Raw genomic sequence first — 143810 nt, forward strand, 5'->3', positions numbered from 1 at the left:
GAAAATCCCCAAAGTGAAAGAAGTTTATGTGGTAACGTCGCGATATTAAACCTCGACGGGTTCAGTTTCCTTTACCCCCATACTTCCCTCTTTACCCACACCCTTAATATAATTGAGTACTTTGTTCACCCCTTGTGACTCCTCAGTACAACATTACGTAATTTTTATTTCAGTTGACATATTCGTTGTGTTTTTTTAAAGCTAACTTTTCAAACGAAGTTTGTGGAGTGGGGTCATCCTCCAGTTGGATGCTGCTCTCTAACTTTACCTCAATTATTGAGTTTGAAAATCACGAGTAATGCGATTTGTTTCAAAAGTAAACCAGCAACGATGATATTTTTGATGGCATCTTAACATGGTGGACGAGCTTACAGGAATGACTTACCATCCAGGTATACTTGCGATCAGATTTATGGGACGTGCCAATATTTATTGTACAAATAGGATACTGTGTCCCAATGATCCGTTTCTAACCGTTACGCAGCGTCAATATTAGCCCAAATGATCCGTTTGTAACCTTTACGCATCGGAATTTGCAGCGTTGTTGGGGTAAATCATTCGGAACTTGAGTTGAATAACAAAACATATTCGTTCATATAACCACGATTTTTAAATTTTTACTTTGGATGAAAAAATTGCGTTTTGAATCAAGGTCCAAAACATAGCAAAAACAATTTTGCTGGAAAATTTCGAACACTCGTTCTGTATTGTCGAATTCATTGAGACTTCAGTGTTTACTGCTCTCGTAACGGACTTCTTAGTCGCAATAACCTTATTTTCTTGCGCATTTGTTGAAAAATGATGCAGTTGTTTAAAAATAAGTGTCATTAATTAACATATTGTCACGTGACATCAAGTAGATGTTTGGGCAGGTTCTTTTGTACGCTTAACACTTTGGTGTAAATGGTTCTTATCAAACTGAATAAAGTACACAGAAAGAAAATACATCGAACATTTCATAAACAGGAATCAACTTAATGTTTCAACTATATTTTTGATATGCGTGTTGTAAAAAGTCATCACTGCTTGCGCGCATTCCTCCGAAAGCCATCATTGAGCAAGCAGATCGCATTCTTTATTATTCACATCGTGAAGTTTGTCCAGCTCAGCTGAGCGAAATCATTTCTTGGACAATGAGAGCGACTGCAATGGAGAGAAGCATTGTATGGTGAAATGAAACCAAGCAATAACTGTAAAGTCCAGATTTGTGCTACCTTTGTCGGCAAAGCAGCCATGTATTTCATTCTGTTGTTAATTTCTTTTTCAATGGTGTTCAATGGTTTTCAATGGAAAATATGTTCAAATGCATGAGTTATGGCCTTTTGATGAAACTATGGAACTATGATAAAATTCATTTTTAGGGGTGGAATCCCAATTTTTGTAAAAGTTCTTTTTGATAAGGAAGATGTCTTCAAATGCATGAATTGTAGTCTTTGAATGAAAACATGAAATTATGAAAATTTCATTTTTCGCAGGAGGGGTGGACTCGATTTTTATGTAAAAGTTCTTTTTGATGTGGAGAATGTGTTTAAATGCATGAATTTTAGTCTTTTGATGAAAATGTGAAAATATGATAAAATTCATTTTCGGGGGGGTGGACTCGATTTTTTTAAAAAATCTTTTTGATATGTAAAATGTGTTAAAATGCATGAATTATAGTCTTTTGATGAAAATATGAAACTATGGTAAAACTCATTTTCAGGGGGTGGTCTCCATTTTTTTGTAAAAGTTTTTTTGTTAAGGAAAATGTGTTCAAATGCATTAATTATAGTCTTTTGATGAAAATGTGAAAATATGAACAAATTCATTTTCAGGGGGGTGGACTCGATTTTTTTGTTAAAAATCTTTTTGATGTGGAAAATGTGTTAAAATGCACGAATAATAGTCTTTTGGCGAAAATATGAACATAAAATAAAATTCATTCTCACGGGGTGTGGCCTATATTTTTTTGTAACAGTTCTTTTGATGTGGAAAATGTGTTCAAATGCATGAGTTGTAGTCTTTTGATGAAAATATGAAAATATGAAAATTTCATATCCAGGTGGGGTGGACACGATTTTTTTTTAAAAGTTCGTTTTGATGTGGAAAATGTGTTAAAATGCATGAATAATAGTCTTTTGGTGAAAATATGAAAATATGATAAAATTCATTCTCAGGGGGTGGCCTATAATTTTTTGTAAAAATTCTTTTGATATGTAAAATGTGTTAAAATGCATGAATTATAGTCTTTTGATGAAAATATGAAACTATGGTATAACTCATTTTCAGGGGGTGGTCTCGATTTTTTTGTAAAAGTTCTTTTGTTAAGGAAAATGTGTTCAAATGCATGAATTATAGTCTTTTGATGAAAATGTGAAAATATGAAAAAATTCATTTTCAGTGGGTGAACTCGAATTTTTTGTTAAAAATCTTTTTGATGTGGAAAATGTGTGAAAATGCACGAATAATAGTCTTTTGGTGACAATATGAACATGTAATAAAATTCATTCTCACGGGGTGTGGCCTATATTTTTTTGAAACAGTTCTTTTTGATGTGGAAAATGTGTTCAAATAATCAATTATAGTCTTTTGATGAAAATATGAAACTATGATAAAACTCAATTTCAGGGGGTGGAATCGATTTTTTTGTAAAAAATCTTTTTAATATGTAAAATATGTTAAAATGCATGAATTATTGTCTGTTGGTGAAAATATGAAAATATAATAAAATTCGTAATCGGGGGGAGTGGCTTATTTATTTTTGTAAAAGTTCTTTTTGATAAGGAAAATATCTTCAAATATATGAATTGTAGTCTTTTGATGAAAATATGAAAGTACGAAAATTTCATTTCCAGGTTGTATGGACACGATTTTTTTATAAAGTTCTTTTTGATGTGGAAAATTTGTTCAAATGCATTAATTATAATCTTTTGATGATATTATGAAACTTTGATAAAATTCATTTTCATGAGGGGGTGGACTCGATTTTTCTGTAAAAGTTCTTTTTGATGTGGGAAATGTGTTCAAATGCATTAATTATAGTCTTTTGATTAAAATATGGAAATATGACAAAATTCATTTTCAGGGGGGTGGAATCCCTATTTTTGTAAAAGTTCTTCTTGATGTGGGAAATGTGTTCAAATGCATGAATTATAGTGTTTTGATGATAGTATGAAACTTTGACAAAATTCATTTTCATGAGGGGGTACACTCGATTTGTTTGTAAAAAATCTTTTTGATGTGGAAAATGTGTTAAAATGCATTAATTATAGTCTTTTGGTGAAAATATGATAATATGATAAAATTCATTCTCAGGGGGGGTGGCCTATAATTTTTTGCAAAAATTCTTTTTCATGTGTAAAATGTGTTCAAATGCACGAATTATAGTCTTTTGTTGATATTATGAAACTTTGATAAAATTTATTTTCATGATGGGTGACTCGATTTTTTTGTAAAAGTTCTTTTTGATGTGGAAAATGTGTTCAAATGCATAAATTATAGTCTTTTGATGAAAATACAAAAATATCGTGAAATTCATTATCAGGGGGGTGGACTCGATTTATTTGTAAATGCCCTTTTTGTTGTGGAAAATGTGGTCGAATGCATTAATCATAATAGTCTTTTGGTGAAGATATGAAAATATAATAAAATTCATATTCAGGGGGTGTGGCCTATATTTTTTTGTAAAAGTTCTTTTTGTTGTGGAAAATGTGTTCAAATACGTAAATTATAGTCTTTTGATGAAAATATGGAAATATGATAAAATTCACTTTCAGGGGGGTGTAATCCCTATTTTTGTAAAAGTACTTTTTGTTGTAGAAAATGTGTTAAAATGTATGTATTGAAATGACTATATACTTTTGTAATAGTAATGTTCAAATGTATGTGTTCAAATGTCGTGAACACAGTAATGTTCAAGTGGTATGTGTTCAAATGATTATAGTCTTTTGATGATGTTATGAAACTTTGAAAAAATTCATTTTCAGCGGGGGTGGACTCCTGTTTTTTGCAAAAGTTCTTTTCGATGTGCAAAGTGTAATCAAGTGCATGAATTACAGTCTTTTAATGAAAATATGGAAATATAATAAAACTCATTTTCAGGGGGGTGTGTTGGAGTCTCAAACTTCCTGAACTATCCATGTAAATACTAATATCAAACTTCCTGATCTCAAACTTCCTGAACTATCATGTAAATACTAATTAATTATTCCATGTGCTTCTCTTCTACCACTACTCTGTAACATGGCGTATATTAAACTGTTGTTATATTGAATCGCTTTTATTATCCTCCATCATGTCAAGAGACGCAACAGGGTGGAATCCCGATTTTTGTAAAATTTCATACATACATAGGCAAAACTGAACGAAACCTACACACAAGACTAACCCTACATGCCACTAATTACAATAATTCTAGTGCTATCTCACAACATTTACTCATTTGTCCAGACGCCAACTACATCTCACGCCTTTTTTCACTTCCTGACGTTGATTCCGACCCCGATATCACACGCGTGCCATTTAATCCTTGCAATTTGTTTCTAAGTAACACCAAAATCTTATATCGTAGTAAAAATAATAATCCTAATCAACTTCTCATCTTAGAAGCACTTTTGATAAAATGCAATATGCCACAACTTAATAGTGGTCTTAAAGCTTGTAAGAAACTATCTCTATTTTAATGTAAGTATATGGCCTCATTGTTTAGTCTTATAGCTCTCTAATTACATAACTGTCATTTCCACTTGTAAATATATATACGTTTCGCAGCCTGCATTGTAAACCATAAGTCTGAATAAAGACAAAATACTACACTATCGTTTGTTTCAAACTCTTGTAATATCTTGAATTTCAAGAAAACGAGATGTCCCTCTTCGGTATTTGTTTTATTTTGTATTATTTGAAATTGTCGGCTTGTTCTGGTTATTGGTCTAATCTCCGAAAAAAGTAAGAGTAGAATTCTCTTGGAAATTGCTTGGTTTAATAAATTTACAATAAAAAGGTTGAAAAAGTTTTAAAACTAGCATTTTATTATAAAACCTCTGTTGTTTTTAAAATAAATGATATTATTACAAAATAATCTAATAACCTTAAAATAATGATTTTTGAACAACTTTAACAAAATTGATTAACATTTTTTATTTAAATTTGGTTGCCTTAATAAATATGAAGACATAAACTTAAAAAATTGTGGCTTTTTTTAAAAAAAATTAGTGTCTTAAAAAATACCTATAAAAGTTCATAATATTCTAATAACAATAAAATCATGAAAAGTTAGTCTAAATTTTTTTATGTTTTGTCTTTTATATTTTATTAAGGCAATTAATTCTAAATAAAAAATATTAATCCAATTTCTTCGTTAAAGTTGTTAAAAGAATCATTATTTTAACGTTATTAGATTATTCTGCAATAGTATAACTTATCTTAAAAAGAACCGAGTTTTTATAATAAAATGCTACTTTTAAAAATTTTTCAACCTTTTTATTGAAATTTTATTAAAACTAAACAATTTCAAAGAAACGATTTCTAGTCTTACATTTTTCGTAAAATTGTGCACAATTAATGATTTTAATTTTATTAGAATATTATGAACTTTTATATGTATTTTTGAAGAAACTAAGTTTTTTTTTCATAAAAGCCGCAATTTTTTTATTTACTTTTCTAATTTTATTAAGGCGATTCACTCTAAATTAAAAAATGTTTATCCAATTTTTTTGTTAAATTTGTTCAAAAATCATTGTCTTAACGTTATTAAATTAGTTTGTAATAATATAGGTATTTTTAACAGAACAGACTTTTTATTATAAAATGCCAGTTTTTAAACTTTTTCATCCCTTTTATTGTAAATTTATTAAAACCGAGGAATTTCAAAAAAAGTTTTGTCTTACATTTTTCGTAAAATTGTGCACAATTCAGGATTTTAATGTTATTAGAATATTTTGAACTTTTTTAGGCATTTTTTAAGATAATATGTTTTGTAATAAAACCCCAAATTTTTTAAGTTTTTGTCTTCAATTTTATTAAGACAATTAATTCTAAATAAAAAATGTAATCCAATTTTTTTGTTAAAGTTGTTAAAAAATCATTATTTTAACGTTATTAGATTATTTTGTAATAATATCACTTATTTTAAAAACAATTAAATTTTTATAATAAAATGCTACTTTTTAAATTTTTTATCCTTTTTATTGTAAATTTATTAAAACCGAGCAATTTCAGAAAAGATTCTAGTCTTACATTTTTCGTAAAATTTTGCACAATTCATAATTTATTGTTATTAAAATATTTTGAAATTTTATAGATATTTTTTAAGACACATCAAAAGAACAATTACATAAATTATAATTCCCCCCCGCTGAAAATGAATTTTATCATATTTGAAAATTTTCATGAAAACAGTATAATTCATGCATTTTAACACATTTTCCACAAGAAAAAGAACTTTTACAAAAATGGGAATTCCACCCCCCCCCCTGAAAATAAAATGTATCATATTTCAAAATTCTCATAAAAAACCTATAATTTATGCATTTGAACACATTTTCCAAAGCAAAAAATACTTTTACAAAAATAGGAATTCCACCTCCCTGAAAACGAATTTCATCATATTTCAAAATTTTCATTCAAAGACAATAATTGATGCATTTGAACACATTTTCCAAGCCAAAAAGAATTTTTACAAAAATAGGAATTCCACCCCCCTGAAAATAAATTTTATCATGTTTCAAAATTTTCATGAAAACACTATAATTTATGCATTTAAACAGATTTTCCACAACAAAAAGAACTGTTACAAAATAAGAATTCCACCCCTGAAAAAGAATTTTATCATATTTTAAAATTTTCATCAAAAGACTATTATTGATGTATTTGAACTCATTTTCCACATCAAAAAGAACTTTTACATAAAAATCGAGTCCACCTCTCCTCCGAAAAATGAAATTTTCATAATTTCATATTTTCATTAAAAGACCATAATACATACATTTGAACAGATTTTCCACTACAGAAAAACTTTTACAAAAATACGAATTCCACCCCCCTTGAAAATGAAATTTATTGTATTTTATAATTTTTATCAAAAGACTACAATTCATGAATTTGAAGACATTTCCACATCAAAAAGCCCTTTTACAAGAATAGTAATTCCACCCACCTGAAAACGAATTTTTTAATATTTCAAAATTTTCATCAAAAGACTATAATTCATACATTTGAACAGATTTTCCACCAAAAAAAAACTTTTACGAAGATGGGAATTCCACCCCCCCTGATAATGAAATTTATCATATTTCAAAATTTTCATCAAAACACTATAATTTATGCATTTGAACAGATTTTCCAAACCAAAAACAACTTTGACGAAAATACCGAGCAATTTCAAAAAAAAATCCTAGTCTTACATTTTTCGTAAAATTGTGCACAATTCATGATTTATTGTTATTAAAACATTTTGAACTTTTATAGAATTTATTTTAAGACACATCAAAAATAACTATTACAAAATAAATATTACCACCTGAAATGAATTTTATCATATTTAAAATTTTCATCAAAACACTATAATTCATGCATTTGAACACATTTTCCAAACAAAATAAACTTTTACAAAATAGTAATTCCACCCCCCTTGAAAATGAAATTTATCGTATTTCAAAATTTTCATCAAAACACTATAATTTATGCATTTGAACACATTTTCCACATTTTTTTTATTTGATTTTTTAAAAGTTTGAAACTGTAAATGTTTTCATCATCTGAACAACAATAGAAATTTATTGCATTTTGAAAGGCCCCGTGTCCAGTTCCTCTCCCTCTAGTTGCTAAGCTCCGCCACCCTCTCTTCTTCTGCTTTCTAATAGTGCCCAATCTCTCTCCCTCGTAAAAATAGACAGACAAACCTGTCTAGAATCTAGTGAAAATCTTGCCAAACGTGAATTGAGTTCCTACTCGAAATGTTTGAAAGATAAAATTTCTGCGACAATTCCGCTTTCTTTTGCCATGTCGCAGTCGAGTTTCGTGCTTCATAGAATAACAGACATTGCCTGATCTAAAATAAATTCACCATAAGACAAATTGAAAATTTTTTAAAGCATCTCGGTTCTTTCATAAATAAATAATGTTTCACGAAACACTTTTTTTGAAGACGGGGGGTAGGGATAGGTAGTAAAGCATTTTGGGGAGCTTAGATAAAGCTATTCGTAGTTTTAATTACTTTCCAATCTCACAGTTAATTTTTAACACCTCAGACCATAACACATCCTCTAGGTTTAATGTTTATATAAAGTGATCAATAGGCGTGTTACAACTCAAATACATAACATGGCATAAATGAGGTAAAGTTAGAGAGCAACATCCAACTGGAGGATGATGCCACTCCAGAAACTTCGTTTGAAAAGTTGCCTTTAAAAAAACACGACGAATATGTCAACTGAAATAAAAATTACGTAATGTTGTACTGAGGAGTCACTAGAGGGTGAACAAAGTACTCAATTATATTAAGGGGTGTGGGTAAAGACGGAAATATGGGGGTAAAGGAAACTGAACCCGTCGAGGTTTAATATCGCCACGCTACCACATAAATTTTTTCACTTTGGGGATTTTCGTCTGAATGTATTATTGACGTGTTTATTGCATTCAATGGCGAAGTAAATTGACCAATCAAAAACGACTTAATAAATGTTTGACATATGATATTCAAGAAAGTTTGGCTATTTTTAAAATTATATCAATTCCTTTCTTTTTTCCACAAAACTCTCAAAAATGACTTAAATGTTAGTGACGTTTTGAGACAATCACTATTTTCCAAATTAAATATAACTCTGATATTAAACTGTTGAAAACACAGATGAAGTCAGACCAGCTAAAATGAGTAATTTTATAAACTCAATACAATTACCTTTTCTGAAGCAAAGACTATATCACACATTGCGAGAAGGGAAAGACCAAATCCAGCTGCTGGACCGTTTACCGCAGCGATCAAAGGTTTAGGACACGTGACAAGCAGTTGTAGGTCGTATTTATTGCAGGTCTACACCACAATCTGAATAATCTGCACCTGTATGCATTTAACGGCATAAATGTGCCATTCAATGAACAAACCTAAAATCAGTACCATCATTAAAAACAATTGATATTTTCACAAGAACAATAAACATAAAGCAAGAGGCATATCATCATTTATCACAAAACCTTTTCTATTGATGATGTCGGCTATAACCAAACTTTTTATATCTTCGTTTGTAGCTACTTCATTCCTTTATATACGCAACTTCAAGCAAAGGGAAAGGGACCACTTCAATACCCCAGTTATATCATCACATAAAGAATGTTTAGTGCAGAGTTGATCTTCTGGGAGTATCAGTTGACCACCTTCAGGTGGGCTCATATAATAATGGGGCCCATCATCATTATATGAACAAACAACTGACATGCACAAAGAAACCAAACTACAAATAAACATTCTTGGCTATGAATCACCATGACACACGAGCAAGGAAAAACTAGTAAGAGTAATTGAAGTGAATGAGAGAGGTGGTAAAGGGACTTTCACAACTCCATCCATGTGGGATCTGCAATATGACAAAATATGAAATAATGATATGCAAAGTAACAATGCATCAGCAAATTTAATTTATTATGAAATCTCATGCATCTCTTTCATATTATATTACATTGACTCCAAAAGACTACAGTTCCTGCACTTAACACCATAAGATTAGAGTTCATGAACATAACTCCTGACTGTTATAGTCTATGCCCCTAAATCACAAATATTATAATGAATCCACCTAAATCACTAACACTATAACTTCCTGCACCTAACTCATAAGCACTATAATTCACACAATTAGCTTGCAAACACTATATTTCATGCACCTCACACTCAAAAACTATAGTTTATGTCCCACTCAAAAACTATAGTACCAATAATTAAATACAATAGATTTTTATGAGATGACTTTTATCACAATATCTTTTTAGATGTGTTCCTGACGCTAGTAAACGTGAAAATCAAGTTGTTGGTGATTATATCTGCTAAATATGATTGAAGAAAAACATCGAGCCAAGAATCATCTAAAGATATAGAAACATAATATAAACTTACTACATCGCTTTCAATTTCATTGATAATGGCTTCTTCACCAAACTTCAACGAACGAATTTTGACATTGCCTAAATGTAAAAGGAGTAATGTTGCAAAGGAAGCAAAACGAGAAATGTCCTACGTCAATATATCTCACATTCCAAATTTACTTTACACGTTTTTCTGCCAAAGCTGCGAGTCGCTTTTTCTTGTCTTCATCTCATCAAGCAAACATTAATTATAATTTTGAAAACAGCAATTCTTGGTTTTCATGTGTGTCTTAGGGGAATAACAAACAAAGAAAGGGCATCCACCATGTTGCCTAATAGCAAAGGGAATCCAATGATATTATTTTGTAAGGAGTCCATCAGCATGACGTACATGAAAACCACCAATAGTTTCCATAAACTAACAAATTCACAGTTTGAAAACGGATCGCTTTCTTCTATACCAATTGCATGTTAAAAGTTCATTGCCAATGGCTGCTTCATCAAACTAATTATAAAAAGTGTTATGTTCAAAGCAAGCAAAATGAGACATGTGGGAAGTCATTATCTCACAGTCCAATTTACTTTAATTTACATAGATATGATGCGAACTGTAGAGACAACGACACTTATCACTTTATCATAAGACATGTGTCTAATATAGACAAAAGAATCAGCCACCATGGGGTTGCTGCAAAACTGCAACGTCAATTTAAGTTTATTGCAAAACCAATCAAATTCTTTCATACTCATTACACTAGTTTAAATTCATAAGAAAATTGAAAATTTTCGATCCGTGCCATGCCTTAACAGCTTTCTCTAATCTTCCAAGTTGACTTTTTATAAGGCATTGATATGTGGTTAATCTCTTTTACCTCGAATTTTGTTGTAGATGGACAACTTTTCGCATAAGACAGAATATTTCACAATAAAAAAACCGTCTGTGAAAAACTATACTTTTAAAATTGTAGTTGTTCATTCTTATTTATGCAAGAGAAACCGCAAGTTATTAGTAGCCTTACAGATCTTCTTTCTCAATCAGTAAACCATAAATTTTCTTTTACTGCTCAAAATTTTTTTAAAAAAAAGGTGTGCAAACAGCAAGCAGTTTTAGATTATGTTCGTAAGCCATGAAAACCGCATGAAATTTTTGTGACTATCTATAAACATCTTCACACGTTTCTCAAAATCACATTCAGTTTCAGTTCCAAAATTTATATTTTTCTCGTAATTATAAAGCATTTTGTAAGTTGCTCTATTCATAACAGCTTAGCTTTCCGCTAATAAATAAGTGATAATGAGCAAAGTACATACAACATGTGGCTTTCAGCTTCGTAAACCTTATTCTTCGTTTGTGGCGTTGACAAAACTACAACGAGAATTTCTTCTTTTAAAGTACATATTATTACTCCATAAATCTATTTATTGAGTCTTAAATAATCGCAATGATTGTTGTACCTTGAAGCAATTGAATGAAAAGAGAGAGACTTGCGGCTGCGAGATGCCCCCTTGCTGCAAGTATTTGTCCTTTGTTGCATATTTCAAATGGTTTTGAATAAACGGAACTTTTAATGTACTGAACCAGCAGCTGGTGGAAATGTCGAAGAAAATCTTCCACCAATAATTAAATACAATAGATTTTTCTGAGATGACTTTTACCACAATATCTTTTTGGACGTGTTCCTGACGCTAGCAAACGTGAAAATCAAGTTGTTGGTGATTATATCTGCTAAATATGATTGAAGAAAAACATCGAGCCAAGAATCATCTAAAGATATAGAAACATAATATAAACTTACTACATCGCTTTCAATTTCATTGATAATGGCTTCTTCACCAAACTTCAACGAACGAATTTTGACATTGCCTAAATGTAAAAGGAGTAATGTTGCAAAGGAAGCAAAACGAGAAATGTCTGACGTCAATATATCTCACATTCCAAATTTACTTTACACGTTTTTCTGCCAAAGCTGCGAGTCACTCTTTCTTGTCTTCATCTCATCAAGCAAACATTAATTATAATTTTGAAAACAGCAATTCTTGGTTTTCATGTGTGTCTTAAGGGAATAACAAACAAAGAAAGGGCATCCACCATGTCGCCTAATAGCAAAGGGATCCAATGATATTATTTTGTAAGGAGTCCATCAGCATGACGTACATGAAAACCACCAATAGTTTCCATAAACTAACAAATTCACAGTTTGAAAACGGATCGCTTTCTTCTATACCAATTGCATGTTAAAAGTTCATTGCCAATGGCTGCTTCATCAAACTAATTATAAAAAGTGTTATGTTCAAAGCAAGCAAAATGAGACATGTGGGAAGTCATTATCTCACAGTCCAAATTTACTTTAATTTACATAGATATGATGCGAACTGTAGAGACAACGACACTTATCACTTTATTATAAAACACGTGTAATATAGACAAAAGAATCAGCCACCATGGGGTTGCTGCAAAACTGCAACGTCAATTTAGATTTATTGCAAAACCAATCAAATTCATTCATACTCATTACACTAGTTTAAATTCATAAGAAAAATTTAAAATTTTCGGTCCGTGCCATGCCTTAACAGCTTTCTCTAATCTTCCAAGTTGACTTTTTATAAGGCATTGATATGTGGTTAATCTCTTTTACCTCGAATTTTGTTGTAAATGGACAACTTTTCGCATAAGACAGAATATTTCACAATAAAAAAACCGTCTGTGAAAAACTATACTTTTAAAATTGTAGTTGTTCATTCCTATTTATGCAAGAGAAACCGCAAGTTATTAGTAGCCTTACAGATCTTCTTTCTCAATCAGTAAACCATAAATTTTCTTTTACTGCTCAACATTCTTTTTAAAAAAAAGGTGTGCGAACGGCAAGCAGTTTTAGATTATGTTCGTAAGCCATGAAAACCGCATGAAATCTTTGTGACTATCTATAAACATCTTCACACCTTTCTCAAAATCGCATTCAGTTTCAGTTCCAAAATTTATATTTTTCTCGTTATTATAAAGCATCTTGTAAGTTGCGCTATTCATAACAGCTTAGCTTTCCGCTAATAAATAAGTGATAACGAGCAAAGTACATACAACATGTGGCTTTCAACTTCGTAAACATTATTCTTCGTTTGTGGCGTTCACAAAACTACAACGAGAATTTCTTCTTTTAAAATATATATTATAACTCCATAAACCTATGTATTGAGGCTTAAATAATCGCAATGATTGTACTACCTTGAAGCAATTGAATGAAAATTGATGAGAGACTTGCGGCTTCTTGCGAGATGCAGGCCACTTGCTGCAGAGTGTTTGTCCTTTGTTGCATATTTCAAATGGTTTTGAATAAACGGAACTTTTAATGAACTGAACCAGCAGCTGGTGGAAATGTCGAAGAAAATCTTGATAAACCATTGAATAAATGGCTGGTCACGGTTAGAAGAGGTAGTCTATTGAATGGGTATGACTGGCAATTGTTCGAGATAAACCATTGAATAAATGGCTGGTTATGGTTAGAAGAGGTGGTCTATTGTTGGAGCATGATTTTCTAGTAGTTAACAACAAACCTTTGGGGTCAAAGCATTGTATTTATCAGGCCTGTTCATTGTGATTGTCCTCAAACCGCCATCAGGAGAGACAAGAATATTTTCAAACTCATTTGATGTATTAATGTCTTTGTTGGGTTGGCTGTTAATCTTGGGTTCTTGTCCTGAAGTTACATTTAAGAAATATTGAATAAATTTGCAATAACTAATTTGCAATAACTGTTTTGGACTAAACAGCCCAAAAGTGTAAGAGATTGAGTTCAAAGATATTTCATCTCCTTAATGAATGACTAAGGTGTTTCACTTGCACGTCAAAACTTTTCAACATTATTAAATTTTAATAACTGTAGACATATAACAAACATACTCCTGTAATGTTAAAACATTGTTAGTCAAAAATCTGTTCTATAGTTCAATGTTGAGAAGGACATGTACACAACAGGGAAATGATGTTTATACAGAATATTTTGCAGAAAAGCTTTGTGTTTATAATACACAGCAAAGTTAAAATCACCTAGTAAAGTCTCCACAAGTGCTATATACTGTTTTTGTGCATCTACCTAAAAGAAATGTTCAATTTAAAAGTATTCATTACATGCAATAGAAGTTTTTTTCAAAAGGCCTTAGGTATTTGATAGAGAATCAATGGTAACATTTGCATTTTTTTCCTGCATCACCAATACTAAGAATGTTAAGTACAAAATTTTACTCACCTAAATGTTAAGGAATTCTTTGTAAATACAAATAGGGGATATAATTCAGATTGCATGCTTGGAGAGAAACTATGTATATTAAAACCATTGAAAAGCACAGATTTACATGCAGATATTTTAGCTGTATGCTCCGGTAGGTGTATATGTACTCATAAATTCCTGAAGACCCACACACTCAGTTCTTAATTAACGGTGTGCTGTCAACTTTGCATAAAACAACTTTTTTACTGTAAATAATTTGATGACGATAGATTTTAGTAAGACTTGTGAGAGTGTTCAATAAAATTGTTGAAAGATACAGTCCTTTGGTGATGTTTGAAACTAGATACATATTGAATGCTCATTATAAGATAAGTGCAGCCTTTCTTAAACTAAATATTCACCTGTGATAAATCACCCAAATCGTTCCATGCATTCCATTTTGCCTTTCCAACAAAGTCCAAAGTCCCAGGCTTTGGTGTATTACATTTGCCTAAAGAACCCTGGAAATGTATATTGTTAATTGGGTTCGTCTTATTTTTAACTTTGATTGTATTGTATGGTGGGACTGTGAACAGTTATAATTGAAAAAAAATTGATTGTGCCTTTGCAAAAATGTGATTCAACTGAGATGATTCCTATTGTGCATTAAAAATGTAAAGTCACCATTTAATTTAATTGAAGAGCTTGTAGGTAGGAGATACAACAACTAATGTTCAAGCTTTATGTAAAAACCGGATACAATATCTTTATGAATCGTAAAATACCTGCTTAAAAGGGCGTACATCTATGACTTCAATTCATTCCCTGGATCTTGAGTTAAAGATCCCACTTTGTCTTTGCTTCTTTAAACTGGTGAGAGGTTGCAGAGAACTTCGAACCATCTTCGTAAAATGTTCAGGTTTAAATAACGTCGAGATAGATAGTTCACTATTGTCGCAGAATTCACTGAGTTCGTCCAGAAAATTGATCTGCACTCTGATTCGGTTTGTTTTATGGAGTTTATTAGCAATGAACAATCTACACAATCTCTTCGACTATTACAAATTTGAGTCTATTTATATGTTTACATTTCGTGACTTACGTGCACTATTACAACATGAATTAATTAAGAGAAAATACTTAGGAAGTGTTAAGTATATACACCCTAATTTAATTATAATTTTGGCACACATAAAACTCTGCATGGGAACTTATAAAATCTGGCATGCAATAAAAATATAAATGAAATATCCTAAATTATACAACACTCTCCCCTTGACTCACTCAGGAGTCAAGCATCGCTAACCTTCCACCTGGCGTCCAAAGCCGCCTTTCTCTTAGTCTTCTCCTTACATCCGCTAACTATATCCTCCTTAACAACCCTTCAACCTTACTCTCGTCTTTAACCTCAACTGGATATAAATGCTGAATCGCTCTATTCAACACCTGGCGACGACCGTTTGTCATCACGCAAACCCTTGCACCACGAACGACCTTATCCTTGCCACAAATCAATTCCTGAATCACACCTGTCTTCCACTCCCCCCTTTTCTTACCCTGCTCAAACACAATGACCACATCCCTGGCTTAATTATCGCCGACTGTTTGTCTGCCATCCCAACCTTATGAAATTCCCGAAGATTCGTGAGATACTCCCGTTTCCACCTGCTCCAAAAATGCTCCAGTATGGTACTTAAATGTTTGAATCGTGTCCTAGTGTTTGTTCTAGTCGAATCTTGTCCTAAATCATTAATTTTTGAGTCCTTGCTATCGGGTAATGTCACGATGCGCCTACCATAGACTAAATGTGCAGGAGTAAGTACTTCACTATTCACTTCCTCGTACTCATACGTTAAGGGTCTAGAATTCAAATTAGCTTCAACTTCAGCTAGAACAGTTGTCAGTTCGTCGAAAGTAAGTTTTGCATTGCCCAAAACTTTCCTTAAACAGACTTTCACTAGCCCTATCATCCTTTCGAAAACCCTCCCACCATGGGGCCCTCTCTAGGTTAAATCGCCACTCAATGTTCTTAGCGCTAAGGCAATTATCTACTTCTTCGCATTGAAATAAGTCGCGCAACGTCTTTTTTGCGGCTTTAAATGTTTTGGCGTTGTCAGAAACAATAAGTTTCGGTGTTCCAAACCTTGCAAAAAATCTTCTTAAACAGCGCAGAAATGTCGCTGCACTCAAATCGTGCACTAACTCTAAGTGAACCGCGCGTGTCACACAGCAGGTGAACAGCGCAATGTACACCTTGCTCATACTTGCCTTTGTTTTACGTACAAAGGTCCTGCAAAATCTACGCCTGAATTTTCAAATGGTGCGGCTCTCCTAACCCTAAACTCTGGTAACGCTGCTTGCTTTATTTGTGTACACGGCTTACTGTTCCATCGTTTACAAGCTACACATCCACCGCTCACTCTCTTAACTTCCTGTCTGCCCTTGGGTACCCAATACTTCGACCTCAGTTGCGCCAACGTGCTCCGAACTCCCCCATGCATAACAGATTCATGACACTGCCTAATCACTAGCTCTGTGAAATACTGTCTCCTAGGCAAAACAATCGGCTCTCTAGCTTCTGCCTCCAAATCTGATTCACCCAATCTTCCCGTACAATGCAGTATCCCGTTCATTTCTATCAGTCCGTACTGTCTTTCTAACTGCTTAAACTCGGGTTGCTCTCGTAACTCTAGCTGGGCTGACTTTATCCACTCGCATTCTCCATCATTCATTTCGCTCGCTTTTATTGGTCCGGTAAAAATTTCTAATCCTAGTCTTTTTTGTTTCAAATTATAGACGAATCTCTTCACCCACGCAGTAACTCTTAACAGCCGTGTAAGTGTGCTGTATTTACTTATGCTAATGACATTGCCAATTCCAAACAATGACCTTGCACTTATGATTAGGTTAACAACAAATGACCTTTTCTCTTCAACCTTGCTGTCTACTGTGGGAACTATCTCCTTCACCATAGGATAATGCCTTGGACTACCCCGCAACCAAGACGGTCCTGACCACCAAACCTCCGCGTTCTTTAACTCAGTCATCAAGACCCCTCGCGACCCTAAATCTGCAGGGTTTTCCTTACCTGGACAATGACTCCACTCTGTTTTTGAACTAAGCCTTAATATTTCGTCAACTCTATGCTGAACAAATTGCTTCCAATTGCCTGAGTTGACTATCCAATACAAAACAGTCATACTATCAGTCCAATACTTAACGCCCTCAAAATTATACTCTGACTCTAACGCTTTCCTGACTGCAGACATTAAATGAGCCAATATTCTAGCTGCCATTAATTCTAACCGCGGAATACTAAGTTCTTTCATCGGGGCTACTCTTGTTTTGCTGGCAATCAACTTAACACGAACATCGTTACCGTTCAAAACTACTAGATACACAACCGCACAATAAGCTCGCTTTGACGCATCCCCAAATCCATGCAAAAAATATCTCTGCTTTGATTCTGAGCCAGATGTGTCAGTCACGCCGCTCGAGTACCTGCCTATTGAAACACTCTTTACCTCCTTTAGATCTCTCAACCACTTCTCCCACTTCTCTTTCACACTTTTAGGCAATGTATCGTCCCAATCCACGCCACTGTAACAAATATCTTGAAAGAGAATTTTAGCTTTAACAATCGTAGGACTCAAGAGCCCTAATGGATCGAAGATACAAGCTAACAGACTCAACACATTTCTCTTCGTCGGTTCCGTGTTTTCCGCTTTCGCACTCAAATTTTCGAAATCGAATATTATTACGTCCCCGACGCTATCCCATTCCAACCCTAATACTTTACCAAATTGACCCTGTACTTGAGCAAGCGTGGTTTTCGCATACGTTTGCTCATCAACGCAACTACTTTCCACGTCACGCACATCTTCTTCAATTTGCGATCTTAACGCACTATCATTAGTCCGCCATTTGCGTAACTTAAATCCGCCTTCATTCATGCGTTCGTTGGCCTTACGATATAGCTGATACGCTCGCTCTGTACTAGATTCACCGCTGGCAAGATCGTCCACGTAAAAGCTTTTAGCAGTTTTTCTGAAAATTCCCTATCGCACTGTAAATATTTGCTAATATGATGCCTTAACGTCGAATTAAGCAAAATGGTGACGAATTCACCCCAAATACGACTCTACAAAACGGTAAACTACAAGATTCAAATTGTTGCGCAGTACATCATCTACCCACAAAAACCTTAGGCTATCTCGATCCCTTTCGTGCACTTCAATGTTTAGGAAGGCCTTCTCTATGTCCGCTATTAGCGCTATTCTTTGCTCACGGAACCTAAGCAGAATATCAAACAAAAGTGGATTAAGTGAAGGTCCGATATGCAAACAATCATTCAAAGAGACACTTGACTTGAGTACTTTAGCGCTTGCGTCATAAACCACTCTAACCTTTGTCGTCTTGGCATCCTTTCGCACGACAGCTTGATGAGGCATGTAATGTATTTTGGCATGAGAATTAATCACACTATCTTTTCCTACCCTCTCTATGATGCCTAACTCTTCTTGGGCCTTAATGATAGTGTCATATTCCTTCAGTAATTCTGGGTTCTTACCTAGTCGTCTGATTTGTCCCTTCATTCTCTTAAGACTTAAGTCATAGTTAGTAGGTAAAGGATCGTGACCCTCCCTCCAGGGCAACCCCACTGAATAACGCGTACCGTCAAAACTAAGATCGTTTATGACCGATTCATGCACATCACTTACTTTGTCCTTAATTCCTAGGCTTTCTAAATCCCAAAAGTTTTCTACGTTGATACAAGTTTTATTAGCGGAGCAAAAATTTACCTGAGCAGTGGCGGGTTGATTCTTATCCGTGCTTCCAACCGGCCCTGAAACTACCCATCCAAGCACCGTCTCGATAGCCACAGGCTCCCCCTGCTTCCCTCGCATAATACGACCTTTCTGCAACGACCACAAGTAATCCGCACCCACGAGTACGTTTACCTCCAATTCCTCATTTACCTTACAAACATCAGACAACCACAACCCCTTCAAATGTTCAAAGTTATTTCGAACCACCTCCAAATGTTGATTACTAATTACTGATATTTCTGGTACAACATATGCCTCGATAGATACGACTTCACCACCCGACAACGAACTCAAATCCAATCGCACAACCCTTCTCAACTCGTTCTCTAAAGCCCTTTTCCCAAACGTTCCTATTCTCAGATTTTCTTCACGAACGACTTTACATCCCAACGCTTTAGCCGTCCTTTCAGTAACAAATGATCTCTGACTCCCAGAATCCAACAAAACCCTTACTCGTCCCGACTTACTACCAACCAGTTTTGCTTGTGCAGTTTGCAAAGCAACATTGCATCCTGCTTTTCACAACTATTCTTAGGACTTACAAATAGAGTATTACTACTATTGGCATCTACATTCCCAACCTCCCTTGTCCAACAGTTCCCTGGGGCTTACTTTCCTTTCCCGAATCACACAGAGCCTTGTGGTGATTCTTCTTACATATACTACATTTAATATTGTTGTCACAGTCACGAGCCTTGTGGCCCTTTTCCAAACAAATATAACAACGACCGTATTTCTTAATAATATTCTTACGTTCCTCAATTGACTTGATCTTCTCACATTCTTCATGCCGATGACATCCCAGGCAGAATGCGCAACGAACCGGTCCCGATTTTGTCAGGAGGGCGCTTGCTGTTTTCGTATCGTTCCGCCTGGCTCCATTTGACGACTTCTCAGGATCACCATGCCGTTCTCGTTGCTCTCTCTGAACTCGATGCTCTTCTCGCAGCTCAACTTCGCACTTTAACGCTCTTAACATATCGTCCATATCCCACTGATGGAAGTTTTCGCCTCTCGTGATCAACAATCGAATCGATTCCGGTATCAAGTTCAAAACGTAAGGTACCACGATTGATGAATACGTAGCGCTGTCCACTCCCAATGCATCCAAACCTCGATGATGTGCTTCGACACTATCACACAAGTGACGAAGAGACGTAATATCTCTCGGATCTTTCACTCTATCTAAGTTCAAAAGTTTTGCATGTGCGCTCGTTGGACCGATTCTGGCTTCCCATAGCGTTCCTTCAACGCGTCTATTGCAGCGTTGTAGTTCGCCGAAGTCAAAGAATATCCCGCGATACATGACTTCGCTGGTTCGCCTAAGAGTCCCCGAAGATAATTGAATTTGTCAACGTCGGACAAACTTCCATTTCCGTGAATGGCGCTTTCGAAGGAATCCCAAAACTCCTGCCATTCGCAAACATTTCCATTGAACCGCTTAACGTGCAGCTTTGGCAATTTTGCGCAAACTGTTCTATTGGTCACCGACGCTCCTCCGTCAGACCTTAACGAACTGTTCATTCTATTTTCCGAAGCGCAATTGCCGTCAATCTTTTGGCGAAGCTTCCTCGCCATCGACTTTGCTTCAGAACTTATTCTTCCAGCTTCCTCGACTTCGCTGACAATGTCAAGTTCTGACGCTTCTTCGTCCCCAGCAATCAAGTTAAGGATGTCTTCATCCAGTTTTTGGAGCATAGCGACTGTCTCCAAGATTTTGTCGCGTTGCTGTTCCGCGTCATTCTTTCTTCGTTCATCGAATGCGTCGACTAAGCCTGCTGCCGACGCCACAACTTTCGTCAGGTAACCGCGATGACCTGCTCGTACTCTTTTCTTTCTTGCTAACTCCTCCATACTATCCGGCTCGAAGGACCACTTGTCGCAGAATTCACTGAGTTCGTCCAGAAAATTGATCTGCACTCTGATTCGGTTTGTTTTATGGAGTTTATTAGCAATGAACAATCTACACAATCTCTTCGACTATTACAAATTTGAGTCTATTTATATGTTTACATTTCGTGACTTACGTGCACTATTACAACATGAATTAATTAAGAGAGAAAATACTTAGGAAGTGTTAAGTATATACACCCTAATTTAATTATAATTTTGGCATACATAAAACTCTGCATGCGAACTTATAAAATCTGGCATGCAATAAAAAATATAAATGAAATATCCTAAATTATACAACAACTATACCACGACGAAAAATTGCATGTGATTTACAAACTCTTGGCGTCACGTTCATTTGCTATAATAAAATTGACAATAAATATTTTTTCATTATTGATTGAACTTTCGACGAATAAGAAAATTGACATCTAGAAATGACATGAATGAAAGGCAAAAGTAAATCAAACATGTGACTATTTTTGACCAATGACATTAGGATGTTGATAGGGGTTACAATGGATGATAGTGGATAATTATGGACATGCTTTCAAAATGGCGTATGCTAAACAATTTTATTTTCAGTCAACTTGGAGCACACTTAATCATTTTATGGCAAGAATAGGTAAATGTTGGCTGAACTGTATAAAATAAGGCGTTCGGAAGCGTAGAAAAGGACTTGAGGCATATACAAGACAACTATCTTCACGTAGCAGACTGACATTTGTGGTGAATTCACTGAATTGTTCTGGAAGCTTAAAGTTATTGGTTGTTATTCTGGCTATGTGAATCCAATCTATCTGCATGAGTTCTATCATGATTTTAAACAGCAAATCGATGCGTTACGTATGAGTTGTATCGACCTGCTTACTACACAGTCAACACTTCACCAATTTGGAATTTGAAACATTTTGGTGATGAGAATTTTATACCGACGTAGAGGCGCGGATCCAGCTCCTTAGCTGACCGATGCATTGCGAGCGCCGAAGGCGCGAGCCACCGCTAGGGGGGTCTGGGGGCATGCTCCCCCAGAAAATTTTTGAATTTTCACTATCCGAGAAGCATTTTCCAGCGATTTGGGAAAGGTGACAGAAAAATCTTAAGCGTAAATTTTATCGAAAAAATAACATGAGCCGTCTTTTGTTAGATAACAGCATTGATAAAAGCAATGTTCAAAGGTGGTCTTCCAACGGTAAAAAAGATGAAAAGTTTAATGAAAGCAATGTTCAAAGATGGTCTTCTTCTAACGGCAGCAAAGATGACAACAATTATAAAAGCAATGTTGAAAGATCGTCTTCTTCCAACCACAGCAAAGATGAAATGTTTAAGAAAATCAATGTTTAAACGTGGTCTTCGTCCTCTCAATAACGGCTGAAAACAAGATAACTCTCAAAGAAAATGTAGGTTGTTTATCAGCATTAAGAATTTCTCATGGAGCTCATCGTCAAGCATCTGTTTCTTTATCCTCCAGGATATCAAGAAATTGCATCCTCGTTGGGTTTTGTCTAGCAAAGGTATTAATCACTTCTTCGACATCACACTTAATATCATCATTAATATGCATTTGGGCTAATCCATTTAACCTTTCGTTGATCATTGTGCTACGTAACCAAGTTTTCATTCGACGAAGGGCAGAAACGGATCTTTCACACTCACATTTTAATGTAATCCATACAATACATAAACTAAAATGCAACTAAAATCGCACCTAACCCTGCATATTACAGTTTGTATTATATTACATATGAATACAAGTATAAGTGCTGCATAAGTAATATGACATCGTGTATATTTTTTGATGATTGTTCGTCGTTATCTACACGACTACACTCTGAGTCTGAAATGAGTACACTATTTACATTTAAAACATGCAAGCATAAAGGTAAATTTACTTACTTTAAAGCTCTTAGTTCTCCACTTTGCCAATGAACTGTCAAGTGCTTAGGTATTAACATTTCACTTGACATATCTCTCCCATTTTACCCTTTGAAAGGGATTCCAAGGAGAGGATTTTGAAATAAAAGTAGCAGCTCTCGTTTCATAGGTTCGACGCACTCCATTAATATCAAATGACTTCTCTTCTCGAAGCAGAGTACACAGATCGTGTTTGATATTCTCGACAGCCATGACTTCGATCGATGATTGCGAGTTATATCAAGTGATCAAATAACAATGCATTCAACTTTGAAGTTCAAAGTTGAATGCATCGGTGCCATGTGCCCACAATCACAAAATTATGGAAAATGCATCGCTCAGCGGCAAAATCTACCGTGACGTGAGGCCCTAAAACAATGGTTTTGCTGATGTCACAGTAGATTTCACGCGGAAAAGGACTCGGGACCGATGCATCGCAAATCTACTGTGACGTGGCGATGCCTCTTCCATCTACCGTGACGTGCTGGCAGAATACTATTAAATTACTTACTAATTATGTATTCACGACAAAATTTCGCTAAATTTTATCGACTTTTCTTTCGCTATTTGTGTCATGGAATACGACAAAATTATCGGAGAACACAAATGTTATTTCTAGAACAAATTTTAGCTTAAAACTGCTAAATCTATAAGTTAACTAAACAATATATCACTGTCAAATGTGCGTTTTAAATAATTCGAAAATAATATTTGCTGTTTATTTCATTAAAATGCAAACTCGCAGATTTTAATATCTAAATATTTTGACCGATGCATTCGCATCGGTTGCATCGGTCTAGATCCGCCCCTGCGGCGACGTATCCCTGCGATAAAAAGACTCATAGAGTCCTTAAGCGGTGACATCACGTTTCCATGGTGCTAAAAATCTCAGTTCTAAACAATAGACCATTCGATTAAAAATGGAGACATTATCCATCGCTTCGCTTTTTTCTTTCTTCTCAGAAGAAAGAAAATCTATAAAAAAGGGGGAAAACCACTTTAAGTCAGATCACATTGAAGCATTTACTTACCAGAAGGGTGTTTTACGAGGAGAAGTACATGCAAGCATGAAAAAAAAGTCTTATAAAGTGACGGTGAGTTGTGTTTGCATCATCAATCTTTTACTAGTAGCATCTTGCCGGAAAAACCGTTTCTATTTGCCGAACTAAATGCCATTAATCTTGACATCTTGCAGATTTATTTGGATGAAGAACATGAAATCAAATCAACCGAGTGTGAATGTCCAATAGGCGTGTTTAAATGCAGTCACGCAGCAGCCCTCTTTATTCACGGTATTCACAATCTGAGCCGAACCGACGTCGAATGCCAGTGGCGGAAACGAAAGTGAAATACATCGCTTTCAACTCAAGCAGTCACAGAAATGTTCCCCCCGCCTAAAAGGTATTCTGCTCTGTCGAGAAAGCCTACACAAGCTGACCGTTGCGCGTTGTACGAAGACCTGAAGGAATATGGGCGGTTTATGGGGCTCTGCTGGCTAATCAGCCCTGAGCCACCTATTGCTAACCAGCTTCCTTTTCCAACCATAGAAGAAATTATTTTCTCTGACGAGTTTCTTCAAGCCACTGGGCGTCAGGAGCAGCTGGACTGTTTGGTTCGCCTTTCCAGATTACAAGAAACGGACATTTTAAGGGTTAGCGAATTAACTGCTGGCCAGCGAGACAACCCGGCCTGGTTTTTGGCGAGAAGGGGCCGCCTTACAGCCAGTAACTTCGGCTCTGTCCTAAAGACAAAGAGGATCACTCCTTCACTTATTAAACATCTTCTCGGAGAGTACGACCTATCAAGGGTAAAGGCAGTGCAATGGGGAGTAACTAATGAAGAGGAAGCCATCAAAGCATTCACCCTGAAAACAGGGTTGGCAGTGAAAGGAACTGGAATCTGGTTTCATTCATCTGGAATTCTTGGTGCATCTCCAGATGGTATCATTGATGAAGGAACTATTCTTGAGGTGAAGTGTCCGTACACAGAACGGAACCTAACAGTAGCAGAGGCAGTGGAGTCAGCAACATTTTGCCTTGAAAAATGTACAAGTGGACAGGGCTACGCCTTGAAAAAGGACCATGTTTATTGGCACCAGATCCAGGGAGAATTGTACTTCTCACGTAGGAGGTTTTGTTATTTTGTGGTATGGACCACAAAGGATATAGCTATTGTAAAAATAGAAAGAGATGAAGAATGGGTGGCAAACATTCCTGTCTTGACCCAATTCTATTTTGATAATATATTCCCTAGAATAGTGGAAGGAGAATTGTAATTTGCTAATTATGGATAAATATTGTAATCCCTAGGAGGTAAAATCATCCCTTTACTGTTATATTAGTATGACACCCCCCCCCAAACAGCTGTATTTTCTTCTAAGTAAGCCTCAGTCTACAAATTATTTTATTTCTGTTTGAACAACAATAATTATTAAAAAACTGTCCAATGTAGTCTTCAAGCATAAGACTACTCAAAAAACCATATTTTCACATCCCTCTTTGATGAGAGGAAATTGCAAATTTACAAGTGCTGCACATAACTGAAACAAAATGTCAGCATAGCAGCGCAAATATGTAGGATTGAAGCCTAAAATTTTGAATTCTTTCAGCCTAGCATTGGCTCTTTCCACATGAATCCGTGCTTTAGCTATGGCTTTTGTTTTCTTGACCTCACTCTCTGTGAAAGTTCCATTATTAAGAAAAGGTGGGATATTGACACAGACACCATGTGGTACAACATCCTGGATAAGGAAAACCTTGTCTGCCAGAATCATATCTCCAGCTGTCAAGTGATTAAGGAGTCCAGACTATTGCACAATGGCCTTGTCTGAAATAGAGCCTGGATACAGCCAACTGACATAAGTAATGACTCCATTGGGTGCAACACCAACTATTACCTTAAAGGAATTCATTCCTCTGTATGATGAATAGGTTGCATTTTGCTGACTCATCAATCCCGGTGCAGCAACCTCAATATCTGTGCAGTCTATAACAATCCGACAGGATTCAAATTGCCTGAAAGAGGAGGTGCAGAGATCTTGTTTTTCCGGGATGAAATCGACGTCATTAGGTCGTCAAACAAAATTTCATGCAAAACATGAGTGAATGTTATAACGATGTTAGAAATTGTGGCCACACTACAATGAAACAATTGGGCTAGGTGAAGCTGTGTGTAGTTCTGTCGAAGTTTCATTAAAGTGATGAAAATTTGATCCTCAAAATTGATAGATTCTACCTTCCATTCAGCAAAATAGTTCACGCTATCTTTAAATCTAAGAGCATGCTTTACAACAATATTAAAGACTTCTTTGGTTGGAAGACCTGTCTCCATTCGTATTACATCTTCCCCAAGCGCAGACACAGTGTACTTGTTCCTCTTATACTGGACAGTTTGGTTAAGTTCCTTTAGCTCCCTGTTGGCAAAGTCAAGCTCTGCTTCCAGGATAATCTCCTGTGTTGTTTGCAGGTTTTCTTCTGTGTCAGCTACTAATGGCTGTTCATTTTTTCGGGCAAATTCTATCATCTGTGAAACAGACTCTACCTTTGATTCAGCGTTCAAACACTTCAGGACCATTGGCTTTCTGGCCATTCCTAAAATGGCAGCTACATACTCTTGAGTACTTGCTGGGCTCTCGATCTTCTCTTCTGTTAATAAAAAAACAACCGATTTAGTGATTCTGTTGTCAACAACATAGCCGTTCCACAACCAACGAAGGCAAAATCGCGAAGCGACGCGAAACATTTCGTGAATCGATCAAGCACGTTACATAGCAGATCTACATTGGTTTTAAATGTATCTAAATTCCAAAAACACGATGAAGCACTCAGATTTAAAGTTTTGGCTACGGAAAATACAAAGCGACCGTTAAAAAGACAACTAGCTGAAGCTTCTATAATTCAGTACTCGATGATTCTCCTCATGTCCTGATGTCAACTCTTCACCTGAATAGAGTCCGTAAATCTCACTTAAAATCACGTAATTCATCAAATTCTTAGCGATTAAGGAATACTTTTTGAATATCAGTTCATACCTTATGAGTCGAATCCATCTCTTGTACTCTTCGTTCTGCTTTGTAGCGCTTGGAAAAGCGAAGAACTGGCAAGTGTTGCCCTCCGACGAATGGCGACCATTGAGCTCTATAAAACCTGGAGGGGCAAAGGGGCCTGGACCCCGTGGTCAAAAACATGGCGGTAATGGCGGATTTTGGTGGTCAAAACTTCCACTTTAAAAATTTTTTTCAATATTCACTCCCTCCTGATTTCTAATACTGTTTGTATGAACGAAAACAAGTGAGAAAAAAACAATTACGATACCGACAGCATATCATGTGAAAATAATGCTTCAGCATTGCGTGAAAAACACAGTACAGACACACATCAAAATAAAGAAGATCGACGGTAGAGAAACGCATATTTTGGATGTAACATTTAAGTTATTTTATGACATTTTAGCCTTTTAAAAGTGAAAATCAAACGGCATTCTTTACTAGACCTGTCAATCTCGTCAAACTTATACATTATTTCATGCTTTTGTGTGTTTGACTGTTTGTAAACAGTTTGGTGCACCTATTTTTCTTGCTTCAAATGGATAAATCTGTGTAAAATGCTCCTAAGGAAGCGAGAAAATGTTTGCTTCAGTCCTACGACATAAGTCAACTGAAAGTTTACCATGGATAAGTATCATAAGTGTATTGTCATTACCTGATAAATCTACTGAAAACTCATAAAGAAAGTATGTTGAACTAGAAGAGCTACAAAAAGAAAAAATTCAAAACACCATGACACTGTTGCTTGGTAATTTGTATTTTGTAAACAGCTTGGCAGAATCTTGGATCTATTACTGAACAGAACTACATTAATTTTCCATTGAAATTACAAACTTGGAAACTAAAGTGCATTGGTTTCTCTGACAAAAACACTGTCTATTGCTGCATGAAGGCAAAATAGTTATTTGACAGTGTAGGTGAAGAAATTTATCAAGTTCTATAGATATTATTGTGCATTACTTACAGTTTTTGAATTGTGTAATATATGTCATGAACAAGATATAATTTTTCAAAATGCTAACCCCTTCGAGCACTACTACTCTTCTGTTTTGCTTAAACAACTTACAGCTACCAATACTAATTATTTATATGTACAAACTAACATTTGGGAATTAAATGATAAACAACTTGTTAAATCTTTGTATTTTACATCAAGCCTTTGAATTAGTTCCTTTTATCTCTTGGTAAAAAAATATTAATGAAAGACTTACAAATCAAGTTTCTCGAAAATAGTATTTTGTACAAAGAAACTAAATAATTGGAAAGGTCACATGTTGAAGACAGACTTTGCTTCTTTGACTAGGTTGCTTGACCATGAGCAAATTTAAATTTGTTTACAATTTGTTTAAAGAATTCTTTTTATTGATTTCTACTAATTCTTCATAAGACACAAAGAATTTCTTTGCCATCTATTTTTGCTTCTTCTACATTCAACTTCATTGTAACCAATGCATCCGATGTGAATTTGTGGATCACCTGGAATCATACCAAGTATGGATTTGATGAGATGAGACAATAATATGTTTAATTTTTCATGCATATTAATGATATAATCATAAGCTACTGTTGAACAAAAATTTCAAGGTAGAAACAAATCTTAGCACATTGTTCAACACACTACTTTTATCTTGGTTTTGAAGTAGTAACCTGTTTACTATAACAATAAATACTTCATTTACAGAAACGCTAAGTAGTACTTTAAAATTGTTTGCATAAATCCAACTTTCCAATCCCATTATAATTGTCTACACTATACAGTCAGTCAAATTGAGCAGGCAAACAGTTTAATAGTTATTTTTATTATACAACATATACCATAGTTCTCATTAATTTTGCATGGCACTGCATTCAATTTCAACACAACTCTGTTGTAAACTTTCCCTTCATCTTTTCAAAAAACATGAACAAATTATGCCCCATTTTGGGAGGTAAACTCAATTCAAATCAGGAGAGTTTAGCTTGATGCCTTGATCATGATACAAGATGGATGCAAAACTCGATAAAAATTGACAGCTTCGCCACGTCTGGCGAGCGATTAAGTGAAGAACAAACAAGACTGGACCAAAATAACTTTAAATTAAAACTTAGTAGTAGAAACACTCTTCAAGTATCGTGTTAAAAACAAAATAGTAAAACTAATACTGTGCTACTTACCGGAGTCAAGAAATGTTCCCTTTCTGTCGCTATTTCAGCATCCGCAAACCAAAAGTTGGCAGTTTAATAAATAAAGTTTTAAAAAAGTGTTTATGTTAGGAAAATAAATAGTTTTGATATTTTCTATACTCGCTATCGTGGTGGTCAAATCAGGGTGGGCGACAAAAATTTTATTTCATGAGCCCGCGTCTCTCCGCTGACTTTGACCACCAAAATCCGCCATGTTTTTGACCACGCGGCCGCGCGCTAATAATTTATACTAATTTTGTTGACGTTTCCCCTCCAGTTATTATAGAACTCAATGATGGCGACATGTAGGAGCAAAACAGTAAATCATTTTGCCCGTTTGACCCGCGTCCTTTACACTTCTTAAACAAAAGTTGATCCCTTGGATGACCCTTTAACCATTCCTGTTTTTTTTATTGTCTTTTGTGGGATTACACTGGATAATTAAAGCTTTAGACATTCAAAACAAAAGAAGCGTGTCCAAAGCGCTCGCATAAGACATTTTGTTTAGAACTGCATTTTTTAGCTCCATGGTAACGTGACGTCACACTTAAGGACTCTATAAGAAAAACTGTTTTGTTCAGAGTAAGGTAAAAATATTTTACTCGCTGATTGCCTAAATATTCTTTGAGTATTTAAAACTGGCTCATGTAAGACCATACATGTATGTAGTTAATGGGATCTAAATTTTAGCTAGCTTCTGCAATATTATTATAAGTAAAACGATGCACGGTAGTGAGGTATAACTTAGTGATTAAATGTACTCGAAAGCCGAGGGAGATTTTGTAGTAGAAATCACAGGACTTGTAGCAACGAGGGACTTTAGCTAACCTGCCAGTGCTTTCAAGTGCATTCGATTGCCAAAATGTTTTAGTCAGTGCTTCACACACTGTTTATAAATTTGAATCTGCAGCTATTATTACCTAAGTGAAGATCTATTGATTGTCATGCTTTATTTTATCTTCATGTTTTTTTATATTTTCACCATCATAAGTTGAACATTTGAGTTACCTCGCATGAGAGTCGTTTTTACTTAAAATATGTTCTTTAACAATTTTGGTTCATCATTTTTATTGTTTTCTTGTTATTGATTTTATTTAGTATTTGTTAATATTGCAACTAAAATATTAACTCGTTTCAGTCTCCGCTTGCTGAAATCAAGATGGCTTCTAACCTTGAGCATTTCAAACATTACAACTCAATGGTTGAAACCAATGAACTATTTAATCAAGTTACATTTGTTTCATTGTGTGCAATTCCTCTTTATGGATATCAAAGGTATAGACAGTTATTCAAGAATGAAATAAAATATAGAATGTTTTCATTTGTTGATTTGACATATAGATTGGTTTGTTTACCTCCCAAAAAAGGGAGGCAATTTGTTTACAGCAAACATAAATGCAGTCTTTACAATGGTTTTTAGTTGTCTTGTCAGAAATATCGAAAATGTTTAATGATTGATAATATTTTTAATTGTTTAACTAAATGAGTTTGTTTTATACTTCATTAGAAACTGATGGAAGCTTTGAATAAGTTTGGTCGAAAACGGCAGATAAATCCTGGGGATGGGGGATGAAGCTTTCTATGTTTATAGATGTACACCATTGTGAATTTATAATTTCATTGCTATCACAATTTAGAGATTAATATAAAAATTTTTGATGCTATGAGACGGTCTCATCAATGTACAACAATGGAACTGGATTTCCAACTTCTTGAGAGATTCAACCTCACTTACGCTACGTAAGTTTTGCCAGTAAGCTTTTCGTTGAATAATCTCACTACAGCCTTGTTACTTAATTCATTTAACCAACAGTGACATGATTATTTGTTTCTATAGAAACCTATTGTTATATATTTATATGCTTATATATACTATATACTTATATACAGCCTGTAACATTGCTGAACACTGAAAGTCCCACCTGCATTCAAACTTGCCCGCAAACAAACCCACCCACATATAAGTATATAGTTACATTTAATACTGTAATGTTAACAGATAATTGCAATATAATAGTTAATAGTCCATGCATGTTTCCCTGTGCATCCCCCATGTAAATATCATTGATAATGGCTCACAAACATATGTAAGCCTGTGTATTATAGTCAGAAGATTACGGTACAGTTTAAGTTTCCATGAAATTGTAGATCTTTACAAATTGTAACAATTTAGTAATTTATCAATATTCTATTACTCTATTGACAGTGGTGAAGGAGATGAAAAATTACATCCTGTTATTTTTCATCGAGCTATTCTAGGTTCAGCTGAAAAATGATTGCTATTCTTACCGAAAGCTTTGGTGGAAAATGGTGAGTGTTTTCTTGGCTCATGCCAGAGCTTAAAGCAAATGAAATGTCCTTAAAATGTTAAATTAAAATGATACAAAGTTTCTTAATTGTTTGGAAATTTTTTATCATTTTTACTTTACTTTACTTTATTTCAAAATTTTGACGCACTGCATTTTCTGTTATTTTCTAGGATATTTTATCGCCTTCTCCCCGTCAAGTTATAGTAATTCCTGTCAGTAGTAAATATGATGATTATGCCGAACAGGTAAATTTAATTTAGTAAGCCTTAGATAGAACTTGCACAGGCTAATGCAAACTCAGCTGTGGACAAATTGTTGCTATTTTATGAATTGGAATTTTTTTGTCCTTTTTTTTTATTGACATTTTGGTCATGTTTACATTCAAAAAAAGCTCCATGCAGCTGGTTATCGTGTTGATACAGACTTGGATCACGGATCAACACTAAATAAGAAAGTTCGCAATGCACAACTTCCACAGTACAACCTCATTCTAGGTATGAATAAGTCTTTTTAAATTATTTTTTATTTACTGTACAAATAAATAGAAATTTAAAAGGTTTGGAACCACTGTTGGTGTTCAGAGTTTACTGACGTTTCCACAACATTAGTCAGGTTCGCCGTATTTGTTCTCTAGACGTCATGACAGAGAGGGAAATATGTGGATGTTTTAGTTTGTGTGGTATACTTATTAATTGTTCGCTTGTAAGCCGTTTATAAGGTGCTGATATTTGTATTCTGTTCAATGATTTTTGTTTTGAGTTTGTTACCCTACTTTCTAACGTAAGTCGTTGTCTATAGTCAGTGCTGTTTGTAATGTTGTGCATTGTGATGCTCACTTGTCAGTACTCGTTGTTCTTGGTAGTCAGTTGATGTGCGAGTTGTAAAATGTAAGGTATTATCGTTTGCTGTTGTTGGATTGTTTGTTGTTTGTGTTTTTGTTTGTTTGTTTTGTGTTCATTGTCTTTTTAAGTGTTGTCTATTTTAAAAAGCAAAATAGATGTTCATTTTATTACTAAATGCGATTGGTGAAAAAGAGACGGTCTCAGACACGGTCAACGTCAGAACACGTGACAACAAAGTACTCGGTGAAAAGTTGGTCATGGCCGTGATCGAACGCTTGCGAGATTTAGTCAGCTCACGAAGTCTGACAAGCGAAGATTTTTGAAGTAAATCAACATTTTTATGGTAAAGATAAAATGAAGTTACTCACAAAAATAAATTTGAATGTAAATCCCATGATGCGTCGCAATTATAGAAAATTAGGTACGCGTACATGCTACTGGTCACTGGCAGACTGGCGGCAGTGGTCACTGGTACTTTATCAGTGGTCCTAATATTGATTTTATCGTGGTGGTAAATTCTTCCATTGGTAATTTATGGCGATAACTATCAGCAACTTTTCAACTTTTTACCATTAAGTTTTCACTCAAACAAGATCGCTTCTCTTTCATATTTTGGCTTGTTTCTTGAGCTAGTAGGAGGCTGTGTGCGTTCATACAAATCTGTTGAAAATTGATGAATTATACAATGACCAATCATGTAACTACGCGAAGTTCTTAAATTCTTTATAATGAATATTTTTGAAGATTTGTTGAAAAAAGTTGAGTTGCCATATTGAATAATTCCGACGAGCTCACGATCGGAAATTATCGTCGTGACGTCCTAATTTCTCAAAAACGAGATAATTTTCCCGCGTCGTTCACGCCAGAATGGGAACTTCTTCACTATATCTCTGTAAAGAAACGACGATTTTAATGTTGAAATATGTGTAGTTTGTGTCTCATTTAGTTTTAAATACGGTTATCCTATCTACTACTTAACGTACCAAAATGTTTCTTTTTTTGTCGTTCCCTAAGAGCTAGCCGGAAAGCAGAATTCGGAAGCCGACAAAGATAGTTGTGCTCGACTTCGACAAAGATCGTGTCACCGCGTTTGACAAAGACGAAAGCAAGAGGTGAATAGTTGATTTTTCTTTACACTTATCAAAAATAAGTTTTAGCTTTACTATGTTTAAGGCTATTTTGTATTTCGAGAAACGACATTCTTGGGTTAAAATCAAAAGGGAATATTGTCTTGTCCAAGACAAGAACGTCACAAACTTATGACAGCAGCATTTGCATACTTTTCTAAGATTAACAATGAACTGCTTGCATGAACAATCCCTGTGCGCATATTAACAATCAAACATCACTTGTGCAAACAATAAAACTGTTTTGTTCATTAAAAAGAACAATTGTCAATTTAAGGCACACTTAGGCTGCGATTACACTATACCGGATTCGCTCAACACGACATCTTCATTTGCTTTCACAAGGGTTAACTGTTCGGAGTAAAAGCTTATTAAGCTGATAGATTTAGTCTATTTGATTGTGTTTCTGACGTTGAACAATTTCACTGCCTTTTAATACAAAGAATATTCAACCTGCTACGATAGCAATGCAATCCGGTATAGTGTAAACGGAGTCTCAATAATTTTATAGCAAGAATATGTAAATGTTGGCTGAAATGTTTAAAAAAAGGCGACTTCGGGCAACGATGTATTTGGGAAGCGATGTTAGCGATCAAAATGGACTGGAGGCATGAGTATATAAAGACAGCTATCTTCACGTAGTAGACTGACTTTTGTGGTGAATTATTCTGGAAATCAAAAAGCTATTGGTTTTCATTGTGAAAAGTTGAAAACTATCTTTAAATCTGCGTGAGTTCTATTAAGATTTTAAACAACAAATGGATGCTTTACGTATGATTTTTGTCGACGAAAGTCTAGATGCTGGATGCTATAGATCGCAAATATTTGGGAAAATCTTGATAGTGAGAATTTCATACCGACGTATGCACATGACAAAAAACTAATAACGAAAAACTTTGCTGTGAAGAGGAAGGTAAAGATATTTTACTCGCAGAATTACTATATATTCTTCAACAAAGTAGTTTATACTACAGCGATGAAAAATATAAAGCGTCGTATTTAACGCAAACCTTGGTTAAACCTGGGTTAGTTGACACGTGCACTTGTATAATATGTCCAAATGGACATGTTTTGTGGAATTCCCCTTCATTTGATAAAATATTATCGCAGTGGGCCAAGATCGTCCCTCGTTTCGACAGTCATTTGCTATTCGTACTGGAGCTCTAGAATTTTACTGTTTTTAGTCGTAAATGTGACCAATTCTTCATTCGTGTTCTTGTTATTGTATAATGCTTAACATAGCAAAACAAAGAGTAGCAATATAAATGTAATTTTCCTGCCACACTTACAAACATTTCATATGTCAGCTGCAAGACCCGTAACAGACTGTGACAAATTTTTTGTTTGGTGAAAAAATATTAACATAACTTGTCGAGTCTCCATTTGTGAATATCCATTTGAGAAATGCTTGCAAGAATATGGACTACAAGATTACAAGAATAAAATACGGATTGGAAACGAAAGATGAGAATGCACATTGAACTCCAAAAACGATAGGAACTAGGCTTTATAATTTGACTACAATTGACTACAGTTCATACATTGGTTCAATGGTTAGGGTGTGGATTAGGGTCAGGGTTAGATTATGGTTAGTGTAAGTGTTAAGGTTAGGGTAGAATTGTATAAAAGTTTCTTATAAACGTGGAATTAGTCAAACTCATCAACACTTTGTTATGCCCCTCGTAATATCCGTGACAATGTTAAAGATGTTTTTATTTCTCTTCATAACTTTGTGTCTGCATATTTTCTACATAAACAAACTGCTTTAATATTTATGACAGATATTATAATTCGTAGATCGAGGTACAAGAACTGCTTGAAAATGAAAATTCCAACATTGAAACAAAATCAAGCATGGCAGAAGAGAAACAACGACGCCAGGTTAAAGATAGCTTGATGAAATTCAACGTAGTTGAAGCACCTAGCATACGCTCGAGAGTTTTGGATGAGGACTCGTCGACCACTGAAAACACGAATGATTCCAAGCATGTTTACGACGATAAAGGCTCTTGCGAGGTAGGCTGTTGCGGCATATCGAAATATCGATAAATATCGGAGTTTTTTTTAAATATCGGTTTATCGATATTGGTTTTTTCGGTATATCCATATATCGATGTACCGAAAATATAGAAAAAATATGAAAATATTCGTAGTTACGATATATTTAGTTATTATACACAGTTTTAATTGTTTTAATTGGTTTTAATAGCTTTATAGCAGTTTTTAAATGGATCTGTATACAATGTATTAGACAGACAATCTTGACCCAATCACACGTGCGGGGTAATTGTCGGCTAATTTTTAATTTGGAAGTTAGGTGCATGAACTATAGTCTTTGGGAGCTCTTTCATTAAGTATGGTCCTTCGGAGTAAGGTGCATGAACTATACTCTTTGGTAATTAGACACATTAACTATTTTCTTTGAAGTTAGTTGCATGAGTTAAACTCTTTAGGAAATAGACGCATGATCTTATAGTCTTTGCGACTTACGTGCGTGAAATATAGTCTTTGGGAGTTAGGTTTATGAACTATAGTCGTTCCGAGTTTAGGTGCATGAAGAAGAATTTTTGGGAGTTTAGTCTTTGAAGTTGGGTGTGTGAAAGATATTCTTTGAAAGTTAAGTTTGTGAACTATAGTCTTTGGGAGTTAGGTGCACTATAGTCTTTGGTAATTAGATACATTAACTATTTTCTTTGGTGTTAGTTGCATGAACTAAACTCTTTGGGAAATAGACGCATGATCTTATAGTCTTTGCGAGTTACGTGCGTGAAATATAGTCTTTGGGAGTTAGGTGTATGAACTATAGTCGTTCCGAGTTTAGGTTCATGAAGAGTTTAGGCTCTTTGGGAGTTAGGTACATGAACTATATTGTTAAGATGCACGAACAATATACATATATATATATTTTATAGCCTTTAGGTGCATGAACTAAAGTCTTTGTGAAATAGACACATTAGCTATAGTCTTTGGGAGTTAGGTGCATGGAAAATTTAACTGTCTTTTCAGCATATGAAGTTACCCCCACGATGACACACACACACACTATGATCAAACGAAACATTTTTCTTGCGAGCGCTTTATTAGCGATTAGAACCGATGGGACTCAATTACCATTTCATTTATTTCAACGGTGTCATGAGATCGTTTAAGTCGCATGAACTATAGTATTATAGAAATAGACGCATGAACAGTCATTGCGAGTTAGCAAAATTACTTTGTGCTCAGCAGTTCGAAGTACGTGTCAAACTACTTTGAAACAACTTCAAAATTTGCTAAAATTCTAATTCAAATTAGAAAGCGGGGGGACAATCTAATTTTCAAAGAAAAAACCAATTGTAACTGAGCACGAATCTATTTAAACGACGACCTTTCCAATTATGAAAAGTAAATTTACATGCATAATATATAAAAACATATTTTGTACGAAGTGTGTAATATATCAGTGTATACTGATCATCTACAACCGCACAAATTAAAAACAAATACCTCAGTTTTGCTGCTCATCCACGCCACGAGGAACTGCCTTGTCGTCATCTGAAAGAGTAAAAAGAGTTTGTTTGGCAAATGGAGACATGATAGGGAAACGATACTTGTTCATCCAGACAACCACGATCATTGTCAGCCTCTTCTTCCTAAAAACTTAACAAAGTTAGTAGTAAGAAAGTAAAAATGGGAAAGGGAAGAAATACTTCACTTTTCTATTTTATACAGACCATAACCATTTTCTGTCGTATTCTTCACCAAACTGAAGCCATTATCAAACGTGATTTTGATAATGGCTTAAAATTGAAAGCCATTATGTTATGTTTCTTCACTAAACTTTCAATTTCATTGATAATGGCTTCTTCACCAGCTGAACCTAGAATAGCTCGATGAATAATAGCAATATGTAATTTTTCATTTCCTTCACCACTGTCAATAGAGTAATAGAATATTGATAAGTTACTAAATTGTTACAATTTGTAAAGATCTACAATCTTTCATGGAAACTTAAACTGTACCGTAATCCTCTGACTATAATACACAGGCTTACATATGTTTGTGAGCCATTATCAATGATATTTACATGGGGATGCACAGGGAAACATGCATGGAGTATTAACTATTATATTGCAATTATCTGTTAACATTACAGTATTAAATGTAACTATATACTTATATGCGGGTGGGCTTGTTTATGGAGTTTGAATGCAGGTGGGACTTTCAGTGTTCAGCAATGTAGCAGGCTGTATATAAGTATATAGTATATATAAGCATATAAATATATAACAATAGGTTTCTATAGAAACAAATAATCATGTCACTGTTGGTTGAATGAATTAAGTATCAAGACTGTAGTGAGGTTATTCAACGAAAAGCTTACTGGCAAAACTTACATAGCGTAAGTGAGGTTGAATCTCTCAAGAAGTTGGAAATCCAGTTCCATTGTTGTACATTGATGAGACCGTCTCATAGCATCAAAATTTTTATATTAATCTCTAAATTGTGATAGCAATGGAATTATAAATTCACAATGGTGTACATCTATAAACATAGAAAGCTTCATCCCCATCCCCAGGATTTATCTGCCGTTTTACCAAACTTATTCAAAGCTTCCATCAGTTTCTAATGAAGTATAAAACAAACTCATTTAGTTAAACAATTAAAAATATTATCAATCATTAAACATTTTCGATATTTATGACAAGACAACTAAAAACATTGTAAAGACTGCATTTATGTTTGCTGAACAAATTTCCTCCCTTTTTGGGAGGTAAACAAACCAATCTGTATGTCAAATCAACAAATGAAAACATTCTATATTTTATTTCATTCTTGAATAACTGTCTATATCTTTGATATCCATAAAGAGGAATTGCACACAATGAAACAAATGTAACTTGATTAAATAGTTCAATGGTTTCAACCATTGAGTTGTAATGTTTGAAATGCTCAAGGTTAGAAGCCATCTTGATTTCAGCAAGCGGAGACTGAAACGAGTTAATATTTTAGTTGCAATATTAACAAATACTAAATAAAATCAATAACAAGAAAACAATAAAAATGATGAACCAAAATTGTTAAAGAACATATTTTAAGTAAAAACGACTCATGCGAGGTAACTCAAATGTTCAACTTATGATGGTGAAAATATAAAAAAACATGAAGATAAAATAAAGCATGACAATTAATAGATCTTCACTTAGGTAATAATAGCTGCAGATTCAAATTTATAAACAGTGTGTGAAGCACTGACTAAAACATTTTGGCAATCAAATGCACTTGAAAGCACTGGCAGGTTAGCTAAAGTCCCTCGGTGCTACAAGTCTTGTGATTTCTACTACAAAATCTCCCTCGGCTTTCGAGTACATTTAATCACTAAGTTATACCTCACTACCGTGCATCGTTTTACTTATAATAATATTGCAGAAGCTAGCTAAAATTTAGATCCCATTAACTACATACATGTATGGTCTTACATGAGCCAGTTTTAAATACTCAAAGAATATTTAGGCAATCAGCGAGTAAAATATTTTTACCTTACTCTGAACAAAACAGTTTTTCTTATGAGTCTTTTTATCGCAGGGATACGTCGGTATAAAATTCTCATCACCAAAATGTTTCAAATTCCAAATTGGTGAAGTGTTGACTGTGTAGTAAGCAGGTCGATACAACTCATACGTAACGCATCGATTTGCTGTTTAAAATCATGATAGAACTCATGCAGATAGATTGGATTCACATAGCCAGAATAACAACCAATAACTTTAAGCTTCCAGAACAATTCAGTGAATTCACCACAAATGTCAGTCTGCTACGTGAAGATAGTTGTCTTGTATATGCCTCAAGTCCTTTTCTACGCTTCCGAACGCCTTATTTTATAGAGTTCAGCCAACATTTACCTATTCTTGCCATAAAATGATTAAGTGTGCTCCAAATTGACTGAAAATTAAATTGTTCAGCATACGCCATTTTGAAAGCATGTCCATAATTATCCACTATCATCCATTGTAACCACTATCAACATCCTAATGTCATTGGTCAAAAATAGTCACATGTTTGATTTACTTTTGCCTTTCATTCATGTCATTTCTAGATGTCAATTTTCTTATTCGTCGAAAGTTCAATCAATAATGAAAAAATATTTATTGTAAATTTTATTATAGCAAATGAACGTGACGCCAAGAGTTTGTAAATCACATGCAATTTTTCGTCGTGGTATAGTGAACTATCTATCTCGACGTTATTTAAACCTGAACATTTTTACGAAGATGGTTCGAAGTTCTCTGCAATCTCTCACCAGTTTAAAGAAGCAAAAGACAAAGTGGGATCTTTAACTCAAGATCCAGGGAATGAATTGAAGTCATAGATGTACGCCCTTTTTAAGCAGGTATTTTACGATTCATAAAGATATTGTATCCGGTTTTTACATAAAGCTTGAACATTAGTTGTTGTATCTCCTACCTACAAGCTCTTCAATTAAATTAAATGGTGACTTTACACTTTTAATGCACAATGGGCATCATCGCAGTTGAATCACATTTTTGCAAAGGCACAATCAATTTTTTTTCAATTATAACTGTTCACAGTTCCACCATACAATACAATCAAAGTTAAAAATAAGACGAACCCAAATAACAATATACATTTCCAGGGTTCTTTAGGCAAATGTAATACACCAAAGCCTGGGACTTTGGACTTTGTTGGAAAGGCAAAATGGAATGCATGGAACGATTTGGGTGATTTATCACAGGTGAATATTTAGTTTAAGAAAGGCTGCACTTATCTTATAATGAGCATTCAATATGTATCTAGTTTCAAACATCACCAAAGGACTGTATCTTTCAACAATTTTATTGAACACTCTCACAAGTCTTACTAAAATCTATCGTCATCAAATTATTTATAGTAAAAAAGTTATTTTATGCAAAGTTGACAGCACACCGTTAATTAAGAACTGAGTGTGTGGGTCTTCAGGAATTTATGAGTACATATACACCTACCGGAGCATACAGCTAAAATATCTGCATGTAAATCTGTGCTTTTCAATGGTTTTAATATACATAGTTTCTCTCCAAGCATGCAATCTGAATTATATCCCCTATTTGTATTTACAAAGAATTCCTTAACATTTAGGTGAGTAAAATCTTGTACTTAACATTCTTAGTATTGGTGATGCAGGAAAAAAATGCAAATGTTACCATTGATTCTCTATCAAATACCTAAGGCCTTTTGAAAAAAACTTCTATTGCATGTAATGAATACTTTTAAATTGAACTTTTCTTTTAGGTAGATGCACAAAAACAGTATATAGCACTTGTGGAGACTTTACTAGGTGATTTTTAACTTTGCTGTGTATTATAAACACAAAGCTTTTCTGCAAAATATTCTGTATAAACATCATTTCCCTGTTGTGTACATGTCCTTCTCAACATTGAACTATAGAACAGATTTTTGACTAACAATGTTTTAACATTACAGGAGTATGTTTGTTATATGTCTACAGTTATTAAAGTTAAATAATGTTGAAAAGTTTTGACGTGCAAGTGAAACACCTTAGTCATTCATTAAGGAGATGAAATATCTTTGAACTCAATCTCTTACACTTTTGGGCTGTTTAGTCCAAAACAGTTATTACAAATTAGTTATTGCAAATTTATTCAATATTTCTTAAATGTAACTTCAGGACAAGAACCCAAGATTAACAGCCAACCCAACAAAGACATTAATACATCAAATGAGTTTGAAAATATTCTTGTCTCTCCTGATGGCGGTTTGAGGACAATCACAATGAACAGGCCTGATAAATACAATGCTTTGACCCCAAAGGTTTGTTGTTAACTACTAGAAAATCATGCTCCAACAATAGACCACCTCTTCTAACCATAACCAGCCATTTATTCAATGGTTTATCTCGAACAATTGCCAGTCATACCCATTTAACAGACTACCTCTTCTAACCATGACCAGCCATTTATTCAATGGTTTATCAAGATTTTCTTCGACATTTCCACCAGCTGCTGGTTCAGTTCATTAAAAGTTCCGTTTATTCAAAACCATTTGAAATATGCAACAAAGGACAAATACTCTGCAGCAAGGGGCCCGCATCTCGCAAGAAGCCGCAAGTCTCTCATCAATTTTCATTCAATTGCTTCACGGTAGCACAATCATTTCGATTATTTAAGCCTCAATACATAGGTTTATGGAGTTATAATATGTATTTTAAAAGAAGAAATTCTCGTTGTAGTTTTGTCAACGCCACAAACGAAGAATAATGTTTACGAAGCTGAAAGCCACATGTTGTATGTACTTTGCTCATTGTCACTTATTTATTAGCGGAAAGCTAAGCTGTTATGAATAGCACAACTTACAAGATGCTTTATAATAACGAGAAAAATATAAATTTTGGAACTGAAACTGAATGTGATTTTGAGAAACGTGTGAAGATGTTTATAGATAGTCACAAAGATTTCATGCGGTTTTCATGGCTTACGAACATAATCTAAAACTGCTTGCTGTTCGCACACCTTTTTTTTAAAAAGAATGTTGAGCAGTAAAAGAAAATTTATGGTTTACTGATTGAGAAAGAAGATCTGTAAGGCTACTAATAACTTGCGGTTTATCTTGCATAAATAGGAATGAACAACTACAATTTCAAAAGTATAGTTTTTCACAGACGGTTTTTTTATTGTGAAATATTCTGTCTTATGCGAAAAGTTGTCCATCTACAACAAAATTCGCGGTAAAAGAGATTAACCACATATCAATGCTTTATAAAAAGTCAACTTGGAAGATTAGAGAAAGCTGTTAAGGCATGGCACGGATCGAAAATTTTAAATTTTTTTAATGAATTCAAACTAGTGTAATGAGTATGAATGAATTTGATTGGTTTTGCAATAAATTTAAATTGACGTTGCAGTTTTGCAGCAACCCCATGGTGGCTGATTCTTTTGTCTATATTACACGTGTTTTATAATAAAGTGATAAGTGTCGTTGTCTCTACAGTTCGCATCATATCTATGTAAATTAAAGTAAATTTGGACTGTGAGTTAATGACTTCCCACATGTCTCATTTTGCTTGCTTTGAACATAACACTTTTTATATTTAGTTTGATGAAGCAGCCATTGGCAATGAACTTTTAACATGCAATTGGCATAGAAGAAAGCGATCCGTTTTCAAACTGTGAATTTGTTAGTTTATGGAAAGTATTGGTGGTTTTCATATACGTCATGCTGATGGACTCCTTACAAAATAATATCATTGGATTCCCTTTGTTATTAGGCAACATGGTGGATGCTCTTTCTTTGTTTGTTATTCCCTTAAGACACACATGATTGCTGTTTTCAAAATTATAATTAATGTTTGCTTGATGAGATGAAGACATCAAGCAAACATTAATTATAATTTGAAAACAGATTTTCAAAACAGATTTTCGAAAACAGATGTTTGTGTTTTTGTTTGATGAGATGAAGACAAGAAAGAGCGACTCGCAGCTTTGGCAGAAAACGTGTAAAGTAAATTTGGAATGTGAGATATATTGACGTCAGACATTTCTCGTTTTGCTTCCTTTGCAACATTACTCCTTTTACATTTAGGCAATGTCAAAATTCGTTCGTTGAAGTTTGGTGAAGAAGCCATTATCAATGAAATTGAAAGCGATGTAGTAAGTTTATATTATGTTTCTATATCTTTAGATGATTCTTGGCTCGATGTTTTCTTCAATCATATTTAGCAGATATAATCACCAACAACTTGATTTTCACGTTTGCTAGCGTCAGGAACATGTCTAAAAAGATATTGTGATAAAAGTCATCTTAGAAAAATCTATTGTATTTAATTATTGGTGGAAGATTTTCTTCGACATTTCCACTAGCTGCTGGTTCAGTTCATTAAAAGTTCCGTTTATTCAAAACCATTTGAAATATGCAACAAAGGGCAAATACTCTGCAGCAAGGCCGCATCTCGCAAGAAGCTGCAAGTCTCTTTTAATGATCGTTCGGAATATATGCTCACAAATCTTTGAACGGAATAAAAAAGATGTCTTCGCCTTCGATATGTATATTTAACTGACGTATGATTGACATGTTTTTCTTTTCTATTGTGCACTTATAATTAGTAGTCTAATGTTTCTTACACTCCCCAGGGTTGACATAATAAAATGTTGTCAACAAACAAAACAAAAAAAACAAAACTATTTTTAGCTAAGAATGTACAGTTGTTTAGAGCTTGTTTGTATTCTGCAATCTTCGCAATTGTCCTGTTATTCCCGCGCTGCGTTGTGGTCGATCAGTTCGATGAAGCACTTGTTCTTCTTCGCCTTTCTTATCGTTCTCTACTCTTTCGTTACTGTCTTCTTCCTGATGAACCTCAATTGGAATAAGTTGCCTGATAGAACGCCGCAACAAGTGTGAATGACTAGAGTCTCCACGAAGGACTCTGACTTGTGCAGCTCGTGTAATTCCATCGCCACCTTGTAACAATTGTTCAACCTTCGCCACCTTCCAAAAGATACGTTTTGTTTGATCGTTGCGAATAATGACGATATCTCCAACTGCTATTTTGGGATTTTGATTACCTCTTGATTTTGAAGTGTATTGCTCTCGTAAGGCTAAAAGATACTCGTTTCTCCATTGAAGAGTAAAACGTTGCAGCAAATTTTTGTGATGTTTCGCCTTTCTCGTCAAAGATTGATAGGTGCTCTGAATTTCAAAGTGCTCACTGTTTGGCATGGTCGTTATTCGTCTTCCATACACCAAGTGCGACGGGCTTAGCGGAAGAGATACAGCTTCTTCATCGTCGTACACGTAGGTTAGGGGTCGTGCATTTATTACGCCCTCGATTTCAACCACAATAGTATGCAACTCGTCGTAGGTTAGATTGGTTCTACCAACTACCTTTCGCAACGGACGTTTCACGCTTCGAATCAAACGTTCCCAGAAGCCTCCCACCAAGGGGCCTTTTCGACGATAAATTGCCATGTAATCTGATGGTTTGCAAGATAGCGTAACACTTCCTCAGAACGACATAACTTGCGAATTTCTAAGCATGCAGCTCGGAAAGTCTTAGCATTATCGGATATAAGAAGAGCTGGCAGTGCTCGTCGACTAGCGTATCTTCGGAACGCGCGGAGAAAGGCTGGAACGCTTAAGGAAGGAGTGAGCTCCAGATGAATGGCTCTAGTAGACGCACACGTAAACAATAGAATATACACCTTTGTTGGATTATCCGACAAATTATTCCTTTCACAACTTTCTCGTACGAACAAAGGTCCGGCAAAGTCCAAACCTACGTTTGTGAAAGGGGGATCATCCGACACTCTGCTAACAGGAAGATCTGGAGGAGGCGTTCCCCCATAAGGAAGACCTTCGGCTTTACGACAAACGACACATTTCCTGACTATTTTCTTTACTGCTTCTCGACCACGGATTATCCAAAAATGCTCTCTAATGGTTGTTAGTGTATCACGAATCCCGCTGTGCTTCACATTGTGGTGAACCTCGCATATTAATAACTCCACAAATCTTGATTCCTTTGGAAGCAATACAGGATTTTTGCTCTCCAGATTCAGCGATGAATTCTTCAGTCTCCCACGGCACCGCAGCACGTGATCACCGTCGAGAAATAGCCCAAATTGCTTAACGTAAATGGGTATTGAAGAATTCACATTCTTTGACAGAAGGAATAGTATTTCCTTTTCAAAGGATAGTTGTTGAATAGACCTTATCCACAGCAGCTGCGCCTTCCTTATTTCGTCTGAGCTTAGTTCTTCTGAGGTTGTGAGTTTGTTTGTTGTTCGCTCGCACCGTGGCATCTTCTTTAACATGTTGATAAATCTCATTACATAAGCAGTTGTTCGAAGAAGTTTCTTCATGGAGCTATAACGAGTAATGTCGATTGCTTTGTTAAGATCTGGCATGGCTCGTTGTTCGATTTCATTCGAAACTAGTGATCTTACGACATTCGGATGCTCTTTCACAATTTCCCTCAGAACTTCGTCACTTTGTGAGAGGTTGCCAACTGGACGTTTTGGCCACTCTTCTTCGCCTCTTGCCAAGAATTTGGGTCCATTGAACCATGAGGAAGAATTCGAAAGTAGTTGCCCAGAAATACCTCGTGAGGGTAAATCTGCAGGATTAAGTGATCCAGGACAAAAGTTCCAAGATTCCGTCAACGAAATACTTCGAATCTTGTTCACTCGATGCTGCACGAATGGTTTCCATGCTCGATCGTTTCGTATCCAGTGAAGTGCTGTCATCGAGTCAACCCAATAAAAAACTTCCAGACTCCACTTTAGTGCCTTTAACAAAGACTCTACTAACTTCGCTAGTACAGTCGCTGCCACCAGCTCTAAACGGGGAATCGTTTGCTTTTTCACTGGTGCGACCTTTGTCTTTGAAGCGATTAATTTCACGTCGATGGTACCATTCTCATAGACTGTTCTTACATAGACAACAGCACCAATTGCACTTTCAGATGCATCACTGAATCCATGAACTTGTGTAGTAAAGTATTTCGGTTGGAGTAGATAATAGCACCTCGGTACACGAACATCATTTAGAAACTTTAACTCTGACAATAAAACGTTCCACTGTTCACGTAGATTGCCATGCAGTTCACAGTCCCATCCCAATCTATCCAAGCACATGATTTGAAACAGAATCTTGAGCCTTATCGTAAAGGAGACAAGAATCCAAGGGGATCGAAGATTTTAGATGACCATTTCAACAACGATCGCTTTGTGACAGGTAATGAATTGGCGTACTCGATTATTTCAGTCAAATTGAATAGAAATGTGTCCTCCACCGTATCCCACACCATTCCTAGTACTTTGACTTGAGTGGGTTCCGTGAGCAGGACTCTTTTGCAATTGTCGACTTTGTAAAGGACTGATCATCTTGAGTAACGCTTGACTTGTCACTAATCAAGCTCAAATTCTTGCTACCTTCTAACGCTTCGATAGACTTTACTACGTTACTGGAATTCGAGTTCCATTTTCGCAAGTTGAATCCACCCTTGGCCATCAACTGCTTTGTTCCCTTGTATATTTGCAAAGCGGTTTCATCGGTTTCAGCACCGGACACAAAATCATCGACATACAGAGAATTTTTCAAGTGTTCAACAGTTTCTGGCTCCTGCTTCTCGTGTGTCTTCAAATGATGGTTGATAGTAGCTCCTAGAATTGCTGGCGAAGGTCGTAGACCAAAAACCAATCGACAAAACCTTAGCTTTAATACTTCTGAATGAGGATCCCTAGCATCCCTTAGCCACAAAAAACGAAGCATGTCTCTATCTTCCTTGTCAATTCCAATCATTAAGAATGCTTTCTCAATGTCAGCAACTAGCCCAATCTTGTTTTGTCGAAATTTGACGAGCAAATCAAAGATTTGTGGAATGAGGTTCGGCCCGGTCAGTAAGCAATCGTTTAGTGAAAATTTACGCAAGTTCGTCGTAGCAGATCCATCATATACAACGCGTAGCTTCGTAGTAACCTTATCCTTTCGTATGACACAATGATGGGGAAGATAGTGAATTTTACCACAATCCTTATCAGATGCCGGAACCCTTTCGACTATTCCTGCTGCCAATTGTTCAGTAATACCATTATTGTATTCTTCAAGATTTTGTGGATCCTTTAGCAGTTTTGATGCAATGATCTCAATCTATTATGACAGAGTTCGTAATCGTCATCAATTTGCACATGATCATTTTTCCACGGCAGACCAACTTCGTAGCGTGTTCCAGTGAATTGAATATTTCGCACAAAATCTTGTTCCTCGTGAGTTCTCGAGTCAAAGGAGTCAATGCCAACGTTCTCAGTTTCCCAAAACGCTTCAATGATATTGTTAACTCATCCCTATCGGTTACGACAGTAGAATTATCAAGGCAGTCGGCTGCTAAAATGAGGCTGTTCAGAGTATGTTCGTCTGATTTTTGTGATGACCATCCAGACAAAAGCCATCCCAATTTGCTGCTCATCGCTGTTGGACCATTTCTCCTCGTACGACATCACCTGTGACTACGTCCCAATAATGATCAGCTCCTATCAAGATGTCGATTGAATCACAGCTACCATTGTTATCGGAAGAATCAAAGTCTGCAAGTTCTAAACCATGGAGATGTGGATATTCGTCTATATTTATCCTTGTAGGAAGTGGTGCACATATTGTTGGAAATGCGATTGCTTTAATCTCTACTGCCTCACCTCCACTCTTGCTTGCAATGCTCACCTTGAACACTTCGCAGCTTTCTCGTTTACTCTTGCTTTGGCCAAAGGAATTTAATTGAAGTGTCTCCTTACCAATTGAATTTAACCTTAACCGGCCTTGAAGTGACCTTCGAATGTAAGACCTTTGGCTTCCAGTGTCAAAGAGAATTCGTGCTGGAACCGATTTTGATCCGTTTGATACGAGAGCTCTGGCTGTCTGCAAAAGAACACTTCCCTTGACAGTTCGTGTGACAGCTGTTGTGGTTGGAGAGTTTACACCTTCTGATACTTTCTGTGGATTGGTGTTATCAATTGCTTTTTCATTTTGGACACCCTGACTGTTGGTAGCAGGATTGCTGCAAATAGATTGGTGATGCCTCCCGGAACAATGTCGACATTTTCTTGTGACTATACACTTGCTTGCTTGGTGTCCCTTTTTTAGACAAATAAAGCAACGGTTGGAGTCCCTTAGAATTTTAACTCGGGCTTCCCTTTCCTTTACCTCTTCACAAGATGCTGAATAATGTGATCCTTGACAGTATACGCATTTAACCTTGAAGCTACAGGCACCGTCTTTATCATTTTTCGTCACTACAAATGTTCCAGCTGTCGATGGCTTGTTGGGCTTATCTTTGTTCTGGGGTTTTTCAATCGAACGCGATGACTCGCTCATTTCACGTGCCTCAACTTCAAACTTTATGGTTTTGAGTAACTCTTCAATTTGCCAAACATCACCAGTAGCTTTTCGTGCTACCTGCAATCTTATTTCACTCGGTAGTTTGGACATAATAATTGGTATGAGCAGACTGCCGCACTGGTTTGCAGATACCCCAAGCGAATCAAGTCCTCGCACTTGAACACTTATTTGATCGAAAACATATCTCAATTGCCCAGTACGATTTTCAGAACATGCAGATATTTGTAGGATTTGATCCATATGTGCGGCAATGACCTGTTGGGTTCGACCAAATCTATCTTGCAGAATCGCAATTGCTGCGTCATAATTTGCGGATGTTAAGGTAAGTCCCTTTATCGAACGTGCTGCACTACCCTCAAGCAATGAGAATAGGTAATTGAATTTGTTTACCTTAGACATACTCTCGTTGCTGTGAATCGTAGCATTGTATAAGTCCCAAAAGGCGTTCCATTCTGTGATCTTTCCACTGAATTTCGGCAATTGAAGTTTGGGAAGCTTTGGCATCATTATCGCTGGTGTTGTTCTGACAGGGGCATTCAAAATCGTAGAATTCGTATTTATCACTTCATTCGTAATCGTATCAATAGCATTCGTGTTCGTATAGACCGTGTTCGTGTTCGTATAGACCGTATTCGTGTTCGTATTAACCGCATTCGTATTCGTGTTCAACGCATTCGTGTTCGTATTAATAGCATCCGTGTTCGTATTATTCTCATCGTTGCTTATCGTTGTGTTACTCGTGCTTGCTGTTGCTACCACTAAAGGAATCTGTTCGACTTGTGGTGTAGGACTTTGCCTTCTTTTTATAGTTTCTTGACAAATCTCCGGTTTTCTTGCTGCTTCGATTTTACGTCTAGTGCTTAGAATTCTATCCGAGACGGCGGCTGCTTCTTCAATTTCGTGTTCAATATCCGTTACATCGCATATCCCAATGATTTCGTCGTTTATTTCGTCTAAGATCTTCATCTTACTCTCGAGTTGTTCAGCGATGACATTACATCGTTCGATGTCTACTTCAGTGGCATCCAGAAGCTCGAGTGCTTCTTTTACAAGCCTTGTACACACGCCACGATAACCGCCTCGTTTGGCGCGAAGTCGTTCAATATTATCCTTCGACATTGCTTTGGTTTTCGAATGAAGCTGTTCTAGAATACCGTCGTATACTTACTTACCGGCCCCACGTTGGGCGCCATTTAATGATCGTTAGAATATATGCTCACAAATCTTTGAACGGAATAAAAAGATGTCTTCACCTTCGATATGTATATTTAACTGACGTATGATTGACATGTTTTTCTTTTCTATTGTGCATTTATAATTAGTAGTCTAATGTTTCTTACATCTCTCATCAATTTTCATTCAATTGCTTGAAGGTAGTACAATCATTGCGATTATTTAAGCCTCAATAAATAGATTTATGGAGTAATAATATGTACTTTAAAGAAGAAATTCTCGTTGTAGTTTTGTCAACGCCACAAACGAAGAATAAGGTTTACGAAGCTGAAAGCCACATGTTGTATGTACTTTGCTCATTATCACTTATTAGCGGAAAGCTAAGCTGTTATGAATAGTGCAACTTACAAGATGCTTTATAATAACGAGAAAAATATAAATTTTGGAACTGAAACTGAATGTGATTTTGAGAAACGTGTGAAGATGTTTATAGATAGTCACAAAGATTTCATGCGGTTTTCATGGCTTACGAACATAATCTAAAACTGCTTGCCGTTCGCACACCTTTTTTTTAAAAAGAATGTTGAGCAGTAAAAGAAAATTTATGGTTTACTGATTAAGAAAGAAGATCTGTAAGGCTACTAATAACTTGCGGTTTCTCTTGCATAAATAGGAATGAACAACTACAATTTTAAAAGTATAGTTTTTCACAGACGGTTTTTTTATTGTGAAATATTGTGTCTTACGCGAAAAGTTGTCCATCTACAACAAAATTCGAGGTAAAAGAGATTAACCACATATCAATGCTTTATAAAAAGTCAACTTGGAAGATTAGAGAAAGCTGTTAAGGCATGGCACGGATCGAAAATTTTCAATTTTCTTATGAATTTAAACTAGTGTAATGAGTATGAAAGAATTTGATTGGTTTTGCAATATATTTAAATTGACGTTGCAGTTTTGCAGCAACCCCATGGTGGCTGATTCTTTTGTCTATATTACATGTGTTTTATAATAAAGTGATAAGTGTCGTTGTCTCTACAGTTCGCATCATATCTATGTAAATTAAAGTAAATTTGGACTGTGAGATAATGACTTCCCACATGTCTCATTTTGCTTGCTTTGAACATAACACTTTTTATATTTAGTTTGATGAAGCAGCCATTGGCAATGAACTTTTAACATGCAATTGGCATAGAAGAAAGCGATCCGTTTTCAAACTGTGAATTTGCTAGTTTATGGAAAGTATTGGTGGTTTTCATATGCGTCATGCTGATGGACTCCTTACAAAATAATATCATTGGATTCCCTTTGCTATTAGGCGACATGGTGGATGCCCTTTCTTTGTTTGTTATTCCCTTAAGACACACATGAAAACCAAGAATTGCTGTTTTCAAAATTATAATTAATGTTTGCCTGATGAGATGAAGACAAGAAAGAGCGGCTCGCAGCTTTGGCAGAAAAACGTGTAAAGTAAATTTGGAATGTGAGATATATTGACGTCGGACATTTCTCGTTTTGCTTCCTTTGCAACATAATGCTATTTATATTTCGCCAAGGTCACAATTCGTTTGTTGAAGTTTGGTGAAGAAGCCATTTTCAATGAAGTTGAAAGCGATGTGGTAAGTTTATATTATTTTTCTATATCTTTAGATGATTCTTGGCTCGATGTTTTTCTTCAATCATATTTAGCAGATATAATCACCAACAACTTGATTTTCACGCTTGCTAGCGTCAGGAATACGTCTAAAAAGATATTGTGATAAAAATCATCTCATAAAAATCTATTGTATTTAATTATTGGTACTATAGTTTTTGAATGTGACATAAACTCTAGTTTTTGAGTGTGAGGTGCATGAAATATAGTGTTTGCAAGCTAATTGTGTGAATTATAGTGTTTATGAGTTAGGTGCAGGAAGTTATAGTGTTAGTGAGTTAGGTGGATTCATTATAATATTTGTGATTTAGGGGCATAGACTATAACAGTCAGGAGTTATGTTCATGAACTCTAATCTTATGGTGTTAAGTGCAGGAACTGTAGTCTTTTGGAGTCAATGTAATATAATATGAAAGAGATGCATGAGATTTCATGATAAATTAAATTTGCTGATGCATTGTTACTTTGCATATCATTATTTCATATTTTGTCATATTGCAGATCCCACATGGATGGAGTTATGAAAGTCCCTTTACCACCTCTCTCATTCACTTCAATTACTCTTACTAGTTTTTCCTTGCTCGTGTGTCATGGTGATTCATGGCCAAGAATGTTTATTTGTAGTTTGGTTTCTTTGTGCATGTCAGTTGTTTGCTCATATAATGATGATGGGCCCCATTATTATATGAGCCCACTTGAAGGTGGTCAACTGATACTCCCAGAAGATCAACTCTGCACTAAACATTCTTTATGTGATGATATAACTGGGGTATTGAAGTGGTCCCTTTCCCTTTGCTTGAAGTTGCGTATATAAAGGAATGAAGTAGCTACAAAAGAAGATATAAAAAGTTTGGTTATAGCCGACATCATCAATAGAAAAGGTTTTGTGATAAATAATGATATGCCTCTTGATTTATCTCTATTGTTCTTGTGAAAATATCAATTGTTTTTAATGATGGTACTGATTTTTGGTTTGTTCATTGAATGGCACATTTATGCCGTTAAATGCATACAGGTGCAGATTATTCAGATTGTGGTGTAGACCTGCAATAAATACGACCTACGACTTTTTGTCACGTGTCCTAAAACTTTGGTCGCTGCGGTAAACGGTCCAACAGCTGGATTTGGTCTTACCCTTCTCGCATTGTGTGATATAGTCTTTGCTTCAGGAAAGGTAATAGTATTGAGTTTATAAAATTACTCACCCTAACTAGTCTGACTTCATCTGTGTTTTAAACTGTTTCATATCAGAGTTATATATAATATGGAAATTAGTGATTGTCTCAAAAGAGTTTTTTTGCGCGTACCGTCACGTCACTAACACTTAAGTCATTTTTGAGATTTTTGTGGAAAAAAGAAAGGAATTGATATAATTTTTAAAACAGTCGAACTTTGTTGAATATCATATGTCAAACATTTATTGAGTCGTTTTTGATTGGTCAATTTACTTCGCCAATGAATGCAATAAACACGTCAATAATACATTCAGACGAAAATCCCCAAAGTGAAAAAATTTATTTGGCGATTTTAAACCTCGACGGGTTCAGTTTCCTTTACCCACACCCCTTAATGTGATAGAGTACTTTGTTCACCCCCTAGTGACTCCTCAGTACAACATTACGTAATTTTTATTTCAGTTGACATATTCGTCGTGTTTTTTTAAAGGCAACTTTTCAAACGAAGTTTGTGGAGTGGGGTCATCCTCCAGTTGGATGTTGCTCTCTAAATTTACCTCATTTATTTGGTCATTCACAGGTACACGTGACTTGTTTATATTAAACGGAGGCCAGAGCACTAGGTCATATTTTGCCATGTTATGTATTTGAGTTGTATCCTCGGCCTATTGATCACTTTATATAAACATTAAAATGTTTTCTTTTCTTGAACCTGATAGGATGTGTTATGTTCTGAGGTGTTAAAAATTAACTGTGAGGTTGAAAAGTAATTAAAACTACGAATAGCTTTATCTAAGTTCCCCAAAATTCTTTACTCCCTATCCCTACCCGCTCTCCCCTCCTAAAAATAGTGTATCGTGAAACATAATTGTTATTTTATAAAAGAACCGAGATGCTTTAATAAAATATTCATTTTGTCTAACGGTGAATTTCCTTTAAATCAGGCCTTGTCTGTTATTCTATGTAGCACGAAACTCGACTGCGACATGGCAAAGGAACGCGGAATTGTCGCAGAAATTTTATCATTCAAACATGTGTCAATTTTTTTGTCAATTTTTTACATCTGTAAAAACCATGCTTTCTCTAGTAATTATATGCTGGCTAGGGGCTTGTTGCATTGAAGGTTGCGATTCCGTTCCAGTAAAGTGTGTCGTGAAAAGCGACACGCGGCTTTGGCTGAAAAACGTGAAAAATATATTTGGAATGTGAGATATATTAACGTCGGACATTTCTCCTTTTGCTTCCTTTGCAACATTGCTCCTTTTGCATTTAGGCAAGGTCAAAATTCGTTCATTGAAATTTGGTGGAGAAGCCATTATCAATGAAATTGAAAGCGATGTGGTAAGTTTATGTTCTGTTTCTATATCTTTAGATGATTCTTGGCTCGATGTTTTTCTTCAATCATATTTAACAGATATAATCACCAACAACTTGATTTTCACGTTTGCTAGCGTCAGGAATACGTCTAAAAAGATATTGTGATAAAAGTCATCTCATAAAAACCTATTGTATTTAATTATTGGTACTTAGGTGTGTGAAATGTAATCTTTGGAGTTATGTGCATAAACTATAGTTTTTGAGTGTGAGGTGCATGAAATATAGTGTTTGCCAGCTAATTGTGTGAATTATAGTATTTATGAGTTAGATCAGATTGTGGTGTAGACCTGCAATAAATACGACCTATGACTTCTTTTCACGTGTCCTAAACCTTTGATCGCTGCGGTAAACGGTCCAATAGCTGGATTTGGTCTTTCCCTTCTCGCATTGTGTGATATAGTCTTTGCTTCAGAAAAGGTAATTGTATTGAGTTTATAAAATTACTCATTCTAGCTGGTCTGACTTCATCTGTGTTTTCAACAGTTTAATATCAGAGTTATGTTTAATGTGAAAAATAGTGATTGTCTCAAAAGAGTTTTTTGCGCATACCGTCACGTCACAAACATTTAAGTCATTTTTGAGAGTTTTGTGAAAAAAAGAAAGGAATTGATATAATTTTTAAAACAGCCGAACTTTCTTGAATATCATATGTCAAACATTTATTGAGTCGTTTTTGATTGGTCAATTTACTTCGCTAATGAATGCAATAAACACGTCAATAATATATTCATAAAATTCCCCAAAGTGAAAAAATTTATGTGGTAGCGTGGCGATATTAAACCTCGACGGGTTCTGTTTCCTTTACCCCCATACTTCCGTCTTTACCCGCACCCCTTAATATAATTGAGTACTTTGTTCACCCTCTAGTGACTCCTCAGTGCAACATTACGTAATTTTTATTTCAGTTGACATATTCGTCGTGTTTTTTTAAAGGCAACTTTTCAAACGAAGTTTCTGGAGTGGCATCATCCTCCAGTTGGATGTTGCTCTCTAACTTTACCTCATTTATGCCATGTTATGTATTTGAGTTGTAACACGCTTATTGATCACTTTATATAAACATTAAACCTAGAGGATGTGTTATGGTCTGAGGTGTTAAAAATTAACTGTGAGATTGGAAAGTAATTAAAACTACGAATAGCTTTATCTAAGTTCCCCAAAATGCTTTACTACCTATCCCCACCCCCCGTCTTCAAAAAAAGTGTTTCGTGAAACATTATTTTTTTATGAAAGAACCGAGATTCTTTAAAACATTTTCATTTTGTCTTATGGTGAATTTATTTTAAATCAGGCAATGTCTGTTATTCTATGCAGCACGAAACTCGACTGCGACATGGCAAAGGAAAGCGGAATTGTCGCAGAAATTTTATCTTTCAAACATTTCGGGTAGGAACTCGATTCACGTTTGGCAAGATTTTCACTAGTTTCTAGACAGGTTTGTCCGTCTATTTTTACGAGGGAGAGAGATTGAGCACTATTAGAAAGCAGAAGGAGAGAGGGTGGCAGAGCTTAGCAACTAGAGGGAGAGGAACTGGACACGGGACCTTTCAAAATGCAATAAATTTTTATTGTTATTCATGGACGTTCACGTCGCAGATGATGAAAACATTTACAGTTTCAAACTTCTAAAAAATCCATGTCAGCAAATAGTAAAGCAGCATATTTAATATTGTAGTGCCTGCGAAACACAAAGACGTTGATGGTCAGCGGTAATATACAAGGACTTGAGGATAAAAATCACGAGGAATGCGATTTGATTCAAAAGTACGTCAGCAATGATGATATTTTGGATGGCATCGTAAGAAGATGGTGGACGAGCTTACAGGAATGACTTACCATCGAGGTATACTTGCGATCAGACTTATCGCGCGAGCTAATATTTATTGTACAAATAGGATATTGTGTCCCAATGATCCGTTTGTAACCTTTACGCAACAGAATTTGTAGCGTTGTTGGTGTAAATCATTTGTAACTTGAGTTGAATAACAAAACATATTCGTTCATTTAACCACGATTTTTAAAATCTTTACTTTGGAGGAAAAAATTGCGTTTTTAATCAAGTTCCAAAACATAGCAAAAAAATTTTTGCTGGAAATTTTCGAACACTCGTTCTGTATCGTCCAAGTCATTGAGACTTCAGTGTTTACTGTTGGTGTAACGGACTTCTTAGTCGCAATAACCATATTTTCTTGCGCATTTGTTGAAAAATGATGCAGTTGTTTAAAAATAAGAGTCATTAATTAACAAATTGTCACGTGACATCAAGTAGATGTTTGTGCAGGTGCTTTTGTACGCTTAACACTTTGGTGTAAATGGTTTTTTATCAAAGTGAAAAGAATACACAGAAAGAAAATACATGGAATATTTCATAAACATGAATCAACTTAATGTTTCAACTATATTTTTGATTTGCATTGTAAAAATCATCACTATTTGCGCGCATACCTCCGAAAGCCATCTTTGAGCAAGGAGTTCGCATTTTTTATTATTCACATCGAGAAGTTTCTCCAGCTCAGCTGAGCGACATAATTTCTTGGACACAAATGTAGTGCAAGTACATATAGTTGGTCGTTATCATGACTATGGACAACTATTCTAGTGGACTGCGCATGCTCGAGCGCATGCACAGATGATTTCTCTTTTAAATTGTTACTAAGCATGCTATTTACTTCAAAATTGGTGCTAGTAGATGCAGGTTGTTGTTGCCATGACCATGAACTTGAGTAGCTTGTGAAGTTGACTGCGCATGCTCAGGCAGACTGCGCATGCGCAGATGATTTGTGTTAAAACTTGTGACTGAGCGAGCTAATTACTCCAAAGTCGGTACTAGTACATCCAGTTGGTCGTTACCATGAGCTTGGAGAGTTTGTCGTGTTGACAACACATGCTCAGATTCTCAATTAATTTGTGACAGAGCAAGCTCTAAAATTGGTGCTTGTAAATGCGCTGAGCAAGTTTTCAATCATATATTTTTGGAATGCTGTTTGTCTCCTTAAGCTAGTTTTGACAAATGCATATGAAACTCATCAACACTTTGTTACGGCACTCGTAATATCCGTGACAACGTAAAATGTTTTTATTTTCTCTATAACTTAATGCCTGTATATTGCATGTCATATTCAAGCTTTCCTTTGATTTGACGCGAAATGGTTTTTATTCACTCTTACACCTTTTGCCTTTATAATTATTCGATCTGTATTTCTAAAATAACATTTACAAATGCCCGAAGAGAATCTTTTTATTTTATTGGCTCTCTTCTACGAAAACAATACTATGTCCGACCATTTGTTTGCACGAATTTTGTAATTTGATCACATTTTTTTGACACGTGTGTTTACCATCGGAAAGATGGATTTCTTAAATGTACCTAGTTGCTTAGACTAATTGGATCCATTGTTATCCTGTAATGTATACCCCTGTGAAACACCAATGACCATACGTATTGTGTCTACTATAACCTCTATTCTTGTTCTCCACTTCATCATGTATCCATATTTGTTCTATTTTAGCTCTCAGCTCAACACAACCCTTGTTTGAAGTTCCTAAAACCTTGATCTACCCAAGAAAGATCTCTGGTGGTAACATGTTAGGTATGGCTAGTGGTTGGTCATCGTCATTTGAGCCTTGTGACACCAGTTCAGTTGACGTTAGTTGTCCTGAAGACGTTAAATGGGTTGCTAATAAATCGTCACCCAAATCAGAAGTTAGTTTTCATGGTATGATAACGGATTACGCGAACGTTGTTAGCAAGAAGTTCACATCAAATATTTATGGTCTCGTTCCATCGTCTTCTGAGAAGGTTTCATGTTCATCCTGTATCTTTCACCAATATTACAAATGCTTAGTTTTTTTTAGGTTTTTTGAAATTGTCGTTTTAATGACTATTATTTTAGAGCATAGACATTGAAAAATCTAGTGGTAGTACTGGTATTTTTAACATTATTTTTTGTTAAAAAACTCTCTAGTTTCAATTTTTCAAGATTTCTCATCTTAATTTTATCTTTAGTTTAGAATCCTTTCGATACGAGAAATGCTCGGGATTTGTGGTACTTTATACGATATGTTGAATTTAAGTTTTATAGTTTTAATAAATCTTATCTGTCCATCGTAACTTTGCTATAATTCTATGGATAAATTATGTTTTTATACTTAATAGATTATTGGTGATCCTACTTCACCTGAAGATGTTCAGCAAGAACGACGTATGAAGTTACTGTCGTTAATTAACAATATAGCCCGGGAAAAAGGGTTAGATGGGCAAAATTATAAATGTAATGGCTGTTCCAGACCAACTGGAATAGGTATGATCAATCAATTCTCGACTTTTTATTTCCATAATAACTCAAATATATTTATTTTCAAATATCTTAGCTTATTAAATCTTATCTTTGTAGAAACTATTATAACATAGCACATAATCCCTTTTTTCCATGAAGCCCATGGATGCTTTCGTTCATGATGAAAGAGTCATATTGTATAAGGAGGCTCGCGTTCATCACGAGAGAGTTATGAAAAAGTTACATTGTAAAAGGTAAAAAGTAAAAAAGGTATAAACATTCTTAGAGTTTGTTTAAATTATAATTCAAAAAGGCAGAAGTTGTTTGAACCTTTGAAGTATCCTTGGACGTTCTAGTTTCTTTTATGAGAAGAATTCTTGTAAAGAAAAAGACAAATTTTGAAAACAAAAAAATCCCGTTTTCGGTCCGTGCCTCCCGATACCCGTGGTAGTTGAGCACTAAAGCGTCGCATGTTAACTAAGGGAACCACATAATCCTTGTTTGTTTGCCATGAAGCATATGGATGGTTTGCTCGTGATGCATGAGAAACAGTAAATGGGAGAGTTAAATCAGAAAGATATAAAGCGATGGAAATGGTATAAAACATGTTTAAGGTTGTCTTTAATTATAAGTGTCAGATAAAGACAGGGTCATAAGAAGTTAATTGAAGCATTGCGTGGTTTTTTTTATGAGAGGAAAACAAAAAGACAAAATTCGAAAGCAAAAAAACCCCGTTTTCGGTCCATGCTTCCCGATACCTCCTTAAGCTCAAGGCACTAGAACGCCGCATGTTAACGTTTCGGTAGGAGATTTCGGCCCCTCCACGCTATCCTACTTGGGAGATGCCAATACCAAGCTTCCGCCCATCAGACCCTGAGATCACCTGTGATAGGCTTTGCTCAGGGTACGCAGGGAGAGTGCGGTCGCCACCGAAGTGTGGGCCCCTAAGCCACTGCATACTATATCGCACCCAGCTTCCACTGCTAGTTGACATCTACTATATGAAGTTTTAGCTTTATATATATATACCAAAATTTAAAGGCGTACAAAAGTTGTGGGATGATTGTTATCGTTACTGCGCATGCGCAGATGATTTCTTTGATAATTTGTGACTAAGTGAGTTAATTGACACAAATGTAGTGCAAATACGTATAGTTGATCATTGTCATGACTATGAATAAATACTCGAGTGGACTGCGCATACTGGAGCGTATGCGCAGATGATTTCTCTATTAAATTGTTACTAAGCATGCTATTTACTTCAAAATTGGTGCTAGTAGATGCAGGTTGTTGTTGCCATGACCATGGACTTGAGTAGCTTGTGAAGTTGACTGCGCATGCTCAAGCAGACTGCGTATGCGCAGATGATTTGTGTTAAAACTTGTGACTGAGCGAGCTAATTACTCCAAAGTCGGTACTAGTACATCCAGTTGGTCGTTACCATGAGCTTGAGAGTTTGTCGTGTTGACAACACATGCTCAGATTCTCAATTAATTTGTGACAGAGCGAGCTCTAAAATTGGTGCTTGTAAATGCGCTGAGCAAGTTTTCAATCATATATTTTTGGAATGCTGTTTGTCTTCTTAAGCTAGTTTTGACAAATGCATATGAAACTCATCAACACTTTGTTACGGCACTCGTAATAACCGTGACAACGTAAAAATGTTTTTTTATTTTTCTCTATAACTTAATGCCTGTATATTGCATGTCATATTCAAGCTTTCCTTTGATTTGACGCGAAATGGTTTTTATTCACTCTTACACCTTTTGCCTTTATAATTATTCGATCTGTATTTCTAAAATAATATTTACAAATGCCCGAAGAGAATCTTTTTATTTTATTGGCTCTCTTCTACGAAAACAATACTATGTCCGACCATTTGATTGCACGAATTTTGTAATTTGATCACGTTTTTTTGACACGTGTGTTTACCATCGGAAAGATGGATTGCTTAAATGTACCAAGTTGCTTAGACTAATTGGATCCATTGTTATCCTGTAATGTATAGCCCTGTGAAACACCAATGACCATACGTATTGTGTCTACTATAACCTCTATTCTTGTTCTCCACTTCATCATGTATCCATATTTGTTCTATTTTAGGTCTCAGCTCAACACAACCCTTGTTTGAAGTTCCTAAAACCTTGATCTACCCAAGAAAGTTGCATGTTAGGTATGGCTAGTGGTTGGTCATCGTCATTTGAGCCTTGTGACACCAGTTCAGTTGAAGTTGGTTATCCTGAAGACGTTGAGGAGGTTGCTAGTAAAGCGTCGCCCTAATCAGAAGTTAGTTTTTATGGTATGATAACGGATTACGCGAACGTTGTTAGCTAGAAGTTCACATCAAATATTTATGGTCTCGTTCCATCGTCTTCTGAGAAGGTTTCATGTTCATCCTGTATCTTTCACCAATGTTACAAATGTTTAGTTTTTTTATGTTTTTTGAAATTGTCGTTTTAATGACTATTATTTTAGAGCATAGACATTGAAGATTCTAGTGGTAGTATAGGTATTTTTAACATTTTTTTTGTTGAAAAACTGTCTAGTTTCAATTTTTCAAGATTTCTCATCTTAATTTTCATCTTTAGTTTAGAATCCTTTCGATACGAGAAATATTCGGGATTTGTGGTACTTTATACGATATATTGAATTTAAGTTTTATAGCTTTAATAACTCTTTTCTGTCCATCGTAACTTTGCTATAATTGTATGGATAAATTATGTTTTTATACTTAATAGATTATTGGTGATCCTATTTCACCTGAAGATGTTCAGCAAGAACGACGTATGAAGTTACTGTCGTTAATTAACAATATAGCCCGGGAAAAAGGGTTAGATGGCCAAAATTATAAATGTAATGGTTGTTCCAGACCAATTGGAATGGGTATGATCAATCAATTCTCGACTTGTTATTTCAATAATAACTCAAATATATTTATTTTCAAATATCTTAGCTTATTAAATCTTATCTTTGTAGAAACTATTATAACATAGCACATAATCCCTTTTTTCCATGAAGCCCATGGATGCTTTCGTTCATGATGAAAGGGTCATATTGTATAAGGAGGCTCGCGTTCATCACGAGAGAGTTATGAAAAGTTACATTGTAAAGGTAAAAAGTAAAAAGGTATAAACATTCTTAGAGTTTGTTTAAATTATAATTCAAAAAGGCAGAAGTTGTTTGAACCTTTGAAGTATCCTTGGACGTTCTAGTTTCTTTTATGAGAAGAATTCTTGTAAAGAAAAAGACAAATTTTGAAAACAAAAAAATCCCGTTTTTGGTCTGTGCCTCCCGATACCCGTGATAGTTGAGCACTAGAGCGTTGCATGTTAACTAAGGGAACCACATAATCCTTGTATGTTTGCCATGAAGCATATGGTTGGTTTGCTCGGGATGCATGAGAAACAGTAAATGGGAGAGTTAAATCAGAAAGATATAAAGCGATGGAAATGGTATAAAACATGTTTAAGGTTGTCTTTAATTATAAGTGTCAGATAAAGACAGGGTCATAAGAAGTTAATTGAAGCATTGCGTGGTTTTTTTTATGAGAGGAAAACAAAAAGACAAAATTCGAAAGCAAAAAAAACCCGTTTTCGTTCCATGCTTCCCGATACCTCCTTAAGCTCAAGGCACTAGAACGCCGCATGTTAACGTTTCGGTAGGAGATTTCGGCCCCTCCACGCTATCCTACTTGGGAGATGCCAATAGCAAGCTTCCGCCCATCAGACCCTGAGATCACCTGCGATAGGCTTTGCTCAGGGTACGCAGGGAGAGTGCGGTCGCCACCGAAGTGTGGGCCCCTAAGCCACTGCATACTATATCGCACCCAGCTTCCACTGCTAGTTGACATATACTATATGAAGTTTTAGCTTTATATATATATACCAAAATGTAAAGGCGTACGAAAGTTGTGGGATGATTGTTATCGTTACTGCGCATGCGCAGATGATTTCTTTGATAATTTGCGACTAAGTGAGTTAATTGACACAAATGTAGTGCAAATACGTATAGTTGGTCGTTTTCATGACTATGGACAACTACTCGAGTAGACTGCGCATGCTCGAGCGCATGTGCAGATGATTTCTCTATTAAATTGTTACTAAGCATGCTATTTACTTCAAAATTGGTGCTAGTAGATGCAGGTTGTTGTTGACATGACCATGGACTTGAGTAGCTTGTGAAGTTGACTGCGCATGCTCAAGCAGACTGCGCATGCGCAGATGATTTGTGTTAAAACTTATGACTGAGCGAACTAATTACTCCAAGGTCGGTACTAGTACATCCAGTTGGTCGTTACCATGAGCTTGGAGAGTATGTCGTGTTGACAACACATGCTCAGATTCTCAATTAATTTCTGACAGAGCGAGCTCTGAAATTGGTGCTTGTAAATGCGATGAGCAAGTTTTCAATCATATATTTTTGGAATGCTGTTTGTCTTCTTAAGCTAGTTTTGACAAATGCATATGAAACTCATCAACACTTTGTTACGGCACTCGTAATATCCGTGACAACGTAAAAATGTTTTTTTATTTTTCTCTATAACTTAATGCCTGTATATTGCATGTCATATTCAAGCTTTCCTTTGATTTGACGCGAAATGGTTTTTATTCACTCTTACACCTTTTGCCTTTATAATTATTCGATCTGTATTTCTAAAATAATATTTACAAATGCCCGAAGAGAATCTTTTTATTTTATTGGCTCTCTTCTACGAAAACAATACTATGTCCGACCATTTGATTGCACGAATTTTGTAATTTGATCACGTTTTTTTGACACGTGTGTTTACCATCGGAAAGATGGATTGCTTAAATGTACCTAGTTGCTTAGACTAATTGGATGCATTGTTATCCTGTAATGTATACCCCTGTGAAACACCAATGACCATACGTATTGTGTCTACTATAACCTCTATTCTTGTTCTCCACTTCATCATGTATCCATATTTGTTCTATTTTAGGTCTCAGCTCAACACAATCCTTGTTTGAAGTTCCTAAAACCTGGATCTACCCAAGAAAGATCTCTGGTGGTAAAATGTTAGATATGGCTAGTGGTTGGTCATCGTCATTTGAGCCTTGTGACACCAGTTCAGTTGACGTTAGTTGTCCTGAAGACGTTAAATGGGTTGCTAATAAATCGTCGCCCAAATCAGAAGTTAGTTTTCATGGTATTATAATGGATTACGCGAACGTTGTTAGCAAGAAGTTCACATCAAATATTTATGGTCTCGTTCCATCGCCTTCTGAGAAAGTTTCATGTTCATCCTGTATCTTTCAGCAATATTACAAATGCTTAGTTTTTTTATGTTTTTTGAAATTGTCGTTTTAATGACTATTATTTTAGAGCATAGACATTGAAGAATCTAGTGGTAGTACAGGTATTTTTAACATCTTATTTGTTGAAAAACTCTCTAGTTTCAATTTTTCAAGATTTCTCATCTTAATTTTATCTTTAGTTTAGAATCTTTTCGATACGAGAAATGCTCGGGATTTGTGGTACTTTATACGATATGTTGAATTTAAGTTTTATAGCTTTAATAACTCTTATCTGTCCATCGTAACTTTGCTATAATTCTATGGATGAATTATGTTTTTATACTTAATAGATTATTGGTGATCCTACTTCACCTGAAGATGTTCAGCAAGAACGACGTATGAAGTTACTGTCGTTAATTAACAATATAGCCCGGGAAAAAGGGTTAGATGGCCAAAATTATAAATGTAATGGTTGTTCCAGACCAATTGGAATGGGTATGATCAATCAATTCTCGACTTGTTATTTCCATAATAACTCAAATATATTTATTTTCAAATATCTTAGCTTATTAAATCTTATTTTTGTAGAAACTATTATAACATAGCACATAATCCCTTTTTTCCATAAAGCCCATGGATGCTTTCGTTCATGATGAAAGAGCCATATTGTACAAGGAGGCTCGCGTTCATTACGAGAGAGTTATGAAAAAGTTACATTGTAAAAGGTAAAAAGTAAAAAACGTATAAACATTCTTAGAGTTTGTTTAAATTATAATTCAAAAAGGCAGAATTTGTTTGAATCTTTGAAGTTTCCTTGGACGTTCTAGTTTCTTTTATGAGAAGAATTCTTGTAAAGAAAAAGACAAATTTTGAAAACAAAAAAATCCCGTTTTTGGTCTGTGCCTCCAGATACCTGTGATCGTTGAGCACTAGAGCGTCGCATGTTAACTAAGGGAACCACATAATCCTTGTTTGTTTGCCATGAAGCATATGGATGGTTTGCTCGTGATGCATGAGAAACAGTAAATGGGAGAGTTAAATCAGAAAGATATAAAGCGATGAAAATGGTATGAAACATGTTTAAGGTTGTTTTTAATTATAAGTGTCAGATAAAGACAGGGTCATAAGAAGTTAATTGAAACATTGCGTGGTTTTTTTTATGAGAGGAAAACAAAAAGACAAAATTCGAAAGCAAAAAAACCCCGTTTTCTCGGGCACTAGAACGCCATATCCAGAACTCATCACCCACCCACTGATAAGCTTTGCTCAGGGTACGCAGGTGCGGTCGCCACCCAGCCACTGCTAGTTGACATCTACTATATGAAGTTTTAGCTTTATATATATATATACCAAAATTTAAAGGCGTACGAAAGTTGTGGGATAATTGTTAACGTTACTGCGCATGCGCAGATGATTTCTTTGATAATTTGCGACTAAGTGAGTTAATTGACACAAATGTAGTGCAAATACGTATAGTTGGTCGTTGTCATGACTATGGACAACTACTGGAGTGGACTGCGCATGCTCGAGTGCATGCGCAGATGATTTCTCTATTAAATTATTACTTAGCATGCTATTTACTTCAAAATTGGTGCTAGTAGATGCAGGTTGTTGTTGCCATGACCATGAACTTGAGTAGCTTGTGAAGTTGACTGCGCATGCTCAAGTAGACTGCGCATGCGCAGATGATTTGTGTTAAAACTTGTGACTGAGCGAGCTAATTACTCCAAAATCGGTACTAGTGCATCCAGTTGGTCGTTACTATGAGCTTGGAGAGTTTGACGTGTTGACAACACATGCTCATATTCTCAATTAATTTGTGATAGAGCGAGCTCTGAAATTGGTGCTTGTAAATGCGCTGAGCAAGTTTTCAATCATATATTTTTGGAATGCTATTTGTCTTCTTAAGCTAGTTTTGACAAATGCATATGAAACTCATCAACACTTTGTTACGGCACTCGTAATATCCGTGACAACGTAAAAATGTTTTTTTTTTTTTATCTATAACTTAATGCCTGTATATTGCATGTCATATTCAAGCTGTCCTTTGATTTGACGCGAAATGGTTTTTATTCACTCTTACACCTTTGCCTTTATAATTATTCGATCTGTATTTCTAAAATAATATTTACAAATGCCCGAAGAGAATCTTTTATTTAATTGGCTCTCTACGAAAACAATACTATGTCCGACCATTTGATTGCACGAATTTTGTAATTTGATCACGTTTTTTTAAAAGGTGTTACCACCAGAGATCTTTCTTGGGTAGATCAAGGTTTAGGAACTTCAAACAAGGGTTGTGTTGAGCTGAGACCTAAAATAGAACAAATATGGATACATGATGAAGTGGAGAACAAGAATAGAGGTTATAGTAGACACAATACGTATGGTCATTGGTGTTTCACAGGATAATACATTACAGGATAACAATGCATCCAATTGGTCTAAGCAACTAGGTACATTTAATCAATCCATCTTTCCGATGAAAAACAGGAAAGATGGATTGATTTCGTCCCCTCCACGCTATCTCCCAAGTAGGATAGCGTGGAGGGGCCGAAATCTCCTACCGAAACGTTAACATGCGGCGTTCTAGTGCCTTGAGCTTAAGGAGGTATCGGGAAGCATGGACCGAAAACGGGGTTTTTTTGCTTTCGAATTTTGTCTTTTTGTTTTCCTCTCATAAAAAAAACCACGCAATGTTTCAATTAACTTCTTATGACCCTGTCTTTATCTGACACTTATAATTAAAGACAACCTTAAACATGTTTTATACCATTTTCATCGCTTTATATCTTTCTGATTTAACTCTCCCATTTACTGTTTCTCATGCATCACGAGCAAACCATCCATATGCTTCATGGCAAACAAACAAGGATTATGTGGTTCCCTTAGTTAACATGCGACGCTCTAGTGCTCAACGATCACAGGTATCTGGAGGCACAGACCAAAAACGGGATTTTTTTGTTTTCAAAATTTGTCTTTTTCTTTACAAGAATTCTTCTCATAAAAGAAACTAGAACGTCCAAGGATACTTCAAAGGTTCAAACAACTTCTGCCTTTTTGAATTATAATTTAAACAAACTCTAAGAATGTTTATACGTTTTTTACTTTTTACCTTTTACAATGTAACTTTTTCATAACTCTCTCGTGATGAACGCCAGCCTCCTTATACAATATGACTCTTTCATCATGAACGAAAGCATCCGTGGGCTTCATGGAAAAAAGGGATTATGTGCTATGTTATAATAGTTTCTACAAAGATAAGATTTAATAAGCTAAGATGTTTGAAAATAAATATATTTGAGTTATTATGGAAATAACAAGTCGAGAATTGATTGATCATACCCATTCCAATTGGTCTGGAACAACCATCACATTTATAATTTTAGCCATCTAACCCTTTTTCCCGGGCTATATTGTTAATTAACGACAGTAACTTCATACGTCGTTCTTGCTGAACATCTTCAGGTGAAGTAGGATCACCAATAATCTATTAAGTATAAAAACATAATTTATCCATAGAATTATAGCAAAGTTAAGATGGACAAATAAGAGTTATTAAAGCTATAAAACTTAAATTCAATATATCGTATAAAGTACCACAAATCCCGAGCATTTCTCGTATCGAAAGGATTCTAAACTAAAGATGAAAATTAAGATGAGAAATCTTGAAAAATTGAAACTAGAGAGTTTTTCAACAAAAAAAATGTTAAAAATACCTATACTACCACTAGAATCTTCAATGTCTATGCTCTAAAATAATAGTCATTAAAACGGCAATTTCAAAAAACATAAAAAAACTAAGCATTTGTAACATTGGTGAAAGATACAGGATGAACATGAAACCTTCTCAGAAGACGATGGAACAAGACCATAAATATTTGATGTGAACTTCTTGCTAACAACGTTCGCGTAATCCGTTATCATACCATGAAAACTAACTTCTGATTTGGGGACGCTTTGCTAGCAACCTCCTCAACGTCTTCAGGACAACTAACGTCAACTGAACTGGTGTCACAAGGCTCAAATGACGATGACCAACCACTAGCCATACCTAACTTGTTAACGTCATCTGAACTGGTGTCACAAGGCTCAAATGACGATGACCAACCACTAGCCATACCTAACATGTAACTTTCTTGGGTAGATCAAGGTTTTAGGAACTTCAAACAAGGGTTGTTTTGAGCTGAGACCTAAAATAGAACAAATATGGATACATGATGAAGTGGAGAACAAGAGTAGAGGTTATAGTAGACACAATACGTATGGTCATTGGTGTTTCACAGGGCTATACATTACAGGATAACAATGCATCCAATTAGTCTAAGCAACTAGGTTTATTTAAGCAATGCATCTTTCCGATGGTAAACACACGTGTCAAAAAAACGTGATCAAATTACATAATTCGTGCAATCAACTGGTCGGACATAGTATTGTTTTCGTAGAAGAGAGCCAATAAAATAAAAAGATTCTCTTCGGGCATTTGTAAATATTATTTTAGAAATACAGATCGAATAATTATAAAGGCAAAAGGTGTAAGAGTGAATAAAAACCATTTCGCGTCAAATCAAAGGAAAGCTTGAATATGACATTTAATATGTAGGCATTAAGTTATAGAGAATAATAAAAAAACATTTTTACGTTGTCACGGATATTAAGAGTGCCGTAACAAAGTGTTGATGAGTTTCATATGCATTTGTCAAAACTAGCTTAAGAAGACAAACAGCATTCCAAAAATATATGATTGAAAACTTGCTCAGCGCATTTACAAGCACCAATTTCAGAGCTCGCTCTTTCACAAATTAATTGAGAATCTGAGCATGTGTTGTCAACACGACAAACTCTCCAAACTCATGGTAACGACCAACTGGATGTACTAGTACCGACTTTGGAGTAATTAGCTCGCTCAGTCACAAGTTTTAACACAAATCATCTGCGCATGCGCAGTCTGCTTGAGCATGCGCAGTCAACTTCACAAGCTACTCAAGTTCATGGTCATGGCAACAACAACCTGCATCTACTAGCACCAATTTTGAAGTAAATAGCATGCTAAGTAATAATTTAATAGAGAAATCATCTGCGCATGCACTCGAGCATGCGCAGTCCACTCGAGTAGTTGTCCATAGTCATGAAAACGACCAACTATACGTATTTGCACTACATTTGTGTCAATTAACTCACTTAGTCGCAAATTATCAAAGAAATCATCTGCGCATGCGCAGTAACGATAACAATCATCCAACAACTTTCGCACACCTTTAAATTTTGGTATATATATATAAAGCTAAAACTTCATATAGTAGATGTCAACTAGCAGTGGAAGCTGGGTGCGATATAGTATGCAGTGGCTTAGGGGCCCACACTTCGGTGGCGACCGCACTCTCCCTGCGTACCCTGAGCAAAGCCTATCGCAGGTGATCTCAGGGTCTGATGGGCGGAAGCTTGCTATTGGCATCTCCCAAGTAGGATAGCGTGGAGGGGCCGAAATCTCCTACCGAAACATTAACATGCGGCGTTCTAGTGCCTTGAGCTTAAGGAGGTATCGGGAAGCATGGACCGAAAACGGGGTTTTTTTGCTTTCGAATTTTGTCTTTTTGTTTTCCTCTCATAAAAAAACCACGCAATGTTTCAATTACCTTCTTATGACCCTGTCTTTATCTGAAACTTATAATTAAAGACCACCTTAAAGTGGTTATATCAAGAATTATAGCCCCCCATTTTTTATTAGCTTAATTGAAAATTTGGATTATTTGAAGAACTATGAAATGTCGCTGGACTTAAACAGATAAATATAAGTTGCTTAATTTTGTCTCCAAAGTCGGGTACTATTTGCGAATTTTTTAAGACGCCATATTGATACTTGTGACGTAGATAGTTGAACACGTCTTTTTCCGTCAGTATAATATTGGGGACGGTGCGGGTGGCTGAATGGTTAAATGCGTGAACTGTAAGCCAGACGGCGCGGGTTCAATCCCGGCTCGTGGCACATCTGGCAATGTGTCTGTAAACCTAGCTCGGGTTGACCAAAGCCATGTGAGGGAAATTTGGTAGAGGAAACTATGTCCTCGGATGGACTGTATCTGCATCTGCAATGTTGCAGCCTTGTCACACTGTGTGTCACGTTGATATCAGGGTTGTAGTTGCTTGAAACGTACGAGTGATTGTAGTCTGGTCAGCTGCCTTCACTATAATTTAAGTAACCAGAATGTTCCACTTTGTGGAACCCTCATACGTCGAAATCGACGGAGTCCATTATTATTATTAATATAATATTATAGAAGGTGATTTTGTTGTCGTTTTTCTTGTCTTAAAAACAATTAATGACAGTAGCGTGAGCCTTGTTACACCAGTTCAGTTGACGTTAGTTGTCCTGAAGACGTTGAGGAGGTTGCTAGTAAAGCGTCGCCCAAATCAGAAGTTAGTTTTCATGGTATGATAACGGATTACGCGAACGTTGTTAGCAAGAAGTTCACATCAAATATTTATGGTCTCGTTCCATCGTCTTCTGAGAAGGTTTCATGTTCATCCTGTATCTTACATCTATGTTACAAATGCTTAGTTTTTTTATGTTTTTTGAAATTGTCGTTTTAATGACTATTATTTTAGAGCATAGACATTGAAGAATCTAGTGGTAGTACAGGTACTTTTAACATTTTTTTTGTTGAAAATCTCTCTAGTTTCAATTTTTCAAGATTTCTCATCTAAATTTTCATCTTTAGTTTAGAATCCTTTCGATAGGAGAAATGCTCGGGATTTGTGGTACTTTATACGATATATTGAATTTAAGTTTTATAGCTTTAATATCTCTTATCTGTCCATCGTAACTTTGCTATAATTGTATGGATAAATTATGTTCTTATACTTAATAGATTATTGGTGATCCAACTTCACCTGAAGATGTTCAGCAAGAACGATGTATGAAGTTACTGTCGTTAATTAACAATATAGCCCGGGAAAAAGGGTTAGATGGCCAAAATTATAAATGTAATGGTTGTTCCAGACCAATTGGAATGGGTATGATCAATCAATTCTCGACTTGTTATTTCCATAATAACTCAAATATATTTATTTTCAAATATCTTAGCTTATTAAATCTTATCTTTGTAGAAACTATTATAACATAGCACATAATCCCTTTTTTCCATGAAGCCCATGGATGCTTTCGTTCATGATGAAAGAGTCATATTGTATAAGGAGGCTCGCGTTCATCACGAGAGAGTTATGAAAAGTTACATTGTAAAGGTAAAAGTAAAAACGTATAAACATTTTAGAGTTTGTTTAAATTATAATTCAAAAGGCAGAAGTTGTTTGAACCTTTGAAGTATCCTTGGACGTTCTAGTTTCTTTTATGAGAAGAATTCTTGTAAAGAAAAAGACAAATTTTGAAAACAAAAATCCTGTTTTGGTCCATGCCTCCCGATACCCGTGATAGTTGAGCACTAGAGCGTCGCATGTTAACTAAGGGAACCACATAATCTTTGTTTGTTTGCCATGAAGCATATGGATGGTTTGCTCGTGATGCATGAGAAACAGTAAATGGGAGAGTTAAATCAGAAAGATATAAAGCGATGAAAATGGTATAAAACATGTTTAAGGTTGTCTTTAATTATAAGTGTCCGATAAAGACAGGGTCATAAGAAGTTAATTGAAACATTGCGTGGTTTTTTTTATGAGAGGAAAACAAAAAGACAAAATTCGAAAGCAAAAAAACCCCGTTTTCGGTCCATGCTTCCCGATACCTCCTTAAGCTCAAGGCACTAGAACGCCGCATGTTAACGTTTCGGTAGGAGATTTCGGCCCCTCCACGCTATCCTACTTGGGAAATGCCAATTGCAAGCTTCCGCCCATCAGACCCTGAGATCACCTGTGATAGGCTTTGCTCAGGGTACGCAGGGAGAGTGCGGTCGCCACCGAAGTGTGGGCCCCTAAGCCACTGCATACTATATCGCACCCAGCTTCCACTGCTAGTTGACATCTACTATATAAAGTTTTAGCTTTATATATATAAACCAAAATTTAAAGGCGTACGAAAGTTGTGGGATGATTGTTATCGTTACTGCGCATGCGCAGATGATTTCTTTGATAATTTGCGACTAAGTGAGTTAATTGACACAAATGTAGTGCAAATACGTATAGTTGGTCGTTGTCATGACTATGGACAACTACTCGAGAGGACTGCGCATGCTCGAGCGCAAGCGCAGATGATTTCTCTATTAAATTGTTACTAAGCATGCTATTTACTTCAAAATTGGTGCTAGTAGATGCAGGTTGTTGTTGCATTACCATGAACTTCAGTAGCTTGTGAAGTTGACTGCGCATGCTCAAGCAGACTGCGCATGCGCAGATGATTTGTGTTAAAACTTTTGACTGAGCGAACTAATTACTCCAAATTGGGTACTAGTACATCCAGTTGTTCGTTACCATGAGCTTGGAGAGTTTGTCGTGTTAACAACACATGCTCAGATTCTCAATTAATTTGTGACAGAGCGAGCTCTGAAATTGGTGCTTGTAAATGCGCTGAGCAAGTTTTCAATCATATATTTTTGGAATGCTGCTTGTCTTCTTAAGCTAGTTTTGACAAATGCATATGAAACTCATCAACACTTTGTTACGGCACTCGTAATAACCGTGACAACGTAAAAATGTTTTTTTAGTTTTCACTATAACTTAATGCCTGTATATTGCATGTCATATTCAAGCTTTCCTTTGATTTGACACGAAATGGTTTTTATTCACTCTTACACCTTTTGCCTTTATAATTATTCGATCTGTATTTCTAAAATAATATTTACAAATGCCCGAAGAGAATCTTTTTATTTTATTGGCTCTCTTCTACGAAAACAATACTATGTCCGACCATTTGATTGCACGAATTTTGTAATTTGATTACGTTTTTTTGCAGGCGCGGATCCAGCTCCTTAGCTGACCGATGCATTGCGAGCGCCGAAGGCGCGAGCCACCGCTAGGGGGGTCTGGGGGCATGCTCCCCCAGAAAATTTTTGAATTTTCACTATCCGAGAAACATTTTCCAGCGATTTGGGAAAGGTGATAGAAAAATCTTAAGCGTAAATTTTATCGAAAAAATAACATGAGCCGTCTTTTGTTAGATAACAGCATTGATAAAAGCAATGTTCAATAGTGGTCTTCCAACGGTAAAAAAGATGAAAAGTTTAATGAAAGCAATGTTCAAAGATGGTCTTCTTCTAACGGCAGCAAAGATGACAGCAATTATAAAAGCAATGTTGAAAGATCGTCTTCTTCCAACCACAGCAAAGATGAAATGTTTAAGAAAATCAATGTTTAAACGTGGTCTTCGTCCTCTCAATAACGGCTTAAAACAAGATAACTCTCAAAGAAAATGTAGGTTGTTTATCAGCATTAAGAATTTCTCATGGAGCTCATCGTCAAGCATCTGTTTCTTTATCCTCCAGGATATCAAGAAATTGCATCCTCGTTGGGTTTTGTCTAGCAAAGGTATTAATCACTTCTTCGACATCACACTTAATATCATCATTAATATGCATTTGGGCTAATCCATTTAACCTTTCGTTGATCATTGTGCTACGTAACCAAGTTTTCATTCGACGAAGGGCAGAAACGGATCTTTCACACTCACATTTTTAATGTAATCCATACAATACATAAACTAAAATGCAACTAAAATCGCACCTAACCCTGCATATTACAGTTTGTATTATATTACATATGAATACAAGTATAAGTGCTGCATAAGTAATATGACATCGTGTATATTTTTTGATGATTGTTCGTCGTTATCTACACGACTACACTCTGAGTCTGAAATGAGTACACTATTTACATTTAAAACATGCAAGCATAAAGGTAAATTTACTTACTTTAAAGCTCTTAGTTCTCCACTTTGCCAATGAACTGTCAAGTGCTTAGGTATTAACATTTCACTTGACATATCTCTCCCATTTTACCCTTTGAAAGGGATTCCAAGGAGAGGATTTTGAAATAAAAGTAGCAGCTCTCGTTTCATAGGTTCGACGCACTCCATTAATATCAAATGACTTCTCTTCTCGAAGCAGAGTACACAGATCGTGTTTGATATTCTCGACAGCCATGACTTCGATCGATGATTGCGAGTTATATCAAGTGATCAAATAACAATGCATTCAACTTTGAAGTTCAAAGTTGAATGCATCGGTGCCATGTGCCCACAATCACAAAATTATGGAAAATGCATCGCTCAGCGGCAAAATCTACCGTGACGTGAGGCCCTAAAACAATGGTTTTGCTGATGTCACAGTAGATTTCACGCGGAAAGGACTCGGGACCGATGCATCGACCGATGCATCGCAAATCTACTGTGACGTGGCGATGCCTCTTCCATCTACCGTGACGTGCTGGCAGAATACTATTAAATTACTTACTAATTATGTATTCACGACAAAATTTCGCTAAATTTTATCGACTTTTCTTTCGCTATTTGTGTCATGGAATACGACAAAATTATCGGAGAACACAAATGTTATTTCTAGAACAAATTTTAGCTTAAAACTGCTAAATCTATAAGTTAACTAAACAATATATCACTGTCAAATGTGCGTTTTAAATAATTCGAAAATAATATTTGCTGTTTATTTCATTAAAATGCAAACTCGCAGATTTTAATATCTAAATATTTTGACCGATGCATTCGCATCGGTTGCATCGGTCTAGATCCGCCCCTGTTTTTTTGACACGTGTGTTTACCATCGGAAAGATGGATTGCTTAAATGTACCTAGTTGCTTAGACTAATTGGATGCATTGTTATCCTGTAATGTATACCCCTGTGAAACACCAATGACCATACGTATTGTGTCTACTATAACCTCTATTCTTGTTCTCCACTTTATCATGTATCCATATTTGTTCTATTTTAGGTCTCAGCTCAGCACAACCCTTGTTTGAAGTTCCTAAAACCTTGATCTACCCAAGAAAGATCTCTGGTGGTAACATGTTAGGTATGGCTAGTGGTTGGTCATTGTCATTTGAGCCTTGTGACACCAGTTCAGTTGACGTTAGTTGTCCTGAAGACGTTGAGGAGGTTGCTAGTAAAGCGTCGCCCAAATCAGAAGTTAGTTTTCATGGTATGATAACGGATTACGCGAACGTTGTTAGCAAGAAGTTTCACATCAAATATTTATGGTCTCGTTCCATCGTCTTCTGAGAAGGTTTCATGTTCATCCTGTATCTTTCACCAATGTTACAAATGCTTAGTTTTTTTATGTTTTTTGAAATTGTCGTTTTAATGACTATTATTTTAGAGCATAGACATTGAAGATTCTAGTGTTAGTACAGGTATTTTTAACATTTTTTTTGTTGAGAAACTCTTTAGTTTCAATTTTTCAAGATTTCTCATCTTAATTTTCATCTTTAGTTTAGAATCCTTTCGATACGAGAAATGCTCGGGATTTGTGGTACTTTATACGATATATTGAATTTAAGTTTTATAGCTTTAATAACTCTTGTCTGTCCATCTTAACTTTGCTATAATTCTATGGATAAATTATGTTTTTATACTTAATAGATTATTGGTGATCCTACTTCACCTGAAGATGTTCAGCAAGAACGACGTATGAAGTTACTGTCGTTAATTAACAATATAGCCCGGGAAAAGGGTTAGATGGCCAAAATTATAAATGTAATGGTTGTTTCCATAATAACTCAAATATATTTATTTTCAAATATCTTAGCTTATTAAATCTTATCTTTGTAGAAACTATTATAACATAGCACATAATCCCTTTTTTCCATGAAGCCCATGGATGCTTTCGTTCATGATGAAAGAGTCATATTGTATAAGGAGGCTCGCGTTCATCACGAGAGAGTTATGAAAAAGTTACATTGTAAAAGGTAAAAGTAAAAAGTATAAACATTCTTAGAGTTTGTTTAAATTATAATTCAAAAGGCAGAAGTTGTTTGAACCTTTGAAGTATCCTTGGACGTTCTAGTTTCTTTTATGAGAAGAATTCTTGTAAAGAAAAGACAAATTTTGAAAACAAAAATCCGTTTTCGGTCCGTGCCTCCCGATACCCGTGATAGTTGAGCACTAGAGCGTCGCATGTTAACTAAGGGAACCACATAATCCTTGTTTGTTTGCCATGAAGCATATGGAGGTTTGCTCGTGATGCATGAGAAACAGTAAATGGGAGAGTTAAATCAGAAAGATATAAAGCGATGAAAATGGTAAAAAACATGTTCAAGGTTGTCTTTAATTATAAGTGTCAGATAAAGACAGGGTCATAAGAAGTTAATTGAAACATTGCGTGGTTTTTTTTATGAGAGGAAAACAAAAAGACAAAATTCGAAAGCAAAAAAACCCCGTTTTCGGTCCATGCTTCCCGATACCTCCTTAAGCTCAAGGCACTAGAACGCCGTATGTTAACGTTTCGGTAGGAGATTTCGGCCCCTCCACGCTATCCTACTTGGGAGATGCCAATAGCAAGCTTCCGCCCATCAGACCCTAAGATCACCTGCGATAGGCTTTGCTCAGGGTACGCAGGGAGAGTCGCCACCGAAGTGTGGGCCCCTAAGCCACTGCATACTATATCGCACCCAGCTTCCACTGCTAGTTGACATCTACTATATGAAGTTTTAGCTTTATATATATATACCAAAATTTAAAGGCGTACGAAAGTTGTGGGATGATTGTTATCGTTACTGCGCATGCGCAGATGATTTCTTTGATAATTTGCGACTAAGTGAGTTAATTGACACAAATGTAGTGCAAATACGTATAGTTGGTCGTTGTCATGACTATGGACAACTACTCGAGTGGACTGCGCATGCTCGAGCGCATGCGCAGATGATTTGTCAATTAAATTGTTACTAAGCATGCTATTTACTTCAAAATTGGTGCTAGTGGATGCAGGTTGTTGTTGCCATGACCATGGACTTGAGTAGCTTGTGAAGTTGACTGCGCATGCTCAAGCAGACTGCGTATGCGCAGATGATTTGTGTTAAAACTTGTGACTGAGCGAGCTAATTACTCCAAAGTCGGTACTAGTACATCCAGTTGGTCGTTACCATGAGCTTGGAGAGTTTGTCGTGTTGACAACACATGCTCAGATTCTCAATTAATTTGTGACAGAGCGAGCTCTGAAATTGGTGCTTGTAAATGCGCTGAGCAAGTTTTCAATCATATATTTTTGGAATGCTGTTTGTCTTCTTAAGCTAGTTTTGACAAATGCATATGAAACTCATCAACACTTTGTTACGGCACTCGTAATATCCGTGACAACGTAAAAATGTTTTTTTATTTTTCTCTATAACTTAATGCCTATATATCGCATGTCATATTCAAGCTTTCCTTTGATTTGACGCGAAATGGTTTTTATTCACTCTTACACCTTTTGCCTTTATAATTATTCGATTTGTATTTCTAAAATAATATTTACAAATGCCCGAAGAGAATCTTTTTATTTTATTGGCTCTCTTCTACGAAAACAATACTATGTCCGACCATTTGATTGCACGAATTTTTTAATTTGATCACGTTTTTTTGACACGTGTGTTTACCATCGGAAAGATGGATTGCTTAAATGTACCTAGTTGCTTAGACTAATTGGATGCATTGTTATCCTGTAATGCATACCCCTGTGAAACACTTGCGTCTAAAGCATGGAAACAACTTTAGTGTTTCAAGGAAAGAAACAACTTTAGTGTTTCAACGGTTTCAATGGCTAACGGCCATTGTCCCCTTGGGTAGTTTTCGTCAGCTACAAGTACTAGATCTCCTTTTTTAAGATTCCGTCTCGGTGTATACCATTTCTTTCTCTCCATTAATGTTGGTAAGTATTCTTTGAGCCATCTACGCCAAAAAACATTTGCTAAGTATTGAGCCTGTTTCCAATTCTTCTTACAGCACAAATCATTCTTGTCAAATTATCCCGGGGGTAAACTAGTACTTGCTCGTAAATGCAATAAGTGGTTTGGAGTTAGAGGATCGTCATCTTCAGGACTATCACTGTTGCGCGTGAGAGGTCTTGAATTCAGGATTAGAACCACCTCTGCAATTACGGTTTGCAGGACTTCGTCTGAAACTACTTGTTCCTTGAGAATTGCTTTGAGGATTTGTCTAACAGATTGTATCATTCTCTCCCATATGCCTCCCATATGGCTCGCTGAAGGCGGGTTAAAGTGCCACTTAATTCTTCTTTGCGTACAAAATTTGTCCACTTTACTTTGATCCCATTCTTCAATTCCTTTGTTCAATTCCTTGTTAGCACTAACAAAATTTGTTCCTCTATCACTCTTGATTTGCTCGGGATATCCTCGCATGCTAATAAACCTCCTGAGAGCGTTGATCATCGAGTCTGTATCCAAGGAATGAGCTATTTCTATATGGATTGCTCGGGTGGTGAAACATGTGAAAAGGCAACCATATCTTTTCACCAACGATCTACCTCTTTTCACCAACATGAGTCCAAATAATCGATTCCTACTATAGTAAAGGGAGGTTTTTGAGGTGTCACCCGGCTTTCTGGTAGATCTGACATTAGCTGCTCACCCAAACGAGCCTTTCTTCTTTGACAAGCTAGGCAACATCGTACTACGCGTCGAACTGCTGTTCTTCCTTTAATTATCCAGAATTCCTTTCTTAGTGATGATAAGACGGATTCTTGACCCATATGACCTACTTCAGCATTATGTTGACGAATTATCATATCTGTGACGGGATGCTTGAAGGGTAGAATAATAGGATGTTTTGATTTCCCATTGATTGGCGCATTGCCAAGCCTGCCTCCAACCTTTAGTAAGCTGTTCACCATCATTGGATTTAATTGTCGAATGGAGATTCCTGATTTTCTGAGTAGTGCCTTGTCAAACTCCTTACTATTTCCTGGAACTGCAAACAGTTTTAGTTCTTGAGAAAATGTGGTGTTCTGTACATGTGCGAAGATCTCCCTATCGGCGGCATCCAATTCTTCCATTGTTAGTCGTCCAACTTTAAATTCCGATTCCAAATGAGGACTAGAAACAACTTTCTTTTGCCTCGCCTTGCTAAGAAGATAATCCTTATAACGTAACAACCAAGCAACAGAACACCTCAACTTCCACCAAATGGAGTGGCGTGAAATCAACATATCCAACAAGTGAGGCTGTTCTGCAGTCACGTAGATTTGGGCTTCCTTCCTTACCTCTCCTTCATCCTTTAATTCAGGAATTGTTATTCCCTTCGGCTAATGGCTTTCATCCTCCCAAAGGAATGCAGGACCTTTTAACCATTGGCCTTTATTTCTCAACATGTCCAATCTAACGCCCTTGGAACCTTCATCGGCGGGATTGTCGTCTTGGTTCACGTAATTCCACTCGGATGGGTGCGATCCACTACGAATCACTGACATACGGTTGGACTCGAATGTGTGAAATCTTTTGCTTTCGTTGTTAATACATTTGAGGACTGACATTGAATCTGTCCAGTAACAAACTCTTTGCACTACCATATCCAATTCTTCTGGAATAATCTTCGAAAGTCTTACGGAAATGACGGCAGCTGTTAATTCCAGTCTTGGAATAGAAATCTCCCTTAATGGAGCGAGTCTAGCCTTCCCAATTACAAATGAGCAGTGTATTTCGTTGTTTCCATTCTTTAGACGCAAATATTTCCTTGAAACACTTGAAACACTAAAGTTGTTTCTTTCGTGTTTCAGACGTGAAACACTTGCTAAATCCTTTACCAAATATCAAGCAAAATAATCATACAATAATTTCAAATATAATAAGTTCTCTGTGGTACGCTTACCAATAATACATAAAGAATAAAACGACAACTGCTTTCCCAAGGAATCCATTGTTTTTTGAAGAGGAGTTTATGGCGGCTGAAACGTGAAGATAAATACTTTTTAGAGATGAAAATAAAGTCTAAAAAGACGTTCACAAAATTTACATTCAATATGAACGCTACAATGATAAACACTGAAAACATGACATGAAACAAAATTTGCGACAAGTGAATATACATAGAAAACTGGCATGTGAAAATTTTTTTATCTAAACAGATGTTGTGTTAAACGGGAAGAATCAGGTGAAACATGTCATGTAAAAATATTTCCATTAAAAACTTTCCGCGTATAGAATTAACATGTATACAGTGTATAAAATTTACAAATATAGCATGTGAATTGTGAACGTTACGTAAAGACATTTGTAGAGTAACTGATGACAATAAAGAAACCTCTTCAGCTTTCATGAGTTTGAAAACTTCACCAAACTGCGTGTGGTCGCCAGTTCCCGTTACTATCCCCTGAATTATAATTTTCAATTAATTTTCATTCGTAAACAAAAGCAAAGATAAAGTAACAACAAAAAAAAGAAACTGGAGCGAAACCTTCTAACGGTGGAGATATCAAAGAAATCATCTGGGCATGCGCAGTAACGATAACAATCATCTCACAACTTTCGTACGCCTTTAAATTTTGGTATATATATATAAAGCTAAAACTTCATAGAGTAGATATCAACTAGCAGTGGAAGCTGGGTGCTAAATAGTATGCAGTGGCTTAGGGGCCCACACTTCGGTGGCGACCGCACTCTCCCTGCGTACCCTGAGCAAAGCCTATCGCAGGTGATCTCAGGGTCTGATGGGCGGAAGCTGGTTATTGGCATCTCCCAAGTAGGATAGCGTGGAGGGGCCGAAATCTCCTACCGAAACGTTAACATGCGGCGTTCTAGTGCCTTGCGCTTAAGAAGGTATCGGGAAGCATTGACCGAAAACGGGGTTTTTTGCTTTCGAATTTTATCTTTTTGTTTTCTTCTCATAAAACAAACCAAGCAATGTTTCAATTAACTTCTTATGACCCTGTCTTCTTCTGACACTTATAAATAAAGACAACCTTAAACATGTTTTATACCAATTTTATCGGTTTATATCTTTCTGATTTAACTCTCCCATTTACTGTTTCTCATGTATTAGGAGCAAACCATACATATGTTTCATGGAAAACAAACAAGGATTATGTGGTTCCCTTAGTTAACATGCGACGCTCTAGTGCTCAACTATCTCGGGGGTATCGGGAGGCATGGACCGAAAACGGGATTCTTTGGTTTTCAAAATTTATCTTTTTCTTTACAAGAATTCTTCTCATAAAAAAAACTAGAACCTCCAACGATACTTCAAAGGTTCGAACAACTTCTGCCTTTTTGAACTATAACTTAAAAAAACTCTAAGCATGTTTATACGTTTTTTACTTATTACCTTTTACAACGTAACTTTTTCTTAACTCTCTCGTGATGAATGAGAGCCTCCTTATAAAATATGACTCTTTCATCATGAACGAACGCATCCATGGGCTTCACGGAAAAAAGGGATTATGTACTTTGTTATAATAGTTTCTACAAAGATAACATTTATTAAGCTAAGAAATTTGAAAATAAATATATTTGAGTTATTAGCAAATAACAAGTCGAGAATTTATTGATCATACTCATTCCAATTGGTCTGGAACAACCATGACATTTATAATTTTGACCATCCAACCCTTTATCAAGGGCTATAGTGTTAATTAATGACAGTAACTTCATACGTCGCTCTTGCTGAACACCTTCAGGTGAAGTAGGATCATCAATAATCTGTTATATATAAAAACATAATTTATCCATAGAATCATAGCAAAGTTACGATGGACAGATGAGAGTTATTAACGCTATAAAACTTAGAGAATTTTTCAACAAATAAATGTTGAAAATACCTGTACTACCACAAGATTCTTCAATATCTATGCTCTAAAATAATAGTCAGAAAAACGACAATTTCAAAAAACATAAAAAACTAAGTATTTGTAACATTGGTGAAAGATACAGGATGAACATGAAACCTTCTCAGAAGACGATGGAACGAGACCATAACCATTTCATGTGAACTTCTTTCTAACAACGTTTGCGTAATCCGTTAGCATACCATGAAAACTAACTTCTGGTTTAGGCGAAGCTTTACTAGCAATGTCCTCAACGTCTTCAGGACAATTAACGTATACTGAACTGGTGTCACAAGGCTCAATGACGATGACCAACCACTAGCTATACCTAACATGTTACCACCAGAGATCTTTATTGGGTAGATCAACGTTTTAGGAACTTCAGACAAGAGTTGTGTTGAGCTGAGAACTAAAAAAGAACAAATATGGATAGATTATGAAGTGGAGAACAAGAATAGAGGTTATAGAAGACACACTACTTTTGCTCATTGGTATTTCACAAGAGTATACATTACAGGATAACTATGGATCCAATTAGTCTAAACAACTAGGTACATTTAAGCAATCCATCATTCCCATGGTAAACACACGTGTCAAAAAAACGTGATCAAATTTTAAAATTCGTGCAATCAAATAGTCGGACATGTTATTGTATTTGTAGAAGAGAGCCAATAAAATAAAAAGATTCTCTTGGGGCATTTGTAATTATTAGTTTAGAAATACAGATCGACTAATTATAAAGGCAGAAGATGTAAGAGTGAATAAAAACCATTTCCCGTCAAATCAAAGGAAAGCTTGGATATGACATGCAATATGCAGGTATAAAGTTGTAGAGAAAAATAAAAAACATTTTTAACGTTGTCACGGATATTACGAGTGCCGTAACAAAGTGTTGACGAGTTTCACATGCATTTGTAAAAACAAGCTTAAGTAGTAGACAAAGAGCATGACAAAAATATATGATGGAAAACTTGCTCAGCGCATCTACAAGCACCAATTTCAGAGCTCGCTCTGTCACAAAATAATTGAGAATCTGAGCATGCGTTGTCAACTCCACAAACTCTCCAAGCTCATGGTAACGACCAACTGGATGTACTAGTACCGATTTTGGAGTAATTAGCTCGCTCAGTCACACGTTTTAACACAAATCATCTGCGCATGCGCAGTCTCATTAAGCATGCGCAGTCAACTTGACCAGCTACCCAAGTTCATGGTCATGGCAACGACCAACTGCATCTACTAGCACCAATTTTGAAGTAAATAGCATGCTTAGTAACAATTTAATAAAGAAATCGTCTCCGCATGCGCTCGAGCATGCGCAGTCCACTCGAGTAATTGTTCATAGTCATGACAACGACCAACTATACGTATTTACACTACATTTGTGTCATATAACTCACTTAGTCGCAAATTATCAAAGAATCATCTGGGCATGCGCAGTAACGATAACAATCATCCCACAACTTTCGTACGCCTTTAAATTTTGGTATATATATATAGAGCTAGAACTTCATATAGTAGATGTCAACTAGCAGTGGAAGCTGGGTGCGATATAGTATGCAGTGGCTTAGGAGCCCTCACTCTCCCTGCGTACCCTGAGCAAAGCCTATCGCAGGGTCTTATGGGCGGAAGCTTGCTATTGGCATATCCCAAGTAGGATAGCGTGGAGGGGCCGAAATCTCCTACCGAAACGTTAACATGCGGCGTTCTATTACCTTGCGCTTAAGAAGGTATCGGGAAGCATGGACCGAAAACGGGGTTTTTTGCTTTCGAATTTTATCTTTTTGTTTTCTTCTCATAAAAAAAACCAAGCAATGTTTCAAGTAACTTCTTATGACCCTGTCTTTTTCTGACACTTATAATTAAAGACAACCTTAAACATGTTTTATACCAATTTTATCGGTTTATATCTTTCTGATTTAATTCTCCCATTTACTGTTTCTCATGTATCACGAGCAAACCATCCATATGTTTCATGGAAAACAAACAAGGATTATGTGGTTCCCTTAGTTAACATGCGACGCTCTAGTGATCAACTATCTCGGGTATCGGTAGTCATGGACCGAAAACAGGATTCTTTGGTTTTCAAAATTTGTCTTTTCTTTACAAGAATTCTTCTCATAAAAGAAACTAGAACGTCCAAGAATACTTCAAAAGTTCAAACAACTTCTGCCTTTTTGAATTATAATTGATATAATGATACGTAGATGAACACTCGTATTTACTAATTAGCAGACCTGTATATATTATATATTACAGATAAACTTCAAAAATACTTATCTTCCATCTAGCAATCCAGTATCAGACTCTCTTAAATTATTTGGTAAGAAAGTTTTCTGTATTCCAAGAGTTGTTCCATCCATCACCACCTTCTGGGGAATTCTTCCACATAATTCACAAAAAACCCATTGTCAAAATCAATATCAAGCAACCTTAATAAGAGAAAATTCAATAACTTAATAAAACAAGCGATCACTATCTCAATGGAACATTCATATTTTGCAGCTGAAAATGAAATGATGCTTACCGTATCATGGCAATGATAGCGAGACGAAACTTATGTAAGTTATTTCCTTTGGGAAATTCAAATTACCCGAAGACACTTGCCTTTGTACATATCCAACATAATATTTGTACATAGGTAAACTGAACAAGAAAAAAAAGCCAAGCAATGTTTCAATTAACATTGACAAACCAAGCAATGTTTCAATTAACTTCTTCCGACACTTATAATTTAAGACAACCTTAAGCATGTTTTATACAATTTTTGTTGGTTTATATCTTTCTGATTTAACTCTCTCATTTACTGTTTCTCATATATCACGAGTAAACCATCCATGGGCTTCATGGCATACAAGAATTATCTGATTCCCTTAATTAACATGCGATGCTCTATTGCTCAACTATCTTGGGGTAACGCGAGGGAGGCATGGACCGAAAACGGGATGTTTTGTTTTCAAAATTTGTCTTTTCTCTTTACAAGTATTCTTCTCATAAAAGAAACTAGAACATCCAAGGATACTGTAAAGATTCAAACAACTTCTGCCTTTTTGATTTATAATTTGAAGCACTCTAAGCATGTTTATACGTTTTTTACTTGTTACCTTTTACAATGTAACTTTCTCATATTTCTCTTGTGATGAACGAGAGCCTGCTTATACAGTGACTGTCTCATTATAAACGAAAGCACCCGTGGGCTTCATGAAAAAGGGATTATCTACTTTTTATAATAGTTTCTACAAAGATAACATTTAATAAGACAAGCAGTTTGTATCGTCTAAATTGAAACTCGCTTTTAACCATTATGTTATAAAACATTGATTCATTTTGGATAGTAAATTTCGTTTTACCTTACAATATTTTCATGATTCAATCTAGAAAGTAACTTCTTCTCTCTCGAGTAATTTTGCGATTAAACAGCACAATTTCAGGATTCAAAGGATTTCTTTTATCACATAGAAACAGCCGTCCAATTTATTACGTACCTAAGCGTATATAAAGTATATCCAAATCACAAACGAAACTACCTTCACATGACCAAATTACTGTCCATATAAATGATGTATGTAATAAAAAGCTACCTTGAAAACTTAATCAAACCCTTCTTTTCGCAATCATCTGCAACACCTCAAACTCAATCGGAACTCTTGAATTTCTCGCAGCGTAGCGGAAAGGAATAGGCATGAAATCAGGATACTCATCTCCACCATCACAGCTATTTTGATTTCTTCCTTACAGAGAAAATAAAACAACTCTAACATTGTCACGGATATTACGAGTGGCGTAACAAAATGTTGAAGAGTTTGATAAGCATTTGTCAAAACAAACCAACACCAAAATTAATACCAAAATCAATACCAAAGTCAGCACCAACACCAAAATTAATACCAAAATAAACACTAAAACCAGCTCCAATACGAAAATCAATACCAAAATTAACACTAATACCAAAATCAATACCGAAATCAACACCAACACCAAAATCAATACCAAAGTCAACATCAAAGCCAACACTAATACCAAAATAAATACCAAAACCAACACCAACACCAACACCAAATCAATACCAAATTAGTGTTTGTCCAAAGAGTTTCTTAACATATTACACAATTCTAAAATATTACACATTAATGCACAATATTATTTATAAAACATGTTAAATATCTTTCTTGACACTACTATGTCAACAAATTTTGTTCTCATGCAGCATTAAACAAGCATGAAAAGAAGCCAATGTTCCATAATTTCAGTAATAATTTCAATAAAAAATATTGTCCACTTCAGCAGTTGGTTATGGATTGTTCTGAATAGTTTTCAATCCTGTTGAATTATCTTAGTTTAAATTATCTAAAAATTTCCAACCAACAATTTGGATAGCACATATCATAGCATTTTGAATTATGTTCTTTTTGTAGCACACCAAGATATCTCTATCTAATTCAAAATTACGAGTACATCATTCTGTTCTAAGACATCGGCCAACATCATGGCAAAGTTAACTACAAACTTTGTCAAGATGTATCTATCAGTTGACAGACATACCATAGGCGGCCCAATAAATCACTTAGCTGACTAAATTGTATAAACAAACGATAACTCACCCCATTTCATTGTAACAGACCGTGCGCTGCAAAACTTTGTATTAATTGATTATATATATATATATATACAAAGTGTATAACAATGTGCCCTCCCGGATATCATCATAGTAAAATGGTGACTCCTGCACTTGGGACACAGGACGTACGGTTACACATTGTATGGATTGTATTGTAGAGTCACCACAGTGCTCAAACCTATAAATGTGAGCTTTGCATATCGCGAACACGGTGAACGTCTCCATATGAGGCTCTCTACACAATCCGACAGTGCTCAAACTACGCACGCGTAGTGAGCGTAATATACAAAGTGTATATACAATGTGCCCTCCCGGCTATCACCATATTAAAATGGCGACTCCTGCACTTGGGACACAGGACACAGGACACATCGGAGTAGTCTTCATGTCAATTCTGATGTTCCGTTTATATATGGTAATGTCACTATTTTTACTGGTTCGTCTGTATCTTCGTTAGGTTTTTCAGCTTGGGGTTTGTTGTGTATTTTGTTTAATATTTTGTTGATAAAGTTTCATGGGTAATTGTTGTTTATGAATGTGGAGTATAAGTAGTTGCGTTCATTTTTCTTGGCTTCTTCTGTATTGCAGTGGGTTTTAATCCTGTTAGCTAAGAGAGTTCGTATGCAACTAATTTTGTGTTGTGTTGGGTGATTGCTATTAAAGTTGAGTATTTGGTCTGTGTGTGTATTTTTGCGGAATACTTGTGTGTTTAATGTGCCGTCATGTGATCTGGTAAGTAGAGTATCTAGGAAGGTAAGTTGTTTGTTCTGTTCTTTGTCCATGGTGAAGGTTATGTTCTGTGTGGTGTTGTTTATTGTGTGTAGAATGTGTTCTGTTTTGTCTTTCTCGACGATAGCAAAGATGTCGTCAACAAATCTTCTCCATAGTCTGATGTGTGTGTTGTTAGTGACTGACTGCTTTTCAAGGTGTTGCATAACAGCTTCTGCAAGGAAGGTGGATAAAGGAGAACCCATTGGTGTTCCTGAGATTTGTCGGTAATACGAATGTTGGAAGGAGAATTCAGTGGAGAGGCAAAGCTCGAGCAGGTCGATGATATCGTCTTGGTCTAGTTCGGTTGTGATTTTCCACGAGTTGTTGTTAGTAAGTAGTTCGTTTGTGACTTGTTTGGCTATGTTTAGTGGTATGGATGTGAAAGTGACACTACATCATAAGATATCATGATTTCGTTTGGTTTTAGTTTTACATTTTTAATATTGGTGAGGAAAGTGGTGGCATTTTTGATAGTATGATGTAATGATTTGACTAGTGGGTGCAGAATATTAGAAATATATTTTGATAATTCATACGTTGGTGATCCAGGAAGAGATACAATCGGTCATAGCGGGTTGTTTTCTTTGTGAATTTTTGGTAGTCCATAGAATTTGGCGGTGGAGGAGTCGTTGGGTCGGATTCTTTTGTAGACGGTTTCATTAAAGTGCACATACAGTTATTTTTAGTTTTTTATTCTCAAATAGATTTTGGATAAATAATACAAATGCCTTTTACAGAATTTGAATAACTTTTTTCGTTTTTGAGTTATCTTTCGGCAAAGATGCGAATAAAACCTAAATTTCAACGTTTTGTAAAAAATGTCGAGAGCTCTAATCCGTGGCATGGGACTTACTTGTGACGTCATTTAAGGAACACAAGACTGACTTCCAATACAACTTACACTGTTTATGCACGTGAACAAACACAAAAATGCCAGATCGATGTGTAGTTTTTGGTTGTTCTAACGTAGCCAGTTTGGAGAAAGGCATTTCACTTCATCGCATACCATTTTTTAACGACGAAAGAAGCGAAGCTAAGCGTAGGAGAAAGCGATGGGTCAACTTTGTGAAAGCTACTCGCGATAAGTGGGTCCCCACAAAGAATTCCGCAGTTTGCTCGGAACACTTCACAAAAGATTCGTTTTCTCGGAAATTCGGCTCGCTTTCTGAATCAGAAAGTAATTTTTCACCTCGACTCATTCGAGATGAATTCGGAATCGTTGCTTACCCGAGCATTTATCCTCGAAAAGATGACAATGAACTTACAAGAGATCGCAGAATGGTGAGTACGTTAAAATTATACATATGCATATCTACATTTTACCTGGAATCTGTGTGAGAGTATATTTCATAAATACATGCCATTTTAGATGAAAAGAAAGTGGATGTCTGTATAAAATGGTGAAGCTGTTGTAAGAAATGTAAAAGTTGCTCAGGATTTTGGTATTATTTAATACATTTCTCCTACTGCCAGATATCATGTGTTTAATGCCATAATAATGAAAGCCTTAATAAGAAATGATTACCATAAAATAAAATTTTGAATAATTTGCACATTGCTCCTCCAGGGTATGTTGAAGATATTTATCAAGTGTTGTGCTCCGCACTCATTGATGAGGAAACATTGAGAAAAGCCAAAGGTGATCTTTTACAAATGACTCCATTGCCAATGAATTCCATGTTGGACAAGCAATCAAAAAGTGAAGCTATCTCAAAAAAAGCAAGAAGAAAAGCATGCCAGCTGTACATTTCCCCCCAACTAAGCCAGGTTTTACAAAAGGCATTACTTGCTTTGAGTTAATTTGAATCTTATTTTTGGAACTGACTCACTTTATTGTTTGATATAGCTGAAGTATCACCTGTCCAAGAAATAATCACTAATCAGAGAAATGAGAGAGCAGCACCTCGATGCACTGTGTGCAAGAATTGGATGAAAGGCCATAAAATATAATGAACTGTCCAAAAAACCAAAAGTAACCAGTTTTTTAGGACCTGGTGGTATGAGCCCAGTTAGTTGGGATTCAGTGAAGTGTGAATTGACTGCATGGACAGAATAAAGAGAAAGGAATTGTAATTTTGTATGTTTTGTATAACAAGTATAATTGTGAATCGAAGATGCAATAAATCAAGAGTGGCTTAAATCATTCCACACTTCACTGAATCCCTACTAGCTGGGCTCATGCAAACAACACCTAAAATAATATATAATGTTATGTTATTTTACAAATTGTCCTCTTCATACTCTGCAAAGTGTTCATTTCTTTTTAAATTAAAAGTTTTTCGAATAACATGGTAAGCACAAGCTGGAAGTGGAATTCTTTTGTCTCGAAGAATGCCATGTACCATTCTTGTAAATTGTCTATATGCAACAACTCGAAAAAACCTGAAAAGGCATAATACACAAGGTCCATTAAAACAGGTAGGAGTCCAAAAATACAAATTTTGCAAGTGTGCATTCATAGATAACCCAGACAGAAACATTTAACTAATAATTCTAACAAACCTTTGCTCCAAGAATCCTTTATGATATCTAACTCCATCTTGTCTTTGGTAAAGATTGGCAGCTAAATTTAATGCCCATCGATTGAGGCAAATGGCATCAAATCCTGGATGCTCTGTTATGCATTTTGGCTGCCTTCCTAATTCGGATACCACCATATGATCTTGCATTTCAATCATGAAATTGGCAATTTCGTGGCAGCATCTACATTCTTTGGATTAACCAAGAGAGGAACACGGCAGTTACCACAATGGCACCTACGAAAGTTATCTGTCAAAAGCTTCGGCAACAATAAATAAACAAATTTTCCAACTTTTCTTACCAAGAATCAAGAGGAACTTCATTTTGCATTCTGCGTTCGAGCTCTTCTGTTTGGCGTCTTTCTTCTTCTGTTTCTCTAATATACTTTTCTAACCACTCTTCATCTGCAAGTGGTTTATTTGTTTTAATTTCTTGTTGATGCGGTTTGTAGTGGTTTTGTTGGGGTCTGTTTGGAGAGGTTCATACGTGTTGGTGTCTTGTAAGAGGGTCTTCGCTTTGTTGATGTAGTCTTATTTGTCCATGATTACGTTGTAAACGTTCTCTGGTATTGAAGAAATACGTTGTAAACGCGACAGGCCAATTTGAAACACTGTTCTACACTTTATCTTCACAAATATTTAGTTTGCTGTAACGTTTCACACGCTAAGTAGCTCTAATTGAACACAAAATACACTACAGCTACCCTCAATAAGAAAATGCAGTGTTTCCCTGTGCTTACCTTTTATTTAGTGATGAATGTCGTCATAATGAGAATCGTAATGAATCATAATGAGAATAATTCTCTGCTGTCAAGAAGAACATTATTTTAAAACATTAAAGACAACAAGTGGAAACACAAATACAAAATGGACTATGGAGGATAAAGTTTTAGATAACATGGTTAAATAACACTAGCGAAACTTTCAATAAAAGATCACTCCTGACAAATCATAAGACTGGAGCATATAGTGACTCGAGTTTCAACATTCGATCACTCCTGATGAAGACACTACGCTAGAGTATATGTAAACTTATCTTTCAACAACATATCGTTCATGCTCAAGATATTAGACTGACGTACGACAATCTCTAATGTCATATAAATCTCGATAAAAAATCTGGTCCCCGGAGTTGACATGCTATCAGATAGGCAACAAACAAAGATGAGATAGCTGTACAAACCTGTATTATCGCAGCAAAGCTTCAAATCTTTAACAAGATGATTATAGATGTATAACATGAAAATAGCGATCAATATTAGTAAAGTTGGCTTAAGGATGTAATTTAATGTAAACATACGTTGAAATTAAACAGTTACAATTAACTATATCGTATAAATATCCTTCCCTATTTAAAATAATCTACACATCATCCTCAATAACGAACTATACACATTGCTGCATTTGACCTCGGGTGTGTTGGGGAAACGTCATGTAAGGAGTCTCAAAGTACCAATATAAATTAGCAAACTTTGTGATCTATCTTACCAAATGGACTTAAATTGAGCAATAAAAAAATCTTAATCTTCGACAAAGCATATCCAAAAGATTTCTATGAATGTATAAAAAGTATACAATCGTTAAAAAGATCACGCTTGCACGCTTTTTTCTTCACCAACTGAGCAAAGATTCTCTTTCTTTGAACTGCTTGTCAACAATCATTGCAAGATTATTCAAAAACTCTTCTGAGGTTATCGTTTGTGCCTATTACGTAGGTTTGAGGGACAATATAAGTACATGCATGTACAACAAAGAACACGGGTGAAGGCTTTAATTTGTATTACTTACTTTCGAATACAGCGCATGTGCAAGGAATGGTAGTTTACGAAGAGTTCGACCACTTAGTTGATAACTTTTCTAAACAAGAAAATGAGAGAAAGAATAATTCGTATGTTTATCACAGTGAGACGCTTGACTGCTCCTTGCAAGTTCAAAGGAGAAGGGCCTCCCAAAGAAACCTAACCAAAAGTCAACCAATATTCGTGATTATTTGAGAGTGGTCCATTACTTGATAACTACTGACTACGATAACAAAGAAAAAACATCTTTACGCCTTAAATGTAGATGTAATACAAAGTTAAATTTTATTCATGTTGCAAGTATTAAGACGGTATATTTTAAACCTCAGTCCTAAATTATTTGAGAACCCATCTGAACATGCAAAAACAACTCAACAAACTGTTTGAGTTTACAATCATGGCAATGACAAACAGAACAAGCTTGCATCCTTCTGTGGTTCATTTGGTCACATATTGGGAAATCATAAATTTCAATCATAATGAGAAATTTAGTCATTTAACAAATTTTTCATATTCATAGTGATGGCAACAACAAGCTGGACCTATTTTTATCACTTTCTGAGTAATTAATCGCTTGGTCACAAAAATATAAGAAGATCATCTGAGCATGCGCAGTACGCTTGGGCATGCGCAGCACGCTCAAGCAAGCAAAGTCCACTTGACCAATTGTCCGAGTTGATAGACATGGAAACGACCAACTGCATTTACTAGCATCAATTAGGGAGTATATAACTTGCTTATTAACAAATTATTAAAGATATCAACTGAGCATGCGCAGTTAAATTGATTGGCTGCCAATGTTCATGGTCATGGCAACGACCAATTGCATCTACTAGCCCGATTTTGAAGTAAATAGCATGTTTAGTAACAATTTAATGGAGAAATCATCTGCGCATGCGCTCGAGCATGCGCAGCCCACTTGACTAATTGTTTATAGTCATGGCAACGACTAACTAGATGTACTTGCACTACATCTGGGGCAATTATCCCACTTAGTCGCAAATTATCAAAGAAATTATCTGGTCTGACTTCATCTGTGTTTTCAAGTGTTTAATTTCAGAGTTATATTTAATATGGAAAATAGTGATTGTCTCAAAAGAGTTTTTTGCGCATACCATCACGTCACTAACATTTAAGTCATTTTTGAGAGTTTTGTGGAAAAAAGAAAGGAATTGATATAATTTTTAAAACAGCCAAACTTTCTTTAATATCATATGTCAAACATTTATTGAGTCGTTTTTCATTGGTCAATTTACTTCGCCAATGAATGCAATAAACACGTCAATAATACATTCAGACGAAAATCCCCAAAGTGAGAAAGTTTATTTGGTAACGGGGCGATATTAAACCTTGACGGGTTCGGTTTCCTTTACCCCCCTACTTCCCTCTTTACCCACACCCCTTAATATAATTGAGTACTTTGTTCACCCCCAGTGACTCCTCAGTACAACATTATGTAATTTTTATTTCAGTTTACATATTCGTCGTGTTTTTAAAGGCAACTTTTCAAACGAAGTTTGTGGAGTGGGGTCATCCTCTAGTTGGATGTTGCTCTCTATCTTTACCTCATTTATTTAATCATTCACAGGCACATGTGACTTGTTTACATTAAACAGAGGCCTGGGAACAAGGTCATATTTTGAATCGTTAGGTAATTGAGTTGTTTCCACGCCTATTGATCACTTTATTTAAAGATTTAAATGTTTTCTTTTTTTGAACCTGAGAAGATGTGTTATATTCTGACGTGTTAAAAATTAACTGTGAGATTGAAAAGTTATTAAAACTACGAATAGCTTTATCTAAGTTCCCACAAAATGCTTTACTCTCAATCCCTACCCCCCCCGCCTCAAAGAAAGTGTATCGTGAAACATAATTGTTGTTTTTATAAAAGAACCGAGATGCTTTAAAAAAAATTCATTTTGTCTTACGGTGAATTTCCTTTAAATCGGGTAATGTCTGTTATTCTATGCAACACGAAACTCGACTGCGACATGGCAAAGGAAACGCGGAATTATTGCAGAACTTTTATCTTTCAAACATTTCGAGAAGGAACTGAATTAACTTTTGGCGAGATTTTCACTAGTTTCTAGACAGGTTTGTCTGTCTATTTTTACGAGGGAGAGGGATTGAGCACTATTAGAAAGCAGAAGGAGAGGGAGGGGGTGGGCGAAGCTTAGCAACTAGAGGGAGAGGGGACACGGGACCTTTGAAAATGCAATAAATTTCTATTGTTATTCATGGACGTTCACGTCGCAGATGATGAAAACATTTACAGTTTTGAACTTTTAAAAAATCCATGTCAGCAAATAGTAAAGCAGCATATTTAATATTGTAGTGCCTTCCAGAAACAGACGTTGATGGTCAACAGTAATATACAAGAACTTGAGGATAAAAATCACAAGGAATGCGATTTGTTTCAAAAGTACATCAGCAACGATGATATTTTGGATGACATCGTAAGAAGATGGTGGACGAGCTTACAGGAATGATTTACCATCAAGGTATATTTACGATCAGACTTATGGCGCGTGCAAATATTTATTGTACAAATAGGATATTGTGTCTCAATGATCCGTTCGTAACCTTTACGCAGCGGAATTTGTAGCGTTGTTGGTGTAAATCATTCGTAACTTGAGTTGAATAACAAAACATATTCGTTCATTTAACCACGATTTTTAAAATCTTTAGTTTGGAGGAAAAAAATTACGTTTTGAATCAAGTTCCAAAACATAGCAAAAAAACTTTTGCTGGAAAATTTCGAACACTCGTTCTGTATCGTTCAAGTCATTGAGACTTCAGTGTTTACTGCTGGCGTAACGGACTTCTTAGTCGCAACAACCTTCTTTCGTGCGCAATTGTTGAAAAATGATGCAGTTGTTAAAAAATAAGTGTCATTAATTAACATGTTGTCACGTGACATCAAGTAGATGTTTGCGCAGATGCTTTTGTACGCTTAACACTTTGGTGAAAATGGTTTTTATCAAACTGAATAACATACACGGAAAGAAAATGCATGGAACATTTCATCAACAAAAATCAACTTAATGTTTCAACTACATTTTCGATTTTCGTTGTAAAAAAGTCATCACTGCTTGCGAGCATTCCTCCAGACCCATCTTTGAGCAATCAGTTCGCATTCTATATTACTCTCATCGTGAAGTTTCTCCAGCTCAGCTGAGCGACATAATTTCTTCGACATTGAGAGCAACTGCAATGGAGAGAAGCATTGTATGGTTAAATGAAACGAAGCAATAACTTTAAAGTCCAGATTTGTGCTACCTTCGGCGGCAACGCAGCCATGTATTTCATTCTGTTGTTAATTCTTTTTTAACTCGGCTTGAGGAATAACTTCTGTTACCAAACCGTAGTTACACGCTTCGACCGCAGTCAGTTTTTTTCCAACGAGTAACATCTCATTCGCCTGAGTGCAAATTAATAAGAAATGTGTGAAAACCATACCTTAACTCTTAACTGCATTAAGATAACGATACCTTGTTAATAATTGAGTTAATTAAACAAGAAGAACAGGGCTCAAAATAACGGTCAGGCAACGGACAATGATTTTCAAAAATACCTATGTATCGGTAACATTTTCAGTTTTCCCATAATAATTTATTATTCGTTTTTGCTTTCAATATGCTTTTTCAATGTTGAGCGTCAATTTTTTAAATACGTATAAACCATGCTTTCTCTAGTAATTATATGCTGGCTAGAGGCTTGTTGCATGGAAGGTATCGACTCCGTTCTCGTAAAGTGTATCGTGGTCAGATTTTCTTACTGAGGATTTCATATTAGAATGAGACCGTGCGTAGTGATGTCAGAAGCGCTTAGTTAAAAATTTTTTTTCATATTATCACATCAAAAAGAACTTTGACGAAAAAATCGAGTCCACCCCCCTGAAAATTAATTTTGTAATATTTTCATATTTTCGTCAAAAGACTATAATTCATGCATTTGTACACATTTTCCAATTGAAAAAACCAACTTTTACTAAAAAGGGATTCCACCCCCTTGAAAATGAATTTAATCTTATTTCCATTATTTCATCAAAAAATTATAATTCATGCATTTGAACACATTTTCCACATCAAAAAGAACTTTTTACAAAAAATCACGTCCACCCCCCCTGAAAATGAATTTTATAAAATTTCCATATTTTCACCAAAAGACTATAATTCATGCATTTGAACACATTTTCCACTTAAAAAACAACTTTTACAAAAATAGGGATTCCACCTCATCCTGAAAATTAATTTTATCATATTTCCATTATTTCAAAAAAAGACCATAATTCATACATTTGAACAACATTTTTCGCATCAAGAAGAACTTTGACAAAAAAAACGAGTCCTGAAACTGACTTTTATAATATTTCCACATTTTCCACATCCAAAAGAAGTTTGACAAAAATCGAGTTAACCCTTCATGAAATTTAATTTTATCATATTTCAATATTTTCACCAAAGACTATAATTAATGCATTTCAACACATTTTCACAAAGACTATCATTAATGCATTTCAATGAACTTTTACAAAAAATTAAGTCTACCCCCTTTCCTGAATATAAGTTTTATAATATTTTCATATTTTCACTATAAAACTATAATTAAGGCATTTCAACACATTTTCCACTTAAAAAACAACTTTTACAAAAACAGGGATTCCAACCATTCTGAAACTGACTTTTATAATATTTCCATTATTTCATAAAAACACTATAATTCATACATTTGAACAACATTTTTGCATCAAGAAGAACTTTGACAAAAAAATCGAGTTCTGAAACTGACTTTTATAACATTTCCATATTTTCATCAAAAGGCTATAATTCATGCATTTGAACACATTTTCCACATCAAAAAGAACTTTTACAAATAATAGAGCCCCCCCTGAAAATGAATTTTATCATATTTCCATATTTTCATTAAAAGATTATAATTAATGCATTTCAACACATTTTCCACTTAAAAAACAACTTTTACAAAAATTAAGTCCACCCCGATCCTGAATATAAAATTTATAATATTTTCATATTTTCACTATAAAACTATAATTAATGCATTTCAACACATTTTCCACTTAAAAAACTACTTTTACAAAAACAGGGATTCCAACCATTCTGAAACTGACTTTTATAATATTTTCATTATTTCATAAAAAGACTATAATTCATACATTTGAACAACATTTTTGCATCAAGAAGAACTTTGACAAAAAAATCGTGTCCTGAAACTGACTTTTATAATATTTCCATATTTTCATCAAAAGACTATAATTCATGCATTTGAACACATTTTCCACATCAAAAAGGACTTTTACAAATAATAGAGCCCCTCCCTGAAAATGAATTTTATCATATTTCCATATTTTCACCAAAAGACTATAATTAATGCATTTCAACACATTTTCCACTCAAAAAGAACTTTTACAAAAAATTAAGTCCACCCCGATCCTGAATATAAAATTTATAATATTTTCATATTTTCACTATAAAACTATAATTAATGCATTTCAACACATTTTCCACATCAAAAAGAACTTTTACAAATAATAGAGCCCCCCCTGAAAATGAATTTTATCATATTTCCATATTTTCATTAAAAGATTATAATTAATGCATTTCAACACATTTTCCACTTAAAAAACAACTTTTACAAAAACAGGGATTCCAACCATTCTGAAAATGAAATTTATCATATTTCCATATTTTCATCAAAGTCTATAAAGTCTATAATATAAGTCTATAAGTAAATTGACCAAAGAAAAACGACTCAATAAATGTTTGACATATGATATTAAAGAAAGTTTGGCTGTTTTCAAAATTATATCAATTCCTTTCTTTTTTCCACAAAACTCTCAAAAATGACTTAAATGTTAGTGACGTGACGGTATGCGCAAAAAACTCTTTTGAGACAATCACTATGTTCCATATTAAATATAACTCTGAAATTAAACACTTGAAAACACAGATGAAGTCAGACCAGCTAGGATGAATAATTTTACTAACTCAATACATTACTTTTCTGAAGCAAAGACTATATCAGACAGTGCGATAAGGGAAAGACCAAATCCAGCTGTTGGACCGTTTACCGCAGCGATCAAAGGTTTAGGACACGTGAGAAGAAGTCGTAGGTCGTATTTACTGCAAGTCTACACCACAATTTGAACAATCTGTACCTATATGCAATTAACAGCATAAATGTGCCATTCAATAAACAAACCAAAAACCATACCATTAATAAAAACCATTGAGATTTTCACAAGAACAATAGAGATAAATCAAGAGGCATATAATCATTTATTACAAAACGTTTTCTATTAATGATGTTGGCTATAACCAAACTTTTTCCATCTTCTTTTGTAGCTACTTCCTTTCTTTATATACGCAACTTTGAGCAAAGCGAAAGGGACCACTTCAATACCCCAGTTCTATCATCACATAAAGAATGTTTAGTGCAGAGTTGATCTTCTGCGAGTATCAGTTGACCACCTTCAGGTGGGCTCATATAATAATGGGGCCCGTCATCATTATACGAACAAACAACTGACATCCACAAAGAATCCAAACTACAAAAAAACATTCTTGGCCATGAATCACCATGACACATGAACAATGAAAAACTAGTAAGAGTAATTGAAGTGAATGACAGAGGTGGTAAAGGGACTTTGACAACTCTATCCATGTGGGATCTACAATATGAGAAAATATGAAATAATGATATGCAAAGTAACAATGCATCACCAAAGACTATAGTTCCTGCACTTAACACCATAAGACTAGAGTTTATGAACATAACTCCTGACTGTTATAGCCTATGCCCTTAAATCACAAGTATTATAATGAATCCACCTAACTTACTAAGACTATACTTGCTGCAACTAACTCATAAACATTATAATTCACACAATTAGCTTGCAAACACTATATTTCATGCACCTCACACTCAAAAACTATAGTTTATGCACATAATTCCAAAGATTACATTTCACACACCTAAGTACCAATAATTAAATACAATAGATTTTTATGAGATGACTTTTATCACAATATCTTTTCAGACGTATTCCTGAGGCTAGCAAACGAGAAAATCAAGTTGTTGGTGATTATATCTGCTAAATATGATTGACAAAATATATCAAGCCAAGAATCATCTAAAGATATAGAAACATAACATAAACTTACCACATCGCTTTCAATTTCATTGATAATGGCTTCTTCACCAAAATTCAACGAACGAACTTTACCCTTGCCTAAATGTAAAAGGAGTAATATTGTAAAGGAAGCAAAACGAGAAATGTCCGATGTCAATATATCTCACATTCCAAATATACTTTTCACGTTTTTCAGCCAAAGCCGCGTGCCCTTTTCACGACACAATTTACGAGAACGGAATCGTAACCTTCAATGCAACAAGTCCCTAGCCAGCATATAATTACTAGAGAAAGCATGGTTTTTACGTATGTAAAAAATTGACGCTCAATATTGCAAAAACATATTGAAAGGAAAACCGAATAATAAATTATTATGGGAAAACTGAAAATGTTACCGATACATAGGTATTTTTGAAAATCATTGTCCGTTGCCTGACCGTTATTTTGAGCCCTGTTCTTCTTGTTTAATTAACTCAATTATTAACAAGGTATCGTTATCTTAATGCAGTTAAGAGTTAAGGTATGATTTTCACACATTTCGTATAAGTTTGCACTCAGGCGAATGAGATGTTACTCGTTGGAAAAAATGACTGCGGTCGAAGCGTGTAACTACGGTTTGGTAACAGAAGTTATTCCTCAAGCCGAGTTTGAAAAGAAATTAACAACATAATGAAATACATGGCTGCGTTGCCGCCGAAGGTAGCACAAATCTGGACTTTAGAGTTATTGCTTCGTTTCATTTAACCATACAATGCTTCTCTCCATTGCAGTCGCTCTCATTGTCCAAGAAATTATGTCGCTCAGCTGAACTGGAGAAACTTCATAATGAGAGTAATAATACAATGCGAACTGATTGCTCAAAGATGGGTCTGGGAGGAATGCGCGCAAGCAGTGATGACTTTTTTACAACGCAAATCAAAAATGTAGTTGAAACATTAAGTTGATTCTTGTTGATGAAATGTTCCATGCATTTTCTTTCTGTGTATGTTATTCAGTTTGATAAAAACCATTTTCACCAAAGTGTTAAGCGTACAAAAGCATCTGCGCAAACATCTACTTGATGTCACGTGACAACATGTTAATTAATGGCAATTATTTTTTAACAACTGCATCATTTTTCAACAAATGCGCACGAAAGAAGGTTGTTGCGACTAAGAAGTCTGTTACGCCAGCAGTAAACACTGTTTTTTTGCTGTGTTTTGGAACTTGATTCAAAACGCAATTTTTTCCTCAAAAGTAAAGATTTTAAAATCGTGGTTAAATGAACGAATATGTTTTGTTATTCAACTCAAGTTACGAATGATTTACACCAACAACGCTACAAATTCGGCGTAAAGGTTACAAACGGATCATTGGGGACACAATATCCTATTTGTACAATAAATATTTGCACGCGCCATAAGTCTGATCGTAAATATACCTTGATGGTAAATTATTCCGGTAAGCTCGTCCACCATCTTCTTACGATGCCATCCAAAATATCATCGTTGCTGATGTACTTTTGAAACAAATCGCATTCCTCGTGATTTTTATCCTCAAGTTCTTGTATATTACTGTTGACCATCAACGTCTGTTTCTCGAAGGCACTACAATATTAAATATGCTGCTTTACTATTTGCTGACATGGATTTTTTAAAAGTTCAAAACTGTAAATGTTTTCATCATCTGCGACGTGAACGTCCATGAATAACAATAGAAATTTATTGCATTTTCAAAGGTCCCGTGTCCCTCTCCTCTAGTTGCTAAGCTTCGCCCACCCTCCCTATCCTTCTGCTTTCTAATAGTGCTCAATCCCTCTCCCTCGTAAAAATAGACAGACAAACCTGTCTAGAAACTAGTAAAAATCTCGCCAAAAGTTAATTGAGTTCCTTCTCGAAATGTTTGAAAGATAAAAGTTCTGCAATAATTCCGCGTTTCCTTTGCCATGTCGCAGTCGAGTTTCGTGTTGCATAGAATAACAGACATTGCCCGATTTAAAGGAAATTCACCGTAAGACAAAATGAATTTTTTTTAAAGCATCTCGGTTCTTTTATATAAACAACAATTATGTTTCACGATACACTTTCTTTGAGGGGAGGTAGGGAGTAAAGCATTTTGTGGGAACTTAGATAAAGCTATTTATAGTTTTAATTACTTTTCAATCTCACAGTTAATTTTAACACATCAGAACATAACACATCCTCTCAGGTTAAAGAAAAGAAAACATTTTAATGTTTATATAAAGTGATCAATAGGCGTGGATACAACTCAAATACATAACATGGCAAAATATGACCTAGTGCCCAGGCCTCCGTTTAATATAAACAAGTCACGTGTACCTGTGAATGACCAAATAAATTAGGTACAGTTAGAGAGCAACATCCAACTGGAGGATGACCCAAATCCACAAACTTCGTTTGAAAAGTTGCCTCTAAAAAACACGACGAATATGTCAACTGAAATAAAAATTACGTAATGTTGTACTGAGGAGTCACTAGGAGTCACTAAGGAGTCACTAAGATCAGTTCTTACCAAACTGGAAACATTGGTCTATAAACAAGAAGAAGCGTTATGAATACTTTCCGCTTTCACGCATGTATATTTACTTTTCATAATTGGAAAGGTCGTCGTTTAATTAGATTCGTGCTCAGTTACAATTGGTTTTTTCTATGAAATTAGATTGTCCCCCCGCTATCTAATTTGATTTAGAATTTTAGCAAATTGTGAAGTTGTTTCAAAGTAGTTTGCCACCTACTTCGAACTGCTGAGCACAAAGTAATTTTGCTAACTCGCAATGACTGTTCATGCGTCTATTTCTATAATACTATAGTTCATGCGACTTAAACGATCTCATGACACCGTTGAAATAAATGAAATGGTAATCGAGTTCCATCGGTTCTAATCGCTAATAAAGTTCGCAAGAAAAATGTTTCGTTTGATCATAGTGTGTGTGTGTCATCGTGGGGTAACTTCATATGCTGAAAAGACAGTTAAATTTTCCATGCACCTAACTCCCAAAGACTATAGCTAATGTGTCTATTTCACAAAGACTTTAGTTCATGCACCTAAAGGCTATAAAATCTATATATATGTATATTGTTCGTGCATCTTAACAATATAGTTCATGTACCTAACTCCCAAAGACTATAGTTCACAAACTTAACTTTCAAAGAATATCTTTCACACACCCAACTTCAAAGACTAAACTCCCAAAATTCTTCTTCATGCACCTAAACTCGGAACGACTATAGTTCATACACCTAACTCCCAAAGACTATATTTCACGCACGTAACTCGCAAAGACTATAAGATCATGCGTCTATTTCCCAAAGAATTTAGTTCATGCAACTAACACCAAAGAAAATAGTTAATGTATCTAATTACCAAAGACTATAGTTCATGCACCTTACTCCGAAGGACTATAGTTCATAAAGAGCTCCCAAAGACTATAGTTCATGCACCTAACATCCAAAGACTATAGTTAAAGCACTTAAATTCCAAAACTTATATTTCACGCACCTAAATCTCAAAGATTGTTCATGCGTTTATTTCCCACTTATTGAACTCACTTGATTGGTGAATTGTATTTTCCCATGTTTTCAAAATTTCTTAAAGGTCGTACATTCCAATTCTTGTTCTTAATTCCAGGATCACATACTATGAACTATTCCAGACAAGCATGATATCTAAACAATGTGACATCATTCTTCACATCCATATATTAGACAAATACAAATAAAATCAACTACAAATAAAATCAATGATGAACCAACCTTGCCTTAAAGAATTCTTCTTTTAAGTAAAAGACAACTCATGCAAGGTAACTCAAATGTTCAACTTATGATGGTGAAAATATAAAAAACATGGAGATAAAATAAAGCATGACAATCAATAGATCTTCACTTAGGTAATAGCTGCAGATCCAAATTTATAAACAGTGTGTGAAGCACTGACTAAAACATTTGGCAATCAAATGCACTTGAAAGCCCTGCAGGTTAGCTAAAGTCCCTCGGTGCTACAAGTCTTGTGACTTTTACTACAAAATCTCCCTCGGCTTTCAAGTACATTTAATCACTAAGTTACCTCACTACCGTGCATCGTTTTACTTATAAAAATATTGCACACGCTAGCTAAAATGTAGATCCCATTAACTACATACATGTATGGTCTTATATGAGCCAGTTTTAAATACTCAAAGAATATTTAGGCAATCAGAGAGTAAAATATTTTACCTTACTCTGAACAAAACAGTTTTTCTTGTGAGTCTTTTATCGCAGGGATACGTCCGTATAAAATTCTTATCACCAAAATGTTTCAAATTCCAAATTGGTGAAGTGTTGACTGTGTAGTAAGCTGGTCGATACAACTCATACGCAACGCATCGATTTGCTGTTTAAAATCATGATATAACTCATGCAGATAGATTGGTTTCACATAGCCAGAATAACAACCAATAACTGTTAGCTTCCAGAGCAGTTCAGTGAATTCACGACAAATGTCAGTCTGCTACGTGAAGATAGTTCTCTTGCATATGCCTCAAGTCTTTGCTTCCGAATTGCATCCTTGAACGCCTTATTTTATACAGTTCAGCCAACATTTACCTATTCTTGCCATAAAATGATTAAGTGTGCTCCAAGTTGACTGAAAATAAAATTGTTCAGCATACGCCATTTTGAAAGCAGGTCTATAATTATCCACTATCATCCATTGTAACCACTATCAACATCCTAATGTCATTGGTCAAAAATAGTCACATTTTTATTTACTTTTGCCTTTCATTCATGTCATTTCTAGATATGAATTTTCTTATTCGTCCATAGTTCAATCAATAATAAAAAAATATTTATTGTAAATTTTATTATAGCAAATGAACGTGACGCCAAGAGTTTGTAAATTACATGCAATTTTCGTCGTGGTATAGTGAACTATCTATCTCGACCATATTTAAACCCAGTGAACTCTACAACAACTGGAAGGCTAACTTGGACGCCATCTTTGAAGCCTGCATGAGCGCCGCCATTGAAGGTAAGCTGGATTTCCACTTCCCGGTAAGGACGGAAAACGGTAAACGCCAAACGGTACAGGCATGCGCAGTAGAAAATGTAGCACCGCAAAACGGTATGCACACCGTACTGCTTTCCAATTTTAAAAGTTGAAGTCAAGTCAACTTTTTTCCGCGGAATTCATACCGTTTCACTTTTTAGCCAATTAAATTATACCACAAAAATTGACTCCTGGGTAGTAGCAAGATGGCGTATAATACTGAATTGATGCTCACAAAATTATTAAGTTTTCAGAGAAGCAATCCGCATGTCAATTATTATGGTAGCCAAATATTTACTGGATCTGAAGAATCCACGTATATATTGGATCAAGATATAATGCAGAAGACGACGGCGACTGAAGATGTTTCCAAGGAGCAGCAACTGCTTAGCCAAACCAGTGATAATACGATAGACAATTTTGGACATAACGAAGAGAGCGAGTACTCTTTACAAAGTCAGAATCACTTCAGTAGTAATTTGATTGATGAAGTGAGGAATTATCCTTGCCTATGGGATTTGAAGTCCAAAGGGTTCAAGAACAGTGTTATGAAGAAACAAGCATGGTTAAAAATTTCAGAGCAACTCCATGTGCAAGGTACAGTCTCTAAATATGCATCAATGACAAAGCATCCTTTGACAAATGACAAGCAGGAAGCTTATCATGTTTATTGTGGTAACCAGAAATGAAAAATCTCTCATGTTTTTACTTTGTTACATGCCATTTCATGTGTTTATACCTGTGTGTTTGCATACCTAGCATTACATCTAAAAAACCATATTGTTAGTTTTGTCCTAGTTATGTAAAGTCCATAGCAAAACTTCAGATGATATTGATATTTTGTTCATAAACTCATTTGCAGATGCTTTTATTTTTGCTATTAAACCAGATGTGTATAAAAATATTATAGTATTGCACACCACATGTTGTGTTGTGCTTTCTTTTAAATTTGTGACTTGGTATGCTTTTGACAACAATTAGTTATTTTACCCATATGTTTTCAGCAATTGAAGCAGAAAATGAGTTCAAAAGGTTAAGAGAAAATTTCGAAAGTGTCTGAAAAGAGAGAATTGGAATCACGATCTGGAGCAGAAGCAAAAAGTTACCCACATGTGCCTTCTTTGTTGAATTGAGTTTCCTTAGAGATAGTGTTTCTAATAGAAAATCAACAAGCAATGTGAATGTACCCAGACTATCAGATAGTCGATCATCGTCACCATTTGATTTAACTCAAGTATCCTCAGGCAGTTCCAATGAAATAGCAATTGCTGCACCTGGAATGAGAAATCCATCACCCAAGCCCAAACCATCCTCAGAAATCATAGCAGCCTCAGAAAACTTGAAAAGAAAAGAAGATGATGACCCTTTGAATGCAGCTCTTACTGCAGCAATAGTCAAAGACATTAATAAATCTGGTGAAGACACAAATGATTCTGATTTACTTTTGTAAAAAGTCTGGTGGCACCTTTAAAACAACTCTCATCTAAGAAGAACAAGAGAGCTAGAATCAAACTTTTAGAGGTATTAATGAGCTTTGACATTGATGATGAATGATTAACTGCATGCTATATAACTGCATTAACTGGAACTATAAATACCATTTTGATGTTTAAGTTCTTGTTTTATTTAATTCTAGTGTGTTTTGTTGAAGGTAAATTGGTTTTCAACTGATGCTTGTTGTTTTGTCATTTATAATTACAGTTGCTTTTTCTGAAGGCCTTATCACGATTAGAGCATTAAAATTCTGGTTATATGTGGGTATTTTTATACAAGTTTATTAGAAAACTAGCATACTTAAAACTTAAGAAATTACAAACTTTCTGCACATTATATATGTTCTACTTTACTCATATGTACATGTTTCATTAATGAATGCTCCAACAATTGTCAAACCCAGTTAAAGATAACTTGTATTATTCATGTGTTGCTGTGACATGCTTCAATTGCCATGGTACATGCCCTGCCTCAGACATGAAATAATCACAAAAATTTTCTCGTATTCTCTTGGCTATTTTACTGTAATTATTAGAACCAAGTTGTTGAATGTCAGCCAACCCAGCTGTGCTATGAAATGCTTCTACTTCGTTGCGCCAGGCTCCTTTTAAATCCATAGCTGTTTTCGGTAGGACAGTACCTACTTGCCTCAAAAGATTTGCCATGCATCAAGTAATTATGCAATGCCACAACTGCTTTTGTTGTACAAACGACCAAGTCAACTTTACCAATAATGGGGCGTCGCCAAATTGGAAACGTGCAGCAGCTATGCCAAATGAGTTTTCAATGACCCTCCTAGCTCTAGACAAACGATAGTTATAAATCCTCTCTTTCAAAGAGAGTACCTCGCGCGGTAGGGTTTCATCAGTTGCTCAGACAAACGGAATGCCTCGTCCCCAACAAAACATAAGGAAATTTGTTTTCTGATCCAGGTATCTTCTCATTTCTGGGTAGATGCAAAGATCATGTTCTATTGCATATCCTAGATTACTACTAGAAAAACGCCTCCATCACTATTTCTGCCCGAGTCTCCGATATCTACGAGGGTGAACCGGTATTGTGCATCGCACACTGCTAAAAGAACAATTGAGTGAGTTTTTTTATAATTAAAGAAACTCGACCCTGATCTTGCTGGAGCTTGCATGACTATATGCTTGCCATCAATTGCCCCCAAGCAATGTGGAAAATTCCATTTGCGATTAAAATCTTTCGCAATGTTCTTCCATTCGACTTCACTTTCGGGACACTTAACGTAAATGGTGAAAGAACATCCCAAATAGCTGCCGTGGTCTCTCTTATAACACGGCTGATAGTTGTAGGATGTATACGGAAATTGCTTGACAGCGAAGCGTGAGAGTTTCCAGTGACCAAGTATCTTAGAGTAACTGAGAGCCGCTCACTCGGAGATATTGGTTCTCTTTTTTCACTGCACTTGGCGATTTTAGGAGCAACAAGCTGCAAAAGTTCTTCGAACTGGGATACGGACAACCTGAAGTATTTGAAGTAGTATTCCCTATCAAAAAGTCTCACCTCTTCTACAAGAAGGTGAAACTCTCCTTTTGCTTTCTTTCCTGAAATATTCTTCGAACCGACGTTCTCTTTTGTATTTTTCGCAATTGCATTCTTTTCTATAGCAACAGCATCATTAATGTTTTGTTCTAAGTTTAGCCATGATGATGCGCATCTGTTTTAAAATGTCCGCCAAAACAAGAGGAAATTAATACACGGAAAATTTCCTTCATGTGTACCGTTTACCGTTTACCGTTACCGTCCTTACTGGGAAGTGGAAATCCAGCTGTACGGAGGAGAAATACATCACTTCGAAATTGCCGAATTTTTGCAAAAACAGTGGTCTTCAAGCCAGCTTAATGTCTAAAATCTTAAACAATGTTTGAGATTGTTTTTATACTTTATTGTACGAACATTTTTACTTGCTAAAACTTACATATTACTTGAAGTCGTTTGAGAAGTTCCTTTCTTTAAATTTATTCTTAAGTTTATCATACATTACATTACAGATGTAAATTTTTTGGGTCTAAGGACATGAGAGTAGAAAACATTGAGGTGTAAAATAATCTCTAAACATGAAAGAAGATGCCGCTACTATACTGGGGAAATGCCAGTAAATTTGATGATCAATTTTCACATGTTTTATACTTGTTGCGAGGTATGTCATTTTGTACGTTTTATGCAAATTTTCGTGAATTAGAAATACTGTGAAAAGTCCCAAATGGATTGCCAGCTGATGAAAAAATCATTTTACACCTTAATGATTTCTTCCTCTAAATTGTTTTCATCAGTTACCATGTTAGCAAAATTCCATACAGTGAAAAGAATTTCTGCTAATTTTATGCTTTGCTGAGCTTCGACACTCATGTACTCTCCCAACATGGCTTATATGACGTCAAACGAAAACACACTATAGCTACGGTTGAATGAAAACAGCCCCAAACATCATTAAATATTTGTTAAAATTGCGTATATATTATTACGAAACAGCGATTTTGTGCACGTTATGATGACGAATTTCCATATTGCATTGAAAAGCGTATTTCGAAAAACATTTATCAAACGCTGACACTTGCTGGCATGGTGACCATGTTTAATTTAAATACATATGCATATTTTAAGCTGACAGTCGTTTCAAAACTACCGATGGATGTTATTTATTCATCACGGCATAAATGCTTTTCAAACAACATTATTATTCTAAAATCATTACTTAATAGAAATTTGTACAACATTATTCCAAAATAGGTGGCAGGAGCCTACTTTGAAATACTTTACCACAAAATTGTTTTCTAAGTCAGAGAGCGAGGGAACTCTCTGACTTAGTAAGAATACGCCGAATTCAACAGAGTATATATGCTCTCTCAAAATCCAAGATTTCTTAAAATCTAAAAGATAGCCAAAGAACAAATTAGCGACACACTAAAACAAACACATAAACCTGAAAAGACTGAAGTCACTAAGCTACAAGTCAGTGAAACAAATAAAAAATTTTTATACCTCATCTTGTTTTTCATCTTGTTCTCCATCAGCATGCTTCCTGTCTCTCCGTCAGCATCCTCTTCGTCTCTCCGTCAGCATCCTCTTCGTTGCTCCATCAGCATCCTCTTCGTTGCTTCATCAGCATCCACCTCGTAACGCCATCAGCATCCTCCTCGTAGCACCATCAGCATCCTCCTCGTAGTACCATCAGCATCCTCCTCGTAGCACCATCAGCATCCTCCTCGTAGCGCCATCAGCATCCTCCTCGTAGCGCCATCAGCATCCTCTTCGTAGGACCATCAGCATCCTCCTCGCAGGACCATCAGCATCCTCCTCGCAGGACCATCAGCATCCTCCTCGCAGGACCATCAGCATCCTCTTCGTAGCACCATCAGCATCCTCCTCGTAGCTCCGTCAGCATCTTTCTCGTCTCTCCGTCAGCATCCTCTTCTTTTCATCAGCCTCCTCCTCATCTAAACGAAAAATCTAAAAACAAGTTAAGATTAGGACAGGAAAAAATAATAACGTACTCCTCTATCTTCTTCTTGATCTTCATCTCTTGTACCTAAAAAAAGACTGAAGAAGAAGTTATTTGTTTGATGGAAACAAACAATTGTAAGCACCCACCACTGCCAGGGTTCGCGTTCTTTCACTGTCCGTACGCTCGACATGTCTATAAAAATGCAACAACAATATCATGGCAAGTGATTATGGAGATCGTGCTTTGCATTGTAATAGTTTTATCATGCTAAAACATTGATATCCATGACTGTACATGATTGAACATGTATGTTAAGTGAACAACTCTTTGAAGATTATAAGACTCGGGAAAGCTTATCGTTTGAACCGTGCATTGTGTTATAACACCCTCAATGTTATAACACATGCAGTGTTCTGTAACATTGTCAAACGATTTATTACATGCGATATAATTCAAAAATACCTAGATAAAACAAGATAATTAACGAATGTCTCATGCAATATATTCTCTGCTCAACTCTTTTCGATTTCATCCAAAAGGTTGTTTAATTATTTCGGTAAGGCACTAAGGTTTATAAAGATTTTGCAACACTCTGCCCGCATGTTGCAATATCAAATGACTTAATTACTCACTTATATATTACAGAATATACAATTCTGTAATATATAATTGAGGTAATTGATTCCCTCGTCTCTTCATGTGCATCCTTCTCGTTTCTTTATGTGCATCCTTCTCGTCTCTTCATGTGCATCCTTCTCGTCTTTCCATCTGCATCTTCCTTGTCTTTCTATCTGTATCCTCCTCGTCTTTCCATCTGCATTCTCCTCTTCTTTCCATCTGCATCCTCCTCTTCTTTCCATCTGCATCCTTTCTCGCTTTCCATCTGAATCCTTCTCGTCTCTTCATGTGCATCCTTCTCGTCTCTGATTGATCTTCCTTGTCTTTCCATCTGATCCTTCTCGCTTTCCATCATCCTTCTTTCTTTCCATCTGATCGCTCGTCTTTCCATCTGATCCTTCTCGTCTTTCCATCTGCATCCTTCTCGTCTTTCCATCTGATCCTTCTCTTCTTTCGATTGCATCCGCTCCTTTCGATCTGCATCCTCCGATTTCCATCTGATCCCGCGTTTTCCATCGCATCCTTCTCTTCTTTCCATCTGCATCCTTCTCGCTGATCTGCATTTCCGATTTGATGATCGCGCTTCTTTGATCTCGATTTTCGACGCGCGATCTGCCCTCGCTTCTTTCGATTCGCTCGCTTTCCATCTGAATTCGCGCTGACGCTCTCGATTCGCGATTGATCTTGACGATTCGCCCTGATCCTTCTCGTGATCTGCATTTCGCGCTGATCGATCCTTCTCGTGATCTGCATCCGCTCGCTGATTGATTCGCTTCTTTCGCTGACGCTCGACTTTCCATCGATCCTTCTTTTTTCGATTTCTTTCGCCATTGATTTGACGCGCGATCTGATTTCTTCTTCCATCTGCACGCGCGCTTTCCCTGCATGCTCGCTTTCGATCGCGCCTCGGATGCTTCTCATCTTTCCACGCGATCGCGACGCTGATCTCATTGATCGATTCTTCCATTTATCGACGCGCGTGATGATCGACGCTGACTGATTCGCTGACGCTCGCTTTCGCTGATTTGATTTCCATCGATTTTCGATCGACGCCGATTTGACGACGACGCCATTTGATCGATCGCGCGCGATGATCTTTCGATCGATTCTCTTGTTTGATCTGATCTTCTTTTCGACTGAACTCGACTTTCGATCGACGATTTTCGACGGATTCGCGTCTTTGACGATCTTCGTCGCGATCTGATCTTCGCCGACGATCCTTCGATCGATCCTTCTTCGACGATCCGATCCTTCCTTCATGACGATCCTTCATCGATCTGATCCTCTTCATCTACATCCTCTCCATCTTTCCCTCTGATCTCATCTCCATCCCCTCGATCTTCATCTTTCCTTCATCCTCCATCCTTCTTCTATCCTTCTTCTTCCATACCCAACATATTTTCATCTACATTTTCCTTCGATCCTCCTTTGTCATTCATCCTCCTGTCCATTCCTCCTTCATCTGATCCTCCTTTTCTCATTATGCATCCTCGTCTCTTCATCTGCATCCTCCTTTTCTCTTCATCTGCATCCTCGTCTCTTCATCTGCATCCTTCTTGTCTCTCCATCAGCATCCTCCTCTACTTTTCATCAGCCTCCTCCTCATCTAAACGAAAATCTAGAAACAAGTTAAGATAAGGACAGGAAAATTATAACGTACTCCTCTATCTTCTTCCTGATCTTCATCTCTAGTACCTAAAAAGACTGAAGAAGGAGTTATTTGTTTAATGGAAACAAACAATTGTTTAGCACATACCACTGCCAGAGTTCGCGTTCTTTCACTGTCCGTACGCTCGACACTGTACATGACTGAACATGTATGTTAAGAGAACAACTCTTTGAAGATTATAAGACTCGCGGAAAGCTTATCGTTTGAACCGTGCATTGTGCTGTAACACCCCTCAATGTTATAACACATGCAGTGTTCTGTAACATTGTCAAACGATTTATTACATGCGATATAATTCAAAAATACCTGGATAAAACAAGATAATTAACGAATGTCTCATGCAATATATTCTCTGCTCGATTTCATTGAAAAGGTTGTTTAATTATTACGGTAAGGTACGAAGGTTTATAAAACATCATCGCATTTGAAGATTCAGCAACATTTTGCCCCATGTTGCAATATCTTGTATACTCTATAATATATATTTGAGGTAATTCATTTGAACGTTTCTCAAGTGAATTACCCACTTTTATCTTACCTACTATAACATCACTTGATGCTACAGTAGTTCCTCTCAGGAGCAGGGACGGATTAACCAAAGGAAGCTGTCTAGAAGCCTCCACAAACAAGGGCCTTCACATTATTCAAAGGAAATAAACATAGTTGCTTTAAAGACGAAGGAAAAGCATTTAGTTTATTTGTTGGATCAATTTCAACTGATGAAGAACAGACACGTATGACAACGAATCACAGTAAACTCAGCCATTTTGCTCTGATGAGCATTGAGGACAATATTCTAACAGAAATAAACTTGGAAGAGCTTATCAAAGACTGCCAGAATAAAATCGCAATAACTACTTTATCTCAAGTAGCAGCATTCACTCGTCGTATGCAACCGCTTTACACGCTATATTCGAAGTTTATACTTTTATCAAATGCTTTACGAAATTTGAAAGTAAATTTTACTGTTGAAAATGAGCAGCACATTGCGTTTAGAGTAAGGGAAAGGGATCTTTACTACGTATTTTGCTGCTCAGAGCCTCCACACATCTTAATCCGGCCCTGCTCGGGAGACATAATATTATATCCTTTTGTCACAAAAGGATTGAACTTGCTATTTCTAACAATGGCCAGTTGTTAGAAATAGGCAAAATGCAAAATCATCACACTTATGTGAATGATAACGATGAATGCAAAAATGAAAATATTTTCTGGACATGTATTGAAGAGGTCCAATAATTGATGTCAAGAATAGTGGGAAACTTTGGCAGTTTCGTTCGTGTTCTCACTTCAATATGTAACTGAAACTTGACGGCATTTTGTGCTCCAAGATCGAAACATAGAAATACTAAGAAACCAAAGAAATCGATCATTCCTTCGAACAAATAGGACTCATAACGATGCTTTGAATATGCTGTAACGAGAATTCACATCACAATTGGGTTATACATTTTAATTCATCGATCTCAAACTTACATCTTTATGTCATCGACGATTTTTCTGTATTTAACCTGCCGCTTTCAAACATGGCTAAAATATCTCAACCGTGTCATGTCTTCAGTTGCTCGTCCTTTCCAACAAGTAGTCGCATTTCTTGAAGGCTGTCTTCGACTTTCAACAGACTTTCACCTTTCCCAGACGAACAGCTCGGTCAAATAGGGTTATCGAAGTGAAAGACCCTACTTTTTCTTCTGATAACTTTCATATATCACATGAATTAATTATTAATTCATTCGTCAATTTTGTTCAAACCCTGATAAAAAGGGATTAAATTCATTGATTGCATGAAAATATATGCAGGGCAAAGACAAAAGGAATTAAGCCTGGTTATAAGTTAACTAACGACATTGGTTAGTAAAAGAAAGCAAAGCCTTTTCCCCAGAGGTTGGGAGAAAACAAAAGAATATTTCTTTTGTTTCCTCAATGAAGAGTTTGCGAAATCAATGATTGTAAGGTTATGACGGCAGACAGAGCATGTCGTGTTGTGGTAAATTTTATCTAGTATGAACAAAAATTATCTCACCCAAAACCGCAATTCAATGCACCATAGCTAGGAGAGTTATCATTTTTCTCCCACCTGACCACCTTTATTCAACTTGTTACGTCAACAAATAAATTAGAAGGCATATCAAAAGCTTGTAATTTATTCACGTGGAATCACCCACATGCTATAGAAAAGCTTTGTCGTGCTCAATACTTATTATGAACATTGGAGCCCTGCTTATTGCAATAATATGACTTGCCATTGTAAAATGTAATGTAATAATTTAACGAGAGAATTTTATTGACAGAACTAAATGGTAGCAAGTGATTCATTTTAGCAATCCTAATAGGATGGGACAAAGGGAAAGAATGAGAGGTAAGTTCGTTTTCAAATAATTAATGAAAATAGGTTTTACGTTAATTGGTTTATGTTTGGCGTAAGGTGAAGCCGGTGATCCAACAATTAACACGTGATTACCCTTTAACCATAATCTCCACATGCTTTTATGAAATCCTCGAGCATCTAAGTCCCAGATTCGTAAACATCTCGCTATATTATTCCATGTTGTCCAGTCGTTAGCATGTTTCATTTCAATATAAAATATATATGTTTTATCAGATGTTTCTGGAACAAAGTCTTTCTCGTTCTTGCAAGGATTTTTACTGTGATCCAACGGCTCTGCCAACCTGTAAAAAACAGTAGATAGACATCTCTAACAATCAAATGACATAAATATACGCACTATGATGATAATTAGATCACTGAATCACTAAGTAGAAATCTCCTTCCTGTGAAAAGAAAAATATTGTTGTCAATATTTTATAAAATCCTGCAAGACATACCCTACAAGCCGTTCAATCTCCTTCTCATAATTTTCTTTTTCAACAATCCAACATTGAACTTAACGTTAGGTTCAGTATTCAACGTATGTTTTTTGAAATAGGATTCTTGAAAAAATACATTCATATTCAGGCCTTTGGCGCCAAAATGGTAGGTTCTTGAGATATCCGGAATGATACATTCACGTCCCTTTTTGTTGCTGTCCATCCTCATCCACATATCCCAATCCCAAAAGAGATCAGGGGTTGGCCATTTTGGCTCAAGTTCTTCTTTATAAAGTCGTCGTTTGAGCAACCTGTTAATGCAAAGAGAAATAATAGATAGAATGAAGTTTATACTATCTATACATTTATAGTGCTGCGTGATGTCATTGTGGCGTGATGTCATTGCAGCGTGAGGTCATTGTAGCGTGATGTCATTGCAGCGTGATGTGCTTGTAGTGTGATGTCATTGTAGCATGACGTCACTGTTGCGTGATGTCATAGCGTAAACAAAATCATTTGTAGTAATAAAATTCTCACCAGCCTAAACCAGGCATTGTTTCTACACGATATAACATTGCAGGATCATTACACGTGTGATCATAACCCTAAAATAGAAATACTTGTTTTGCAATTAAATCATTAATCACATAAATTAGTTTTCAATGGATGTACCATTTCTAAGGTAAATTTCCTAAATTTCACTTTGTGATGTGCAAGGAAGGAAGCTCGATAGAGACAAACATAATGTAACCAATGAAAACTACAATAAGATAACAGATTCTTGTACGGAGATTTCCATTTTCCATTATAATGTGAAAAATTTTTGAGATTTATTTAATTTACATTCTGCACTCTCGTCAGAGATAAACTGGACTCGACAAAAAAAGCAAAAAGAATCAGAGACGTTCAAAACCACGTTAATAAAGTTGAAAACGAATTATATGGCAGCAAAATCCTACATTCCTGCAAATATATTTCAATGGACAAAAAATCTGTAGCCATAAGGCGCCATACTATTATTTACTTTATCATAAGCAAATATTGGGGCTTTTCAGTTTATGATCATTGATCATTCAATCATTGGACAGTTATACTACATATTGTTTAAGATTTGAGAAAACTAACATTGATTGCATGAGAAGCTGTCTACTATAACCTGTGATTTTGAGTCTTCTGATCCATGAAGCTTTTTATTTTGACAATTTGACTGGAATGGTATTAAACCTGAGTATTTCACATACATGAAATGTTGTCCCATGTCACATATTGTCCCCTTTCAAACTGAACACCTCATGTAGAGATGTAAAGGTGTGTTAATCTATGGCTCATACCATAAAATCCAAAGTTTGCCATAAAATCCAAAGGGCTATTGATGTATGAAAAGCATTTTTTATAGAGTAAAAATGTCTTCCTATGTATGCAGATAAACCTTGAAATTTGGCAAAACAAAAGTATTTTCATGATCACTATGTAATTTTTCTGATGATCATTATAATTTCTAAACTAAATTATTTCAGATCAAACGAGCTTTGATCATATCAAAAGATATTTATCATAACCAGTAAGCATGACACATGAACCAAATATAACATTCATGTAATTATATAATTAAAGACATGTTGGTTACATTCTGTTTGTATTTGCAAATACAATGCTACTAGTGATTGCTATATAGCACACTTGCATATACTTACAGAAGATAATAGTCTAGTGAAATGCCTAATAAACATTTATGACATTAAGCTGTCCTTAACTGCAAATTTTTACTCTGATAATTTTTGCTTAATCTTTGGCAGAAAAATTTTGAGTTTTTCTCAAAAGTGAATTTGCTGACAATGATATGGAGATGGGTAAAGGGTTGCAATAAACTTGCATGGTTTGAAGTCTGAGCTTTTCTATATCTATGAACTGTCACTTGTAGTACCAAATTTCTAACTGAACTCGTTACATAGAGGTTTGAATGGGGGTCTCTAGGGGGGTCTATGCCTGACAACTTGGTAGAAATTTTTAAAGACTGTATCTGTTTTTGAATAGCATTATTGTAAAATAAATTTTACGTTCCTAGACATGCTAATGAGCCATATATTTGGCATGATAATGAGCCTAAATAATTGGCAAAACATTCAAGTATTGTTCACTTCATTTTTTTTTGAAAAAAACGTAAGCAAAATGTGTTGTATTTACGCAAAACCGATGCCCACAAAATACATTTTGTATTGCTCTAAAACACTGAAAATGGCATTTTCAAGGTTCTGAAATTCAAAATTTCTCAGGGGAGAATGCCTCAGACCACCCCAGGTGCGGATCGCCCCCGACGTTTTATGACTGATGTTTGAAAAATCCTAGATCCGCCACTGTCCAAACGCAGTTTAAAAGAGATTTGACTGGTCTCCAATCCATGTGGGCTTGGTAGCTCAACAGGTAGAGCGGCAGACTAGTATCCTGAAGGTGCGAGTTCAAATCTCGTCCAAGTCACATGTTTTTCATGTGCATATTAAAACTGTGTTAGGATTAATATATTATATGTATTCTCTGATGATGGCTTTGGAATAAAGGCGAAACACGGTGCCATCCAGTAAACTACTATAGTGGCGAGAATCTCTCGTCCATACGCAGTTTTAAGAGATTTGACTCGTCTCCAATCCCTGTGTATGGAAAGCCATAGCTGTCTTAGGTCGTGCAAATTTATTTCAATGGTGCTTTGACCATTATACGCGGTGCTTTAAGCATTATACGCGGTGCTTTGACCATTATACGCGGTGCTTTGACCATTATATTCGGTGAGCCGCTATTGCTGGTCAGCGCTGACGCATCAGTTTATAAATCCTTCATTTTATTTTTTTCATAATTTCAAAATGGAGTCCAAAATGTCATTTATTTTGCAAAAGTTGCGACTGGATCACTTTGAGGAGCAATTTACTTCAGAGAAAATAACGCCGGACTTAGTTTGTAAGCTTTCTCTCAATGATTTCAAAGAGTTAGGGATCCAAAACCATTCCGACATTATGTCAATACGAGTATAGTGTGTGAAATGTGGATTGAGCGAACCACCAACTAGCCAGACTGGAAAGTATGCAAACTGCGCAAGCTAGATCAATTTTTTTTAGAAATTTTGCGCGGCGGATTTTCAATTTTGCGCGGCGGATTTTCGACTTTGCGCTGCGAAGCCATAAAATATTCGCGAGATGCCAGTTTATTTTTTCCGTATCACACTCCATTTTTGATAGTTTGCAATTGCAAATAATTATGAAACATAACATAAAAGATGATACATGTGTATAGCTGTAGCTTACCTTAAGTTGGAGCTTGCAACTCTCCTTTACAACGTGAGGATGTGTCATGTGTAATCAAAAAATGCCACTTTACCTTAGGTATTATGTAACGAGTCGAACGACCAACGTACCACGTATGTTTATCATTCATCTGTTTCATCGTTTCATCACAGCGTATGATACGATAAAGGTAGGCATCAAATAAATTTGATTTACTGACGTCGTCAAATACGTCGTCAAAAACAAATCAATCAGGAACCATCTTTTGTATAATCAGCAGCCAGATTGTGGAGTAGAAGGTTTTTCAGTTAATAATTGTTTATAATCAGCAGGCAGATGGTGGACAAAAAAGGTTTTCAGTTAATAATTGTTTATAATCAGCAGGCAGATGGTGGACAAAAAAGGTTTTCAGTTAATAATTGTTTATAATCAGCAGCCAGATTGTCGAGTAGAAGGTTTTCAGTTAATAATTGTTTATTATCAGCAGGCAGATGGTGGACAAAAAGGTTTTCAGTTAATAATTGTTTATAATCAGCAGCCAGATTGTGGAGTAGAAGGTTTTTCAGCTAATAACTGTTTATAATCAGCAGGCAGATGGTGGAAAAAAAAGGTTTTCAGTTAAAAATTGTTTATAATCAGCAGCCAGATTGTGGAGTAGAAGGTTTTTCAGTTACTAATTGTTTATAATCAGCAGGCAGATGGTAAGCAGGGGAGGTTTTCAGTTGATAAATATTTATAATCTGCAGCCAGATGGTGGACAAAAAGTTTTTCAGTTATTAATTGTTTATAATCAGCAGGTAGATGGTAAGCAAGGGAGGTTTTCAGTTGATAAATATTTATAATCTGCAGCCAGATGGTGGACAAAAAAGGTTTTTCAGTTAATTATTGTTTATAATCAGTAGCCAGGTGGTGGACAAAAAAGGTTTTTCAGTTAATCTTTGTTCATAATCTGTAGCCAGGTGGTGGACAAAAAAGGTTTTTCAGTTACTAATTGCTTATAATCAGCAGCCAGATGGTAGAGTAGATGGTTTTTCAGTTAATCTTTGTTTATAATCAGCAGGCAGATGGTGGACAAAAAAGGTTTTCAGTTAAAAATTGTTTATAATCAGCAGCCAGATTGTGGAGTAGAAGGTTTTTCAGTTACAAATTGTTTATAATCAGCAGGCAGATGGTAAGCAGGGGAGATTTTCAGTTGATAAATATTTATAATCTGCAGCCAGATGGTGGACAAAAAAGGTTTTTCAGTTAATAATTGTTTATAATCAGCAGGTAGATGGTAAGCAAGGGAGGTTTTCATTTGATAAATATTTATAATCTGCAGCCAGATGGTGGACAAAAAAGGTTTTTCAGTTAATAATTGTTTATCATCAGCAGCCAGGTGTTAGACGAAAAAGGTTTTTCAGTTAATTATTGTTTATAATCAGTAGCCAGGTGGTGGACAAAAAGGTTTTCAGTTAATCTTTGTTCATAATCTGTAGCCAGGTGGTGGACAAAAAGGTTTTCAGTTAATCTTTGTTTATAATCAGCAGCCAGGTGGTGGACAAAAAAGATTTTTCAGTTAATCTTTGTTTATAATCAGCAGCCAGATTGTGGACAGAAAAGGTTTTCAGTTAATAATTGTTTATAATCAGCAGGCAGATGGTAAGCAAGGGAGCTTTTTCAATTGATAAACAATTACGATCTGCTGCCAGATTTGGATTGAAAACTTTTTGATTATAACTGCACGGCATCTATAATCATAAGGCATCTGACATATGTAAACCAGATGCCAAAGATCCGTCTGCTTTGCCAGTAGGTCGATTAAAAGATGACGAAAAGGAAACACGGGAAGAGTTTAAAAATTCGACACACGTTCGACGCTGCAGCACCCAGCAGTTCTCTTCTTTTAGTATTTCAAAATCGTCCACTTCATCCACAAGCTCAATCAAATTGGAAGATCGAAGTGCGGTACTCGATGTGGGATTGTATGTAGTTGTTGAACTTGTTGATTGGGCTGATTTAGGGTTACCACTCAACTTTTGTGCCACCTTAGTAGCAATTTTTTCCGCAAGTTCGTCCACATCAAATGGCAGGTCGCCTTGCTCACTTGATAAAATTGAAGGAAGAAAACTTCCAAGCGAGCTTTGATAGCCAAGACGGCTGGTGTTTGAAATAGAGGCAGCCTTACTCGTCTTACTTACTGCATTAACTCTCACAATCTCTTCGCTGTAACAATGAAAGTGTTAAAAAGCCAACATTAAAATTTTTTTGCAAACTGTGTGAAAAGTATATGTACTAAGAAATTCAACAGAAGACGTTGAAATACTTAATGATTTCATCGTTAATATTAAACGACTTAAGAAATTTGTAATGTAGAAATTACTTATCCGAACAAGTGAATTATTGGAAGCCTTGAACTAAAAGTCAACACTTTCAACCACTATGGCATAAATTTCACAAAATATCGTGACAAAATGTCGTAAAATCTGATACTATAATGCAAGAAAAATGCCGTATTTCACTAACAAACCTCTCATCTTTTCATCGGTTTCCTCCCAACTTTCAGATTCACTGACACCAGAAACGATTTTGCACGAAAGTTCGTCAGTTGCATGTCCAGCCGTATCCTTACCAAGCTCTCTGAAACAATTTAATATTCATAATTTTAAAAAGCTATCACTGTATATGTAAAAGAAATGTATTATATAACATGTATGCAGTTTGTGATATTCGGTTATTTTATGGTTCACGCAGGGAATGAGCAATTTAGCTACCTTTCATCGACTTCCATAATTTCTATCCGTTCTCCCATTCCGTCGCCACCACACTTTTGTTGCACTTGGCTTGTACTGAAAATACAATTAACATAGAAAACATACACAATGTAAGTGCAGTTCTCAATTTGGGAATTGGGAACTTGATTTTCATTTACCTAGCCGATTTAAGCATTTTGTACGCCTGTAGCGCAGATTTAGCAAGAGGGAATCTTCTCTAATAGCGTCATTTGCTAAGGTCTTTTCGCCCTTGTCGCTGTGAGTTTTAAATGGTTTGCTAGAGAGGACTTGTTCCCTCTAGCAAGCCAAAATTACGTTTGCCTTGCCTAAAACAAAGTAAGCAAAAGCCCATTGGGGTTTTCTCGTGTCCACTCTTTGCTCGCTTTGCTTCTGGTCCTGTTTTCTGCTGCTTGCTATGTCTTTTAAACATGTTGGCAAACTGAAACTCTATAATTTACTATTGTTTTTATAAAACCCACTGACAATGTCATGCCACTTTTCTTTGTGACGCAAACACGATCACTCTTACACACGACTAACATTCTAACACTAGATAATTGTTCTGTTACCTTCCTTAGACAGTGTTTGCTGCTTATTTTTAGCCACTGCTGCTGTCTCAGTTTTTGCACAGCCACTACACAAGACCTGGGCACCAAAACCTTCATCATCACCTGCTGATGTTGAGCAAGGCGGAATTGCGTGGCACGTTTTTTTGCAAACTTTGCAAATATGGCTTCCACATTCCTTCTGGCATGAAACGCAAACTAGTAATTAGGCAAAAACAATGAAAACATAAGTTAAGATAATGTAGTGAACGTTTTTTTGGTATCAAAGGCAAGCAGCCCTAGTTTTTACCAACACACAAATGTTGGTTTGGTACTCTTAGTGAGAAGTGAATATTGTCGAGGAATCACCGAATCAGCTCCTGCAATCAACCAATGGCTGATATATATTGTGTATATTGTTGTTAGGAAAATTTTCGGCTATTGTAACGCGTGAATTTACCTGATTTAACTGCTTGAATCTCAGCCATCTAGTAAAAATAAATAAACAATTAGATAAAAAGTTTGTCAAAAAATCTCGCTTTATCACCAAACAATAGCGAGCTAAGCCCTGTTAGTTCGTTAGCAAACCGGTTTTAATTATAAATTGCTTCATTTATCAATATGTTTTATGTAAGGATTGTGAATTTTATTTGCCTTAAATGTATTAAAACATGCTTTGTAGTTTGTAATACAAGAAATCCTTTCGTACCACTACTTTTAGGTTACACAAAAAACATAACTGTTAAATAATAACTTGTTTCCCCGGGCGTTTAGTGTTAGAAGCGTTAATGCTTTCAGAATTTTTATCATTTGTAATTTTGTATCAGTACTTTTGACTTTACTAAACCATTACGTATACTCACCTTACAAATTTGAACACCCCAAGTTGGTTTAATTAAATATCACGTATCACCGTAGAATACACCGAAGAATCGATATGGTTTGCCTTGAAGTCACTAAAAAGAGAAAGCTCGAAAAACGAAAGCAAAGAATGTGTAGTTAATCTGCTCAGATATCATATTTCTAGTCATCAAACGCTTATTGGCTTACCAACCAATTAACGGAACTTGCCTGTCAAAACAGCTTGTAAGATTGACATTCAACAGGCAACAATTTTTTTCAACGGAAGCAACAGCGCTGCAGCGCACATGTGCTGATATTGCGCAATAATTTCTCGCGCTGCACGGCAAATTTCACAAATGCGAGGCGAACACGAAATTTTTTAAAATCTGCGCGTCAGGACGCGCATTTCTCCCGAAATTGCGCAAGCTAGATCTAGGTTGCGCAAGACATACTTTCCAGTCTGGCCAACTAGAACACGGAATGAATACGGAGCACTACAGTTTAATATACCTGTGCTTCTCCTTGAAGGCTATTTGGAACAAGATTTCACGATAGCAGAAATTGCAAAACTACTTTCAGTTTCTGAGAGCACATTATACCGGCGAATGAGAAAATTTGGCCTCTGTAAGAATGAATTCTCTGTTATTACGGACGGGGATTTGGATGAACAAATTGCTAAGATCGGCCAAGAGTTTCCCCACTGCGGCGAGAGCATGGTAAAGCAGATCCTTATTGGAAAGGGTATTAAAGTGCAGCGGTGGCGTTTACGTGATAGCATACATAGGATTGACGAGGAGGGCGTTGCTCACAGAAAAAGGGGAACGCTGCAAAGAAGGGTTTATCACGTCCAAGGGCCAAACCACCTATGGCACATAGACTCAAACCACAAACTTATTCGTTGGAATATGATAATTATTGGAGGGATTGATGGTTTTAGTCGCTTACCTGTCATGCTGAAATGTTCAGACAACAATAAAGCAAATACTGTCTTAACCTGCTTTTGTCATGCTGTACAGGAATATGGCTTGCCTAGTAGAATTAGGATGGACAAGGCTCTTGAAAATGCTGGGATTGCACAATACATGATTGAGAAGAGAGGGACTGGTCGGGCAAGTGTTATTGCCGGGAAGAGCACACACAACCAGCGAATTGAAAGATTATGGAGGGATGTCTATGATGGTGTGCTCAGTTATTTCTATCAACTTTTTTATTTCTTGGAAGAAGAAGGTGTGCTTGATCCATTAATTGAATCACATTTGGTAGCTTTGCATTATGTTTATTTGCCTTTTGTGAATGTAAAGCTAGACACTTGGAGAATGGCTTGGGCTCATCATCGCATGCGAACAACTAGAGCAACCCCTGCACAAATGTGGCTTGCAGGTCAATTTCAAAATCCATTTGGCTCAAGCAATTACCTAGACAGAATGGGAAGTAATGGTGATCTTGAAGATGAAGACGAGGAGAAAATACAAGGAGAACAACCAATTGTTTTGCCTTTGCTATCTTCATTGCCTGCAGCTTGTCTACAGGAACTGAACAGGACTTCTTCAAACTGGACTTTGTTAAACCATGGCATTCAAGATTATCTGGCAGCATTAGATATCATCAAAAGGCATGTTTGAAATTTCATTATATGTGTTACAAATGGAATTTTAAAGAAACTGAAAGTAGTTTTGCAATTTCTGCTATCGTGAAATCTTGTTCCAAATAGCCTTCAAGGAGAAGCTTAGGTATATTAAACTGTCGTGCTCCGTATTCAATCCGTGTTCTAGTTGGTGGTTCGCTCAATCCACATTTCACACACTCTACTCGTATTGACATAATGTCGGAATGGTTTTGGATCCCTAACTCTTTGAAATCATTGAGAGAAAGCTTACAAACTAAGTCCGGCGTTATTTTCTCTGAAGTAAATCGCTCCTCAAAGTGATCCAGTCGCAACTTTTGCAAAATAAATGACATTTTGGACTCCATTTTGAAATTATGAAAAAAAATAAAATGAAGGATTTATAAACTGATGCGTCGGATTTATTTACTTTATCATAAGCAAATGTTTGGGGCTTTTCAGTTTATGATCATTGATCATTCAATCATTGGACAGTTATACTACATATTGTTTAAGATTTGAGAAAACTAACATTGATTACATGAGAAGCTGTTTACTATAACCTGTGATTTTGAGTCTTCTGATCCATGAAGCTTTTTATTTTGACAATTTGACTGGAATGGTATTAAACCTGAGTATTTCACATACATGAAATGTTGTCCCATGTCACATATTGTCCCCTTTTCAAACTGAACACCTCATGTAGAGATGTAAAGGTGTGTTAATCTATGGCTCATACCATAAAATCCAAAGTTTGCCATAAAATCCAAAGGGCTATTGATGTATGAAAAGCATTTTTATAGAGTAAAATGTCTTCCTATGTATGCAGATAAACCTTGAAATTTGGCAAAACAGCAAAGTATTTTCATGATCACTATGTAATTTTTCTGATGATCATTATAATTTCTAAACTAAATTATTTCAGATCAAACGAGCTTTGATCATATCAAAAGATATTTATCATAACCAGTAAGCATGACACATGAACCAAATATAACATTCATGTAATTATATAATCAAAGACATGTTGGTTACATTCTGTTTGTATTTGCAAATACAATGCTACTAGTGATTGCTATATAGCACACTTGCATATACTTACAGAAGATAATAGTCTAGTGAAATGCCTAATAAACATTTATGACATTAAGCTGTCCTTAACTGCAAATTTTTACTCTGATAATTTTTGCTTAATCTTTGGCAGAAAAATTTTGAGTTTTTTCTCAAAAAGTGAATTTGCTGACAATGATATGGAGATGGGTAAAGGGTTACAATAAACTTGCATGGTTTGAAGTCTGAGCTTTTCTATATCTATGAACTGTCACTTGTAGTACCAAATTTCTAACTGAACTCGTTACATAGAGGTTTGAATGGGGTCTCTAGGGGGTCTATGCCTGACAACTTGGTAGAAATTTTTAAAGACTGTATCTGTTTTTGAATAGCATTATTGTAAAATAAATTTTACGTTCCTAGACATGCTAATGAGCCATATATTTGGCATGATAATGAGCCTAAATAATTGGCAAAACATTCAAGTATTGTTCACTTCATTTTTTTTTTGAAAAAAACGTAAGCAAAATGTGTTGTATTTACGCAAAACCAATGCCCACAAAATACATTTTGTATTGCTCTAAAACACTGAAAATAGCATTTTCAAGGTTCTGAAATTCAAAATTTCTCAGGGGAGAATGCCTCAGACCACCTCAGGTGCGGATCGCCCCCGACGTTTTATGACTGATGTTTGAAAAATCCTAGATCCGCCACTGTCAAACGCAGTTTAAAAGAGATTTGACTGGTCTCCAATCCATGTGGGCTTGGTAGCTCAACAGGTAGAGCGGCAGACTAGTATCCTGAAGGTGCGAGTTCAAATCTCGTCCAAGTCACATGTTTTTCATGTGCATATTAAAACCGTGTTAGGATTAATATATTATATGTATTCTCTGATTAAAATAATTCTCTCATTATACGCGGTGCTTTGACCATTATACGCGGTGCTTTGACCTTTATACGCGGTGCTTTGACCATTATACGCGGTGCTTTGACCATTATACGCGGTGCTTTGACTATTATACGCGGTGCTTTAAGCATTATACGCGGTGCTTTGACCATTATACGCCGTGCTTTGACTATTATATGCGGTGCTTTGACCATTATACGCGGTGCTTTGACCATTATACGCGGTGCTTTGACCATTATACGCGGTGCTTTGGCCATTATACGCGGTGCTTTGACCATTATACGCGGTGCTTCGACCATTATATTCGGTGAGCCGCTATTGCTGGTCAGCGCTGACGCATCAGTTTATAAATCCTTCATTTTATTTTTTTTCATAATTTCAAAATGGAGTCCAAAATGTCATTTATTTTGCAAAAGTTGCGACTGGATCACTTTGAGGAGCGATTTACTTCAGAGAAAATAACGCCGGACTTAGTTTGTAAGCTTTCTCTCAATGATTTCAAAGAGTTAGGGATCCAAAACCATTCCGACATTATGTCAATACGAGTAGAATGTGTGAAATGTGGATTGAGCGAACCACCAACTAGAACACGGATTGAATACGGAGCACTACAGTTTAATATACCTAAGCTTCTCCTTGAAGGCTATTTGGAACAAGATTTCACGATAACAGAAATTGCAAAACTACTTTCAGTTTCTTTAAAATTCCATTTGTAACACATATAATGAAATTTCAAACATGCCTTTTGATGATATCTAATGCTGCCAGATAATCTTGAATGCCATGGTTTAACAAAGTCCAGTTTGAAGAAGTCCTGTTCAGTTCCTGTAGACAAGCTGCAGGCAATGAAGATAGCAAAGGCAAAACAATTGGTTGTTCTCCTTGTATTTTCTCCTCGTCTTCATCTTCAAGATCACCATTACTTCCCATTCTGTCTAGGTAATTTCTTGAGCCAACTGGATTTTGAAATTGACCTGCAAGCCACATTTGTGCAGGGGTTGCTCTAGTTGTTCGCATGCGATGATGAGCCCAAGCCATTCTCCAAGTGTCTAGCTTTACATTCACAAAAGGCAAATAAACATAATGCAAAGCTACCAAATGTGATTCAATTAATGGATCAAGCACACCTTCTTCTTCCAAGAAATAAAAAAGTTGATAGAAATAACTGAGCACACCATCATAGACATCCCTCCATAATCTTTCAATTCGCTGGTTGTGTGTGCTCTTCCCGGCAATAACACTTGCCCGACCAGTCCCTCTCTTCTCAATCATGTATTGTGCAATCCCAGCATTTTCAAGAGCCTTGTCTATCCTAATTCTGCTAGGCAAGCCATATTCCTGTACAGCATGACAAAAGCAGGTTAAGACAGTATTTGCTTTATTGTTGTCTGAACATTTCAGCATGACAGGTAAGCGACTAAAACCATCAATCCCTCCAATAATTATCATATTCCAACGAATAAGTTTGTGGTTTGAGTCTATGTGCCATAGGTGGTTTGGCCCTTGGACGTGATAAACCCTTCTTTGCAGCGTTCCCTTTTCTGTGAGCAACGCCCTCCTCGTCAATCCTATGTATGCTATCACGTAAACGCCACCGCTGCACTTTAATACCCTTTCCAATAAGGATCTGCTTTACCATGCTCTCGCCGCAGTGGGGAAACTCTTGGCCGATCTTAGCAATTTGTTCATCCAAATCCCGTCCGTAATAACAGAGAATTCATTCTTACAGAGGCCAAATTTTCTCATTCGCCGGTATAATGTGCTCTCAGAAACTGAAAGTAGTTTTGCAATTTCTGCTATCGTGAAATCTTGTTCCAAATAGCCTTCAAGGAGAAGCATAGGTATATTAAACTGTAGTGCTCCGTATTCATTCCGTGTTCTAGTTGGTGGTTCACTCAATCCACATTTCACACACTATACTCGTATTGACATAATGTCGGAATGGTTTTGGATTCCTAACTCTTTGAAATCATTGAGAGAAAGCTTACAAACTAAGTCCGGCGTTATTTTCTCTGAAGTAAATTGCTCCTCAAAGTGATCCAGTCGCAACTTTTGCAAAATAAATGACATTTTGGACTCCATTTTAAAATTATGAAAAAAATAAAATGAAGGATTTATAAACTGATGCGTCAGCGCTGACCAGCAATAGCGGCTCACCGAATATAATGGTCAAAGCACCGCGTATAATGGTCAAAGCACCGCGTATAATGGCCAAAGCACCGCGTATAATGGTCAAAGCACCGCGTATAATGGTCAAAGCACCGCGTATAATGGTCAAAGCACCGCATATAATGGTCAAAGCACCGCGTATAATGGTCAAAGCACCGCGTATAATGGCCAAAGCACCGCGTATAATGGTCAAAGCACCGCGTATAATGGTCAAAGCACCGCGTATAATGGTCAAAGCACCGCATAAAATAGTCAAAGCACGGCGTATAATGGTCAAAGCACCGCGTATAATGGTCAAAGCACCGCGTATAATAGTCAAAGCACCGCGTATAATGGTCAAAGCACCGCGTATAATGGTCAAAGCACCGCGTATAAAGGTCAAAGCACCGCGTATAATGGTCAAAGCACCGCGTATAATGAGAGAATTATTTTAATCAGAGAATACATATAATATATTAATCCTAACACAGTTTTAATATGCACATGAAAAACATGTGACTTGGACGAGATTTGAACTCGCACCTTCAGGATACTAGTCTGCCGCTCTACCTGTTGAGCTACCAAGCCCACATGGATTGGAGACCAGTCAAATCTCTTTTAAACTGCGTTTGGACAGTGGCGGATCTAGGATTTTTCAAACATCAGTCATAAAACGTCGGGGCGATCCGCACCTGGGGTGGTCTGAGGCATTCTCCCTGAGAAATTTTGAATTTCAGAACCTTGAAAATGCCATTTTCAGTGTTTTAGAGCAATACAAAATGTATTTTGTGGGCATCGGTTTTGCGTAAATACAACACATTTTGCTTACGTTTTTTCAAAAAATGAAGTGAACAATACTTGAATGTTTTGCCAATTATTTAGGCTCATTATCATGCCAAATATATGGCTCATTAGCATGTCTAGGAACGTAAAATTTATTTTACAATAATGCTATTCAAAAACAGATACAGTCTTTAAAAATTTCTACCAAGTTGTCAGGCATAGACCCCCCTAGAGACCCCCATTCAAACCTCTATGTAACGAGTTCAGTTAGAAATTTGGTACTACAAGTGACAGTTCATAGATATAGAAAAGCTCAGACTTCAAACCATGCAAGTTTATTGCAACCCTTTACCCATCTCCATATCATTGTCAGCAAATTCACTTTTTGAGAAAAAACTCAAAATTTTTCTGCCAAAGATTAAGCAAAAATTATCAGAGTAAAAATTTGCAGTTAAGGACAGCTTAATGTCATAAATGTTTATTAGGCATTTCACTAGACTATTATCTTCTGTAAGTATATGCAAGTGTGCTATATAGCAATCACTAGTAGCATTGTATTTGCAAATACAAACAGAATGTAACCAACATGTCTTTAATTATATAATTACATGAATGTTATATTTGGTTCATGTGTCATGCTTACTGGTTATGATAAATATCTTTTGATATGATCAAAGCTCGTTTGATCTGAAATAATTTAGTTTAGAAATTATAATGATCATCAGAAAAATTACATAGTGATCATGAAAATACTTTGCTGTTTTGCCAAATTTCAAGGTTTATCTGCATACATAGGAAGACATTTTACTCTATAAAAATGCTTTTCATACATCAATAGCCCTTTGGATTTTATGGCAAACTTTGGATTTTATGGTATGAGCCATAGATTAACACACCTTTACATCTCTACATGAGGTGTTCAGTTTGAAAGGGGACAATATGTGACATGGGACAACATTTCATGTATGTGAAATACTCAGGTTTAATACCATTCCAGTCAAATTGTCAAAATAAAAAGCTTCATGGATCAGAAGACTCAAAATCACAGGTTATAGTAGACAGCTTCTCATGCAATCAATGTTAGTTTTCTCAAATCTTAAACAATATGTAGTATAACTGTCCAATGATTGAATGATCAATGATCATAAACTGAAAAGCCCCAATATTTGCTTATGATAAAGTAAATAATAGTATGGCGCCTTATGGCTACAGATTTTTTGTCCATTGAAATATATTTGCAGGAATGTAGGATTTTGCTGCCATATAATTCGTTTTCAACTTTATTAACGTGGTTTTGAACGTCTCTGATTCTTTTTGCTTTTTTTGTCGAGTCCAGTTTATCTCTGACGAGAGTGCAGAATGTAAATTAAATAAATCTCAAAAATTTTTCACATTATAATGGAAAATGGAAATCTCCGTACAAGAATCTGTTATCTTATTGTAGTTTTCATTGGTTACATTATGTTTGTCTCTATCGAGCTTCCTTCCTTGCACATCACAAAGTGAAATTTAGGAAATTTACCTTAGAAATGGTACATCCATTGAAAACTAATTTATGTGATTAATGATTTAATTGCAAAACAAGTATTTCTATTTTAGGGTTATGATCACACGTGTAATGATCCTGCAATGTTATATCGTGTAGAAACAATGCCTGGTTTAGGCTGGTGAGAATTTTATTACTACAAATGATTTTGTTTACGCTATGACATCACGCAACAGTGACGTCATGCTACAATGACATCACACTACAAGCACATCACGCTGCAATGACATCACGCTACAATGACCTCACGCTGCAATGACATCACGCCACAATGACATCACGCAGCACTATAAATGTATAGATAGTATAAACTTCATTCTATCTATTATTTCTCTTTGCATTAACAGGTTGCTCAAACGACGACTTTATAAAGAAGAACTTGAGCCAAAATGGCCAACCCCTGATCTCTTTTGGGATTGGGATATGTGGATGAGGATGGACAGCAACAAAAAGGGACGTGAATGTATCATTCCGGATATCTCAAGAACCTACCATTTTGGCGCCAAAGGCCTGAATATGAATGTATTTTTTCAAGAATCCTATTTCAAAAAACATACGTTGAATACTGAACCTAACGTTAAGTTCAATGTTGGATTGTTGAAAAAAGAAAATTATGAGAAGGAGATTGAACGGCTTGTAGGGTATGTCTTGCAGGATTTTATAAAATATTGACAACAATATTTTTCTTTTCACAGGACAATGAAGGAGATTTCTACTTAGTGATTCAGTGATCTAATTATCATCATAGTGCGTATATTTATGTCATTTGATTGTTAGAGATGTCTATCTACTGTTTTTTACAGGTTGGCAGAGCCGTTGGATCACAGTAAAAATCCTTGCAAGAACGAGAAAGACTTTGTTCCAGAAACATCTGATAAAACATATATATTTTATATTGAAATGAAACATGCTAACGACTGGACAACATGGAATAATATAGCGAGATGTTTACGAATCTGGGACTTAGATGCTCGAGGATTTCATAAAAGCATGTGGAGATTATGGTTAAAGGGTAATCACGTGTTAATTGTTGGATCACCGGCTTCACCTTACGCCAAACATAAACCAATTAACGTAAAACCTATTTTCATTAATTATTTGAAAACGAACTTACCTCTCATTCTTTCCCTTTGTCCCATCCTATTAGGATTGCTAAAATGAATCACTTGCTACCATTTAGTTCTGTCAATAAAATTCTCTCGTTAAATTATTACATTACATTTTACAATGGCAAGTCATATTATTGCAATAAGCAGGGCTCCAATGTTCATAATAAGTATTGAGCACGACAAAAGCTTTTCTATAGCATGTGGGTGATTCCACGTGAATAAATTACAAGCTTTTGATATGCCTTCTAATTTATTTGTTGACGTAACAAGTTGAATAAAGGTGGTCAGGTGGGAGAAAATGATAACTCTCCTAGCTATGGTGCATTGAATTGCGGTTTTGGGTGAGATAATTTTTGTTCATACTAGATAAAATTTACCACAACACGACATGCTCTGTCTGCCGTCATAACCTTACAATCATTGATTTCGCAAACTCTTCATTGAGGAAACAAAAGAAATATTCTTTGTTTTCTCCCAACCTCTGGGGAAAAGGCTTTGCTTTCTTTTACTAACCAATGTCGTTAGTTAACTTATAACCAGGCTTAATTCCTTTTGTCTTTGCCCTGCATATATTTTCATGCAATCAATGAATTTAATCCCTTTTTATCAGGGTTTGAACAAAATTGACGAATGAATTAATAATTAATTCATGTGATATATGAAAGTTATCAGAAGAAAAAGTAGGGTCTTTCACTTCGATAACCCTATTTGACCGAGCTGTTCGTCTGGGAAAGGTGAAAGTCTGTTGAAAGTCGAAGACAGCCTTCAAGAAATGCGACTACTTGTTGGAAAGGACGAGCAACTGAAGACATGACACGGTTGAGATATTTTAGCCATGTTTGAAAGCGGCAGGTTAAATACAGAAAAATCGTCGATGACATAAAGATGTAAGTTTGAGATCGATGAATTAAAATGTATAACCCAATTGTGATGTGAATTCTCGTTACAGCATATTCAAAGCATCGTTATGAGTCCTATTTGTTCGAAGGAATGATCGATTTCTTTGGTTTCTTAGTATTTCTATGTTTCGATCTTGGAGCACAAAAATGCCGTCAAGTTTCAGTTACATATTGAAGTGAGAACACGAACGAAACTGCCAAAAGTTTCCCACTATTCTTGACATCAATTATTGGACCTCTTCAATACATGTCCAGAAAATATTTTCATTTTTGCATTCATCGTTATCATTCACATAAGTGTGATGATTTTGATTTTGCCTATTTCTAACAACTGGCCATTGTTAGAAATAGTAAGTTCAATCCTTTTGTGACAAAAGGATATAATATTTTATGTCTCCCGAGCAGGGCCGGATTAAGATGTGTGGAGGCTCTGAGCAGCAAAATACGTCCCCTTTCCTTACTCTAAACGCAATGTGCTGCTCATTTTTCAACAGTAAAATTTACTTTCAAATTTCGTAAAGCATTTGATAAAAGTATAAACTTCGAATATAGCGTGTAAAGCGGTTGCATACGACGAGTGAATGCTGCTACTTGAGATAAAGTAGTTATTGCGATTTTATTCTGGCAGTCTTTGATAAGCTCTTCCAAGTTTATTTCTGTTAGAATATTGTCCTCAATGCTCATCAGAGCAAAATGGCTGAGTTTACTGTGATTCGTTGTCATACGTGTCTGTTCTTCATCAGTTGAAATTGATCCAACAAATAAACTAAATGCTTTTCCTTCGTCTTTAAAGCAACTATGTTTATTATTCCTTTGAATAATGTGAAGGCCCTTGTTTGTGGAGGCTTCTAGACAGCTTCCTTTGGTTAATCCGTCCCTGCTCCTGAGAGGAACTACTGTAGCATCAAGTGATGTTATAGTAGGTAAGATAAAAGTGGGTAATTCACTTGAGAAACGTTCAAATGAATTACCTCAAATATATATTATAGAGTATACAAGATATTGCAACATGGGGGCAAAATGTTGCTGAATCTTCAAATGCGATGATGTTTTATAAACCTTCGTACCTTACCGTAATAATTAAACAACCTTTTCAATGAAATCGAGCAGAGAATATATTGCATGAGACATTCGTTAATTATCTTGTTTTTATCCAGGTATTTTTGAATTATATCGCATGTAATAAATCGTTTGACAATGTTACAGAACACTGCATGTGTTATAACATTGAGGGGTGTTACAGCACAATGCACGGTTCAAACGATAAGCTTTCCGCGAGTCTTATAATCTTCAAAGAGTTGTTCTCTTAACATACATGTTCAGTCATGTACAGTGTCGAGCGTACGGACAGTGAAAGAACGCGAACTCTGGCAGTGGTATGTGCTAAACAATTGTTTGTTTCCATTAAACAAATAACTCCTTCTTCAGTCTTTTTTTAGGTACTAGAGATGAAGATCAGGAAGAAGATAGAGGAGTACGTTATAATTTTTCCTGTCCTTATCTTAACTTGTTTCTAGATTTTTCGTTTAGATGAGGAGGAGGCTGATGAAAAGTAGAGGAGGATGCTGATGGAGAGACAAGAAGGATGCAGATGAAGAGACGAGGATGCAGATGAAGAGAAAAGGAGGATGCAGATGAAGAGACGAGGATGCAGATAATGAGAAAAGGAGGATGCAGATGAAGGGACGAGGAGGATGAAAATGAATGGACAAAGGAGGATCAAGAAGGATATAGAGAAGTATGTTACTTTTTTCCTGTCATAATCGTAACTTGATTTTTAGGTACTTCGTTTAGATGAGGAGGATGCTAATGCAGAAACGAGGAGGATGCAGATGAAGAGACGAAGATGCCAATGAGGAGAAGGATGCAGAGAAGGATAAATGAAGAGAGGATGCAGATGGAGGATGCAGATGAAGAGACGAAGGATGCAGATGGAGAGGATGCAGATGGAGAGAGAGGAGAGGAGAAGATGGAGAGAGAGATGAAGAGAGAAGATGAAGAGATTGAAAGATGAAGATGCGATGGAGAGGAGATGGATGAAGATGGTGGAAAGATGGAGAAGGATGGATGAAGAGACAAGAAGGATGCAGATGAAGAGACGAGGAAAGATGAAGGATGATGGATGGAAAGACGAGAAAGATGGAAAGAGAGAATGATGGATGGAAAGATGAAATGGAAAGGAGAATGGAAAGATGAAGAGGATGGATGGAAAGATGAGGTGGATGGAGGAGATGCAATGGGAAGGAGTGGATGGAGAAGGAAAGATGGAAAGACGAGAATGGAAAGGAGGTGGATGGAATGGAAGATGGATGGAAAGATGGATGGAGAAAGATGGAAGGAAGGATGGGATGGAATGGAGATGGAGGATGGATGGAAAGAAGAGAATGCAAATGGAGAGGAGATGGATGGAGAGAAGAGGGATGGAAGAAGAGAAAGATGAGAAGGATGGATGGAAAGAAGAGAAGGATGCAGATGGAAAACGAGAAGGATGCAGATGGGAAGAGAAGGATGGATGGAGACGAGAGGATGCAGATGGAAAGACGATGGAGGGAATGGACGATGAGAAGGAAATGGAGAGAGGATGGAGATGTGGAGAGATGCAGATGGAAAGACGAAAGAAGGAGATGAAGACGAGAAGGATGAGAGAGACAAATGGGAAGCGATGGATGGAAAGACGGATGAGATGAAGCGATGGAGAAGATGGAGAGAGGATGAGGATGAGGAGGAAAGAATGCAGATGGAAAGGAGAAGATCAATGGAAGAGAAAGGATGGATGGAGAATGGATGGAAGAGAAGGATGATGGAAGAGAAAGATGGATGGAAGGATGGAAAGGAAAGACGAGAATGGATGGAAAGACGAGAAGATGGAAAGACGAGAAGGATGGAAAGAAGAGAAGAGAGATGGAGATGGATGGATGGATGGAGACGAGAAGGATGCAGATGGAAGAGAAGGATGGGAGAGAAAGATGGCGAAGATGCAGATGGAAGAAGATGCAGATGGAGAATGCAGATGGAAAGACGAGGAGGATGCAGATAGAAAGACAAGGAAGATGCAGATGGAAAGACGAGAAGGATGCACATGAAGAGACGAGAAGGATGCACATAAAGAAACGAGAAGGATGCACATGAAGAGACGAGGAATTTAATCATTACTCAATTATATATTACAGAATTGTATATTCTGTAATATATAATTGAGGTAATTAAGTTAATTCATTTGATATTGCAACATGCGGGCAGAGTGTTGCAAAATCTTTTATAAACCTTAGTGCCTTACCGAAATAATTAAACAACCTTTTGGATGAAATCGAAAAGAGTTGAGCAGAGAATATATTGCATGAGACATTCGTTAATTATCTTGTTTTTATCTAGGTATTTTTGAATTATATCGCATGTAATAAATCGTTTGACAATGTTACAGAACACTGCATGTGTTATAACATTGAGGGGTGTTATAACACAATGCACGGTTCAAACGATAAGCTTTCCGCGAGTCTTATAATCTTCAAAGAGTTGTTCACTTAACATACATGTTCAATCATGTACAGTCATGGATATCAATGTTTTAGCATGATAAAACTATTACAATGCAAAAGCACGATCTCCATAATCACTTGCCATGATATTGTTGTTGCATTTTTATAGACATGTCGAGCGTACGGACAGTGAAAGAACGCGAACCCTGGCAGTGGTGGGTGCTTACAATTGTTTGTTTCCATCAAACAAATAACTTCTTCTTCAGTCTTTCTTTAGGTACAAGAGATGAAGATCAAGAAGAAGATAGAGGAGTACGTTATTATTTTTTCCTGTCCTAATCTTAACTTGTTTTTAGATTTTTCGTTTAGATGAGGAGGAGGCTGATGAAAAGAAGAGGATGCTGACGGAGAGACGAGAAAGATGCTGACGGAGCTACGAGGAGGATGCTGATGGTGCTACGAAGAGGATGCTGATGGTCCTGCGAGGAGGATGCTGATGGTCCTGCGAGGAGGATGCTGATGGTCCTGCGAGGAGGATGCTGATGGTCCTACGAAGAGGATGCTGATGGCGCTACGAGGAGGATGCTGATGGAGCTACGAGGAGGATGCTGATGGTGCTACGAGGAGGATGCTGATGGTACTACGAGGAGGATGCTGATGGTGCTACGAGGAGGATGCTGATGGCGTTACGAGGTGGATGCTGATGAAGCAACGAAGAGGATGCTGATGGAGCAACGAAGAGGATGCTGACGGAGAGACGAAGAGGATGCTGACGGAGAGACGGGAAGCATGCTGATGGAGAACAAGATGAAAAACAAGATGAGGTATAAAAATTTTTTTATTTGTTTCACTGACTTGTAGCTTAGTGACTTCAGTCTTTTTTCAGGTTTATGTGTTTGTTTTTAGTGTGTCGCTAATTTGTTCTTTGGCTATCTTTTAGATTTTTAAGAAATCTTGGATTTTGAGAGAGCATATATACTCTGTTGAATTCGGCGTATTCTTACTAAGTCAGAGAGTTCCCTCGCTCTCTGACTTAGAAAACGAATTTTGTGGTAAAGTATTTCAAAGTAGGCTCCTGCCACCTATTTTGGAATAATGTTGTACAAATTTCTATTAAGTAATGATTTTAGAATAATAATGTTGTTTGAAAAGCATTTATGCCGTGATGAATAAATAACATCCATCGGTAGTTTTGAAACGACTGTCAGCTTAAAATATGCATATGTATTTAAATTAAACATGGTCACCATGCCAGCAAGTGTCAGCGTTTGATAAATGTTTTTCGAAATACGCTTTTCAATGCAATATGGAAATTCGTCATCATAACGTGCACAAAATCGCTGTTTCGTAATAATATATACGCAATTTTAACAAATATTTAATGATGTTTGGGGCTGTTTTCATTCAACCGTAGCTATAGTGTGTTTTCGTTTGACGTCATATAAGCCATGTTGGGAGAGTACATGAGTGTCGAAGCTCAGCAAAGCATAAAATTAGCAGAAATTCTTTTCACTGTATGGAATTTTGCCCCAACATGGTAACTGATGAAAACAATTTAGAGGAAGAAATCATTAAGGTGTAAAATGATTTTTTCATCAGCTGGCAATCCATTTGGGACTTTTCACAGTATTTCTAATTCACGAAAATTTGCATAAAACGTACAAAATGACATACCTCGCAACAAGTATAAAACATGTGAAAATTGATCATCAAATTTACTGGCATTTCCCCAGTATAGTAGCGGCATCTTCTTTCATGTTTAGAGATTATTTTACACCTCAATGTTTTCTACTCTCATGTCCTTAGACCCAAAAAAAATTTACATCTGTAATGTAATGTATGATAAACTTAAGAATAAATTTAAGAGAAAGGAACTTCTCAAACGACTTCAAGTAATATGTAAGTTTTAGCAAGTAAAAATGTTCGTACAATAAAGTATAAAAAACAATCTCCAAACATTGTTTAAGATTTTTAGACATTAAGCTGGCTTGAAGACCACTGTTTTTTGCAAAAAATTCGGCAATTTCGAAGTGATGTATTTCTCCTCCGTACAGCTGGATTTCCACTTCCCGGTAAGGACGGTAACGGTAAACGGTAAACGGTACACATGAAGGAAATTTTCCGTGTATTAATTTCCTCTTGTTTTGGCGGACATTTTAAAACAGATGCGCATCATCATGGCTAAACTTAGAACAAAAACATTAATGATGCTGTTGCTATAGAAAAGAATGCAATTGCGAAAAAAATACAAAAAGAGAACGTCGGTTCGAAGAATATTTCAGGAAAGAAAGCAAAAAGGAGAGTTTCACCTTCTTGTAGAAGAGGTGAGACTTTTTGATAGGGAATACTACTTCAAATACTTCAGGTTGTCCGTATCCCAGTTCGAAGAACTTTTGCAGCTTGTTGCTCCTAAAATCGCCAAGTGCAGTGAAAAAAGAGAACCAATATCTCCGAGTGAGCGGCTCTCAGTTACTCTAAGATACTTGGTCACTGGAAACTCTCACGCTTCGCTGTCAAGCAATTTCCGTATACATCCTACAACTATCAGCCGTGTTATAAGAGAGACCACGGCAGCTATTTGGGATGTTCTTTCACCCATTTACGTTAAGTGTCCCGAAAGTGAAGTCGAATGGAAGAACATTGCGAAAGATTTTAATCGCAAATGGAATTTTCCACATTGCTTGGGGGCAATTGATGGCAAGCATATAGTCATGCAAGCTCCAGCAAGATCAGGGTCGAGTTTCTTTAATTATAAAAAAACTCACTCAATTGTTCTTTTAGCAGTGTGCGATGCACAATACCGGTTCACCCTCGTAGATATCGGAGACTCGGGCAGAAATAGTGATGGAGGCGTTTTTCTAGTAGTAATCTAGGATATGCAATAGAACATGATCTTTGCATCTACCCAGAAATGAGAAGATACCTGGATCAGAAAACAAATTTCCTTATGTTTTGTTGGGGACGAGGCATTCCGTTTGTCTGAGCAACTGATGAAACCCTACCCGCGCGAGGTACTCTCTTTGAAAGAGAGGATTTATAACTATCGTTTGTCTAGAGCTAGGAGGGTCATTGAAAACTCATTTGGCATAGCTGCTGCACGTTTCCGAATTTGGCGACGCCCCATTATTGGTAAAGTTGACTTGGTCGTTTGTACAACAAAAGCAGTTGTGGCATTGCATAATTACTTGATGCATGGCAAATCTTTTGAGGCAAGTAGGTACTGTCCTACCGAAAACAGCTATGGATTTAAAAAAGGAGCCTGGCGCAACGAAGTAGAAGCATTTCATAGCACGGCTGGGTTGGCTGACATTCAACAACTTGGTTCTAATAATTACAGTAAAATAGCCAAGAGAATACGAGAAAATTTTTGTGATTATTTCATGTCTGAGGCAGGGCATGTACCATGGCAATTGAAGCATGTCACAGCAACACATGAATAATACAAGTTATCTTTAACTGGGTTTGACAATTGTTGGAGCATTCATTAATGAAACATGTACATATGAGTAAAGTAGAACATATATAATGTGCAGAAAGTTTGTAATTTCTTAAGTTTTAAGTATGCTAGTTTTCTAATAAACTTGTATAAAAATACCCACATATAACCAGAATTTTAATGCTCTAATCGTGATAAGGCCTTCAGAAAAAGCAACTGTAATTATAAATGACAAAACAACAAGCATCAGTTGAAAACCAATTTACCTTCAACAAAACACACTAGAATTAAATAAAACAAGAACTTAAACATCAAAATGGTATTTATAGTTCCAGTTAATGCAGTTATATAGCATGCAGTTAATCATTCATCACCAATGTCAAAGCTCATTAATACCTCTAAAAGTTTGATTCTAGCTCTCTTGTTCTTCTTAGATGAGAGTTGTTTTAAAGGTGCCACCAGACTTTTACACAAAAGTAAATCAGAATCATTTGTGTCTTCACCAGATTTATTAATGTCTTTGACTATTGCTGCAGTAAGAGCTGCATTCAAAGGGTCATCATCTTCTTTTCTTTTCAACTTTTCGCTGAGGCTGCTATGATTTCTGAGGATGGTTTGGGCTTGGGTGATGGATTTCTCATTCCACGTGCAGCAATTGCTATTTCATTGGAACTGCCTGAGGATACTTGAGTTAAATCAAATGGTGACGATGATCGACTATCTGATAGTCTGGGTACATTCACATTGCTTGTTGATTTTCTATTAGAAACACTATCTCTAAGGAAACTCAATTCAACAAAGAAGGCACATGTGGGTAACTTTTTTGCTTCTGCTCCAGATCGTGATTCCAATTCTCTCTTTTCAGACACTTTCGAAATTTTCTCTTAACCTTTTGAACTCATTTTCTGCTTCAATTGCTGAAAACATATGGGTAAAATAACTAATTGTTGTCAAAAGCATACCAAGTCACAAATTTAAAAGAAAGCACAACACAACATGTGGTGTGCAATACTCGCAATATTTTTATACACATCTGGTTTAATAGCAAAAATAAAAGCATCTGCAAATGAGTTTATGAACAAAATATCAATATCATCTGAAGTTTTGCTATGGACTTTACATAACTAGGACAAAACTAACAATATGGTTTTTTAGATGTAATGCTAGGTATGCAAACACACAGGTATAAACACATGAAATGGCATGTAACAAAGTAAAACATGAGAGATTTTTCATTTCTGGTTACCACAATAAACATGATAAGCTTCCTGCTTGTCATTTGTCAAAGGATGCTTTGTCATTGATGCATATTTAGAGACTGTACCTTGCACATGGAGTTGCTCTGAAATTTTTAACCATGCTTGTTTCTTCATAACACTGTTCTTGAACCCTTTGGACTTCAAATCCCATAGGCAAGGATAATTCCTCACTTCATCAATCAAATTACTACTGAAGTGATTCTGACTTTGTAAAGAGTACTCGCTCTCTTCGTTATGTCCAAAATTGTCTATCGTATTATCACTGGTTTGGCTAAGCAGTTGCTGCTCCTTGGAAACATCTTCAGTCGCCGTCGTCTTCTGCATTATATCTTGATCCAATATATACGTGGATTCTTCAGATCCAGTAAATATTTGGCTACCATAATAATTGACATGCGGATTGCTTCTCTGAAAACTTAATAATTTTGTGAGCATCAATTCAGTATTATACGCCATCTTGCTACTACCCAGGAGTCAATTTTTGTGGTATAATTTAATTGGCTAAAAGTGAAACGGTATGAATTCCGCGGAAAAAAGTTGACTTGACTTCAACTTTTAAAATTGGAAAGCAGTACGGTGTGCATACCGTTTTGCGGTGCTACATTTTCTACTGCGCATGCCTGTACCGTTTGGCGTTTACCGTTTTCCGTCCTTACCGGGAAGTGGAAATCCAGCTTACCTTCAATGGCGGCGCTCATGCAGGCTTCAAAGATGGCGTCCAAGTTAGCCTTCCAGTTGTTGTAGAGTTCACTGGGTTTAAATATGGTCGAGATAGATAGTTCACTATACCACGACGAAAAATTGCATGTAATTTACAAACTCTTGGCGTCACGTTCATTTGCTATAATAAAATTTACAATAAATATTTTTTTATTATTGATTGAACTATGGACGAATAAGAAAATTCATATCTAGAAATGACATGAATGAAAGGCAAAAGTAAATAAAAAATGTGACTATTTTTGACCAATGACATTAGGATGTTGATAGTGGTTACAATGGATGATAGTGGATAATTATAGACCTGCTTTCAAAATGGCGTATGCTGAACAATTTTATTTTCAGTCAACTTGGAGCACACTTAATCATTTTATGGCAAGAATAGGTAAATGTTGGCTGAACTGTATAAAATAAGGCGTTCAAGGATGCAATTCGGAAGCGTAAAAAAAGACTTGAGGCATATGCAAGAGAACTATCTTCACGTAGCAGACTGACATTTGTCGTGAATTCACTGAACTGCTCTGGAAGCTAACAGTTATTGGTTGTTATTCTGGCTATGTGAAACCAATCTATCTGCATGAGTTATATCATGATTTTAAACAGCAAATCGATGCGTTGCGTATGAGTTGTATCGACCAGCTTACTACACAGTCAACACTTCACCAATTTGGAATTTGAAACATTTTGGTGATAAGAATTTTATACGGACGTATCCCTGCGATAAAAAGACTCACAAGAAAAACTGTTTTGTTCAGAGTAAGGTAAAAATATTTTACTCTCTGATTGCCTAAATATTCTTTGAGTATTTAAAACTGGCTCATATAAGACCATACATGTATGTAGTTAATGGGATCTACATTTTAGCTAGCGTGTGCAATATTTTTATAAGTAAAACGATGCACGGTAGTGAGGTAACTTAGTGATTAAATGTACTTGAAAGCCGAGGGAGATTTTGTAGTAAAAGTCACAAGACTTGTAGCACCGAGGGACTTTAGCTAACCTGCCAGGGCTTTCAAGTGCATTTGATTGCCAAAATGTTTTAGTCAGTGCTTCACACACTGTTTATAAATTTGGATCTGCAGCTATTATTACCTAAGTGAAGACCTATTGATTGTCATGCTTTATTTTATCTCCATGTTTTTTTTATATTTTCACCATCATAAGTTGAACATTTGAGTTACCTTGCATGAGTCGTTTTTACTTAAAATATGTTCTTTAACAATTTTGGTTCATCATTGTTTTTGTTTTCTTGTAATTGATTTTATTTAGTATTTGTTAATATTGCAACTAAAATATTAACTCGTTTCAGTCTCCGCTTGCTGAAATCAAGATGGCTTCTAACCTTAAACATTTCAAACATTACAACTCAATGGTTGAAACCAATGAACTATTTAATCAAGTTACATTTGTTTCATCGTGTGCATTTCCTCTTTATGGATATCAAAGATATAGACAGTTATTCAAGAATGAAATAAAATATAGAATGTTTTCATTTGTTGATTTGACATACAGATTGGTTTGTTTACCTCCCAAAATAGGGAGGAAATTTGTTCACAGCGAACATAAATGCAGTCTTTACAATGTTTTTTAGCTGTCTTGTCATAAATATCGAAAATGTTTAATGATTGATAAGATTTTTAATTGTTTAACTAAATGAGTTTGTTTTATGCTTCATTAGAAACTGATGGAAGCTTTGAATAATTTTGGTCAAAACGGCAGATAAATCCTGGGGATGGGGATGAAGCTTTCTATGTTTACAGATGTATACCATTGTGAATTTATAATTTCATTGCTACCACAATTTATAGATTAATATAAAATTTTTGATGCTATGAGATGGTCTCATCAATGTGCAACAATTGAACTGGATTTCCAACTTCCTGAGAGATTCAACCTCACGCTAGGTAAGTTTTGCCAGTAAGCTTTTCGTTGAATAACCTCACCTCTTGATACTTAATTTATTTAACCAACAGTGACATGATTATTTGTTTCTATAGAAACCTATTGTTATATATTTATATGCTTATATATACTATATACTTATATGCAGCCTGCTACATTGCTGAACACTGAAAGTCCCACCTGCATTCAAACTCAAAACAAACCCACCCATATAGGTATATAGTTACATTTAATATTGCAATGTTAACAAATAATTGCAATATAATAGTTAATAGTCCATGCATGTATCCCTGTGCATCCATCCCCCCCATGTAAATATCATTGATAATGGATCACAAACTTATGTAAGCCTGTGTATTATAGTCAGAGGATTACAGCACAGTTTAAGTTTCCATGAAATTGTAGATCTTTACAAATTGTAACAATTTAGTAATTTATCAATATTCTATTACTCTATTGACAGTGGTGAAGGAGATATAAAATTACATCCTGTTATTATTCATCGAGCTATTGTAGGTTCAGTTGAAATAATGATTGCTATTCTTGTTGAAAGCTTTGGTGGAAAATGGTGAGTGTTTTCTTGGCTCATGCCAGAGCTTAAAGCAAATGAAATGTCCTTAAAATGTTAAATTAAAATGATACAAAGTTTCTTAATTGTTTGGAAATTTTTATCATTTTACTCTACTTTACTTTATTTCAAAATTTTGACGCACTGCATTTTCTGTTATTTTCTAGGATTTTATGGCTTTCTCCCCATCAAGTTGTAGTAATTCCTGTCAGTAGTAAATATGATGATTATGCCGAACCGGTAAATTTAATTTGGTAAGCCTTAGATCGAACTTGCACAGGCTAATGCAAACTCAGCTATGGACAAATTGTTGCTATTTTATGAATTGGATTTTTTTTGTCCTTTTTTTTTTTATTGACATTTTGGTCATGTTTAGATTCAAAAGAAGCTCCATGCAGCTGGTTATCGTGTTGATACAGACTTGGATCACGGATCGACACTAAATAAGAAAGTTCGCAATGCACAACTTTCACAGTACAACTTCATTCTTGGTATGAATAAGTCTTTTTAAATTATTTTTTATTTACTGTACAAATAAATAGAAATTAAAATGGTTTGGAACCACTGTTGGTGTTCAGAGTTTACTGACGTTTCCACAACATTAGTCAGGTTCGCCGTATTTGTTCTCTAGACGTCATGACAGAGAGGAAAATATGTGGATGTTTTAGTTTGTGTGGTATACTTATTAATTGTTCGCTTGTAAGCCGTTTATAAGGTGCTGATATTTGTATTCTGTTCAATGATTTTGTTTTGAGTTTGTTAACCTACTTTCTAACGTAAGTCGTTGTCTATAGTCAGTGCTGTTTGTAATGTTGTGCATTGTGATGCTCACTTGTCAGTACTCGTTGTTCTTGGTAGTCAGTTGATGTGCGAGTTGTAAAATGTAAGGTATTATCGTTTGCTGTTGTTGGATTGTTTGTTGTTTGTGTTTTTGTTTGTTTGTTTTGTGTTCATTGTCTTTTTAAGTGTTGTCTATTTTAAAAAGCAAAATAGATGTTCATTTTATTACTAAATGCGATTGGTTAAATGGTTTTATGTTGTTTTTTAAACAGTTGTTGGTGAAAAGAGACGGTCTCAGACACGGTCAACGTCAGAACACGTGACAACAAAGTACTCGGTGAAAAATCGGTCATGGCCGTGATCGAACGCTTGCGAGATTTAGTCAGCTCACGAAGTCTGACAAGCGAAGATTTTTGAAGTAAAACAACATTTTTATGGTAAAGATAAAATGAATTTACTCACAAAAATAAATTTGAATGTAAATCCCATGATGCGTCGCAATTATAGAAAAATAGGTACGCGTACATGCCACTGGTCACTGGCAAACTGGCGGCATTGGTCACTAATACTTTATCAGTGGTGGTAATATTGATTTTATCGTGGTGGTAAATTCTTCCATTGGTAATTTATGGCGATAACCATCAGCAACTTTTCAACTTTTACCATCAAGTTTTCACTCAAACGAGATCGCTTCTCTTTCATATTTTGGCTTGTTTCTTGAGCTAGTAGGAGGCTGTGTGCGTTGATACAAGAAAAACTTTGTTGTGCAGAGGAAGGTAAAGATATTTTACTCGCAGAATTACTATATATTTATCAACAAAGTAGTTCATACTACAGCGATGAAAAATATAAAGCGTCGTATTTAACGCAAACCTTGGTTAAACCAGGGTTAGTTGACACATGTGCACTTGTATAATATGTCCAAATGGACATGTTTTGTGGAATTCCCTTCATTTGGTAAAATATTATCGCAGTGGGCCAAGATCGTCCCTCGTTTTGACAGTCATTTGCTATTCGTACTGGAGCTCTAGAATTTTACTGTTTTAGTGGTAAATGTGACCAATTCCTCATTCGTTTTCTTGTTATTGTGTGATGCTTAACATAGCAAAACAAAGAGTAGCTATATAAATGTAATTTTCCTGCCACACTTACAAACATTTCATATGTCAGCTGCAAGACCCGTAACAGACTGTGACAAATTTTTTGTTTGGTGAAAAAAAATTAGCAATTAGCATATCTTGTGGAGTCTCCATTTTTGAATATCCATTTGAGAAATGCTTGCAAGAATATGGGCTACAACATTACAAGAATAGAATGCAGATTTGAAACGAAAGATTAGAATGCACATTGAACTCCAAAAACAATAGGAAGTAGGCTTTATAATGTGA

At 35.9% G+C, this 143810-nt stretch overlaps 8 protein-coding genes, 15 long non-coding RNA genes and 4 pseudogenes across 27 annotated transcripts in view; 14 read left to right on the forward strand and 13 right to left on the reverse strand.

The window, feature by feature from the left end:
* Positions 1-8012: 8012 nt before the first annotated feature.
* Positions 8013-10290, reverse strand: LOC124437721. The gene is made up of 3 exons (XR_006945827.1): positions 10224-10290; positions 10088-10155; positions 8013-8024 (listed from the first exon to the last, which is right to left on the reverse strand). It is a non-coding gene; the product is annotated as an uncharacterized LOC124437721 (long non-coding RNA).
* Positions 10291-11301: 1011 nt separating this feature from the next.
* On the reverse strand, positions 11302-20941 carry LOC124435918. Its single transcript, XM_046985848.1, has 11 exons — positions 20392-20941; positions 19700-20272; positions 18462-19599; positions 16527-18305; positions 15881-16118; positions 15653-15815; positions 14681-14844; positions 14099-14144; positions 13606-13748; positions 13277-13440; positions 11302-11422 (listed from the first exon to the last, which is right to left on the reverse strand). Exons 1-11 carry the CDS (start codon positions 20939-20941, stop codon positions 11395-11397), a joined length of 4986 nt encoding a protein of 1661 aa, XP_046841804.1. The 3' UTR covers positions 11302-11394.
* Positions 20942-23741: 2800 nt separating this feature from the next.
* LOC124437681 lies at positions 23742-25274 on the forward strand (annotated as a pseudogene).
* On the reverse strand, positions 25275-29646 carry LOC124437680 (annotated as a pseudogene).
* Positions 29647-30732: 1086 nt separating this feature from the next.
* LOC124437694 lies at positions 30733-32647 on the forward strand (annotated as a pseudogene).
* A 6822-nt stretch (positions 32648-39469) lies between these two features.
* On the forward strand, positions 39470-51216 carry LOC124437685 (enoyl-CoA delta isomerase 2-like). 5 transcript variants are annotated; one of them, XM_046987659.1, is made up of 8 exons: positions 39470-39750; positions 40015-40113; positions 40650-40695; positions 41047-41189; positions 41345-41518; positions 41608-41662; positions 42470-42555; positions 50669-51216. In XM_046987659.1, exons 1-7 carry the CDS (start codon positions 39730-39732, stop codon positions 42472-42474), a joined length of 543 nt encoding a protein of 180 aa, XP_046843615.1. In that variant the 5' UTR covers positions 39470-39729; the 3' UTR covers positions 42475-42555; positions 50669-51216. The 5 variants fall into 5 exon arrangements, with proteins under 5 accessions (XP_046843615.1, XP_046843619.1, XP_046843616.1 ...); XM_046987663.1 differs by lacking the exons at positions 42470-42555; positions 50669-51216 and adding an exon at positions 43216-43278 and having other exon boundaries at positions 41355-41518; positions 41608-41641; XM_046987660.1 differs by lacking the exons at positions 42470-42555; positions 50669-51216 and adding an exon at positions 41903-42178.
* LOC124435919 lies at positions 44285-46006 on the reverse strand. The gene has a single exon (XM_046985849.1). The coding sequence runs from the start codon at positions 46004-46006 to the stop codon at positions 44285-44287; it is 1722 nt and encodes a 573-aa protein (XP_046841805.1).
* Positions 46182-49382, reverse strand: LOC124435920. The gene is made up of 3 exons (XM_046985851.1): positions 47372-49382; positions 47087-47190; positions 46182-47021 (listed from the first exon to the last, which is right to left on the reverse strand). Exons 1-3 carry the CDS (start codon positions 49380-49382, stop codon positions 46182-46184), a joined length of 2955 nt encoding a protein of 984 aa, XP_046841807.1.
* Positions 51217-55030: 3814 nt separating the features above from the next.
* LOC124437718 lies at positions 55031-55650 on the forward strand. Its single transcript, XR_006945824.1, has 2 exons — positions 55031-55077; positions 55318-55650. It is a non-coding gene; the product is annotated as an uncharacterized LOC124437718 (long non-coding RNA).
* A 1682-nt stretch (positions 55651-57332) lies between these two features.
* LOC124437715 lies at positions 57333-74152 on the forward strand. The gene is made up of 6 exons (XR_006945821.1): positions 57333-57441; positions 57536-57569; positions 57649-57688; positions 60658-60802; positions 63805-63899; positions 74065-74152. It is a non-coding gene; the product is annotated as an uncharacterized LOC124437715 (long non-coding RNA).
* Positions 74153-83448: 9296 nt separating this feature from the next.
* LOC124437706 lies at positions 83449-86925 on the reverse strand. The gene is made up of 4 exons (XR_006945813.1): positions 86806-86925; positions 84462-84611; positions 84231-84365; positions 83449-83526 (listed from the first exon to the last, which is right to left on the reverse strand). It is a non-coding gene; the product is annotated as an uncharacterized LOC124437706 (long non-coding RNA).
* A 989-nt stretch (positions 86926-87914) lies between these two features.
* On the forward strand, positions 87915-89093 carry LOC124437713. Its single transcript, XR_006945819.1, has 3 exons — positions 87915-88036; positions 88116-88687; positions 88784-89093. It is a non-coding gene; the product is annotated as an uncharacterized LOC124437713 (long non-coding RNA).
* Positions 88081-89197, reverse strand: LOC124437709. Its single transcript, XR_006945816.1, has 3 exons — positions 89091-89197; positions 88772-89025; positions 88081-88651 (listed from the first exon to the last, which is right to left on the reverse strand). It is a non-coding gene; the product is annotated as an uncharacterized LOC124437709 (long non-coding RNA).
* A 20-nt stretch (positions 89198-89217) lies between these two features.
* LOC124437695 lies at positions 89218-90270 on the reverse strand. The gene is made up of 3 exons (XR_006945801.1): positions 89972-90270; positions 89529-89595; positions 89218-89351 (listed from the first exon to the last, which is right to left on the reverse strand). It is a non-coding gene; the product is annotated as an uncharacterized LOC124437695 (long non-coding RNA).
* A 156-nt stretch (positions 90271-90426) lies between these two features.
* Positions 90427-90645, reverse strand: LOC124437712. The gene is made up of 2 exons (XR_006945818.1): positions 90577-90645; positions 90427-90492 (listed from the first exon to the last, which is right to left on the reverse strand). It is a non-coding gene; the product is annotated as an uncharacterized LOC124437712 (long non-coding RNA).
* A 12197-nt stretch (positions 90646-102842) lies between these two features.
* LOC124435921 lies at positions 102843-104212 on the forward strand. Its single transcript, XM_046985852.1, has 3 exons — positions 102843-103359; positions 103767-103814; positions 104007-104212. Exons 1-3 carry the CDS (start codon positions 102969-102971, stop codon positions 104210-104212), a joined length of 645 nt encoding a protein of 214 aa, XP_046841808.1. The 5' UTR covers positions 102843-102968.
* A 3486-nt stretch (positions 104213-107698) lies between these two features.
* On the reverse strand, positions 107699-110151 carry LOC124437704. The gene is made up of 2 exons (XR_006945811.1): positions 110103-110151; positions 107699-107812 (listed from the first exon to the last, which is right to left on the reverse strand). It is a non-coding gene; the product is annotated as an uncharacterized LOC124437704 (long non-coding RNA).
* Positions 110152-112275: 2124 nt separating this feature from the next.
* On the reverse strand, positions 112276-113424 carry LOC124437684 (annotated as a pseudogene).
* A 5194-nt stretch (positions 113425-118618) lies between these two features.
* LOC124437711 lies at positions 118619-119052 on the reverse strand. Its single transcript, XR_006945817.1, has 3 exons — positions 119007-119052; positions 118849-118923; positions 118619-118714 (listed from the first exon to the last, which is right to left on the reverse strand). It is a non-coding gene; the product is annotated as an uncharacterized LOC124437711 (long non-coding RNA).
* Positions 119053-128247: 9195 nt separating this feature from the next.
* LOC124437682 (protein O-linked-mannose beta-1,2-N-acetylglucosaminyltransferase 1-like) lies at positions 128248-129486 on the forward strand. The gene is made up of 4 exons (XM_046987658.1): positions 128248-128259; positions 128327-128394; positions 128621-128914; positions 129077-129486. The coding sequence occupies exons 1-4, from the start codon at positions 128257-128259 to the stop codon at positions 129432-129434; spliced, it is 723 nt and encodes a 240-aa protein (XP_046843614.1). The 5' UTR covers positions 128248-128256; the 3' UTR covers positions 129435-129486.
* A 381-nt stretch (positions 129487-129867) lies between these two features.
* LOC124437716 lies at positions 129868-130548 on the forward strand. Its single transcript, XR_006945822.1, has 2 exons — positions 129868-130269; positions 130332-130548. It is a non-coding gene; the product is annotated as an uncharacterized LOC124437716 (long non-coding RNA).
* A 1039-nt stretch (positions 130549-131587) lies between these two features.
* On the forward strand, positions 131588-131848 carry LOC124437699. The gene is made up of 2 exons (XR_006945806.1): positions 131588-131755; positions 131799-131848. It is a non-coding gene; the product is annotated as an uncharacterized LOC124437699 (long non-coding RNA).
* A 1611-nt stretch (positions 131849-133459) lies between these two features.
* LOC124437701 lies at positions 133460-134148 on the forward strand. Its single transcript, XR_006945808.1, has 2 exons — positions 133460-133972; positions 134035-134148. It is a non-coding gene; the product is annotated as an uncharacterized LOC124437701 (long non-coding RNA).
* Positions 134149-135985: 1837 nt separating this feature from the next.
* LOC124435922 (protein ANTAGONIST OF LIKE HETEROCHROMATIN PROTEIN 1-like) lies at positions 135986-136630 on the forward strand. The gene has a single exon (XM_046985853.1). The coding sequence runs from the start codon at positions 135986-135988 to the stop codon at positions 136628-136630; it is 645 nt and encodes a 214-aa protein (XP_046841809.1).
* A 1424-nt stretch (positions 136631-138054) lies between these two features.
* Positions 138055-138844, reverse strand: LOC124435923. The gene is made up of 2 exons (XM_046985854.1): positions 138518-138844; positions 138055-138110 (listed from the first exon to the last, which is right to left on the reverse strand). Exons 1-2 carry the CDS (start codon positions 138774-138776, stop codon positions 138055-138057), a joined length of 315 nt encoding a protein of 104 aa, XP_046841810.1. The 5' UTR covers positions 138777-138844.
* Positions 138845-140995: 2151 nt separating this feature from the next.
* LOC124437703 lies at positions 140996-143077 on the forward strand. The gene is made up of 5 exons (XR_006945810.1): positions 140996-141076; positions 141810-141896; positions 142019-142133; positions 142695-142859; positions 142930-143077. It is a non-coding gene; the product is annotated as an uncharacterized LOC124437703 (long non-coding RNA).
* Positions 143078-143085: 8 nt separating this feature from the next.
* The window catches only part of LOC124437722, a 1115-nt gene continuing 390 nt past the window's right edge, over positions 143086-143810 (forward strand). Inside the window, exon 1 of the long non-coding RNA XR_006945828.1 lies at positions 143086-143198. This is a non-coding gene — a long non-coding RNA (uncharacterized LOC124437722). The remainder of the gene's footprint in view (positions 143199-143810) is intronic.

Source organism: Xenia sp. Carnegie-2017, unplaced genomic scaffold (assembly GCF_021976095.1).
Source record: "Xenia sp. Carnegie-2017 unplaced genomic scaffold, XeniaSp_v1 HiC_scaffold_16, whole genome shotgun sequence".
In the NCBI taxonomy this organism is placed as follows: domain Eukaryota; kingdom Metazoa; phylum Cnidaria; class Anthozoa; order Malacalcyonacea; family Xeniidae; genus Xenia; species Xenia sp. Carnegie-2017.

Excerpts from the sequence above, each read along its gene's own strand:
- LOC124435918 (XM_046985848.1), bottom strand. The coding sequence starts at position 20,941 with ATGGAGGAGTTAGCAAGAAAGAAAAGAGTACGAGCAGGTCATCGCGGT. Across the intron at positions 14,845-15,652 it reads AGTTGAGGTTAAAGACGAGA|TCCCACCATACAATACAATC; the intron begins GTAAGGTTGAAG and ends AACTGTTCACAG. Across the intron at positions 14,145-14,680 it reads ATTTGGGTGATTTATCACAG|GTAGATGCACAAAAACAGTA; the intron begins GTGAATATTTAG and ends CATTTCTTTTAG.
- LOC124435922 (XM_046985853.1), top strand. The coding sequence starts at position 135,986 with ATGCAATTGCGAAAAAAATACAAAAAGAGAACGTCGGTTCGAAGAATA.
- LOC124435920 (XM_046985851.1), bottom strand. The coding sequence starts at position 49,382 with ATGTCGAAGGATAATATTGAACGACTTCGCGCCAAACGAGGCGGTTAT. Across the intron at positions 47,191-47,371 it reads TTATTGGGACGTAGTCACAG|CGTTTTGGGAAACTGAGAAC; the intron begins GTGATGTCGTAC and ends ATATCATTGAAG. Across the intron at positions 47,022-47,086 it reads TCACTGGAACACGCTACGAA|ATTGAGATCATTGCATCAAA; the intron begins GTTGGTCTGCCG and ends CTGTCATAATAG.
- LOC124437682 (XM_046987658.1), top strand. Across the intron at positions 128,395-128,620 it reads ACAATGCCTGGTTTAGGCTG|GTTGCTCAAACGACGACTTT; the intron begins GTGAGAATTTTA and ends TTGCATTAACAG. Across the intron at positions 128,915-129,076 it reads GAGATTGAACGGCTTGTAGG|GTTGGCAGAGCCGTTGGATC; the intron begins GTATGTCTTGCA and ends TGTTTTTTACAG.
- LOC124435919 (XM_046985849.1), bottom strand. The coding sequence starts at position 46,006 with ATGTGCTTGGATAGATTGGGATGGGACTGTGAACTGCATGGCAATCTA.
- LOC124435921 (XM_046985852.1), top strand. The coding sequence starts at position 102,969 with ATGGCGTATAATACTGAATTGATGCTCACAAAATTATTAAGTTTTCAG. Across the intron at positions 103,360-103,766 it reads AGAGCAACTCCATGTGCAAG|CAATTGAAGCAGAAAATGAG; the intron begins GTACAGTCTCTA and ends ATATGTTTTCAG. Across the intron at positions 103,815-104,006 it reads GTTAAGAGAAAATTTCGAAA|GCAGTTCCAATGAAATAGCA; the intron begins GTGTCTGAAAAG and ends AAGTATCCTCAG.
- LOC124435923 (XM_046985854.1), bottom strand. The coding sequence starts at position 138,776 with ATGCAGAAGACGACGGCGACTGAAGATGTTTCCAAGGAGCAGCAACTG. Across the intron at positions 138,111-138,517 it reads AGAGCAACTCCATGTGCAAG|CAATTGAAGCAGAAAATGAG; the intron begins GTACAGTCTCTA and ends ATATGTTTTCAG.
- LOC124437685 (XM_046987659.1), top strand. The coding sequence starts at position 39,730 with ATGTACGCCCTTTTTAAGCAG. Across the intron at positions 41,190-41,344 it reads ACAATGCTTTGACCCCAAAG|GTTTATCAAGATTTTCTTCG; the intron begins GTTTGTTGTTAA and ends ATTTATTCAATG. Across the intron at positions 41,519-41,607 it reads TTTCATTCAATTGCTTCACG|TTTTGTCAACGCCACAAACG; the intron begins GTAGCACAATCA and ends TTCTCGTTGTAG.